General features: G+C 38.6%; 2 protein-coding genes across 4 annotated transcripts; both read left to right on the forward strand.

Annotated features, from left to right (window-relative positions):
- Positions 1 to 7,618: 7,618 nt before the first annotated feature.
- On the forward strand, positions 7,619 to 45,879 carry TENT2 (terminal nucleotidyltransferase 2). 3 transcript variants are annotated; one of them, XM_032213223.1, is made up of 16 exons: positions 7,619 to 7,926; positions 12,116 to 12,277; positions 13,467 to 13,583; positions 17,515 to 17,764; positions 18,464 to 18,578; positions 18,671 to 18,762; positions 20,312 to 20,378; positions 21,815 to 21,884; positions 25,779 to 25,855; positions 26,943 to 27,071; positions 31,036 to 31,079; positions 33,715 to 33,795; positions 39,119 to 39,255; positions 41,934 to 42,025; positions 43,572 to 43,651; positions 44,698 to 45,879. In XM_032213223.1, exons 2-16 carry the CDS (start codon positions 12,153 to 12,155, stop codon positions 44,770 to 44,772), a joined length of 1,551 nt encoding a protein of 516 aa, XP_032069114.1. In that variant the 5' UTR covers positions 7,619 to 7,926; positions 12,116 to 12,152; the 3' UTR covers positions 44,773 to 45,879. The 3 variants fall into 3 exon arrangements, with proteins under 3 accessions (XP_032069114.1, XP_032069112.1, XP_032069115.1); XM_032213221.1 differs by having other exon boundaries at positions 7,619 to 7,771; XM_032213224.1 differs by lacking the exon at positions 33,715 to 33,795 and having other exon boundaries at positions 7,620 to 7,771.
- Positions 45,880 to 49,345: 3,466 nt separating this feature from the next.
- CMYA5 (cardiomyopathy associated 5) lies at positions 49,346 to 113,836 on the forward strand. The gene is made up of 13 exons (XM_032213874.1): positions 49,346 to 49,449; positions 56,743 to 66,379; positions 71,825 to 71,920; positions 73,525 to 73,758; positions 76,139 to 76,161; positions 80,240 to 80,358; positions 86,176 to 86,325; positions 88,346 to 88,492; positions 90,148 to 90,295; positions 98,781 to 98,914; positions 102,084 to 102,183; positions 103,952 to 104,125; positions 113,584 to 113,836. Exons 1-13 carry the CDS (start codon positions 49,346 to 49,348, stop codon positions 113,834 to 113,836), a joined length of 11,319 nt encoding a protein of 3,772 aa, XP_032069765.1.
- The last annotated feature ends 30,343 nt before the right edge of the window (positions 113,837 to 144,179 follow it).

A 144,179-nucleotide genomic window follows, 5' to 3' on the forward strand; every position in this document is an offset into this window, starting at 1 on the left:
TCGTGCGTGGAGAAAAGTCTCCGTACTACCTTGATGACCGATTCCACTGTAGTGGAAGTCATCAGGACTACTTCTCCTGTTCCTCCTCACACCTCCTACAGCTACAAACACCTCCTACACCTACAAAGAAATATTTTAGCACAATCTAATCGTGTCCTGCTATTATTGTGGTTCAAGTAGTTTGTCTGCATTTACATCATAATCCCAGATCAGTCAAACCCAGAAACTTGAAAACAGTTACTCCTAGCTCAGTTTTTCTCAACCTTGGTGACTTTAAGTCCTGTTCTGGGAGTTGAAGTCCACAGGACTTAAAGTCGCCAAGGTTGAGAAACACTGTTCTAGCTCATTTAGTAACAGGGTTACAATGACACTGAAAAAAGTGACTAATGACCGTTTTTCACACTTAACGCCTGCTGCAGCATCCTCACAGTCATGTGATCAAAAGTCAGACCCTTGGCAACCGACTCATATTTCTGACAATTGCAGTATTGTAGTCCTGGCAGAATAACAGGCCATCACTGGGGACAAAGCAAAGGAAAAGTTTGAAATTTGAGGAGAGTTGGTTTCCTTTCCAGCAGATTGACATGCAGGAGCCAACAGCTTGAGGCTGCATTATTTAAAATATGGTATGTATTACTGCACACCTAAGTGTTTCTTCTCTGCCATATTTTTTATTCTTACAAAGCATTACCTGTAGGGCAGAACAGACTGTATCAGGCTACTGAGAAATGTGTTTGAATTTCCAGTCTTTAACCAGAAGAGAGCCAGTTTGGTGTAGTGTTAAGGCATCAACACCAGAATTCCAAAAGGTCAATTGTCTTTCAACCATGTTTCTTTAAAGTCCAACTTCTAAATATAATTTTAAATATTTTTCTCTCCTTGGTGATCAGTAAATGAATTAATCTATAAAGCTATTTGCAAATATGTCTTCTGGAAAACTAAAAAGACCGATGTGAAATATTGGACTCTGCACAAATTCTGAGGAGGAAGGCCCAGTACAGTCCCTATTACATATGCATAGGTTGCATAGATTGGCTTCATGGTTGCAGTTTCTAAATCTCACTAATCAAATGCAATAGGTAAATATACCTCATAGAACAACAGATGGAAGTATTTCTGAATATGCATGCTTATGACTGTGCTGAAAAGATTACAGTAGATGCCAAGAGATGACTAGGTTCGTACAGGTTCACGCATACTAAATCATAGTGTGGTTTGCTTGATTTTGCCTTTTAGCCGAGGCAAGGGACAAAACACGTATTGTGACATCAGGACACCAATACAAAGAGTTGGTATTTTCATTGTGGTATCATATTTGTTTCATCGTTTTTGGTCATAACAATTAAAGTGGATACCTTTATTTAAATTATCTACATCCAGTCATTGTGGTTTGTAAATTATGGTTTGCGGCATAGCATATGACTTTATGTAACATATTGAGCTGTAATTGACTAGGTGAGAAACCAGAAGGCTGAGAACACCCAATATGCTAAATAAGACTAAATAAACCTTTCAAACTAGTCCCCACGTCTAGCCTTCTGTTGTCTTCTTGTGTGCCAAATACCAGAGCACGGAAAGCCCTGGGCTCCAGCTGGTGTTTCTAAATGTCAGATCTCCCTATAATAAAGCTTTCTTCATTCACAATTTGAGTAAGAGCAAGAGGCAAAGCTGGCACATACAATCTAGGTGGCAAAGGAATGTGTGTGCCTTTTATGGAGATGTTCTGATTTGGATTTTAGTTTTGCAGTAGAATGATTCCAAAGCAGAAGAAAAGGAATAGGGACAATCATGCAGGAAACTCTGCAGGTAGTCAGAGATCCTGGCTATGAGGCCTTATTTATGAGGTTCAGTTTTTACAGTTACTGAGGGGACTGGTGAAATAAGTTGTCAACCTCAAATGCTGACAGGCAATAAACTCAGGTAGACCCAAGCAAGCAAACAATGGGCATGAGTAGGTGAGGTGAGACTTAGATAGTATTGGAAGACATATCCTCTGGTTTAGTTCGAAGCTGGGAGAAAGACGCTGGAAATAAAATGGAAGCTGGAGGCTGATTGGAAAGAAGGTCCATTTATTGATGAACAGAACCACCCACAAAGACAGGGTGCAGTTCTGGGTCAGCTGAACAAATGTTTGAATGAGTGAATGGATGTCTATAGTTTCTGTAACTTTGAAGTTTGGGATTTGTGCAATATGGCTTAAAAGGGGGTGGGACAATTCTTATTGTGGCTAATGGCTTTCGTCCTGTGTTGGATCTTGGATGAGGGGTTGCTTGTTCTAATCCTACCATTCTGCTTTTGTTAGCTGTCAAACTTTGCTGCAAGGAGTTTTGAAATATCCTGTCTTGAATGGATTTCTGCCTGCAGTATTTGCTTTGCTTACGAATGGAGCTAACTAAATAGTTGGCTTCCTCTTTCAATAAGCTCTTTTCTCCTTAAGTGCTGGCATCTGCTGTGGGCTATTAAGGAAAATTGGAGGGCTGCTTTCTGCCTCCAAAAACATGTTTCTTCATTTATCCTTTAGGAAAGTATAATATTCTGCCTTTTTAAATATTTCCCAAAATATTTCATTCTTTGGGGAGTGGGGAGGGACTTCCCGCAATTGTGAAGGGACAATTCCTTGCAGGATGCTTGGCCCTAAGACATCTTGCAGTTTCAAAGAACAGAGTGATGGTGATTCACTTAGCTAACTACAAAAGCAAGGAGATTCTTGTAAATGACCTGTGCTCACAGCTGTGGCTACAAAGAAGTAATTGCAAAGGGCTGATTCTCTATTGGAAACAATTCTCAAGCATTAGCCCTGTATTACTTATTCTTGTTCTATTTGTGTCTAGGCTAGCTTTGGAACTTTCTAGTGTTGAATTCTGAATTGAAATAAACTACCTGTTTCTCTGTTTCTCCTCTTTCTTTATCTTACCCCATTTTTCTGGACTAGGGTCTTTGGACTCTTGGCTTTGGATTCTTGGACATTGAGCTTTAACCTCTAATGGCTCTATGCACACTGTACCCTAGCTACCAGACAATATCTTGTCTTCCCTGGGTTTCTTCTGAAGTGTACATGCAACTGCACTCTCTCTGCTTTTTTAGATGTTGCTTGAAGCTCAACAGTGCAAAATCAAACTAGTTGCAATTTGGATTAATGTGACTGTTCAGTCTAGGAAAGAATAAGAGCTGGGGTTGCTGTTGCTGTACCAGTTTCCCTGTTGCACAGTGGCATCACTATCCAGACTCAAATTGAAGTATTCCCTTAGCCATGAAAGCTAGTGGGATGACTTTGGACCAGTTACTATTTCTTAGTCCGACTCATTTCATAGGGTTGTTGATGTGAGAAAAATTGGAAGATGAAACTATGTTGGGAGGTGTTTGTCACCTTCATTTATGAAGAAATAATAAAGGTGAGATTAAAATAAATAAACTGCTGGGTCTCATTGGAAAGGTGATGTTGGGTGTCCCAGTCTTTTGTTGCCTGGGGTGTTCAACTTATCTTTCCTAGGAAGAGAAAATTTTTATTGGCCACTGGGAACTTGTCTTAAGTGATTACAGGGGATTATCCATCAGTCCTGCCTTCGAGCAGTCAAAATGTAATCTGAAAGTGGAGATCATTAGCATCAATCACTTTTTTCATGGTTAGATAACTGTCCAGAGAGTTTTGGAATTATAGAATTGGAAGAGATTTTAAATGTAATTAGGTCTGATGCTCTAAATCAATGAAGGTTCTACTTGAGTATCTTTAACAAATGATCATCAACCTGCTTGAAAAGCTCTAGCAAAGTAGAATTCAATCCACTATTGGACAGCTCATATTATATAGGAAGCACTTCCTAATACCTAGCATGTAGTTTTAACATCACTAGTTTGGATATTTTCCTCCTTCTGTGTAACACCTAGATATTTAAAACTGCTATTGTATCTGCCCTTGGTCTTTTCCCCCTGGAGGCTAAACATAATAGGCTCTTTTGAGGTTTCTCACAGGGCTTGATTTTCATGCCCTTTACCATCTTGATAGACCTCCTTTGAACCTCTCTTGCTTCAATTTGTCACTAGTTTTGAATTGATTCTCAGAATACAAAAGGGGTCTGATCAGGCCAACATAAAATGGAATAATGACTTCTAGTGATCTGGATTCTCTGCTTATATTAATATACCTCAAGATAGTAAATTCTGTTATAGTACTGTAGTAAATTATGAGGAGATATAACCAGAATTATTACAAATTAGAATTAAAATGGAGGCCCAGAACCAAACACTAATTTGGTTCAAAGGAGAAGAAGCCATAATAAGAGGACACTTACTTAGATGTTACATTTAATCACAAAAGGAAACATACTGTATATACTCGAGTATAAGCCTAATTTTTCAGCCCACTTTTTGGGCTGAAAAAAGCCGCCTCGGCTTATACTCGAGTCAGTGAAAAATTTGCCCGAAATGGAGGAGAAAAAGGGGCGGGGCCATGCCGCTGGGTGACACTCGTGAATGGCCCAGTGCCCCTGTGAGTTTCCCCTCCCTCTGTGTCAGTTTGCCGCGCAGCGCGCACCGCACCATCCCCCCTCCTCACGTTCTAATGTAATGCAGGGCTGTCTTACGATTCCCCTTCCTCCCCCTCCTGCCGCTCTGCAACGATGTCCCACCTCCTCCTTGTTATGGCAAGCAGCCACATAGCGATGTCCCACCTCCTCTGGTACAGTGATCCAATGATAGGAATCACTGTGCCGTGTGTCATAGGAGGCGGGACATCGCTCCCGCGGCTGCACGGGACATCATCATCACAGCGGGACATCAGCATCATGAGGTGAGTGAAGTATTTCATTGAATACACCGCTAGTTTACTGTTTTTCTTTGAAATAAATATTCAAAAACATTATTGGTATCTATTTTTATTTTTGAAATTTACTGGTAGCTGCTGCATTTCCCACCCTAGGCTTATACTCGAGTCAATAACTTTTCCAGTTTTTTTGTGGTAAAATTAGGTGCCTCGGCTTATATTCGGGTCGGCCTATACTCGATACTCGAGTATATACGGTAGTACAAATATTAGGAATAACAACACAGAAGGGAAGCCCCCAAACTGCCAGAAGCCACCATTAGAAATAACAAAGGCATGGATTCCAATCTATGGCAAACATTACCCATGATCATTTACATAAGCTATACAAAGGTAGACATTTACTCACAAACTCCCTTCCCTTCTTTTGAGGAGACAAGATACCAGGCAAGATTGGATCAAGAGAGAAGAAAATCAAAATTGAAGCAATCACTGAAAATAAAATAAAAAACTTTGTAATACATAACTCACACAAAAGCTTCAAAGAGAAAAAAAATGTATAAGAGGAAAACTAATACTTGTACAATTTGTCTGCAGACCCAGAACATCTGAGCTGTGTCTCTGTCTTCCCGCTTTTTTCCCAATTAAAGATCAGCTGGGAAACGAATTTGGAAATTTCTTCCATTACATTACATTGCTATTTATCTAACAAGATTGCCCAGATGCCTTTTATATGAACTGCTGCCAAGCTTGGCTCCCTCAAGATTTACCATACTTACTTACTTACTTACTTATATATTTTCTAAGCAACCCAATCCCACAGGGAATGTCTTTAAAATTAAAAAGTCAAAAAAGAAACCACAATGACTAAAAAAAAATCATATAACTCCACCACCACCTGTCCAGCAGGGACCCAACCTTCATCTTGCCCCAACGCTTTCACTAGCTTCCTGATCATCATCAGTTGAGCCATCCAACCTCTAGGGAGTATCATTCCAGACAGTGGGCACTGTGACAGAGAAAACATGCTTCTTTGGTCCCCCAAGATAACGTTGATTTGATCTTCTTAATGCAGTGTTTATTTTTAAGTTGCTCATTGCTCCTGTTGCTCATTCTAAATGCATTTAACTAGTTTGTAGCTAAGGTGCTAGGGTGCCAACATATTTATCTAAGTTAAACCTATTGCTAATTATTGTGATTTGTGGGAAATATATTGTTTCAACATCAGTAAAAGGTGATTCAAGGCCTCCTCATACAGGGGCTGAGATGAAGGCAAAGCAACAGGGACACAGAATAGAAATATTACCAAGGGATATTGGCACTTTCTTTCTTAACAGCTTTATAGTGTTCCTACTCAACATTCACTTATTTAACCATGTGACACATTTCAAAACAGTTGATGAAAGAGTTATAAAGGGGAAAAATATCATTATAGATCTTCCCAGATCTCTGAGCAGGTAGAACCTATTTCTGAATGTTTGCCTAAAATTCGATAGAAGTTCAGCAATATTGCCATTTTGAAATGAGTGGAATTTTCTGTTGAATGGCGATTATAATCTCCCCGTTATCTTGTTGGAAGAAATGTCCTTCTGGGTTTGGCTCCAAGTGGGGAAAAAGACACTGGAGACATGGAGGCTGCTTGGAAAGATGGTTTATTGGTGGACAGGACCACATGGCTTGAGTCCTGAGCAGAAAAGGTAATCACATGTTTCAATGTTGGTGGAGAAGAAGGGAAGGGAAGGCAAGGAAGGAAGAGAAGTTGAGACCCTGGTTTTATGCCCTTTCTGGCCTTTGATCTTCAGCTTGTATTCTGATTGGTTGTCAGACTCCCATGGGCCCATGCAGGGGCAACTCTCTAGGCTGCGTTTTGAATCCAGGTTTGGTTGAGTTCTCAGAAGCCATGTGGCGAGTTGCTAAAAGGGCCAATATTATCATGCCTTAATCCCATCACTCTGGAGCTGAGGGGAAAACCCTTATTATGTGAAGTGGAGTAGCTCAGGCTTTAATGGCTCATTGACAAAGGGGGATGGGCAGGAAGCTGCAGGCAGCTATTTTGTCTTTTAAAACATGTTTCTTACTTTTTCACATCCAGAGAAATATTCTGCCTTTTCAATATTTCTTAGGATATTTCATTTTTCTGGGAGAGGGCTGGGTGATAACTTCCTACAATCTTCAAGAACTAGTTTATTCTATCCGAGTAAGGGGCCTTTATATTGCCCCGAAACAATAATTATATAGACATTTATTTATTTTATTTTGTCAAGATTGCATAAGACAGAAGTATAAACATGATTATGAATACACAAAATGGATACGAGTAAGTGGGAACAGTAGGACAAGGACGATAGTAGGCACCTTGGTGCGCTTATGCACACCCCTTACAGACCTGTTAGAAATGGGATGAGGTAGACAGTCTAAGGTTAAAGTTGTGGGGGTTTGGGAATGAAATCAGAGAGTCAGGTAGTGCATTCCAGGCATTAACCACTGTTTCTGAAGTCCTATTTTCTGCAATCGAGTTTGGAGCTGTTTACCTTGAGTTTATATCTATTGTGTGTTCGTGTATTCTATTGTGTATAATATATTGTGCATACGTTTGTATCTATTGTGTGCTCATGCTAATCTGTCAGGAGAGTCCAGAGAATTTCTTCTATGGAGCATAAAACCTCCGGAGAGGTACAGCCCACGTGCTTGAACAAGGGAGCAGCGCCAAAGGCGCATGCGCAGAATGGGATGTCGAAGACTTGCGAGGAGGGAGATTACCGAGGCTGAGAGCATAAGAGCGGGAGCTCTGGAGCGCTTCCGGTCGGAGCGCTTTGGATCCGGGGTACACCCAAAGCCTCAGCCATAGAGATGGTCCCGTTTATGGAACTTCCGGTTTACTTCCGGAGAATCCTACCTGCCTTTCTCTTTCTCTCCAGAAAGGAAGGGAAGAAAAGAGAATAAGGCGGCTGGCCTCGAAAAGCGGGTGGGCCTCGACCCTCAGCCGCTCCTGAATTCTACGCCCTCGCCGGAGTAAGTTAAAAACAACCTTCGCACAGGTTGTAGCCCGGAGCGGACGAGATGAAGAGAGCGCCTCTTGGGCTTCTTTTTGACCGAGCGGGGATCCTGCTGGGTCTCCCTTTAGAAGCGAGCGGACTGTTGGGCCTGCAGGGCTTTTGAGAGAAAAGGCAAGAGTGCTTGTTTCTGGCCCGTTTGGTTAGGATGTTCTAGGGGCCCCTGCCAAGGCGAGTAACTTTCGGCGGGGCATCTGGGAAGAGAGAAATGTGGAGAAAACCGGCCTCAGCAACGGAGATTTTCACGGGAGTCGGGGGGTTCTGATGCCTTGGCAGTTCTTGGTACCCTGCACCGGTTGTGATTGTTGTTGTTGTTATGTTAATCTTTGGTGAGATTCACAGCCTTTGGGGCTGGTTGGTAGCTCAACAGCTCGAGTCCTATTATTATTATTATTATTATTATTATTATTATTATTATTATTATTATTATTATTGCAATTAACACACACACGTTAATTCATGGTGGTTTGGGTATAAAAAGATACTTTCCTTTCAGGTAGAGTATCTTATACATAGGTTTATGTCAGAGGTCTTCAAACTTGGCAACTTTAAGACTTGTGGATTTCAATTCCCAGAATGCTGTGCTGGCTGGAGAATTCTGGGAGTTGAAGTCTACAAGTCTTAAAGTTGCCAAGTTTGGGGACCCCTGGTTTATGTTGTCTTTACAGTTGCAGTTACAGCAATTGCTTCTAAATTGTCTTTAAAAAAGTATGGGGTGTATTTTGAGCCTCACCTGAAGAAACTCTAACTTTGCAGAATTGATTCTTTAAGAAAGATTGGGAAGTGAAGGCGAATGCTTTGCCAAGCCAATAATTGGAAACTCCTGAAAGTTGGTGTGCTGCGTCTTTGATGGATTAGTGCAAAAAAAAAAAGTATCTACTGCCTTCTGCATTTTTGGGTTGGTTTATTGAGGAGGGGGTCTCATTTGGAAAGATTTGGTTCTCCTGGATGTTGATGGGAATCTCTAAGAAAATACAAGCAATTTTTAACTAAAACATTTAAAAACTACTGTTGATATATCTTGACAGTAAGGGCCCTTAAAATGAAACCAAAGTGATTTAGGAAAAGTAATTTACAGTAATGATATCTGGTAAGGAAGATGGTTTTAGTTTGACTTTTATAATTGTAGTGTATTCATTGTTTTAACTTCTATTGTAGGCAACTGCATAAGAAAGCTTTACTCTTGTGCACTTCTCCATAGTTCATCTTCTGGCAGTTTGTCATATTTGACTCTAAAGTTTTCTGAATTGTTAACTATAAACAAATTTATAGCAAATTCAATAATTTCAGTATGTGTTATGTAATTAAATATTTCTTTTTGGCTGACAATTGTTTGATAATCTTGGCATCAAACTAACAAACTTCAGGGGATTTCAATTCCTGTAATTCCCTAAAAGTGTGACCATTTGTTATGCTAATCTGGGATTATGGAAACTGAAGTCAAGACATCTTGAGAACACCAGGTTGGGTGAGTGTTTTTACACTATATACAAATATATAAATCTCATCATATTCCCTTTGCCATTTTTAAACCTACAAAATAAGTGGTGTTCCTGCAAAATTATTTTGAGATGCTATGATCAGAAATATATTGGAAGTCACTTTTAATATTGAGCTAGCAAATTGCCAAACTACTGGCCTTAATGTCCATCATCTTAGAATAAGCTTTATTGAAAATGAATCAAATGAAAACAGTTACCAAAGGGAAGCATTGCTTCATTTAGCTCTTTGTGTATAGTGAGTGGTGTCCTGTGAGTGGCTCAGCAAGGATACAAATGCAAATTATTTGCAAAGCTGTTAGCAATGCAAGTTCAACAAAAAGTAGAAAAAATAAATACATACCTCCTTTCCCTCATCATGGTAGAAATTATAATCAGCTATTAGATCAGTGACATATAGCATATGGCCATCTTGTTTTACACCTGGTATCCCTGCTACTGGCCATGCTAGCTTGGGCTCTTGGGGGTTGTATCCCAGAACAAAATAGTTTAATAGTTCTTAATGCAATTATTATTGTTAATGGTTCTTCAATGCAATGCTGAAATTGCCAGGCTGCAGGAAGACAAATAATAGGAGAGACTCTTGCTTCTCTGCCACATTCGAATTTTTGTGAGTGTTAAAATATAGGCAAGTAGTCCTTGATTTAAAGTTATTAGTTTAATGAAGTTATATTGACTCTGAAAAAAGTGACTTGTGGCCAGTCTCAGCATCTCCATAGTCATATATTTGATGATTGTTGCAGCATCCCCACAGTCACACAATCAAATGATTATCACAGCATTCCCATGATCACATAATTAAAATTTGGCAACCAGCATGTATTTACAATGGTTGCAGCATCCTTGGGTCATGTGATTCCCATTTGTGACCTTTCCCAATTGGCTTCTGATAACAAAGTGGGAGGAGCTGAATTTGCTTAACAATTTCAGTGCTTCATTTAATTGTGGCAAAATAGTCATACAATTGGGAAGAATTCAAACAACGTTCTTAGCAACAGAAATCCTGGGCCCAATATGGTCCTAAATCGAAGATTATTTTGAGCTTATTAAAACAAAGTTCTGGGCTACCTACATTGTTTGTATGAACTCTCCTCAATGCATATTAAGGTTTATTGCTGTTTAACTGTTTGGTTTATTGCTTGTTTTTCATTTTTTGGTAGCTGCACAGTAAATGGACAGCAATATAAATTGATAGCATAAATACATGTCAATAACAACTTCATTACAGATTTCTTTTGTATTCAATGTAGATGTGTGTGTGTGTGTGTTTATGATACATGCATGTGCTAGAGAGCAAAATGGAAATATATTTAAAATCTTGCTTGGCCATATTGGTTACCATATATGCCATTTTCTTACTTCCTAAGTAGTTTAATAAAGCTTCTGGTATGTGTTTTGTAATCAATTAGAGACCAAGATAGTTGTGACTCTGTAAAATAGTGTATTTCTATTTTTGGTATTACTATTATTCTGTACATCTATGAAAAATGGAATGGAATAGTGGAAATGCAGCTTATTGAAGGAATTGTGGATAAACTGTAATAAAGGGACCCCAAGGCTCTGTTTTAGGCCCAATACTCTTCAACGTCTTCATCAATGATTTGGATGAGGGAATAAATGGGGAACTCATCAAATTTGCAGATGACTCCAAGCTGGTAGGAATAGCCAACACTCCAGAAGATAGGCTTAAAATACAGAAGGATCTTGACAACCTTGAACATTGGACACTATCTAACAAAATGATATCCAATGGTAAAAAGAGTAAGGTTCTACATTTAGGCAAGAAAAACGCAATACACAGGTACGGTATAGGTGGTACCTTGCTCAATAGTAGTAACTGTGAGTGGGATCTTGGAGTCCTAGTGGACAACCATTTAAATATGAGCCAGCAGTGTGCAGCAGCTGCCAAAAAAGCCAACACAGTTCTAGGCTACATAAACAGGGATGGAATCAAGATCACGTGAAGTGTAAATACCACTTTATAATGCCTTGGTAAGGCCACACTTGGAATACTGCATTTAGTTTTGGTCGCCACAATATAGAAAAGATGTGGAGATTCTAGAAGGAGTGCAGAGAAGAGCAACAAAGATGATTAGGAGACTGGAAACTAAAACATATGAAGAACGGTTGCAGGAACTGGGTATGTCTAATTTAGTGAAAAGAAGGATAGCAGTGTTCCAATATCTCAAGGGTTGCCAAAAAGAAGAGGGAGTAAAACTATTCTCCAAAACACCTGAGGGTAGGACAAGAAGCAATGGGTGGAAACTAATCAAGGAGAAGAGCAAATTAGAAATGAGGAGAAATTTCCTGACAGTTAGAACAATTAATCAGTGGAACAGCTTGCCTCCAGAAGTTGTGAATGCCCCAACACTGGAAGTCTTTAAGAAGATGTTGGATAGCCATTTGTCTGAAATGGTATAGTGTTTCCTTCCTAAGCAGGGGGTTGGACTAGAAGACCCAAGGTCCCTTCCAACTCGGCTATTGTATTGTATTGTATTTTAAATGGAATGGAATAGTAGAAATGCAGCTTATTGAAGGGATTGTGCAAAAAAAGGGATCTGCTTTGACTACATACAAATATAATACAAAAAGTATTTCAATATTAATACAGCTATTGCAAAATACAATACATGTTATATCTGTATAATACAATATTACAGTGCCAAACATGTTAATAAAAGTATTTTTATTGGTAAATATTAATGTAAATATTTTGATAATATATTTGTCAAAAATCATATTAGTTTATAGTAATTGTAAATAGGTAGGTTTTTTTACTTCACTTTCATTTAAAATTTATATAGGTAGAAGAATACATGTTCGTTTATAGCACAGAAGAGCATGTTCCCAAATTCTTCCACTTTGAGTCGTCCACCTTTTCCACTAGAACACCAACGATATAATCTCTTCATTAATCTTCCAGTAAACGTACCTCCAGTTGTCTTTCATCAGCCACTTCAGAGAACGTAAGTTTGGTATTATTTTAATATGAAGTTTATTAGACATAGATTTTCAGAACAAATCATGTGGGGTAGCAAATCTTGAAATGTTGAAAATGCAAATCATTCCAGAGAAGTAGTCTCATATATTTTGTGTGTGTGTGTGTGTGTGTGTGTATTATAAGACTGCATTATAAGGCAAAGTTGTGTAAGAAGTTTAAACAGTTTATGATTCTTTTATAAAATAGTTAATATTTGTAATTCTAGGGTAGATATTTGTGTTTTATAAAAGAATCACACACTGAGTGTGTGTGTGTAAATAATGCCATTCTGTCTCTTTGGAAGACATTTTACAAGTAGGGAAATCCAGTCATAAGTCACTAGGGTTGTTAAGTCGAGATATCCACATGACTGGAAGTGATTAAGCCGCCTGGAGTCCTCTGGGATTGGGCGGCCTATAAATCTAATAAATTGAATTGAATTGAATTGAATTTTATGATCCTTTTTTTGCAGTGGCCATTAAGTGAACATTGCAGTTGTAAGTGCAAATATTTTTAAATGAGTATTTTTTTGCTGGCAAATTTTTTTGTGAATCATAGTTACATGACTATGCAATACCACAATCTGTCATAAATGTGACTAGTTGCCAAATGCCATACTTGAAGTCATGTGGCCAAGTCGGGGGGTGGCGTGACCATAATTACCAGCAGGGAGTGCTTCATGGGCTGTAAAACACCTGGCCACTGTAAATGTAAATGATCAATAACCACCTGGTCATAAGCTGAGGGCTACCTATAACGGAAAAAGAAAATGAAAAAGCAAAAGAACAAGAAAAAAAGCATGAAATAAATGGACCAGAGATTTAGAAGCATAATAAAATTAAGTAACAAATTTTCAGAACAACTTTAATACTAGCAATAGCAATAGCAATAGCAGATTTTTATATACCGCTTCATAGGGCTTTCAGCCCTCTCTAAGCGGTTTACAGAGTCAGCATATTGCCCCCAACAACAATCCGGGTCCTCATTTTACCAACCTCGGAAGGATGGAAGGCTGAGTCAACCCTGAGCCGGTGAGATTTGAATCGCTGAACTGCTGATCTAGCAGTCAGCCTGCAGTGCTGCATTTAACCACTGCGCCACCTCGGCTCTACTATTCTGGTTTTAATACCTTGGTGAGTTTCATAAGCAATAATATCACACTTTAATATCCTTAGAACTCTCGTGAATGGTAGTCTTTCAACCATCCCTCCTATTTCACCACCACACTTTGCCTGCCAAAATGATAATCCATCGCATGGATCACCTACACCTATGTTATTCCGGCGCAGAAAGTAAGTAAAATCTATAAACATGATAGGAATAATTATTTTATTTTATTTATAGAAACTGTGGAACCAATGGCTTGTTCTGTACTTACTTTTAACTTACGTTTTTGTATTTGTATTGTTTGTATAGATCCCATTTGGAAATCAAATCAACAGCTTAATATATGAAAATGTGCTGCGCAGTGATGAGTTTGACAATTTTAGTTTCCGGTTTAGATTAACAATAGCAGGTATCATATGAAATGAACAAATAATTAATATTGCCCAGTAAGTTTGAAACTAGCAGGTATCATAAGATGAGCCACACATTTCACATTTCATGTGACACCATATTAAAGATGAACAACCTGAAACTCCAGAATTTCACCATCTCCAAAAATTGGGAGCAACCCATTCCAACCTTTTTCCAAAAATTCCCACTGAATTATAATTTTAAATGCAATAAAAGGGAAACATTAAATATTAGTTACTTTGAAATGAAACCAAATTTAGTTCTAGCTTTGTTCTGTTCCTATCCTAAGTTTTAAAATGTTTGAATACAAGTAGCAATGGAAATTTTCTTAATTCTCCAGTACTCGGCTAAAAAGAGTTCAGAAAAAAGTTTTAAAAAGTTTAGAGGCTCAGTGCATACTGGGACTTAGACATGATATTACTGGACTGATCCAGCATGAATGGAGTTTTATTCAGAATGATTCTGCTGTGAGAATTTTTTTCTTCCCCTGCATTCCTTAGAACAGTGGTGGCTAACCTTTTCCAGACTGAGTGCCCAAAGTGTGTGTGAATGCGTGCCCCCAACCCCCAAAATGCAATATGTGTGTGGTCCCTGTGCATGCGCCCCACCCCTATGCATTTGTCCTGCCCCTGTGCATGCGCAGCAGAGACCAGAAGACCAGCTGGCCGGTGGGACGTCCATGTGCATGTGTGGCAGAGCTGAAGAGACCCACAGACAGGGCACTGCGTGCCACAGGTTCGCCATCACAGCCTTAGAACTTTCATCCTCACAATGTGTTCTTGGATATTCAAAGCACATAGGGAATCTGAGTTAGTTGTAGGGAAGAGTGGTGGTAAATTGATTAAATTTTCTTCCACTTTGTGAGAAAGTTTTAATGGCTCAGAAGCTATCTCCACATAGAAAGTCCTTCCATTTTTAGAAAAACAAACACTAATTCCAAGTCTGCTTTATTTTAACTTGGTGATTACCTCACTGGATAATGGAGGTCTCTCATATTCAAAGTTTGGAGATTTTCACATTGGTACATGCCTCCATCTGTAATATTTTTTAAATGGCTACATACTGTATATACTCGAGTATAAGCCTAGTTTTTCAGCCCACTTTTTGGGCTGGAAAAAGCCGCCTCGGCTTATACTCGAGTCAGTGAAAAATTTGCCCGAAATGGAGGAGAAAAAGGGGCGGGGCCATGCCGCTGGGTGACACTCGTGAATGGCCCAGTGCCCCTGTGAGTTTCCCTCCCTCTGTGTCAGTTTGCCGCGCAGCGCGCACCGCACCATCCCCCCTCCTCACGTTCTAATGTAATGCAGGGCTGTCTTACGATTCCCCTTCCTCCCCCTACTGCCGCTCTGCAACGATGTCCCACCTCCTCCTTGTTATGGCAAGCAGCCACATAGCGATGTCCCACCTCCTCTGGTACAGTGATCCAATGATAGGAATCACTGTGCCGTGTGTCATAGGAGGCGGGACATCGCTCCCGCGGCTGCACGGGACATCATCATCACAGCGGGACATCAGCATCATGAGGTGAGTGAAGTATTTCATTGAATACACCGCTAGTTTACTGTTTTTCTTTGAAATAAATATTCAAAAACATTATTGGTATCTATTTTTATTTTTGAAATTTACCGGTAGCTGCTGCATTTCCCACCCTAGGCTTATACTCGAGTCAATAACTTTTCCAGTTTTTTGTGGTAAAATTAGGTGCCTCGGCTTATATTCGGGTCGGCCTATACTCGAGTATATACGGTATTTTGTGTTTCTTTGTCTTTCTACTATCAATATCAAAAATGTCAGGAAAAGAGTATCAGCTTCTCAGAGCCACAAATCAAAAGTGGTTCATCACTTAACGTGCTGTGGGAAATGAAATACATAATCCAAACTGTATCAGAGGAATCCGTATATGTTTGTGGGTTTTTAAAAATGCATTACTGAGCTAACAGTAAGCTTCAAATTATAATACTTGCATGATCAGCCTATATTTTTGTGTAATCTGGATGATGGTAATAGCCAATGGAAATATTACATAACGTAGGTTAAAATGAAGTTTGTATCTGAACCTGATACTTTAATCAAAAGGAAAAAAAACTTTGGTTTAGACTATCAACTTGTATTCAAAATGTAGCTAATTGAAATAAATGTTTTGCTTGTATAAGCATGGATGCAGTGTTTTAAAAGTATTGTTATGCTTCTCAAATGCTTGTGTAGTTGCATTATCAACTACATATACATGGCATTCAGCTTATTAACTAACTGAATGATTTGATTATTACAACAGTGAGATAGGTATCCAGAATATTTTTTCAAGGATTTGTTTTGCTTTTAAATGGCCATTTCAATGCCAAGAAAGCCAAATGCCTAAAAATTCACTTGTTTGCATATCTGTTCTCCTTTGCTTTGTATCAGGGATTGTAGAGTACTAGCATTTTTATCCGCTACTAAATAGATATGGTCCATAATATTCTTGTTCTGAAGTTTCACTAAATATCACCTTAAATTACTGATTATCTATTTTCAGGGGAGTACTCCTTTTATGTAACATTGGTGCATTTTCACTTTTTCTGATAAGTAATCCTTGCAATCTCACTAGAGACCTAATGATTAATATGATTTGTTTGTGGGCTACTGCTTTGTCTCCCAGAGTCACATCAAAAAACTTTTGTCAAAGCTTTTTTGCAAAGAGAAGCACCCATTGAAATCTTTTTTATGGGCATAAAATTTATCTTGTATGCAGCAACTACTGCCTTGATTAAAAAATAATGGCAAGATATCCTGTATGAGTGGCAGGAACTTTTGTCAGTATTTCAGTAATTAAAAGTGGTGAATCTTTATTTTCAGATCACAGCATTCATAATTAACAACACACTTGCTTGATTAGTATTAAACAAGTGTGTTGTTTATTGTGAATATTGTAGTCTAAAAATAATAAAATCATATCAAGCTTATTGAGGCTGCTGAAAGCAAGATGTTTTGTAATAGACAATAGCAATAGCAATAGCAGTAGACTTATATACCGCTTCATAGGCCTTTCAGGCCTCTCTAAGCGGTTTACAGAGAGTCAGCATATTGCCCCCAACAATCTGGGTCCTCATTTTACCCACCTCGGAAGGATGGAAGGCTGAGTCAACCCTGAGCCGGTGAGATTTGAACCGCTGACCTGCTGATCTAGCAGTAGCCTGCAGTGCTGCATTTAACCACTGCGCCACCTTGGCTTAGACAATTGTTGCTTTCATATATAAATATTGTGAAATGAAATAGAGATTCTTTTTTGCCCAGATCAAACATTTTACTGTCTGTACAATCTAAACCTACACAGACACTTTCTACATTTTGAATGGCTGTTGTGGTAAGTTTTTCTATCTCTCCTATCTTTCTTATCACCCTTATCACTGGGTGCACATTGGACACAACTTCTCACTAAAGTGCACTTTGTAAGATGTGAACTTATTCTTTTGGATAGGGAGTATTTCAAAAACAGTATGGTTTGTGTAAGATGGTCTTCATCGGATTAAACTTTCAGTTTCAAAACTTGTATTTAATCAAGCACTTTTCCATGGGGCACAGTTGGGTTCCCTGTTTAAAAGAATTTGGCACATCCTTATAAAGCATAATGCACAGTTTTGGAATATTCACCTTAATTTACAATTGAGGTTTTTGTTGTTTATTTTAAATGGAAAACTGGAATAATCAAATCTTTTATGTTTTTAGGAGGTTGAAAGAAGAGGATGTTCCTTATGAAGTAAAGCGTCAGCGATTTCATTCACCTCATCGTGAATTAACTTCAGCTAACCAATTGGTGCCTTTAATAGAAGATCATAGATATTCATTCCCTGAATCAATTTCTTCGCCATTATTTCAAACACATTACATCTCAGATTTAACAGGATGTGTGCCACCTTTACAAGAACCTTCCTTTAATAATGCTATAGAAGCTACACTTCCTGTAGCCAAAGATAAGGTAAGATTGAAAAGAATATTGTTTATAATATTATAAAATAAGTGTTATAAAGGCACCAAGTCTCAGTTTGGCTTAATGCACTTCTACAATTAGGAATCAGTTTATAGAAACTCCACATTCCTGGAGTTTCTACAGATGTAGAAGAGAAAATGTAGATAAAGATTCAACATTTTCTTTAAATTGGAAATGTTAAAATAAAAAAACAAAAAAATCACACCATATTCCTAAATAAGTCTTTTTCCCACTGCCTCCAATCCTAATCAAAGTGAGTGGAAGGAGGCTGTTTCGTGCTGCATTAATCTTGACATCCAGGCTAAGAACTATTATAATAAAAAGGTTTTCCACTGCTTATTGCTGTATAGCAACCATTTTAAAGATAAAGCTACCAGGTTATCTAAAATCAGTGTTCATTAGAATAAAACCCAATTTGTTTTTGATTGTCTCCAACTTCCAAGAATAAATGTTTCTTGGTCTTGTGATTGATGTGCTGCTTAACTTCATAGACCTGAAATAATTAATCTTGCTCATTAGGATCTAGATAATTTGTTATTTGCAAGACAGATCTAGTATGAACCAGATGAAGAGCAATGTAGGATTGATGATTTTTTATCCTAAAAAAGTGGTCTACATTCAATAAGGCTTAAAAGACTGGGCTAATATTTATATATTAAATGTAAGTTTTGTTTTTTATACATAAAGTTAAGTCAGCAAGTACTGGAGTTATTTCAAGCATGTCAACAACAAACCTACGACTTGAACAAAAAAGAGCTTTGCCGTACTCAACTCCAAAGGGAAATTCAGCAGATCTTTCCAAGTATGCAATCCTGTATATTTATTAGTCAATACTTTTGGTATTTGAATTATTTCAAAGAAGAACATATTTTTTAAATTATTTTTGTCTTACAGATAGTAGACTCTTTTTGGTTGGATCTTCACTGAATGGATTTGGTACTCGTAGCAGTGATGGTGATTTGTGCCTAGTGGTTAAAGAGGAGCCAGTAAGTAAATATAAATATCCATATTTTTAAAACAAAGAGTACTGAAAGGGAGATAAACATAGAAGAACAAGTAAAACTAGTTTCTAAAAAATCAAATTTATCAAGGTGTAGGTTGAGCTTGTGCAAAGTATTCATTGAAAATAGCTATTTGTTCAAATAAGTATTCTAATGATTTCCAAGTAACACTTTGGGCAAGAAATAGAAAAATGTAAGCAATGTTAATATAGTATAATATGATGTAATATATTACCCCATCTCTGTTGGATATACAGTATAAGAATTCTCCATGGCCATGCTTGTATGATTTGTATAAATGTTCTTGTTCACATGATGGAAATACTTTTCCATCTAAGAAAAATAGAGAACTGCCTTACTGCAGCCACAGTTTTTTTAAGATCACAAGGAGGACACATCCTTCATGGGGTTTTTTTCTGTAACAAAAATAAGACAATTAGTGGGGTGAGCTCTGCAATTTTAAAGAAGCTGTGTCCTTGCAAAAATTGCAAATAAAACCCCACCAGATACTTTGAAAGAAATCACTTTAAGTTAAAAGGGTGGTTTGGTGCATTACATGCTACATTAGTTTTAATAACATTTTTAGAAGGCATTCACATCAGTAGTAAAAGCCATTAATAAGTGACTTTTGAAACAATAATTATGCAAATACGCATCATAGAGAGGGTTCAGCTTATATGCTAAGAAATACTGCCTAACTACTGGTTCTGATTTAATTCCATTTGTCTATTTTGTTGTTTGGATTTTTGAAATAGTGTGCGAGTGTGACAAATAGCTTGAAGCAAATTTGGGAGGGGGGACTGTGAAATACCACTTAAATGATTTATATCCATCCATCCTTCCGAGGTGGGTAAAATGAGGACCCAGATTGTTGGGGGCAATATGCTGACTCTCTGTAAACCGCTTAGAGAGACCTGAAAGGCCTATGAAGCGGTATATAAGTCTACTGCTATATAATCATTAGACTTATTTTTAGGGAGACATGGATACTATTATTAACAAAAGGAAAAGCTTGGATATTTGTAAAAGAGATCAGAAAGAATTGAGCCCTATTCTCTATTTACTATTGATCCAAACAATTGCTATTATCCCAATACAATAGAATGTGGCAAAAATTACCTTTCTTTAATGACTCTCTTTTACAGGCTACTACATTTTGATAAATGGAATTATTGTGTGTGTCCGTCCCTGTGTCCATGTGTGTTTTAAACTCAATCTAACTCTGTCTGGAATTCTAAATGTATTGATTGTCCATCGTTCTAAATTTCCTTGGGACTTTACATGATATCGTAGAAGAATAACCCCTGGTATAGTGGTTGAGCTTTAGCACATGGGCTATTCTAAGACTTGGATCTTTGAGCTTGTTCCTGCTATTCTATAATGAACAAAGTGCTTTCATCTTCTGGGTTTACTCCTTTTCTTTTTCACTTCATGCATTCATTTGATGAAATGTTTCCATTTGAAGATTTACATGTCTAAATACCTCCATTTTCAAACATTATTAAAACATCATTAAAACATTAATTTATTTCAGATGAATCAGAAGACTGAAGCAAGACACATACTCAGTGTACTCCAAAAACACTTCTGTAGGAAGCTTTGTAAGTTCTAGACCTTGTTTAGTGAAATGAATATTGTTAATTTGTTTATAGTTTTCACTAACAGAGATATGCAATTAATGCATTCTTGAGTTAGTGACCTTTATTTGGATTTGAAATGTATTTCATTTGTGTGTGCACTTTCTTGTTAGTAGCATGTCTTACCATTTTAGAAAATTTCAAAAACACGTTTTTGATGAAGATTTCTGTTATATTTCTAGGAAAGTACAATATTATGCTCTAAGGCAGTGTTTTTCAACCACTGTGCCGTGGCACACTAGTGTGCCGTGACATAGTGTAAGGTGTGCCGTGGGAGAATTACTTTATATATAGTCAATATAGGCACAGAGTTAAATTTTTTTAACATTTTCTAATGGTGGTGTGCCTCGTGATTTTTTTCATGAAAAAAGTGTGCCTTTGCACAAAAAAGGTTGAAAAACACTGCTCTAAGGAAGTAGGATATAATGCCTTACAACCAAAGTAAACTATTAAGATGGGATGTTATGCAGATTAATTTTCTGGTGTTTTAATAAATGAAATTTCAAACTCAAACTGCACATTTTGGATATAATCCCAGGGAAGTGTTCTGGACCTTGCATAAATAAGGTCATCAAAAAAAAATTTCTGTTTATTAAGACAGATGATCTATTTTTTATGTCAGTTCGAGAGAGAAGGTGATGCTGTCTTAATGAATTTAATCATTAAAACAACATGTATTTACACTGACTGTTAAGGAAGAATACTGTACAAGATCATGTTTTTATGAATAGCAATAATGCACTGAGCTGTCATGAAGTTATTTTTGTACACACACACACGCACACGCACACTATTTGTAGATTGTACAGAGTTCCTTTGTGAGGGAATTGGCAGTTTCTAAATTAGATAGATGGATGGATGGTGGATGGATAGCCTGAAGCACTTCTGAATAATGCAATCCAATTTGCTGTTTATTGATATTTCTATGCTGCTTCAATCATATATTCTTTGATAATAAAAAACATACAATTATAGCAGTTACAATAAAGATTTAAGTTAAGAACCTCGTAGTCAGTAAAATACAATAGCAGCAACCTACAATACCTAAAAATACGAAGGTCTAGCAACAGAATATAATTTCAAGTTTCCTCTTGAAAGTCACTCATGGAAAATATCTATGTGGTCGCTAAGATTCAATGATTTGATGGCACATAATCCAAGCAGAAAGGGGGTCATTCATTCATATAGAAAATCTCTACAAATTGAATAAAATCCCTGCCAGAAATGATGCAGCATGGCCTAAGAATTTCTTTGCAATAAAATCACTAATTAAATTTTATCTATTTATTTAATTACATCTGAGCAACATGAAACTGTATAGGAAATATGTTCTGATAAATTTCCTGCTGCAAAATAACATTTATATTAGACGTTACAGGAGTTTTTCATTTTCTTTACAGCAAGTTACATTGAGAGACCTCAACTGATCCGAGCAAAAGTGCCAATAGTAAAGTTCAGGGATAAAGTCAGGCAAGTAACTGCAATTACCATTATTTTTTCATATATTCATTTAGACAGGGTGGGCTTACTAGTATGGGACATGTTTCTTAGAGTTTTCTTATCAATCTGTCATTTGTTTCTTCATTGCTATAGTAATGATGACAATCAGTTGCAAATGTTATGGTGAATAGCATTATTCCATTATTTCAGATTCTTTTTTTTCTGATATTTTGTCTCTCTGCATGTTTTTATTAGTAGAGAAGTGGCTGAAGTTGCAATGACTGACCCAGTCCAAACAATAAAGCTAGTTCCATTTACTGTTTTAACAGAATTCAAAAGAAAAAATGGGGAACGTGTGGCATTTTAAATTGTACTAACTCTCACTAGCCCAGTATCATGCCCAGAAATACACTCCTATACAGATAGTTTCTGTATATACTCTGCTTGTTGCCTCTGTGACCTGTTTCACACATCTATTGATTGGGCATGACAGGGCCACTGTGGTACTTGCATTAGTTCATTGATGAACTTCTTTATTTCCACTGTACTCAATTTTGTACGTCAGAGGTGGCTCATATACATCTTCAGATTAGTCAATCAGCTCCAACAGAGTGGATGCTCTGGCATTGATTAAAGGTGTTTTTGTCTAGCACATACATAAAAAAGATGGAGGGAAGTATGCAGTGGAGTACCCCAAGGCTCTGTTTTAGATTCAGAAGAAGTCTTCAACTTCTTCATCAATGATTTGGATGAGGAAATAAATGGGGAACTCGTCACATTTGCAGATAACTATACGTATAGATGCTGTTAAAATTGATGTGCTTTCTGGAAGGATAGTTATTCTCTGTTATTTAAAAGAAGATACAATAGCACTGGACCACTTCAGATCAAGTATTTATTTTAAAAAGCTTCTTGATTTTGTTAAGCTGCCTAGAACAATAATAAAGCAGTCTTTAAAAAATAAGTCTAATAACATTCTATAGGCATTTATAGTTATTGACTTACCTCCTTGCAGCAAACAGACCTGATTAACACAAGAAAAAAAAATCTGCCTCTGCCTCCCAGCAATTTGCCTCCTGGAGCCAACAAGAAGTTTCACTTTCAATTTCAGATCATCAGCTGTTTCAGGCTACAGGGATTGCTATAGCCTATTGCAGCCTCCGAAGCCCCATTTCCCCGTTTGCTGCAAAGAAGTTAATTGCTGAGAGGCAGAGGGTGGGGGGCGGTGGGTGGGTGGGGCTACATTCAGTGTATAAGACGCACCCAAATTTTCACCCTCTTTTAGGGGGGGAAAGGTGTGTTTTATACTCCGAAAAATACGGTACTTCATTTGTCGGTATCAAAATGTCTGGAATACTTCTCTGCTTATATTTAGCAAGCCTTTGTCTCTCATCATCTTGCCGTTTTTGCCTTTGCCTAGTTGTTTCTGCTCGGACACATCTGCAAACCAGTCTGGTGCAAGCCAAAAGACACAATCTTGTCTCTTTGATCTTTAACAAAAGCAAGTTCCTTCAGTAGTATCTGTGAAGTTCCCAAGAGCTGACCTAATTAATTTACAAGCCTCGAGACAAAGTTAAAAAAAAACCATTCATTTATTAGGACTAACATCTTGGCGTGGAGCCTAAACTGGCTTTCTCTTAATTGCGTTTGAACTTTGCTCCTCTATCCTCCTTTCTGTCATGCGTCATAGATCATATTCACGAACTAGGTTGTAGAAATATGAGATCCAACTCTGGCCGAAGGTATGCATGGAATCCTTCTTCGAATGCCAACCTGATAATAGTCATGGCAATGCTTTAGAAGTTGACAGTATCTTCATCTTCTTAGGGCAGGTACAGTTAATGTGAGCTGCTTTTTTGCAGCCAGCAAGGCAGCTGAAATTGGCACACAGAACAATTTGATACTTGCAGTTGAGGATGTCAGTTTGTCAAGTTTCACAGTGAAAGTCTCTGACATCTAGCTTTCCTCTACTAAGAGAGATATTTGGCTTGATCCCAGCTCTCTTAGATCTTGTTCAAGATTATCACTTGTGAATTTACAACAGGTCACAAAAGAACTATTCATTTGTTCCACTTTTTAAGCATTTTTTGATATATATCTCTTGCAAGATTGACTGCTGGGTAGTTTCAAGCATCATAACTACTTTGTTCTCTTAACAGTAGGCCATGTTGAGAATGTCATAGTGTTGGCGTTCAGGTGGCAACAAGTCCCTGGCAGTCCCAATTAGGTGGCTTATATGAGTGAATGTTCCCAGTCTTGTTCTTGTTTTAGAAACCATTACAGATCACTTATCATACTCACAGGAAACGAGGCCAGCCGTATTAACACTCTCAGACAAAATAGCATTTAACAAAAAGAGAAAGACAGCTGAACCTGGGAAATGAAGCAAATAAAATGTTAAAAAGTTATGATATTTATGCAGTTAATATCAAGCTTGCAATTACCAAGCAAATCTAAATTATATTAAAGTAACCAAAATATCTTTCCAATCCTCAAGGCATGTCACAACTTTTGAGCACCTCTATTGTGTGGAAATTGAAAGCTGAAAAACCTGGCACACCCTAAATTGCATAACTTGCTCAGTCAGTCCCTGAGACAAGCCCAGAGACCATTGCTGTTATGCTACTCTTTTCTATCTCTCAGCCTGTATGTGGCGGTCAGCACCTTGGTCCTTTGGGCAGTGGAGTATTGATATGGGACTATAGGAAATTACTTGAAGGATCACCAGCCCAGTTTCAGAGAGCAAAGAATTGGTATATAGCCTTCTATTATCAATATTCAAATAACATATATTTGTATTTTGTGAGTCCTGGCTGTTTTTAAAACCACCGCTTGTGTAAATAAGGAAGAGGTTGCACTATCCCACCTATTCCCCAGTATGTCTGTGTCTGATTGTCTTACCAATTAAATACAGGCTTGGCCAAATTATCAGCAGAACAGTACCATGACTTGTTTGTTTTTGAGCATTTTGGCTACGCCAGAGTTTGTCAGGATTTCCTGATTGTCTCACTAGCAGATTTTGTACCTTTCTTATAACTTGCTATTTTTCAAAGGTTTGATTAGCAACTACAATCAATGCATTGCACTCATTTTAATTATATTCAGTTGTTCAAGCTCTTCTACAATTCATTAGAATCTGTTTTCCCCAAGAGCTTGATAAATGATGTGTCTGCTTAAATAAATGGCTTTCTAAGAAGCAACACTTAATTGTTGCCTGGTGTCAGCAGTAGCACATTTAAAACAGCAATGCTTTTGAGCAAAAGCCAAGTGCATTTTGTTTACCACTCAGTATTGATGGTCCAATTGTGCAGTCTAGAATTCATAGGCAGAGCAAATAGTGACTAAGGTAAGCTGCCATGAACATTTGCTAATTTTACTATAGACCCCACATGCTTACGAAATAGGCACTCACTTCAATGCCTAAAATACAGCGTTTTGCAACTGGACATGAATAGAGGACTTCATGATATAATTTTTTCCATTATGATTGTGTACATAATAAAATACATTAACCAAAAAGAGAATGCAGAGATACACTTAAATGGACAAAATTCTGATTTTTTGTGATTGGCCTTTGGAATCCCAGGCTTTCCAATACTATCCTTTTTCCACCATGGGAGCATCCCTCGTCAAATGCTTGAAAGAAAGCTTCATTCCTAGTGAAGTGGGACATTTATCATCCTAATAAGTATATGGAGGTTGTTGCCCAATTCCAAATAGGCAGGTCAGGGAACGAAGCCAAAGAATTGGAGGGTTTTAGGGACGCCAAATATTGAAAAGACTATCTCTAGGTATAGTTATTCTACTACAGAAAATTATTTAGCCTGAAAAAGAGGTTTTTTCCCATCCATGTTTTTAAGGTAACATAATTTGGATTTGTTTGTATAAAGTACTGGTGCAAATTGAATTTGTTTTTTCTTCTAGCTGTATGGATTTTGACTTGAATGTAAACAATGTTGCAGGAATAAGAAATACATTCCTTCTGAGAACCTATGCATTCAGTAAGTAGTTTACTTATTGTATCATGGATTGGGTTCCTTTTGGAATCCTTACTTCCTTTGAAAACTGAGGATACTCGGTACCTTAGAATTTGGGGCCATACATGCAAACTTGGGAGAAACCATTGTACTGAAAAACCAAGCAAACGTGATGATGGTTGTAAAGAACATGTCAGAATTCTAATATAGGTAGTCCTCAAACTTACAAACATCCGTTTAGTAAATCATCTCCCATTGACTTTGCTTGTTGGAACTCCCCTGAGAAGTTCACAAATGGTGATCACATGACCCCTGGAAGCTGAAACCGTCATAATTGCATGGCAATTACCAAGTGCCCAAATTTTGATTGTGTGATTGCAGGACACTGTGGCAGTCATAAGTGTGAGACCTGTAAGCCACTTTTTTCATTACCACTGTAACTAAACGGTTGCTAAATGAATTATTGTAAGGACTAGAATAGCACTGGTAAACTATGTAGCAGTTAATGTAACAGATTCTTTTTGTCCCAAAATGCTCATAGTCTCCAAGTTTAAATAGTATTAGGGGATGGCAGAGAGAAATTCAGGGTTTTAGCTGTATTTACTTTAGTTAAGAAGTTCCAATACTTTGGTCATCAAATGAAAAGAGAGGACTCATTGGAAAAGACCCCAATATTTGGAAAGATTGAAGGCAAAAGGAGAAGAGGATGACAGGATGAGATGGGGATGAGTTTGGGCAATCTCAGGAAGACAATGGAGGATGGCGGGGAGGGGTGTTTGGCATATTACAGTCCATGAGATTGTGATGTGTCGTGCGTGACTTAGTAACTGAACAACAACAAACAACACACAACACTTTAATTAAGAAAAAGTATTTAGAGGTGAAATTATGAAAATGGTAGACAGAATAGATAGGAAGAGCTTCTAGTGTAATAAAGAATGGCAAAACTATTTTAAAAGCAAAATATCTGTTAGCATCCATAACCCTAATAATGATAGATGAATATGTGCTCTAGTTGAGAGGTCAGTCTTGAATTAAACTGTTTATAGCCATTTTCATTGAATAACCATGTAAGTGTTCTGCCTGTCAAAATTGTATTTCTTGTTTATAGTTGAGAACCGAGTACGTCCATTAGCGCTGGTTGTAAAGAAATGGGCAAGCTTTCATGGTATAAATGATGCCAGCCGAGGCACTTTAAACAGCTATAGTCTTGTGTTGATGGTTTTGCACTATTTACAAAGTAAGTATTTGCTGAACTTTTCAGACATTTTCAACATTTGTCAAATGTTCTTAGAATCAGTTGTTAGGAAACTGCTAGCAAGGTCTCTAGGTAAAATATTTGTTTTTGCTTCTTTCACTTCTGCCATGTTTTTTGATGCATGGAAGTGTTCTCTGAGAAACATGCATATTTATGAAAAATACTGAAACAGTCTGTAATATAATCACTTAGATTTCTTGCTGTTTCTTAAATACAGTAGAGTACAAATTTAAAAAATCAGTCACTAACATTGTTTTATTAGCTGTTAACATTAATATTAATTGCTAAATATTAATAGTTAACATTAACTATTTTAACATTCTTATAACTGACTCTGTATTTTAAATGAATTTGAATATTTAAAAAGCAATTGCTGCCATAAATTATCGTAGTTTCTGTTTCAAGCTTTATCAGGAATTCTATGATGAACAAAAACTGAATGGATGAGGATATACAGTATAACCACCATTAAACTTTTATTTCAAACAAGAAAAGCTTGATTTGATGTGTAAATTATTTCAAGAGAAATATATGTACACAGATTCCGAGCTCATTGGAAAAAGGATAAGATAAAATTATGCTAATCATTTTCAGATTCTGTTTGTAGTTGTGTTTTATAGCTATGATAATTATAATTAGGCATTAGGGAAATAAAAACAGGGATTGTTTTTTAAAAGTTGTATTTATATTAGTGTAGAAACTTCTCTTAGATATTATAATGTGATAAGTTATTATAATTAACTATACATTATAATAGTCTATAATATACAAATAGTCCTCGAGATATGAATGGTGACTTAACAGCTGTTCGAAATTTTAACAAATCCATCAAAAGCTACTTTTGGAGTTACCGTTGCTGCAATCTGCAGTCACTCTCACAATTGACCACAGAAACACTGTAGCGCCCCTGCCTTCCCTTCCCTGATACCTCACTGCTGATCCCTGCAGGCCTTGGGCCTATTCCTCACATTCCTATTATCCAGTGCACATTTGCCTTTTGAAGATATCGAGACTTCATGATGGGGAAGAAGTTCAGGTCAATGGGAAAACTCTTTAGGGCCAGCTCGACAATTCAATGTGGGATAACTCAAGAGAAGGCCAACTAGAATTGCAGTTCACCACAGCCTTGAGTACTTTTAACTTGAGAGGGTTTAAACCTAAAGCAAGACAAGACCCACTGACATTGTTCCTCTATTGAGTTATCCTATATTGAATTGTTATGCAGTGAGTTGTCCCACGATGAGTTGACTGTTTTGAGTTGGATGGGGCGAGTCAGATGGGGCAAGATGGTTGGGGTAAATCAACCATGGCGAGTTGACCAAGACTCTACCTTGGCCATGGGGCTATTACCCAATCATTTTTCAGCAGCTCTACCATTACTTGACCCTTGCCTGCACAGCAACCATCATCCAGAAGTGGATGTCGTTTGGGTACACCTGCAAGGAATTGCAGGCGCACTGAAAATGAGGTTGCATCCAGAAGGCAGCCACACAGCCAGGGATCTGTGGCCTGCCCTCCATCCCTAGAATGAGTCTGGAGATCTTCAAAAGGTAAATTAGGAGGAAAGTGTAGGGCTCAGTGGGGTTTGAATTGGGCCTAAGGTCTGCAGAGAACTGGTGAAAGGGCCTCAGGGACCCAGGGTGAAAGAGAAAGGCCTGCAGAAACCTGTTGGAAAGGGAAAGGCCTACAGGGGCCAAGGGATAGGAAGCAGGATTTGAGGTGTCTCAGGAATGGGGGAGGCGTGGACCATGTGGAGCTGGGGCTCAGTTCTAAGTAGAACTGGGGCTCTTGCACTCCTGATGCACTCTGTGCTCTGCCTAACAAACTGCACATTTGTTTAATGGCTGTGTCAGGGAGAGAAGGGGATGGAGTCACTGAGTGAGACTATCTCAATTAATGGCCATCTACTACTTGTGACTGTAATGGGCAGGGTCCATTACAGCCATATCTTGAGGATTATCTGTGATATAGTAATGATAAAACACGTATTTGTGTTTTATCAGTCCAGCCATTTCATGTATCTGATGAAGTGAGCTTTAGTTCACAAAAGACTTTGCCTTTTAATAAAATTATTAGCCATAAAAGATACTATAATACTATAACACGCCTGAGTTCTTGCTATTATAATATATCACAACTTTCCACCTTTAATCTAATTAATTATATGTTTTTCTTTAAGTATAAGTATGAGCATTGAAGTAAGACATTGTTGGGAAACTGAGCCTTTATAGCCATAGTTGCTTCATTTTCCTTTGAGACCAATTAAATATGTTGATGCTCCAAATCATAAGTACTCTGGCCTAGTGGAATTATATAGTTCACTCAAGAGTTTTGCAGATAAGGAGACAGAAAGAGAGAGAAAGAAAGATTCGCTGACACATTCTAGAAGAGCAATAGTTTGAACATATTGGCCTTTTAGTCAAAGAGTTATAAAATTGCATATAAAATAGGTCAGTCCTTTCATGAATATTTTCAACTTGGAAGTAAAGAATTGCTGGCTATCACATGCCCTTAGAATTATAATAGGTATGCTTTAAAAAAGATGCACTTACAACTAGTCACTTAGCGACTGTTCAAACCTCCCAAAGCTACTTCCAACCTGGTTCAGTTAGGGCTGCTCTAACTCTCCTATAATTATTCGCTCTTAGAATTATCCGCAAGGTGCTGAAGTGCCCCCTCACCTATGAGTCTTCTGCTTCCCACCCCACTAGGCCTGTCTCCTCCTACCCACCCTCCATTACACACTGCACACTTACCTTTCAAAGATCTCTGGGGCTCCAGGACTCATGTTGAGGAAGGAAGGCAAGCCGCAGCATCTCTTGGTATCCCTGGCCCATGTGCAGTCCCAGAAATGGTTGCCATTTTCAGAGTCGCCAGAATTCATTGCAGCCACTTCTGGGATGAAGCCATGCCGCCCAGGGGTAGTGAGGGATGGGAGCTCCCACTTCTCCTCCTCTAACACAAGTTCTGGAAGGGTCACAACTCACTGTGGCTGCTCTACAAGTGACATTTCTTCCAGGGTGAAGCACTTGTCCCAGGGACACTGAGGGACAGAGCACCCTGCTTCACCCCCCCTCCTGTCCCTAATGCAAGCTCTGTAGGTCCAGAGATCCTCAAAAGGTAAGTGCATGATGGGTGATGAGGATAGGAGTTGAAAAAAGCACATAGGGCCCAATGGGCGGGAAGTAGACCCATGGTCTGGGATCCTGAGGGGGATGGAAACACATGTTGTCTTGTGCACCCCCCCCCCCCTCAGGAGAGGAGCCTCTGGAGGTCCCATGCAGGTGGGTTTTGGCCTGTACTAGGCTTTCCAGGACCTCTCCCTCCCCTGTGGTATCCAATGCTCTGCTTAACAACTTGTGCAGTGATCAAATGGCCACATCATAGAGAACTGAGGTTGAGGTTGTTAAGTCATAGGATCATACGGTCACTTTGCTTAATGACCATCACAATTTGCAACTATAATGGACAGGCTGAATTACAGTTGTGAGTTGAGGAATACCTGTAAATAAGATAATTTTTTATTCATAGTTAATATCGATAGTGATTATTTTTAGATAAGTTAAATTTTCCATTCACAGAGACATTATTCCAGATACTACTGAAAACTTAGTTTACACCTTAATCCCATGTTGATAATTTAGAACTGCATAACTTGCAAAAGCCTAAAAACATTATGTTTATAATTAAATACAATGTCTTCAGTGTTGAAAATTTCACATGTCCCTGGATAAATTTATATTGCAACTTGGATTTAAATGAGAGTCATATTCTTAAATGTTTAATCAGTTTTCTCACACATTATGCAAGTAATATGTTTAATTTAAAAAGCTAGAAATTTGAGTTTTGGGATAAGCATTTGATCCTAAACTTTCAGTTCACACCACTGATATGTTGTTTTCTGTGAAATATATAAATCACAGTGATTTTAAACTTTTTTTTATAGCCCTACCTGAACCTATCCTTCCATCCCTCCAAAAAAATTACCCAGTAAGTGCTTCTTATAAATTACTATATAATATGTTTATTAAAATGATTACCTTCCACATGAATGTTGCTGTTACTTGGGATAATGACAAAATATGCCTCTGACCATGTTTGTTAGAACTTCACAATGCTCCAACATGTGCATAGAAAGTCCTCCTGCAGACTGACTCATTCACCCTTTTTAAATACAAATCAAAATTTAAAAGCCAATTCTGATTATGACCTTTGACTGAGAAATAAGAACTACAGTATTTATTTCTCTTAAGTTGTAAGCATGTCTTTTTTGTTAGCTGGTGGAAAAGGCAATACCAACATATTGGATTTCTCTTCCTGCAATGTCTAATGCACTATCAGATCTATTCCAGAGGTTTGGGGAATCTCCTTGAGAAGATTTGGGAGGCATATGTTGGGAGGCGAGTAATTGGATTGTTATGTGGTGTTTAGAACTGCAGCATATTACATTATGAATTGAATTAAATACTTATTAGACATACAAGGAATTTGTCTCTGGTGCAGAAGCTCTCAGTGTACATGCAAGGAATAATGATAATCATAATCAGAGCCAAGGTGGCGCAGTGGTTAAATGCAGCACTGCAGGCTACTGCTAGATCAGCAGGTCAGCGGTTCAAATCTCACCGGCTCAGGGTTGACTCAGCCTTCCATCCTTCCGAGGTGGGTAAAATGAGGACCCAGATTGTTGGGGGCAATATGCTGACTCTCTGTAAACCGCTTAGAGAGGCCTGAAAGGCCTATGAAGCGGTATATAAGTCTACTGCTATTGCTATTGCTATAATAATAATAATATAAAAAATAAGAGGGGGACTGAAGAAGATAATAAAAAAGATTAATAATAATACTACAGTCATACTACATGGGAAAATATACATCCATTCTGCATGACAGTATTGTGTTATCTCACCTTTTTCTGATGGCAATCTACCTTTTAATGTTTTATTATATTCAATTTGAACTTATTTACATAATGATTTTTTGCTCTGCTTCTGCCCAACTATTATTTAAAGTCTCTTGTGGCAGTGACAGTACTGATAAATTATTATGCTAAAATATACCAAAACATTGATATATAATAGAAGTAAACTAGCATGCAGGATACTAAGAGGAAAGAGGATGATTAAAGGATGGCAGTTGCATAGAAAATGTAGAAGCAATTTAAAACTAACTCTGCTCCTCTTACATCAAAATAGCTAATTAAAATTTCCTGATTTCAGGATCATGTTTGGTAAAGTTAGAGATACATAGTAGGGTCACTCACTTAATTTTATTTTATAAAATTGCTATTGAAGTAAAAACTTGAACAAAATTTTTCATTGAAATTAATGTATAAAGGCTTTTGATATTAATGTATAAAGGCTTTTGATATTTAAATCTTTAATTTAATTAAAGATTAATTAATCACAGTATTGGAATATTTCTATTTTCAGTTACGTTGATTCATTAAAAGATCCACACTATATGTGTTTATAATCTCAGTGGAAAAAATGCTTTTTTAAAATGCTGGACATGCACAGTTATGTATCTAAAACAAGTATCTGCACGTGTTAAAATGTCTGTAGAGATCAGTGGAAATCTTTTTAACATATCAGCATTGTAAACAAGTAGTTTTAGCTGAGATGTGAGAATACCAAGTCTTAAAGTAATACTTAAGATCAACAAAATAATATTTAATTTAACAATTGCAGTTTGCAGTTATACATGTCTTTCTACCTAAATATTTTCATAGTGCAATACATTTGAAATGGCATTATGTCACCTTTTTATCAATTCACACTGCTTATTAATATGTAAGGATGACGTTGTTTTGGATGTAGTTCAGAATAGATTCTTTGGATCACACAGAAGTATGAAAATGGCATCTTTGATTCATTAAAACAACCATGTCATTTTCCAGACTTACATCTCTGCTGCAGAAGCCATACACTTCTGGAATCAAATGTGGCTGCTTTATACAATATTGGGTTTGTGTTTCCATAGTTTTGAACTAAATCCAAAGCACTGCACAGCCATAATAACTGGACTGCTTTAAATATAGTTTATTTTGGTTATTTAACTTGGCTCAATCTGCCGATAGGATAAGACTTTCAAAATTAATCCTACTGCAAGAATGGAGAGCTGTTATTAGTATAAGTACCAATTAAAGCTAGATGCTATCATAAAGGGCATTTTTCAATGCTGGATAAAATCCAGATAGTGCATGCCCTCAAGAAAATATCTCAGAGGCATTAATTGCTAATGCATCATTGTGTTCAAATCAACATGTAGGTCTACGTAGAACTGAGTTTAAAATTCTGTTCAAAATCACAGGAAGGAGCACTACCTGAAAATTGCTTCCGTAGGCATGTTTAACCAGAAATAAATAAAGTGGCAATTGCCAATAATAGCTCTATTTCAGAAGCGGTTTGTGACTGTACTATTATACACATCTGCTGAGATGTACATTTAAAAAATTCAGAAGAACAGCCCTTTTGGAGTAAAATATATAGCAAATGGACCCAGGAAGAAGTAAAGGAGCTTAACATCCAGTATATTTTGTATATTTATCAAGGGGTAAAGTAGTGTGAAAATATTGCTTAGTTGCAGAAGTCATGATAGCACCCTGAAGTAAGCAAATGTTCCCAAGGACTTTTTTGTTGCAAGGTGCCTGGAAATGACCAGATGCCAGAGCACCTGGGAGCAAAGCACAGAGGAAGCAGAATCAAAGGTAAGGGACTTGCTGCATCAGATGCTATGTGGGACACTTTGGGGAGTTGCAAATGCCAGATTAGGTAAAGGCTGGAATATTGTAACCCATTAGATAAATTTAGTTTTCATTGTCCATAATCTGGCAAGAATCCTGAATAATCAGTGTTTATTTAAATGATTTGGCCTTGTATGTGGTTTTTTTTTTGTTTATATTTTCTCCTTAATGCATTCATTGACATTTCCTGGGATAGTTTTCATATTGCTCCATTTTTTAGGACAAACAATTACAGTTGTTTTTTTAAAGCTTTAAAATTGTAAGGCACCCAGAGTTACTCTGGGGTAAGATGGACAGCCAATAAATTAAATAATAATAAAATAAATAAGCTTGACTGAGTCATTTTGCATTAATAACTATAGAAATTCCCGTTGTCTCTGTAGTACTCACTGTATGCTCCTGTGTTAGTCAACATAACTAGATTAGAATATCTGTGTTTTCAGCTACAAAAAGAAGGAATGAATCATGTATTTCGGCCAAGGGCTGGATATTGCCTTTTTCTTTTTTAACAAAATAGCATTTTTACATACTCAAAATTACACAAGCATAATAGTAATTTGGAGAGGTTTTTAGCTGCTGCACTGTTATGAACTACAGGGATCTTTGAAAAAGAGTTAAGTACTGCAGGCAAGAGTGAAATGGTCCATTCAACCAATTTGAAGTTATCTGTTTAGATCAGCCCAATTTGGGCATTCAGAAGGGGATTTCCCTGTGAGCATTCCCAGGAATATCCCTTATCTTCCCCACATCAATATTTCTCAAACTACATTAACTCTTTCCATTTACATACAATACATAAGATAGATTTCTTGAGGCAGGCTTGTGTGTGATTGTTCTTGCCCACATGGAAGTCAGTCACCTGAAAACTGAATAGAGCTGCATATTTCTGGTTTCTGATGTCTTCAGGATGAATTCCTGTTTGATGAACAGAAGTACAGTGATTTAGTATAAGGGTAAGATGGTTTAAGGAGGAGGGATTTAGATGCATTGAACTAGATTATAGAAGATTAGAGTGTCAGAGGACACTTGGTGGGCCATTTCAGGGAAAAGAAGGTTGAAAGTGTCAGTTTCATCTTTTGGTTGGGGGAATCTTGCCTTAAACTGTTGGTAAACACCAAATGTATATGTCTCAAAAGTGTTTTTCCAGGAGGCAACTGGCCTTTCTTTTTTTCCTTTGAAGACGTTTCACTTTTCATCCAAGAAGCTTTTTCAGCTCTGACAGGATAGTGGGGAATGGAATAGCTGAGAAAGCTTTTTGGAACTTTTGGGACAACTGTGACATGGATGACTGAGAATCTCTACAGACTTTTACCAAATTTATAAGGACAAGACCATGCCTAGCTGTGACTTTGAGAGGATGAGTAGGACCTGGTTTTGTTACCAGGACCTGATTGGGCAGCTAATATTGCTAAGAACTGCACTCATGGATTTCAGATTAATAGTAGTGGGAAGTGGATATGCTGTGGTTGACTTTCAAAGACATGTTATTTGTCGCCAGGGATTCTGCTGCTAATGTGTTTAATTTAGCCATGCCTTTATGTTAATTTAGGATTTTGTTTAGCTATAATTTATCTACATATAGCTAAACTAGAGCTATATAGGGTTAGTCAATATGTTGATTTAGGTATAATTTAGGATGCCTGTATAGTGATTTAGGCAATGGGGACAATCTAGGGATTGTGTTGTTACGCTTATTACCTTGCTATGTGGGGTAGCTTCATGGGCTCTGGACTTGATGCCAACAATAGATTTGGCATTCTCTTATTTGCTACTGCTGGGAAATTCCAGTTTTCCTATACTAAGGATTGGATCCAAGAGAGTCCAGTTTTTATAATAATCATGAGCTTATCTCAAACTACAAGTTAACCTGACATGCATATATACTTATTTATATACTTCTGTCTTATATTTGTGTTGAATCAGATTTATTTTGTTGTGTTAAATCTAGAGAAAAAGCAGATCTGAGTCTAAAACATGAAGTTATTTCTATCAGATGAAATTTCTGATTAAGTTCTATGAATTGTCACATAAATTATCTCTTCCCCTGTTTTGTACAAGTGCATTTTTAGAAGTTACACAATTGTGAGACTTTTGCGGTTATGGCTTTATGTTATAAGTAACCCCCCCCCCCTGCCCCCTGCTTATCAAGTAAAATGTTCTTAATTTGACTGTATTGTATGCTTCCTTTGGATAGGCATTTAACTAAATGCATTTGCATTTGCATTTTAGAAAATTAGAAATGAAGGCAAATTTATATTCAAGCATGGCTAGTTCTATGTCAGAACTCACAAAATGCAAGGAGACTCGTGGAGGTTTCCTGTATATATTAAAGGAGATTTATTTTTCCAGCCACCACAGTAGAAGAAACTGTTCAGCTTTCACTTTCTGCTGCTCTTATCTTGATAATTATCACCTTTAAGAACAGCTGCTGTATCCATTGTTTATATATGTGTGTGCGTTTGTTTGGGTATGTATATGTGTATATATGTATATATACATATATACACACATATTGTATATATGCATTTAGTATTGTGTACTTTCTCCTTGAGAGAGAAAAATAAACCCCTGAATTCTGCACATCACAAAGATATTAATGTCCATTTCCCCTATTGAAATTGCTTGGATACTTTGTCTTACATATTTTTCTTTATTGTATCTTTCCAAAGTTCATGATAATTTTTCTAAAGTTATTGGAAAAACCTCAATTTTTCAAATTTAACTGGGTTCATAAATCCGTCACTGGTGACATGGTATATCTTTTCACCACTTTGCAGAACAACGTAAATAAATGACAGATGCCAAAACGATCAGTTGTTAAGCTAACATAATTTTATGTTAATCGCCAAGCAGGAACTAATAGCTTCTGAATCATCACAAGGTCATCAATTTGGTGTTGTATTCTTATCTCAAAATGGAATGGCATAATGAAAGGAATAGTGGTGTTGTCCACTGGCGGCCTGTGGAACTGGCAGCAGAGTCGGATAGTGAGGAGGTTGGGGAGGAACAGGGGCCAGTCCTGATGAGGGCTGAGGAAAGCTCAGACAAGGGCTCTGCATCTGAGGCAGAGAGGGAGCTAGACAGCAGCGAGGCAGAGGAACAGCTGGAGTCTGTTCCCAGGGTGCGCATGCACAGACCTGTCAGAAGACAAGAACAACTAAGAAAACAGGGTCGACTCGAGTAAAGCCACACCTTGGAGGAGATTGGCCCCTCCCATAGGAAACAAAAGAGGAACAAACGGAGAGTGGGCTTTTGTGGGAAACAATTCGTTCATCGGTCTGGAAAGTTCTGTTTGTGAGAGATTTGGACACTAGTTATCTGGCAACACACCTAACGACATAAGGTGCATTTGGATAAACATTCCTCTGAAAGATTGATAAGCCTTGCTGACTGTGAATGAAAGGCATTCACAGTTGTGTAAATAAAAGAGGTTTTGTTGGGACTAAGACTTTGCTCTTGATTTCTAAGGAAGCCTGGGTCAGATCAAATAGCTTTAAAGTACGGCAAAAATGTTGTTTATATTAAAGCAAAAAAATTGTTTTTAAATTCAGTTATCTTCTGTTGGCCTTGGCTTTGTCACTCCTTGCTGTAGTACATTGAGTAGTGAAGAACCTTTCAGAGGTGTCCTTTACCTCTAGAATGCTGTGTAATTAATTAATGACATTGTTTAAGTTACTGCTTAATTTTTCAGTTCAGCTGAAACAATTGTTATGAACATTTGATAACAACTTTGATTTGTGACATGCAAATGAACCAGAATGGTAGTTTAGAATTGATTCTTCCTATCACTACCTTTTTCAGAAAAGCTTATTTGAGGTGTAAAGATTTAATTCAGGATTGGTGTCGGCAGGTTGAATATTAGATTGCTCAATCAAAATAAAAATGCATTTATTGTCTGGGATACATTATATATATGGCACAGGACCAGGTTTTAATTTATTTTATTTATATATTTAATGTATATAGTCGCTCAACTCAGAATCCAAGGGATTCTGAGCAGGACCACATCTCCGTAACATCACCTATCTACCTATCAGGCCAGATAGGGTGATCATGTTCCTACTCCTTCCCTTACACATTGTCATCTTATGGGAAGTGGGCCTTTTCCATGGCAGCCCCAGCCCTGAGGAACATCCTTTCCCCTGAGGTGTGGTAGGTCCGTACCTTCCAAGCCTTCCAAAAAGTACCTAAGATCTGACTATTCCCCAAGCACTGGAATAGGGTGAAGTGGAAGAGAGGATTTAACAAGGAATTGCATGTGGAAGCTAAATTTTTGTGCTTAGATTTTTTCATGTATATTGTTTTAATACGTATATGCATTTGTTTTTATTATTGATGTTTTAATTATTGATTGGAAACCACCCAGAGTCTGATATAAGATGGGCAGCTACATAAATGTTTCAAATAAATATTTAAAGCTTTAACTACCCAAGACAGAAATTAAATATTGCAAGGAGATTCCTAAACTACCTCTTTCCCTTAGCCATGTTTTAAGTGTATTATTGAGTTTTATTCCAATCAGAAAACATGATGTTAAAAGTTTTGATTTTAATGCAGTTTGTCAGAAAAGTTAATTAAAGTAAAATCAATAAACCACCATCAAGCCATCATCGCTCTCTAGAAATATTTGTCATTTGAATCCTAATGCTCTGCAGAGAAACTCAGATGTGCATATATGAAGATTTCTTGTTCAGGTGGATGCTGGGTTGTATTCCAGCACTTTGTTCTCCTGTTTCATTTTAAGGAGCATTTCTAATTACCAGGCAGCATAACCAACCTTTTCCTTATTTGCTATATAAATCAGCAAAAGAATCCAATTAAATGTGTACAATTTTCTTTGCATTAAAAAAGAAGTAACTTAGGTTGGCAGGTAATGCTCCAAAGCCTGAAGATTTAGGAAATTTATGAATGGCAGGATGATAACCAAAACCAACTAAAAGCTGGTATTCCAGAACTTTCAGAAATCTTTCAACTTCTCTCTTGCACAGACTTTGTACCTTTTTCCACAGCATTGTGTAATATGAAGATTAGAAAAGAAGCAGGCAATAACATGCTAAAAATGATTAATATTATTTATTTTGTAGATGAGAGACTTGCGTATTGATTTTTTAAGAGTCTGATCAAATTGGCACATTAGCTAAAGTAGAGGTTCTCTATGTGAGTAGAATTGGTTTGTATGTCAGATGGATGTTTACTTTTGAAAATATCTGAACGGATTATAGACAACATCATCTTTTAGTCCATAAATTGGACTTTAGCTTCTACTTTTGTTTCTTTGTCTTTACAGGGATCTTTTGATCCTACTATGCAGCTGCATCTTGTGCATCGAGCACCGTGCACCATCCCTCCTTACGTTTCAAAAAACCAATCTACACTTGGAGAGCTATTGCTAGGCTTCCTGAAATACTACGCTACAGAATTTGAGTGAGTGATCAACCTTTCATTTTAACAAATCCTCTGGTTGCTTTGTTCTGCTCTGGTTGCAATTTATATAGAGGAGTTCCAAATCCTCTCTATTTTCATTTAAGGAGCAAAGGGTTCCTTTTTGGTAATTTGTTTATAATGGTAAAAGAAATGTGTATAGAGATAAGCTAAACGCTTGCATGTACAAAGCAGTCTTAAAATGTACAACATAATCTACCCTCTTTCCCCCAAAATAAGACCTCCCCATATAATAAGCCCAATCAGGCTAAAGTAAGCCCTCCCCCCAAACTAATCCCTCCCTGAAAATATTGCAATGCAGCAGCAGCCATGAGGTGACCATGCTCTCCACCTACTGCACCTAAAAAATAATAAGACCGCCCCCAAAATAAGGCCAAGCGCTTATTTCGGGGGGGCAAAAGAAAATAAGACCCTTTCTTAATTTCGGGGAAACACAGTACTAGTTAGATTACACAATCTCTGGTTCAGATTTCTATGGAGATTCTCAGTCATCCAGATGGTTGTCCGAAAGGTGCTTTTTCAAAAGGCAACTGGACTTTTTTTTTGTTTCTTTGAAGATGTTTTACTTCTCATCCAAGAAGTTTCTACAGCTTTCTAGTCGACTGCCAGTCTTTTTATTGCTTGTAAATAAATTCCGCAGAACGGTGTGGGAAGTGACCAGTATTTTCAGGACTAGCTTTACGTTTATAAACTTCTTGGAGTTTGTAACATTCCTCTGTGCTTTGAATAGGAGATAGGAAAATTATGTCTCCTAGAAGGATTTTGATCAAATTTGAAGGAGACAGATATGAAGAATAGACAGGAAATGCAGTCTTTGCAGTGCTCCAGTTTCTGGAGAAGTCAGGAGGGCAGAGGATGTGCTGCATGAAGCTAACAGAAAGTGCCCAGACCTAGGCAGGGCATTCTTCAGAGCTGGGATGAGTTATAGTAGCTGCTAGTCACTTCAAGACTGACAGCTGGGCAGTCTACGGCTCAGACAGGACAATTACTGATGCCACATCTGTATGGGAGAAAATGTTCGCTACCTTGTATACAAAGAGATACCCCAACCTTTTCCTGCGTTAGTGGGATAGCAAAGATTTTATGGTTTCAAAACTGATCAAGAAATGGCTGGTTCAAGGCTAAGAAAACAGGTGGCTGGCAATAACCTCAGACACATGGATTAAATCTGGAATTTCCAGGAAAAAAACACACTCGGTAAAACTAGAACACGTGCTTTTGAAGGAATTAGGATTTCATTTCTGTCTGCAAGTACACCAATATATTATACATATATTGGGTTGTGTTTGAGGAAATTGGTATCTTTTGTGATTTTAAAACAATAACTTGAAATTTCATTCGTAATACATCAGCTTGTGCTTGGAACATTGTAGCTTTTATGAAATTGGGCCATCTTCCAATGAAGGGCCAAAACACTTTTTACACTCAATTCTATATGAATAGCAAGTGGCACTGTTAGAATTGTTTCTTTTTTTCTTTTTCAACCATTTATTTACCAGAATAATGTCCGAGCCTAATCTAATTAACATGCCAGGATAAGGGAGTCGATATCTGGTGGGGTACTTATTGGAAGATGCATGATGGCAGCAGGATCTTCCATGTTGCACTACTCCAAAACAGCAGACAGACTCCCATGTGAAGATTCAGAGGGTTTCTAAGACTTCTGGGCATCTACCCTTAGGGTTTAAGTCTTTATTTTTAAAACAAAAGTATTGTCTTGTGCCTTGTACACACAGGCATAGGCATATATTTTTCCCTGTTTTCTAAACATTTCTAAACTTGTTTAGCGAAGGTAATAGAGGCTTGCTTGTGGTTTTTATTTCTAGCTTCTGGGCTTAGATTAGAATGGGATGGGATTCTCTAGAGATCTGCTGGGATCTTACTGGGAAGAAATGTATGTTACTGGGAAGAAATGTTTACCTGCCTACCATTAGAAAACTTCTTGAGGGACAACTTGTCACATTACGAAATTGTTGTGCCTGCAGCCAGGGCATCCAGTCCAGCCACCACAATATGACCCACTGACCACTTCAGTTAAAGAAAATAAGATGCTTAATTGATTATATAGTGCCCTTTGATTCAATCATAAGCTGAGGACTGCACTTAGAAAAAAGGGAATCCCAGAATATCTCATTCTCCTCCTTAGAAATTCAGGACTAAAGGCCAGTTCTCCCCTCCCCCTAGTCCGATGGAATTTTAATTCAGCAGCCTTGTACGTGATTTACTTCCTCTTCCTGGACCCAACCATCGTATTTCTATTTCTGAGGGACAGAGATAAGAACTTGTGTTAAAGTCCAACTTTTCTAGAATGGTAGTCCACTCTAATATTTAATAGCAATAGCAATAAGACTTATATACCGTTTCATAGTGCTTTTACAGCTCTCTCTAAGCGGTTTACAGAATCAGCATATTGCCCCCAACAATCTGGGTCCTCATTTTACCCACCTCAGATGGATGGAAGGCCAAGTCAACCTTGAGCCGGTGAGATTTGAACTGCTGAACTGCAGCTAGCAGTCAGCTGAAGTAGCCTGCAGTACTGCACTCTAACCACTGTGTCATCTCAGCTTAAAAATCATCCCCCAATGGCTTTTACATGACAATTTACATATCACATTTTATTCAAACATTTTAGACAACAATTTTCCCTTTTTGTTTGCTAGTTGGAACAATAAAATGATTTCCGTTCGTGAAGGCAAAGCTATTCCAAGACCGGATGGTATTGAATGGAGAAACAAATTCATATGCATAGAAGGTAAATACTACATCCTTGTCATAGTTTATGTTTCCTAGAACTATATATTCTCTGCTGGTATAAAGTCATTTTTTAGTTTTTTTATTTAATTTTTTTTGTAATTATAATTTTTATAATTTTTATTTTTGCTTCTGGGTGAGCGTAGCTCACTCTGGGACTCATGGGCATTACATCAAGGATGAGAGAGGATTTTGCACCTTATTTTTTTTTCTTTTTGATGCCTTGATTGTGGGCAACTGCATGGACTACTCCTTAAAGTTTTCTTGGCATGGTTTTATTTCAGACGTGGTTTGGCATTGCCTCTTTCCTAGGGCTAAGAGAGAGTGACTGGCGTGTTTTATGCTTAAGGCGGGATTAGAACTCACAGTCCTCCCAATTTCTAGCCTGATGCCTTAACCTCTACACCAAGTGGCTCCTTTGTAGCTTTGTTGTGCTTTATTTAAATTGCCCCAAATGGAAAATTTGGGGATGTTTGCAGAGAGGTGCTGAGAGTAATATCTAGGTCTTCGACTGCCTACTTCTACATTATATGGACATGGTATGAGGAACCTCAGGCTTATATATTCTTTCCCTGTGTGTGATTAGGAGTTTAGTATTTAGTATTTTAATATTTTGATTTGTGGAAATCACTGTTTATCATTTTATTAAACAAGCTAATTATATTCCTATCTGTTAATTTGTTTTATAATAATAATAATAATAATAATAATAATAATAATAATAATAATAATGTATTTATCCAAAATAAAAACAGCCCTTCACTAAAGAAAGTCAGAAGCAATATATAACACATGCCAAATTTTGATGTGGGAAGAGAACATTCTGGAAAACTCTGAAATGCCCCCCTTTCCTCCAGACAATATTGAATCGTTTTACAATCCCAGGGGTGGTTTCAGGAACTTAATCCTCCAAACCAGAAGCATGTTCAGAACATTCCAAATTGTTCCAATTTCAGAGGTTTTACTTCTTGAAATCACCAAGCCATTCCCAGAAAGCCCGGAATGGGACAGGGTTCAGCATTGTCCCAAGGGATGTTGAATTGACCATGCCACTGCTGGTTATAAATAATTTCTGGAGAACTTTCATGAAAGCCATGCTTTCACCTATTTATAGAAGGTCTTATGTGTGGGAGCTATATATTCCTATAAAGTTGTACACCACTCTTTAAAAGTGGTTTCATTTTTGCTCTGCTTTCAACTGTTGAAGTAGTGATTTTTTTGCTAGAAATGTCTTTTTAATAATAAACTAGCAAAAAAAATTAAATCTTTCTAAATGTGCACTAATTAAAATTCTGTCTTTAAGGATAGATGTAATCAAGGGATATGTAATCAGTTAATAAAATGCACTGAAAAAGATTATATTGATCTTTCCTTGCAAAATAAAATATATTAAGTTTAAAAACAGCATTGTGAAAATAGTTTCAAATAATGTCAATTATTCCAACAGGATTTTCCATAGGTGTACAGTTATAGAACTGCTTCTTTATACATATAGATACATTGATATGTAAATATAAATAAAATAATACATAATTCATTTTTTCCAGAACCTTTTGATAGAACAAATACTGCTAGAGCAGTACATGAAAAACAGAAGTTTGACGTGATCACAGATGAATTTCAAAAGGTAAAAGTACATACAATCTAATAAAATGTTTTAAGTTATTTGTGTGTAACAATTGTTCCAAGAAAAAAAATTGCCTGTAATAGGCACAATGTATATATCTATTCTCTTCATTTTTTAACACTTTGCTTTTCTTAAATGCAACTTGTATTTCCAAAAAGTTACTCCACTATACCTGACAAATGTGTTTCATTGTTGGAGTTTTCTTTCAATATGGTAGTTTTATGACAAACAGTTTTCTTCAGAGGACAAAAAAAACAAAACATGCCAATCAATCCAAAAGCAGTCCAAAATTCTCTGGATTGTGGCATCGTTATTTTAGTTGTAAGCCTGTCACAGTAAATTCCTCTTTAATATACTTTGTTTTTTCTTAGATTGACTCTTAAGAATTGCTTAAGTAGTTACTTTGGCATCTTGTTCAGCTGTCGATTGATTTTTATTTACAAAGAGGAAATGTGTGAAGAGCTGACAATGAGGAATTCATTCTGTCAGTAATCAGTCAGTCAGTCAAGATCTTGCCTTTTGTTCATATTCCTCTTTTCCCACGTGTTCAATGGGCTGAGTAAAAAATTACTGACCCAAGACACCTTATGGTTGGACTTGAAGTGGAGACTTTCTGTTGCCAGGATTAGGGTTAGGCAATAAGTGATATCCTCTCTTAAAACCTGAATTTCTAAATTGAAGTAATTTTTCCTGTACAATTCTGAATCCATAGAACTGAAAAGTTCTTTGTTTTTTAATTACATTACAGTTACAGTTTAATTACAAAACTACATTTTGTATCTGTTTCGATTGGCTGTAATCCATTTTGGGAAGATAATTGTAGGGCAGAGCAGAAAGCTATAATATATTTTAAAAATCTCCTTTCAAAATCATGAAATTTTGCTTCTCAGAAACTTTAAGAGTTTTTAATAAAGGAAACATTTAATGCATTTTTATATGTCTTTATTGTTATTCTGAGTCTTAATATTCTTTTGATGTTGTAGTATGATTTTAAAAGTATGGCTATACTGAACTAACATAATTGTATGATCTGTTCTATCCCATAGTCATGGCAAAGGCTGAGAGACAGGAAGGATTTGAACTGCATACTACCTGTAAGAGGAATTATACAAAAAAGATGATTGGCCTCACTAACTGGACTTTTCTGAAATACAGCATATAAATACATGAAATGCCCGGGATGTGATTTTTCTCCCTTCCCTGCTGCACTTTTTTTAAGAAGATATTTTTCTTTCAGGTTTTTGGTAGGAAAATTTTTTGTAAGAATTCAAAGAAGATTGCAAACTTTATGACATTATATCAATTGAACACTGGCTTCTGGAATTATTAAATCAGTGACCAATAAAGAAACTACTGCTGTAATACGAATTTTGCAAAATCTGTTGCAGTTTGATTTCCTGTTACTATGTATTGTAGTAGTTTATGCATCCACACTAAATACTGAAGCAGAAAGATGAATGTATGACAGCCAGCAGTGATATTTTTAAAAAAAATGGTGTACTTTTCCATAAGAGTAAGAAGTACAAACCAGTAAGCTCTGCTTTACAACTACTAATTATGATATGCACTTTAGCTCATTCCAATTTTAATACCATAGTAATAAATACCAGCTTTTAAGCAATATTAACAACTTGGTCCTGATTATTCCTACCGATCCAGGCTGATTCTCATTGAAATCATGACTTGTATCTGGCCTATGCTAATTGCATACAAGAATCTATTTTATTAGATGCTGCTGTATACAAGAACAAAAATCTTCACAAAGAAAAGTAAATATTGAGAAAAATATATATATTTATTTTGATTTGATATTTCCCAAATATGTAGACTTTTATCACAGGAAACATTCAGTAATAAGAGGCCCTAGCCTCTTATTAGGTCCCAAATATGCAATTACTGTCTTTTTGAAGAATTTCTATCTGGGGAACCTTAGTTGAAATTTTATAACTAGAGTTCAGTAATATTTAGGCTGTAGTGTCAGATTACTATATTCTAGTGGTCGTGTACAGTAGTGCCTTTCCGAGGGAGTAAAAATTAAAAACAAAAAAAGGCCTAGGTACTGCAGATCTGATTTTTTTTTGTCCTTTCCTTTTTCTTTTTACAAAATGAAGTAGCAGGAGTTTGTTACTCTTTTCAGTCCAGAGGTAGCTTTAAACTATTATGAAGCAGATGGAAAGCAAGCACAATCAAGAGTGATGGTCCTCTTAATTGCACTTCTAAAATAATATGAAAAAAAAATGAAAACCTGCAAAGGTGGTACTGCTGCCTGTACATCCCAGCTATATAAAATCCTCGTATCACAATAAGAAGTGTCCTCTGCATTTCTTCATATGCTTTGCTCCGATGTGGATCTGCTCTCAGTCAGGCTTTCAACATTTTCTTTCTGTATCAATAATGTACTGATGATTGCTAATCGTAACTGCTACAATAAAGTTATTTTTATTTTTGTTTCTATGTAAATATTAGAACCGCTATATAACTTGAGATTTAAAACAAATCTTAAATTTTAACTTTTTTTCTAAAAAAGTTTAGGACTTCTTTTAGATCTGCTGTAGCACAATTTGTGCCTCTTATATTTATTGCAGACCAAGTAATATGTTAACAAATAATTACTTTTCATTGGTGTCAACCTTGCTTTTTTTTTAAAGTTTAAACATTTTATTGTGTTAAGTGGAATAAAGTTACTCTGTTGAAAATAAAGCAGTTTTGTTATATGGACTTGTTTTCTTTCAGTCAGCTGTTTAATTTCTTTTTCCTTTTCTTAGCTTAAGCTATTAAGGTAATCATGCATAGCCTTGTACAATTCTGTCATTTGTGACCTTAGTACAGTATATTAAAACATTGCACATCAGATTTGTGCAATCCTTGGACTTTAGTGTGCACAAACATACTACCTCTATGCAACACTTAAAGGAGCTGTGGCTTTTTCCCAGATTTGGATGATGGTTTTAAGGAGTTGCAGAAAGATGTTAAATTTACATCCTCCTGCATCCAAAGGGCTACACAGTGCAACATCTTGGCAGTGAACTTCCACTTTGTATTGTGAATGCAGAAAAAACAACCTGCAGCTTCAGTTAATTTCACCAAACCCTTAGAGCAATTTCACAACTTTGGGCAAATCGTTTTAGAACTCTGCCAAGAGTGATTTCCCTGGTAGCTTACTGCTTGGAAGAAAGGTTAAAAAAAAACCTATTACCTCAAAGAGCTGTTTCTCTCCCTCCCTAAAAGTGACCCCACTTTTAAATTTGGCTATTTCCTGTTTCATTATAGGTTCTGGATTCATCAGTCACAAGGTGTACTAGCTTTTCTCTGAGGGCACCTAGCTGCTTGAAAGTAAAAGGGAATTGTGTGTGAAAGAGGCAACAGAGGCAGAGGCAGTACTATTGCCAAATGGTCCAGGCAAATTGCATGGCTGATGTTTGCATATCCAATTAACATTTGTTATACTAGGTGAATTTAGATCTAAATATTGGTTTTCAGGTTTCTACATTAACAATCACCGATAAGCCAAAATCCACAGAACCAGATTTCCCTAATAGTCCAGTACATCTGGGGATATTTGTATGTAGAGCGGAAAAATGACCTGCCAGAATGTTCTCTTATAAGAGTTAACATTTTCTGCAAGTAAGGAACTTTTTTATTTTCAAAGTTATGGCTTTACAGACCAATAAGAAAGGTTGCTGAATTTATACAATGCTGTGCTACCTATTCACAGTTTTGCAGGGGGGAAAAATCATTCCCAAGATTAAGGAGCAAAGAGTACCTATCATCATGTAGTCATAGGCTTGGACTCGGCCAAGAAACATAACTTTTTCTAGTGAATGACTTGGAAAGACAATTTGAATTACAACACACACTTTTTATTTTAGAGGCTATATGCAAAGGAAAGGATTGATTGTGTATTTAAATTGATCACATGACCTGGGCTCCACCAACCTATTTCAAAAACAGCCCCAAAAGCATTCTTAAAAACGAATAGTTCTTTGGACTACTGACCTTAGGGAAGCAGTTGCAGCCTAAGTGTCCACCCTGATTGGTGATCTGTTTTGGAACAGACTATTTACACCAATATGTCATTTGATACACTACTCGGTATCATTTGTGAAAAAAGAAATGAAAAAATACGCAGGGTTTCTATCAAATGAGTAGTCTATCAAATGACATTCACCCCCCCCCTTTCTGGACAAATGATTAAAATATATAAATATAATGAATTCAGTTATTCCTCCATTTTTGTAATTCCTCTGTCACATAAAACATGTTCTATTTGTACCTTTTTTGTTAAGGACTCAAGAAACTACACAAGGTTGCGGAGACTTTGGATCTTCATGTCCGACTCTTTCATTCTATAAGGTCATGCTCATGCCTGGTAGAAAGTTGGAAATTGTTGCCCTTTCATTTGTTATGTACAATTCCTCAAGGAAGCGGTAAATTCAGACGGTAAGAAATATGATGGCCCTTAATGTTGTTTAACCTGATTAGTTACCCGATTAACAAAGCTGGGCTTGGAAGAGCGATCTTTGTTGCAGTTCAATGTTCACTTTACTGCTCTATTTTTGCATCTTTTCATTTTCCAGTAAGAATGAGAGATGGAAACTTAAACTGCATTCAGCAGTAGCCTTAGTCATCAAAATGGTGGGGTGTTTTAACTGGGTATAAGGTAACTTGGAACTCTCAGCTTCCATATTGATTTTAAGTTCCAAGAACCAGAGAGGAACCTAGGAAGAAAGAACAAATAATTTTCAGTTGAATATCCAAATGTACCTGAGTAAAGAACATTATTAGCCTCCTAATTGAAGAGAGTGATCAATAACAAGATTGTTTCCTCAAGAATGCAGAACCTCACCCTCATTAACAGCAGCTTCAGTTGGCTCTTGCATATTGCTTAGCTACAACCAAATAGGACATGGGAAAATCTGAAAAAGAGCAAGCAAGCGCATATGAAGAGTGACCCATTTCAGTAGGTTGTTGATTCGCTGAGGTGGCGCAGTGGTTAGGGTGCAGTACTGCAGGCTACTTCAGCTGACTGCAGTTCTGCAGTTCAGCTGTTCAAATCTCACCGGCTCAGAGTTGACTCAGCCTTCCATCCTTCCGAGGTGGGTAAAATGAAGACCCGGATTGTTGTTGGGGGCAATATGCTGACTCTATAAACCACTTAGAGAGGGCTGAAAGCCCTATGAAGCAGTTAGATAAGTCTAACTGCTATTGCTAACTGCTATTGCTATTGATTCATTGCTGGACAAGGGGAAATTAATGAAAAAGTTTGGGAGACTATATGAAGTTTTTAGGAACGACAGGGTAGAAATGGCAATCGCCTCAATCCAGCAAGAGAATTTGCAATGTTGGTTTGAGGTTAGCTGGACCAGTCGTCCCTTGATTTTGATATATATGAGAAATTCTATTTGCTACTAAAGGCCTAATGATGGCCTGTGACTAAACCAGGATCAAGATCTGTGACATCAGAGCTGCCTTCAGTTTAGAGTCTGTTTTGACCCTAGAAACAAGGTGGTGTTAGGACCCAGCATTCAGTTCAAGGTGGCAGTAGCAGTTTGTTTCAACTTTCTGTTCTATTTAAAGACCTCTCCTGAGTCAGGAGAGCCACTAAGCTGTGGTGGGTGACAGTTTGCTTCTGGCAACTCTGGAGAATATCAAGTAGAAGGGAGAAAACCTAGCAGAGGAACTACCTGGGGAGAAATGGAGGCAGACTGCATCTCAGAATGTGATGAATCACTTGATATTTCTGTGGAAGATGAAGAGGAGGAAGAGGATGGGTCACAGGGTGAAGAATTTAATAACAGGTATTGTTCTTCAAAGAAAATAAAAACTATCCATGCCACATTGAGAAATTTTGGGAAACCGGTCAAGGAGCAAGAGCTTTATGCAAATGCAGTGAGCCTTAGTGGAAATAAAGTGTGAAGAATGAGAGGGATTTTCATGGTAAATGTAAATGTAGCCGGTTGTGTTTTTGTCTGCACCAAAGGCATTTTTCTATTTAAAGATCTGACGTTGAGCCCTTAGATTTGGCATCTCCTCCTCCTCCTCCTCCTCCTCCTCCTCCTCCTCCTCCTCCTCCTCCTCCTCCTCCTCCTTCTTCCTCCCCAGCTGGGCTGTCAATGCAACTCAATCACATTTACTATGAGATATACATGTGTACAGGAGAAAAATGTACATGTGTAAAATGACAGAGAGTAAAAGAAAGACTTGAATTTGTTCAATGAAAATTATGAGGAGCTTCTGGGTGATTACAAATGGGGAAGAAGTTTGAAGTCAAAGGATCACTAACTTTTAGGGAATTGCATTTACATTTCTGTTTGGAGTCTGTAACCACTTACTTCCCGGCACGTTGTGCGTGGCTTGCTTAGTCTGGTAGTATCTGAGCACCACTGCAGTTTTATGGAGGAGTTTGAAACATACAACAATTTTAACATTTAAAGAAAGATAATGTTTAGAAAAGAACATTGAATAAATGGGCTTGAACCATAGATCCAGATTCTAACCAATATCTAAAAGAGAGGTGGGCTCCATATTGATATGCACGTTCTGATATACACTCTGTAAAACACATAATATGTAAAATCAGCATGGCCAGAATTTTGTGTGTGTGTGTGTGTGTGTGTGTGTGTGTGTGTAAAATAATAGAGTTGGAAGACAACTTTGAAAGTCATATGTTCAAAATCCTGCTCAAATTAGGAATTACGAAGACTACAGTATAGTCTTCCTGGCAAATGGCCAACCTCAGTTTAAATTTTTCTGTTGTGACTCTGCTTTCTCTGCCTATTACCATCAGGTAAACGAAATTAGCTGCTCTCTACAAGAATTTGTTATTATTCCTATTTTATTAAAACAGTTCATTCAGACATAGTTTGCCAAGCATACCTGCAAATCTTTTTTGAATTCTTTTAGACTGTGAATAACCTGGGGCATTTATCTCAAATATGTGCAGGAACCAGAAAGAAAACAGGTGACCCAGCTTCCTAGGACATTCCCTAAGCTCATGAAGGTGAATCTATGGCACATATGCCCAAAATAGCACACAGAGCCATGTTGCCTGGTGTGTGTGGCATCGCCTGTTCCTCTTCTGTGTTTCTGGCATGCATGCACCTGTGACGATCAGCTGGCCTTTGTGCACATGAAGTGCTCCCTTTTCAGCACTTGGTATCTTGCATGCTCACGTGCTGCCCATCACTGCCCTAAGCTGTGAGGCTAACCTTGTGAAACTGTAGTGTCAGATTTACATCTGTCTCAAGTGAGGGCTTGAAGATGGTTTAGTATACACACAGAGAAAAAAGTATTGAAAACTAATCTGGAGTAGTACACAGATCTTGTAGGACTTTTGAAACTTTGAAAAATTATGTTTTTAACAAATAAAAAGATGTTTCTGGCAATTTTATAGCTTTAATCTCAAAGTATGATAAATGTTCTAAGTAATCTGAAATATTATTTCCATCCATGGAATTTAGTTGGAAGAAACAGTTACATCTGCCTGTAAAGGTAGTTTAAATGTAGTTAGATGAGCAATTGTCTGTTTTCCTGGTTTAAGAATCTAAGAATAAATGGCTTCAAGTAGGATTAGACAATGAACAATTGTATTTAATGATTTTATTAATTTTATGAGAAAGGCTGAAATTAAAACAACTCCTTTTAAAAAAAATAATTATCAAATGTGTAGCATCTTGAATAAGTAAAATAAAACTACATTTTTTTTTCTGAGCATGTGAACAATGTAAAAGAAATGTGGGTTCCTGAATTATCATGGCTTAGCATATTATTCTCATGGAAATAATTTATATTAACAATAAGAAATAAATCCTGGTTAGTTCAATGACATTTATTTTCAGGCATGAACACATAGATTGAAATCCTAAGTGCAACCCCCCCCCCTTTATATAGTTATTCAGAATGTTAGCAATTCACTACAATTTCTATCTGTCTAGACATTATAATAGAGTAAAATGTGGGCCAATAATATTCCCAAACTGTTGTGGCCAAATAACAAGTGATAAATATGATGGAGAAACTTGAATTCAAATTTAACCACACAAAGAACTGACTTATTAACTTAATTTCTACTGATTTTTATTAGTTGGAGTTACAATTAGATAATCTTTATTTCATTAACAGAAGCTGTACATTAGATTTTTGGGGCAGAAAATATAAACATATATTACAAATGGAATGAATTTAAATTTTACCATTACTGTGATTATTTTAAAACAAAACCTTCCACAATCATTTTTAATTGCAGACAATAAGTTCATAATATCTAATTGGTATTAGTCTACTAAGAATATTGGGTTCTGCACTATGGATGCATAATTTAATTAGCAAAATGGATTCTCTGTGTATGTGCAGCTTCTGCAAAGCAATGCTTAATGGAAATGACTTGTGTTGGTTGCTAAAAATGTTGGATGTTTCTGGGAACTCGCCCAACTTTGCTGTGTGCTTCTTCTGTATAGTAATAAATGCTTTTTACAAAATCTATCTAGACATTTATCAGTAGGCTGAGGTAAAATTGAGTTAGAGGCATAAGAGCAGAAGATGCATCATAGTCTGCTATTAATCTGGGACTGCTAAAAGATTCTTAAAATCCAGTACAGCCAGCCTCTGTGCTGAAAGTAGGATTGCATTTTGAGGGAAACAGAATGGAGGCTTTCAAAATCAGCACTTCCTCTGCGCCTCCAAAAAAACCAACAACACTAATATCTTCTTGTTTTGTGATCATTCCTTAAAATGACTTTTCCATCATTCACTGTTTCTGGGGGGAACATAGGAATCTGATTATAATAAGACACAATTCAATTTTTGTACAGATGTGGTAGAACAGTAATTCAACAGTTATATGACATGCCACTGTTACCTCCCTGGACACTGATTAAACTTGCACAGATTCTTCTTATTTTCCAGCTTATCAGCTGCGAAGTAAAAGCAGATCTCCAGTGGACTGTATATGAATTTCATATAAATTTTTTAAAAATAAAAATGGTGGCAGCTATATTGTTTTAACCAGAGGAGGATGAGGAGGAAGAGGAGGACAGAGGCTAGAAGCAGTGATGAAGGTGTTGAAGTTACTCAATGGTCTTATCAGAGGTAGGTTGCTCCCGGTTCAGCCTGAATTGGGCAAACCGGTAGTAACGGTACTACCGGGCAAACCGGTAGTAACGGACTGTGTGCACGGGTGTCACTTTTCTTGTGAAAATAAAGCTAACAGAGGACATATCCAAAAGCTGCCAGGATGGAGAGAATCACACATGTTGTGTGTATTTGTAATAATCTATAAATAGACTTTTAATTTTTTAATTTTTTATTTACCAAGAACAATCTATTGGAGAGCAGAAAAGCAGCACTTTGTAGAGCCTATTAGTGATACTTACCTAGCTTTGTCTTTAAAGTGGACTCAAAGAGGACTGAATCACAGAATATGTTCAATCTGTGTATTTCCTAAAATGTCTTGAAGCAATGATCTGGCAACAGCTATTATATAGCTGCTACCTGTTTCTGCCTCAGATATATATGTATGTGTGTGTGTGTGTATGTATGTGTGTATATATGTATGTATGTATGTGTGTATGTATGTGTGTGTGTGTGTGTATGTTTTCTGAGGTTTTCGCAGGTGTTAGTATGTAGGTCTTTGGTTATTCAGGTTTTCTCCCGTGTAAAATTGGAAGTGTCTTGGCGATGAAACATCACCAAGACACTTCCAATTTTACTTGGGAGAAAACCCAAATAACCAAAGACCTAAACACACATACACATACACACACACACACACACACATATATATATATATGTTATATTTATGCTGATAAATAAATAAAGGGAGACTAGTATAGATCTATTTCAAGCTATTTAGCTCTCATCAGCTGATAAGGAGTCGAGCTCTGTAGCTCAATGGTTAACACATCTGCCTAAGAGGCAATAGAGCACAGGTTCGATTCCCAACATGGGTATGGCTAGCTGATGAGAGCTAAATAGCTTGAAATAGATCTATACTAGTCTCCCTTTATTTATTTATCAGCATAAATATAACAAATGTAACAAAAAGGCAACAGTAAAAAATATTGGGTTTCTGTCTGGATGGTCTCTTGTGACGAGCCGAAGACAGAGAGTGGAAGTGTGACCTTCCTCCCATATTTGGGCATACCAGGGGTTGTGACTTTATATATATATATATATATATATATATATATAGATAGATAGATAGATAGATAGATAGATAGATAGATAGATAGATAGATAGATAGATAGATAGATACTGATCATACTTTTGGGGTAATTCCCCGCAAACCAGGATTTAACTTCTATATTTAAATATCTGCTGATAGATACCATGGATTACTGGTATCCATCTGAATTCACCTCTCTTTTGTTTTAAACCAAAGTGGCAAATTGGAGGATTAACAAGCAATTTATTCAATTGTTTTGTCTATGATGACTTCCATCATAGGAGGTGCAGGTCCAATTGGGCATCATCAAGCAGAACCTCTCCACTGACCATACTAAGCTGTTCCATGGTTTTAGATCGTGAAAAATGGTGCTGAAGCATCAGCATTTTTGCTACAACACCATCTGTCATAAGGTGGTTAGATTTGTTACTGAGGAGAATGCCTGCCTGGCCCCACTTCTCAGTTCCTGGTTTCCTGATGTGGTAGCTGGATGGTGTGATTATATAAAGGAAGTATGGAAGGCATGACAGCAAAAGTTATGCTTGGAAGGCAAGTTTTGTCTCCAGGAGGAGTACAAGGTTGTAATATAATCTCTTTTTCTTTTTTCACGGGAGGGGGAGGGATTTGTTTGGCAGCCTAATTGGGAAGGGCAAAAAGAAGCTTACCCTAATGCAGGCAGTGATTGGCTAAAGGTTTTCAGAGCTTTGCTATTGGTCAGGAAGTGCAAGTACTCATTGGCTGTTAGTTTTAAATGAATGTTACGGACTCACAAACAAGTAAATATATGTGCTTGAATTGGATCTTTTTTTCCCCAGATCTAGAAATAATCACAACTAGTCAATCTCTGCTGTATTTTTGTTATGGAATGTATACGACAAATGAAAGAAATACTAGAATCTGCCTAAAATATAAAGTTCCAGACATTTTTCCCATTTTCACTTTATATCTGATTTATTCTTTAATTTTTAATTCAGACCACATCGTTTGTAACACTGAAAAGATTAATATTTGTATCTTTTCCTTTTCAGTATTATATTGGTTACAATAGACCCATGAACATACATAATGGCACATATACATACACCCACATCACACACACAGACGTTTTTTGTTTAACTCTAACAAACTCTCCCTCAGGCCCCTCAAATAAATTAATGTAGCAGGATAAAAGATTTGAGGTGGCAATCTGATGGTACTAGCTTCTTGAGTTGTGAGGTCTTCAAGTTCAATTTTTGCTAAAAGAAATATGGGCAAATAGAATAACATTTTTAAAAGGTTTCAAAATGAAGATTTGGACTAGAACACTAAATAGTATCCAATTATGAAATGTGGGACAATCTGCTCTATTATTTGAATGAATTGCTTTCCAAATAAGACTAGCCTGGAGTTGACCTTAATAACATCAAGGGAAGAAATCTGCATATTAAAAGGGATTTTTAAAAAATAGATAAATTGAAATAACCTATTTGTGGGGGAGAAACAAGTGTCTTATGGATTGGCTGATTAATATAATCATAATCATATTCTACCTACGTTGTCAGCTATGGTTCAATTTGACTATAAATCCCCCCTGCAAAAAAACTAGAACATGACTCATGGTGTGAGAAAGTGTAATGAGGGTCAGTTCTCCATTTGTAGTTAGGAATATAAGCTTCCAGAAATAACAGGCCTTTGTAGATGCTGTTTCCCAACAGAATAAACTTTACAATTCAATGTGACTGTGCTAGGGAACCTCTATGCCTTTATATCCATTTTAGAAACACGAGAAATGAGTTTTGATCTAGAATTACTTAAGGTAGTTACCTTATTTTTCAAAGACAATGTGCCTGTTTTACATAGTCTTGGTAAAAAAAAAATGAAAATATTTTTATAGTTTTTCATAAATGTTATTCCTTTGATTAGGAATACTAAGGATCACTGAGATTCAAGTGACATTGATTTGTTCCATGGTACATCAGACTCCTTAGTAATAGTGGCTATTGCTGTTAGTAATTAGTAATATTCTTAACTCATCGAAGGCTAATGAAAGTATGAGAAAGATACCAGGAACCTGGAAGAAGTTTTGGTATTTCATATACCTTTAAGAACTCTACTTTTTTTTTAACTAAGCCAGCAAGATCAAAATTTTCAGCATATTAAAGCCTTCAAAAGATTTTGGTTTCAAAGACTTCTAAGTAAAAATAGCCCATTCTGAACCCAAATTAGCTTCTTGAAGCTGGAATCACCTATTCTTAGTTCATTGGAAATGGACAATAAATTTCTGACCTTAATAAAAGTATTAGCTGAAAATATTTCAAATTTGCAACATTTTCACACATTTCTATAGCAGACATTATTTAAAGCATGGTCTTTGTGAATGCTGAGAAAAGAATCACCAGTTCTCAGGGCAAAGTTATTACCGGTAATTTTGTTAATAACCGACAACCACTTAGCTTCAACCATCCAGCTATGAAACACAGGGGAAGGCTGAAAGAAGGAGCAATACATTCAAATTGTTTGGGGAGTAAGGAAGGAACTCTCTCATTGACAGAGGCCAATCAGCTAGTCAATGTAGTTTCTTCCAGTTTGGCAAATAAATTCTTATCTAACCACACACCACACTATGAGTTTAAGCTGTGTAAAGTCAAGAAGCTGAAACTTACTGCTGAAATCTGGCATGCAGAACATAAATATATCCCCCTCTCACTTACACATATACAAATTCATAATCAATTTTGGACTATTAGGACAACTTTTTCTCCTGCCTTAAATTATCTTAGAGTATCGTATAACAGTAGTCCAACATTGCATTCTTATGGTAAGGAAGATTTTCAGTCCCAGTACTGTCTCATGAAACAGATTTACTTTGAAAAGTATAATATTTATATATTTTATTATTCATGTGTTTTTTTAAAGAATGTTATAGTTTCTTACTATTTGTTTTTTTAGCAGTTTTAAAAAACATAGCCAGAATGAAGAGATGAAATCCAAGTTGTCTGATGCCATGGAGGCCATTCAAAGTGAAGAAAGTAGCTTAACATGGGAGACCAATTCAAGCAGATGTTCCACATCCCATGCCTCAGAAGCCAGCGTTACATCTGGGGTATACAGTATGGAAAACTCATATCCAGATTGTTCTCCGGAGAAAGTTACTTTCCTGAAGGAAGAGAGAAAGACTACGCAGGAAAAACCGAGCAATTCGACCCATCAGACGTTAAAAGAGACGACCGAACCCGACAGCCAAGAATGTGATTTTTGTCAGGCGCCAGTGCTGAAAAAAGCTGAAGAAAGTGAGTTCGATCCATCTGATCCACAATCATGGCCCTCTCAAGTACAACCTTCTAAGATTAAAGACTATTTGGTTCAAATAACACAGGAAGTGACCTCTGGGCCAGAGGAGAAAGAAAATACTTTGATGAGAAAAGGGGAGCTGCCTATCAAGGGAACAGTAAGAGCCAGGATTCTTCAAATCACTGCTGTATTGGAAGAAAGGCATAAAAAGGTTTTCCGAAGGATAAACAATAAAGATATGCCTCCCCCCTCAGAGGTGATCAGGAAACCCAGAGAACCACCCAAAGTTTTCTCCAGACGAGGCATATCTGTATCTTTACGGCACATTGAACCAAACGCCACAGAGAAGAATAACAAGAAGGAAGTTCTGAGTTATAATTTCAGACACGTAGAGACAAAAAGTTCAAAGTCTGCACTTTACAGTAAAGAGGAGAGGAAACCACAGCATTTGTTTCTCCCTAAAACACAAAAGAAGCCTTTAGAAAAGACACCAAAAATTTCAACACACCTTGATGACAAAGCAAAGAGGCAAGACGCCAAACAGTATTCACCTGCAATTCATCCCTCCCTTCCAGAACTGATTCAACCAGCTGAATCTGACAAAATGGAAGAAAAGGAAAAACAGTCTGTTTCTCCAGATAGTTCAAATACCGCACTGGAAAAATCATTCAACTTTGTTGGTGAAAAAAAGGAAGTTCAGGATCATACACCAATGACCTTCGAAGTTTCTGATTTATTAAAAGAAGTGAGGTCACCATCAGAGAATCAAGTAACTCAGCCTTGTTCCCCAGTTCCTGTCGAACCGCTTCCTTATGTTGAATCAGAAATAGAAAATCAATCTGACTCATTTAGAACATTGTTGTCAGAAACTTCGATTCAACGGGTACAGCACCATCATAATATTGCAGCTACTCCCTGTGAACCTGAAAGTTGTAACTTCCCTGACGTTAGAACTCAATCTATGGAATCTACAATTCCTTCAAGACTGGAGATCAAAGATGCATCCTTAGTGAAGTCTGTTGAAGAAGCAGAGAAGCATTCAACTGAAATCGCAGACGCTAACCCTGAGATGGCAAAATTACCATCACTTGTTAGAAAAAAAGAAAAGCAAGAGAAAGAACAATTATCAAAGAAATCTTCAGATGAAGAAATGATGCCGAAGCAATGTACTGTGCTTTTACAAACAAAATCAGACCAGCTACCCTTGTCGTTGGTTCAGGAACCAGAAACTCAAGAAACTGAATCTGCATCAGAATTACTAGTTATGAATGCTGAACCTGAAGTGATTGATTTCGCTGAAATTAGAAATCAAAGTATGGACTCCACAATTCCTTCAGGAATGGAAGTCAGTGGTACATCCTTGGAGTTTTCAGTTGAAGAAGCAGACAAACAAGAGGTTCCTTTTGATTCAACTGGAACCAAAGACACCATCCTTGAGAAGGCAAGATTACCATCTTCTGTTAAGGAAGGAGAAAAGCAAGAAGAACTTTTGGCAGAGCAATATTCAGAAAAAGAGCAGTTAGAGGATAAAGCAACTATACCTTTTGAAACAAAGTTAAATCAGCCACCCTTGTTTGGGTATTTGGACCACAAGTCTGAAGTTCACGAAACTGAACTTGCAACTCATTTAGCAGCAAGGCATGGTGAGTCTGTAACATCTGATTTTGCTGAAGTTAGAAATCAAGCTATGGACTCTGCAATTCCTTCAGAAATGGAAGTCAGTGGTAGACCCTTTGAGCATTCAGTTAAAGAAGCAGACAAGGAAGCAATTACTCTTTATTCAACTGAAACAAAAGACGAAAAAGCAAGGTTACCATCTTCTGTTAAAGAAAGAGAAAAGCAAGAAGAGGAACAACAGCCGGCAGAGCAATGTTCAGAAAAAGAAAGGTTACAGGACAAATTAACTGCACCTTTTGAAACAAAGCCAGGCCAACTACTTTTGTTTGGCTGTCAAGACCGTAACACTGAAGATCATGACACTGAACCTGTATCTGATTTAGCAGCTATAGATGAGGAGCCTGAAGTGTCAGAAATACCTGACATTAGAAATCAAGCTATGGAATTCAACATTTCTTCACAAATGGAAGTGGAAGATGAGCCCTTGGAGCCTTCTGCTGGAGAAGCTCAGAAGCAAGAAGTTCCTCCTTATTCAACTAAAACCAAACATGCCGTCTCTGAGAAGGCAAGATTATCATCTTCTATTAAAGAAGAAAAAAAGCAAGAAGAGGAACAGCTGGCAGAGCAATATTCAGAAAAAGAGCAGTTAGAGGATAAAGCAACTACACCTTTTGAAACAAAGTTAAATCAGCCACCCTTGTTTGGGTATTTGGACCACAAGTCTGAAGCTCACGAAACTGAACCTGCAACTCATTTAGCAGCAAGGCATGGTGAGTCTGTAACATCTGATTTTGCTGAAGTTAGACATCAAGCTATGGACTCTGCAATTCCTTCAGAAATGGAAGTCAGTGGTAGACCCTTTGAGCATTCAGTTAAAGAAGCAGACCAGGAAGCAATTACTCTTTATTCAACTGAAACGAAAGACGAAAAAGCAAGGTTACCATCTTCTGTTAAAGAGAGAGAAAAGCAAGAAGAAGAAGAACAGCCGGCAGAGCAATGTTCAGAAAAAGAAAGATTACAGGACAAATTAACTGCACCTTTTGAAACAAAGCCAGGCCAACTACTTTTGCTTGGCTGTCAAGACCGTAACACTGAAGATCATGAAACTGAACCTGTGTCTGATTTAGCAGCTGTAGGTGAGGAGCCTGAAGTGTCAGAAATACCTGACATTAGAAATCAAGCTATGGAATTCAACATTTCTTCACAAATGGAAGTGGAAGATGAGCCCTTGGAGCCTTCTGCTGGAGAAGCTCAGAAGCAAGAAGTTCCTCCTTATTCAACTAAAACCAAACATGCCGTCTCTGAGAAGGCAAGATTACCATCTTCTGTTAAAGAAGGAGAAAATCAAGAAGAACATTTGACGGGACAATATTCAGGAAAAGAGCAGTTAGAGGATAAAGCAACTACACCTTTTGAAACAAAGTTAAATCAGCCACCCTTGTTTGGTTGTTTGGACCACAAGTCTGAAGCTCACAAAACTGAACCTGCAACTCATTTAGCAGCCCCTGAAGTGTCTGACTTTGCTGAAATTGGAAATCAAACTATGGAATCCTCAATTCCGCTTCAAATGGAGTATTCTTTTGGAGCAGAGTTTTCTTTTGATTCAGCTGAAACTAAAAGTGTCGTCCCTGAAAAATCAAAATTACTATCTTCTGTTAAAGAAGCAGAAAGGGAAGAAAAAGAACAGCTGGCAGAGGAATATAAAGAAAAGGAACAATTACAGAATAAATTAACTGCACCTTTTGAAAGAAAGACAGAACAGCTACCTGTGTTTGAGTGTTTGGAACACACATCCAAAGTTCATGAATCTGAACCCATATTTGATGGTGAATCTGATTTAGCTGAAATTAGAAATCAGACTATGGAATCTGCAATTCCTTCAGAAATGGAAGTCAGTGCTACACCCTTGGAGCATTCTGTTGAAGAAACAGAACAGCCCACAGTCCCTCTTTATTTAACTGAAACCAAAGAGGCAATCCCTGAAAAGGCAAGATTTTCATATCCTGTTAGAGAAGGAGGAGAGCAAGAAATAGAACAGTTGTCAGACAAAACAAAGGTGGAGGATCAATTCACTCTGCTTTCCCAAAGAAAGTCAGGCTACCTTCCCTTGGTCCACAAATCAGACGGTGAAGAAACTGAACTTGAACCTGATCTAGCTTCCAGAACACAGGAAATCCATAACACTGTGGAAGAACCCATCGGACTTTCAGAGTCTTCTTATACTACAGCTAAAGAAGATGCTGCAGAAGAAGAAAAATTGAAATCAGACTTGCCAAGACAAGCTGCTCAGATTCAGCCATCTCTAACCACTGTCTCAGAAGGAAAACATGTAAGAGACAAAACAGAGACTCCGCTTGCCTCAACAGAATCTTTGGGTCCAGATTCCACACTCTCAGTTACAAATGCACAGGAGGAAAAGGCTCAACAACACTCTACAGCACCAGCACAGTCAGAACCAGAACATCTTGTGATCTCCAAATCCATAAAGGCACCCCATGAACCTGAAGAGATATTACTTCTCAGTGACAAAGTTACTGAGCCAGTCAGCTCATCAGAACAGTTGCTATCTACTCCATCTTTTCTTATTGCCAGTGTGGAAATGCATGGGACAGAGCCACCCTCACTAAAGGCTACTGCACCATTGTTTGAACAGCCAGATTCTAATATACCCTGCCTGCCTCAGCAAATGAAAAAACAAAGCAATTGGTCTGATTCTACTGAATTAACTTCTGGAATAGCAGAAGTTTCATTTTCTACTGGGTCTTTCCAAAATGCTGAAACAACAAAGGAAGAAAATCCATCCTTGTCATCCACAGAGGGCCTAGCAAAAGAATTAGTATCTAACTCCAGGGAGACCGAAATTGGCATAGGTACAAAAACAGGGCAACTTTCCCCCACTGTATCTGTACAACACCCAGGTGAAGCACCTGTCCAAATGCAAGAATTGAATTCAGAAAATCAGTTGCACCCCACTATAAATGCACAGTCAGATGTTGAAAAACAAGCTAAACCCTCTTGTGAAACAAGTGAAGATCAACCGAAGCAACCATTGGAATCTGAATCAAGGGAGCATTTTATACAGCAGAATTCTACTGTTTCATCCCTGTTGGAAGGAACAACTGCTTTGCATTCTGTCAATGAAATGCATAAGGAAATTATGCAACCTGATAAACCTATCATCAAGCCGTTGAAACCTGATTCATTATATCCTGGTTTTGAGCCACCACAGACAGATGATGTTCAGCAGCAAACTCTTTGGCATTTATCACAAACACTCTTACCCGTAGAAGTGGATACAATGCAATTAGGAGAAAAAAAGGAGATCAATGGGACCCAGCCTCCTTTGCCCCAAACTAGGCAGGCTTTATCTCAGTCAGATTATTTAACAGATGTGCAAGAAAATCAAGGTATTTCAGGAACTGCAGCCAAAGATCCTGAATTTTTAAGCATGCAACTCAATAAAGCTGATACAGAGCATTATGGCACTGTTGATCCAGAATCAAAGCACCTGGCAAAACATCCTGTTGAACTTATAACTGCACAATCGGAGACTCCTTCCACAACTGAGATGCCTGAACTGGGAAAACATTTAGATGCATCCGTTCCCATTTCAAGCGCAGAAGGAGAAGGCCTTCAAATGCCTGTATCTGTGACAGCAGACTCAGAAGATGAACAGCCAATATCATCTAAAAACGATAGGGAAGAAATGGAATGCAGTGCACCCATAATTCCAACATCTAAATTAAAAGGTTCTGCTTCAGAAACGCAGGGAAATCAAAATGATTTGTCTAAGACATTAAATGAGGCATCTGGATCACCACCATTAATTTTATCATTTGTCCCTGATAAAATAAAGCCTCAGGCAATACTTACCAAGTCAGTAGTAAGTTCACTACCAGCTTCACAGCAATCCACTGCTGTTTCTTCAGAACTTATGGACCAAATTGAAATAGGAAAAAATAATTTCTCTGTCCCCGAGTTTCAAGATTTACCGTTCCTCACAACTTCTTCTGTAGAGGAGGTCAGCAAAGAACCACTGCATTCATCCATGGCCACAAAAACTGTGTCTGAGGAATCCAGATCCCTTCTAGATGATGCTACATCTGAAGAAATAAGTGAACAGCCTCCTGTTTCGGCAGCACGGTCTGCAGAATATGTTTTTGTTGAACCTATTTCATCTTGTTCTGTTCCTGAAAAAGAGAAACAAGTGCAGCCTCATTCAGCTTTCAACAAAGAACCAATGGATGCAGTTGTTAGGAAATCAAATGTGGAAGAAACTCAATTTCATTTGCTTGTTACTCAACATTCTGAAACCGAGAGCCAGGATAGCAAGCTATATAGCCCTGTGGTATTGCAATCAGAGCTGGAAGGTCTCACTTCATTGAATTCCACTGAAGAAAAACCCAAGCAAGAAACTGCTTTATATTCACCTCCCATCTTGCCTCAAGGAATATTATATTGCCATGAAGAAAAAGAAGACCAAAAACGAAGAACTTCTGAGACCGAATGCTCAAAAGACCAGGATGCACCATTGAAAGATGACAATTTGTTGCAACCAGTTAAAGAATCACAGCTGGAAGAAATTCAGCTTTACTGTTCTGCAACTCTTGAAGATTCATCCCAATTGGCTGATATGAAACCCCAAGAACAAGAGGATTATCTGCCTAAAACTGAAGAGATAGATTCTGGTGTTTCTGTATTATCACAGTTAATGGATGATGCCAAAAAACAAGAAATGCAGATAACGCTGTCTGAAGCCGCCCAAATAGAAGGTAAGCCATCTGTTTTGTTAGAAAATGAAATGAAACCTGATCTGCATCCACCATTCACTGCATCTCTGGATACTAAACAGTTAGATTTTTCTTATTCAAAACAACCAGAACTTTATTCATTTGAGGAACAAAATCAGACTTCTGAACAAGAGCCACACATTTCATCTCTTTTCACTAAGAAAGTGAAAGAGCCAGAAGAGAATTCGTATCCTTCTTTAGTCTCAACATCTTTATTGAGCCCATCCAACTCTGCTACATTGGACCCTGAAAAGAAACAAGAAACTCAGACTTCTACAACTGTAATAACAAAGGAGATGCCAGAAGAACCCATGTCCATTGCTGCTTTCCTTCTTTCTGAGGCAAAGGCAATAGAAACCTTTTCCTCACAGATCTCGGAAAAAGAGAATTTAGAAACTCAAGCTCCTTTTGGGGATGCTGACTCAATAAATGGTTCAACTGCCCTTTCTGAGAAAAATGCAGTGGCAGAGAGGAACACTGAGTTTTCTCCAAGACATTTTGAATCAGAACCCCAGGTAGACAGAGTCATTAGTAGTACAGAACATCTTTCAAAAGCAGAAGAAACAAAACAATTGCCTACCATGGAGGATGCTTTGAAAGTGCCAGAAAACTCTTTGAGTAAAGAGAAGGAATTCAAAGAGCAACAGAAATTGAGAGAAGAAGCCTTACCTAATCTTGATCAAAGAAAAGACATAGTTAATATTTCTGAAAGTGGTGAAGTTGTGAAAACTAATGTTCCTCTCATTTCTTCTGTTGATAGAAAAAAGCTTATACCAGAGGCAGTAGAAACCATTTCATTGTTGGAAACAAAAGCATGTAATGATACTAGAGATGTGGTTGTTGATAAGGAACCTTCAGTCTACAAACCAAATAAACAATATACAGAGGAGTTAAAGGTAGATCACCATGAAACGACAGAAAATGAATCAAAGGAAATTGAAAAAGGGAAGAGTATTAAGGAAAGCAGAGAAATGGAAGAGGTTTCTGTTATTCCAGGGAGCAAGGATGATAATGTTTTTAATAATGCCAATATTGATTATGTCAGAAAGGATACTTTGATTGAAAATACATCCTTCACCCAAATAGAAAAAGAAAAGTCTATTCAGGACACAGAGAGGCCATTTGATGATATAGATAAACAATATGCGGAAGTGGCATATCCAGCAGCAAAATCAAAGAATATTGTGGAGCTGTCTTTATTAGAAAGACAATTAAATAAAGCCCCTAATGGATTGATAGAAAAACAAAATGCAACAGCTACCCATCAAGACATTTCAAAAACAGCAAATGAAAATAAAACGATTGAAGCTGTTAGGGATGATGATAAAAGCAGAGAGCATGAGTTGAACTTAGCAAACATTAATGCAGTTTTATTTAATACTGAGAAAGATGAGTTGTCTCAGTCTCCAGCTGCTTCCTTGCCAATAACTGTAATAGAATCTGAGGTTCTAGAGATGCCACCTGCCTTGGCATTTTTATGTAAAGATTTCTATGAAGAAGCAGCAGGTGATTCTGAAAAAGATAACCACAAATGTAAAGAAGTTAAGGATATTGATCTGTCTTTTCATATCAGAGATCATATTCCAGATGATGGGATTGAAACACATCTGGAGAAAGAAATTCCTAGAGATTACACTCCAAATAATGTGGAAGAATCCAAGAACGAAGACATTTTAAATGGTCAATCTTTTAAAGAGGAAACTGTAACCCAACCAAAAGTCGCAGAAGATACTTACGAACCAAATGGAAAAAAGAATGAATCTGCAGATATGCAACCTGGTCTATCTGCCCAAGTGGAGGAATGTGTGAGTGATACACTTACAAATGGGGTAACTGAGGTTGTGAGTGACATAAAAATTAAGATTTGTCAGCCAACACATGCAATTCCTTTCGGAAGAGAGTTCTATAGCCCAGGAGCCAGCAATTATGACAGTAGTCAGAGAAGAGAAGAAGAATCCTTATCTGATGACACAGGCCAGCAGGTACCAGAAGAAACAAGTGATGAAGAGTGCAGTCCAATACTTGATTATGCAGCAACTCTATATCAAACTGAATCAGCTGGGCAAGATGGATCAAGTAATGATGCTGGATATGCAATCATCCAAAACCAACAGTCTGAAATAAAAGAAGTTCATGGAATGGATGAGGGTGAACTTGTAAAGATTGCAGGAAAAAATGCACAGTCTCTTGAAGGATTAGGCCAGGCGGAGAGGCAAGAGGAAAGACAATTAGAAGATACATATGTTTTAGTTGAGCCCCCAATGGAAGATACAAAGGTTTTAGATCACAAAGATCTTCCATGTTTGGACACTGAAGTGCAAAAACTGGAGAGCGGAATTGGAGAAAATAGTGCCCAGCATCTAATGCAGTATGACACACCAGACCAGTTAGCAGCAGGGGTAAAATCTGATAAACAAATTGGGGAAGTTGACTATTCTCTTTTGTCACATGATTTTGACACCTACCCATTATACTCAATAAAAGAGGAAGAGGACAGTGACATTGACGAGGATCTAGCAGAGCTCTTAAACTACGAAGTGGTTACCCATGATGATGTCTTTCAGGAGGAAATCTCTTCAGAAATAGCTCATGAAGAATTGCTTTTTGATGATAAAGATTCCCTAGATGGCATTAGTGATACTTACGAATTTGTGAATGAAGGAGAGGCAAAAATGTATGCTGAAGAAAAGACGACTGAATCGCTTGATCTTGAAATGCTACAAAGAAAAGTACCAGAATATGAATTTCTACAGAAAGAAGTTGATCAAGCCCATTTGGATACCTACTGCTACCAGTGCAAATGTCCCATCTCCTCTGAGGATAAGCTTTTTGAGGAGCATAAAGACCATAAAGTAGCTGACTTGGGTACAGCTGTGACTGTGTTAAAGGTAAGACATGAAAAGCATGCAGTTATACTGCTCTTCGTTCTCACTGACATATGTTAGTGTTTAACTAAAATAGACAAAAGCAGCAATATATATCTAGTGCCCTCTAGACGTTTTGACCCTTAAGGCTGCAGACAATATGTCCCTTTGCAATGTATTGAGGTAAAGAAAATCTGAAGGAATCAACATTGCTGCAAGATGAAGAAAGCAAACACTTATCAGTAATATAATACAAGCTCTTATGTTATATAAGACATGCTTATAGTTGGTTTGGAGGAATAACAATTCTTCTTAAATGGCTCAAAAGCAAGGGGATATTTCCACAGACATTATTTTTTTCCCAGAAACTTGAAGTTCTCTCTCTTTTTTCTTGAGAAATGAAGACAGGTGAAGAAGACGGGTAGTAATGGGAAACACTACATCTCACAGAAGTAGAACCATGCTTTTAAAAAAAATCAGAAAATCTCAGAATTTGGCCATTAAGTGTTCTATGTAATTTCTGCTGTGATTCTTAGTTTAGAATGTTGCTTTCCCAGTTGTTTAACTGTTGACCAAAAAATTCCAACCCTTCTCTGAACCTTTTAAACATGGTTTATTTTGGATGGACTACCATTGCACATGTTTTACTTAGATATCTCTTGGGAGACACTGGAACTTGTATCCCTTTGACTATCAAAGGCAGCTCTTCAGAACAGGAAATGGGTGAAGATCTTGAAAATCAAAGGCCCTGTGTTGCACAATTGCTCATGTTTTCTGTTAATGTAAACATAGCCTTTGATACAATCTCAGATGGTTAAGATGCTAACCATATTTATTTTTTAGAAGGGTGGCAGCATAACTGCAGAACATTTCACCCAAAGGTTTGCTATACTTCTATGATTCAGTCAAAAACAAGAGCAAACAAAAATTGTACCATTTTTTTCACATTAATTTTAAAGATTGTAAAGATCTTTGAGCAGTACAGCAAGGGTTTTGAACAGTGAAGGATGACCACACGGAAAGTCTGTTTCTGTCTGACTGTTGAGATAAATATTGTGAGCATTTCTCTTGAAATGTCTTAGAATAACAGGAGAAAGAAAGCTTTCTCTCTAAAGGGTTCCTATCTGTAGAATGCAATCCACAGGGAAACCTTCATGACCCAGATTATTAGGGGCAATATGCTGCCTGACTCTGTAAACCACTTAGAGAGGGGGGTAAAGCACTGTGAAGCGATATATAAATCTAAGTGCTATTGCAATTGCTATCTTCACTTCATTAGTTCAGATGCTAAAATATGATATACCCTCCCTGACTTTTCCTGGAAAAAGCATTATGAGTTTGTTCATAAATTTTTGTGGATGTTTGGTATGTATGAAAGATACTGTACTATCCATCCATCCATCCATCCATCCATCCATCCTTTTGATATCTGTAAACTACCCCTGGAGTATTTTCGACTTGGACATTAAATACTATAGTATACTGTAACACAGTGCAATGTAGTTTAACGTAGCATAGTGTAATAAAATATGAAAAGTAGAGTAGTGATACTAGAAGTCCCAATCAAATGAAAGGTAGGTACTATGTGTAGCATCTAATCATATATTTCAGATATATTCTGATTTTATTGCAGAGATATAGTCTTGGCCTTCTTCTTGAATGTTATGAGCCTCTTTCCCTCCCCCCGTTCCTCCCTCCCTTCCTTCTGGTGTTTATGTTTTTTGCTTAATTTATTAATTTTGAAATAAAGCCACCTGAGAAATTGTCTGATTGGCTTAGTTTTATACCCTAAAACAGTTAGAAGCATAACGCCACACACTACCAGCAAAAGAACTAAGTCCATGTGAACAGGAAAAGCTTGGACATTTTCAGTTATGTACCTTAGTGCCCATTCCTGTCTTAAAGACTGTTTTAAGAGCTTAATGAACTTCTTTAAGAACTGAAATATGAATGGAGGTTTTTTTTAGCTGACACTATGCTCTAAAGCAGTGGTAGTCAACCTGGTCCCTACCGCCCACTAGTGGCTGTTCCTGCTTTCATGGAACCGGTGGGCCATTAGAAAATTTTACTACTAACAGAGATACAAAAGTGGGCGGTAGGTATAAAAAGGTTGACTACCCCTGCTCTAAAGGTTTGCTGCTGTCCTGGTTTATATAATAGTCTCACAAATCTGATGCCCCAGGGCAGATATAATTCCAAATCATAGGATATTGGCTAGAATTATGGGAATTACCCATATAAAAGGACCTAGCATGGGATAAGGTAGCTTTTCCATATTACTGTGGTGGACGATAAGCAGCTGCTAAGAATATCAGCAGAATCATAGGCCTTGGAATTGTCCCTAAATTAGTTTCTTGAAAGTCAAAGGACCCAAGGACAGTCTGTGACATCTGCCTTTGGCCCTGCAATTTAGAAGGAGAGCCAGAAATGAATTCTAGCTCTGTAATAAAGTCTCCTTCACGAGTATAGCTCTACCAGGCAGAAAGATCATTTAGATGGCATTTTCTGCTTCATTTCTACTACTGTATTTATATCTGATCATATCCCTCTGTAAAAAAAAATGCACAGGTAACTAAAACTAACCATTTTAGCTTTTGTCAATTACAGAATGTGCTCTGCATAATAAGCTGCTAAGAGTGGATGTTCTTTAAAATCAAATGTTTCCACCTGAAATATGTATTCATTGGAATATAATATTGCATTCGGCTGTATGCATTTTTATAATTAATGGGTTCACCTATGCTAATTTCAAAGCCTAATCTTCCTTTTAAGCAAATAGTGATATTTGATTTCCATTAAGGTCAGTTGTCTGCAAATTATTTGGAGACAGAGGGCTAAATATTCTGAAGAAAAGTCAAGGAGGGAACTTGAACACCCCCACCCCCCAGCATATTACATGAGTATAGTTTCAATTATTTGAAGTGCAGTTTTGTCACAGCAGCATTAGAAGTGGAGGAAAAGCAAGTCAAACAATAAAGGGAGCAGGGGAACCAGCAAGGGAACTAAAAAAATGTCAAGATGGCGACTGCATGTTAAAAATCCAACCTCCCAATGTGCCCCTTTGACAGACACCCTATCAGGAATAAATATGACAAAACAGCATTTATTTGATTAAACAGGATGCCTGCAATCTAAAGGAACCAGATACAATGTTCTGCCTTTTCCCCTTCTATAGCCTTTCTCTAACCTGTGTCTTTAATGTAAGGTAAGGTAAAAAAGGTAAAGGTTCCCCTCACACATATGTGCTAGTCATTCCCGACTCTAGGGGGTGGGGTGGTGCTTATCTCTGTTTCAAATCTGTCCGAAGATGTCTTTGTGGTCATGTGGCCGGCATGACTAAACACCGAAGGTGTACGGAACGCTGTTACCTTTCCACCAAAGATGGTCCCTATTTTTCTACTTGCAATTTTGCATGCTTTCCAACTGCTAGGTTGGCAGAAGCTGGGACAAATGATGGGACCTTTCTCCATTATGAGGTGCTAGGGATTCAAACTGCGGAACTGCCGACCTTTCTGATTGACAAGCTCAGTGTCTTAGCCACTGAGCCACCATGTTCCTCTTAATATAAAGTAGGCTTTCCCAAATGTAGCAACTTCAAGCCCTGTGGGCTTCAACACCCATGGCTGGCTGGGGAATTCTGGGAGTTGAAGTCTGCACACCTTAAAGTTGCTAAGGTTGGGAAACTCTGATATATAGAATCTTCCAGAAAACCACCCGATGAAGCTAGAATGAAAAACTGCTTGCTATTCCAAACTTGCAAACTCACAAAGACTCTCCAAATAAAGGCGCAATCCAGGAAGCGTAACATGATGAGCAACCTGTTGATGACATGGTGTGATAATGGGGACCTTGCAATTGAGTGCAGCTGGATCAATTCCTGCAGCAACACTGTTGTACTATGGAGGCAGAAGGACTATTTCAAGGAAGTGGATGCCACTCAGAGTCACCATGAACTCTGTGGGATTGGTGAAAAATAAATGTAATAATAAAGAAAGTGTAGACAAGGGCTTAAGAGGGCCTGCTGTATTCTCACCTGGAGTAGGGTCAGGGCTCTTTGGTTTACCTGCCTCCTGCTGTGGGGGCACTGTCACATGCTGGCTGAGGAATTCTGAAAGTCCATACATCTTAAAGTTGCCCTGGTTGAGCACACCAGCTTATTAATATCCCAAATATACTACTTAATATATTAATAATATATTATTAATAATAATATATTCATATAATATATTCATATATAGAAGTTTGTCAAAACAGTACACATAGAAATGGGATACTGTATATTAGCTGTTTATTTCCATTTAATTTTGTGAAGAGGGTGAAGGAGTTTCATTTAAACACAGAACTGAGGGGAAAGATCTGATCAATTATTGGATGACAAGTACTGGTGGTTTGACAATGCCTTGTACTCAGCTAATGGCTGCTGGTTCATTGTGAAGTCTACAGCCTTGTAAACTTGTAAACATCCTGTGCTCAGAGTATCCTAAATGTTCAAATAGATCCAAAAACTGTCAAAACAGCTCATATCAATCTCTGGTGCATTTAAAAACTGGTTATCTGACAGACTTTCGGCAATTGTTGAAAGTCAGATACTGTATAGGTTTGAAGGATTTGTCCCTTGGGCTTTGATACATACATTTCCTACTTAATTGGTTCTATATAATTACATGTACCATTCAGTGGTGGGTTGCCAATTTCTTTATTACTGCTTTGGGCGCACTTTCATGTGCCTTCTGTGCAATGTTTCTGCGCATGCGCAGAAGCATCCGGGTAGGTGGGCAGTGTCTCCTGCTGGCGCTACTACCGGTTCGCCCGATCTGGGCTGAACCAGCAGCAACCCACCTCTGGTACCATTACAAAATTGGGGGCTTTCTGAGGCATTGATTTAAAATTAATAACTTTTTTGAATGCAAAGCAGAAGTACTATTTGGAGACACAAAGCTGGAAAAAACAGGTTAAATAGACAAAAGCTTTCAAGGAAGATGGATGGATGGATGGATGGAAAGAAGGAAGGAAGAACAAGAAAGCACACATTTTAATTCTACTTTAATGAATCTTATTGCCAAATAGATTCTTCGTAACAATTTGTTTAAATCTCCTGATTTTGCATTTTGATTCATGTGCTATTAAAAAAATACTACCCAATACAACTGAAAAAAATGTAGTATATATACAATAGCACATACAATATACAATAGTAAGTCCAAAACAATACGTCCTACTTCTTAGGAAACAAGCATGTAGGTCAATAGCATGAAATGAATATTTCATTCAGACCTCAGTTCCGAGGTGAGGATTTCAGGACTGCCAATGAGCCTGTCTCTTGCTGTGTATCAGTGATGCAATGATGGCTTTTGAGAAACCTTTCATGAAAGCTTAAACAATTTTTAGCATCCGATTCTATGCATGAAACCATTATAAATCTTTTTTAGGCAATTATGATTTTAAATATATATATATTATCTCTTTCAGGGCCAGTTGAATGGATTCTTAGATGTTTTGCAACAAAGATCTTTGAAAATTGAAGGATGTGTCAGTGAAATAGAAGCTTTGTTTAACACTCTAGAGGTAGGTTGGGGAAGGGACCTGCTGAATGGGTGCCATTGTTTTAATTAAGACAGAACTTACTAGTTTGCTTAATCATTCTCCTAGTCAGGGCTGGCTTTTACCATGCCTCACAATGTAGGGCTCACACAGCCCTTGAAGTCATCTTATGACTTGTTTATTTGTGATATGAACTAGCCAAAATGTTGTTACTTAGCTCACATATTGGACAATATCTCTTCTTTGTTGGTTGAACATAGTGCATGTTTTATACACCACAATGTAAAAAGGATTCAGATTACTTGGGATGAATTCAAAACAATGAGTTCAGAACACTGGAAATGAATAAATATCTTATGAAGAGAGGGGGAATTGGATTACTGTATTTTTAACCTTGAGAAAAAAATTGACAAGAAATTAGGATTATCTTTCCTGGATTCGTATAACATACTAAGTCATAATATAGTATGTTTGCTTTGGGTTTTTAGTCTGTTGTGTGAACCGAGGCATTGTGATTTCCATATCTATTTATTAGGTTTAATACTATTGTAATCATATGTTTGGCAGTGATTTGTTATTTAGCCATATGTGTGAAGCTGTTCTTCTTTGAATATATATATTTCTCTTAAGAATTTTGATTATATTGATAAAAACTAATACCAACTAAACTTAAAAAAGGAAAGAGAATTTAAAAAATGACTTCCATCCTATATCATAATAAGTGTAAACAGGTTTTGTGACACCATGTCTCTTCTAAATTTATAAACAATTATCTCTTCATCCCAAGATGTCATAACACATTTTGTTTTAATTTGATCAATTAAACCAATTATATATTTCTTCCTTTTCCTTTTTGTCTTTAGATCATTTAAATATTATCATAGGATTTAATTTCTCTTCTTTGTCCCATTGTACAGAGTTCTTTAAGGCTTTAATAAGCTCTTTTTGTAAATCCAATAGGAAAAAAATTGTCTTGGTCAATCATTTGTATTTCCCTTTTGAATTTTAAAACATCAGCCAATTTATTTTGTAGCTCCAGTGAAACATCTTTTTCCAAATAATTTTTGGCCTGCCAATTGTAAATTTACTTTGATAGCAACTCTATCTTGTCAGAAAAACTTGATGTAGAACAACAAGATTTTTGTTCTACATCAGTATTTTTTCCCAATAAATCTTTTAGACATAGTATGAAGCCCTTCTACAAATGCCTAAAAAGTTTCATGTGGAAGAAAACCATAACTTCTATTATGTGGAAGTACAAGATACAAGTGAGTCCACAGGGCACAGCCTGTTTTTTAGTATAACATAGATAAAAACAAAACATAGCTTTGATTACACCATTATGGATGGCATTTTACATTTTTGACCACATCTAATACGTCTCCCCTCATAAGATGCAATATAATGGTCTTCTTAACTGTAAGAACCCATTGAAAATCGAACCAAATGCCCAAGTTACATTGTGAAGTCTTGCTTTGGTTGAATGTGCTCAATAGTATTATTTTGAAGATTTTTACCTGGAAAAGTAGCTTAGAAGTCTCTTCTCCTAAAAGAGAAACATTTACAAAGAAATTTCATTTAATGTTTCATGCAAGAATATTATGTTTTCTTCTGACTTCTATTCCTAGGACAACTGTAAGGAAAAGGAGAAGTTATTAGAAGAGCAAAATGAAAATGTGGTAAAGATGGTATTTGGTCACCATGAGAGAAAGTCACAGAATTTTGAAGAAGCAAAGAACACAAAAATGGAATATCTTTATGAACAGATGGTTATTTTTCAAGACTATATCGATACAGCAAAGGAGACACTAGAAATGATAATAAAGGAAACTGAGGAAATTGATGATTTTGATTTCCTAAAGGTAAGTCGTGCAAAGCTATATTATGTTCCCAAAGTTTGGGATCATGGAAAAAAATTAATTATTGATAGTCTTTGCTACATAGCTCTTCATGGAAGCAGACTGGCTATTATTTATCAGCAGGCTCATAATTGGGATAGACCTTTGAGAGCCAAGGTGGCGCAGTGATTAAATGCAGCACTGCAGGCTACTGCTAGATCAGCAGGTCAGCGGTTCAAATCTCACCGGCTCAGGGTTGACTCAGCCTTCCATCCTTCCGAGGTGGGTAAAATGAGGACCCAGATTGTTGGGGGCAATATGCTGACTCTCTGTAAACCGCTTAGAGAGGCCTGAAAGGCCTATGAAGCGGTATATAAGTCTACTGCTATATTGCTATTGCTATAATCCTATACATTAACTGAGGAATTAGAGCCATTGGTTGATCAAGTAATTGGTGCTTAATTTTGAAGTAATATTCATAGGATTTTTGCCATGAGATAGCTTGTGTGGGAGCAACAACACTTAAAATTCCCTGCCAGATACATCAAATTAAAAAAAACTTGTTATACAGTCTCCATCCTTATATTATTCTCCTGAGTTTCTTCTATGTTGTACTTGCATACTTCCTAACATCACTGGTGGGATTGTCCTAGGCTTAATCTCCAAATTCATTAAGGACAGACACTTTGAAGTGTTAAGGGAGACTGGAAGTCCCTATTTTTATTTTACTGTAACTTGATATACAGTACATCAAGTTACAGGAGGTTGAACAACTGGCTCTTTAGTGCAGCCGGAACAATCTGGAGTTGAACACATTTAAAACTGTAGAGATGAGCGTGGATTTTAGGAGGAGATCTCCTATTCGACCACCTCTTACTATATTAAACAACACAGTATCAAGAGTAAAGTCCTTAAAGTTTGTAGATTCTATAATCTCTCAGGATTTGTAAAGGGCATCTCCAAACCATCATAAAAAAGGCATGACAAAGTATGTTCTCCTGCATCAACTCAGAAGTTTCAGACCGCCCTAGGAGCTTTGATATAGTTTTATAGAGGAATTATTGAGTCTGTCATTTGCATTTCTATAACTGTCTGGTTTGGTATAGCAACCAAACAGGACGGATACAGACTTCAACGGATAGTTAGGACTGCAGAAAAACAAAATAATTGCAACCACCCTGCCTTTCATTGAGGACCTTTATATTGCACAGGTCAGAAAGAGGACTGAAAAAATATCTACAGACTCCTCGTATCCTGGACGTAAACTGTTTCATTTCCTTACCTCAGGCCATCACTACAGGACATTGCATGCCAACCAGAGACAGTTTTTTTTCCCCTTGTGCCATTACTCTACTGAACACCTAATTCCCACAGCACTATCTTATGTCTAAGTATATTTACCCATATAGTATGGCTGTATTGCTGTTATGCTTCTCATCTTTTCGACTCCTTCTCTTATTGGTATCATTATTATGTTTACTATTACTTTGTTGTTTTGTATGTACACTGAGAGCTTCTGTCCCGGGGACAAATTCTCTGTGTGCTAATCACACTTGGCCAAATAAAGCTGTTCCATTCTATTCTGTTCTGTTCTATTCTATTCTATTCATCAGGCTTCAAAAATTCAGACAACCACCGACGACCTCAAATTATTCTTCTATCCATTGTTGCCATTCAAGTAGCAAGCTTGTTTTGCAGACAAAGAAAGATCTGTTTCCTCCAATTTGGCATTCAGCTACAACTAATGCAGAAAACCAAATTAAAAAAATACTAAACTAAATTAAAACTAAAGTGCAGTTTGGGACAGCAGTTAAGGCAACAGTCTAAGGAAACTGAGTTTTAAAGCCACCAGGTGACTTTAGGTCAATCACTCTCTTTCAGCCCAACTCACTTCACAGGATTGTGAAGTGAATGTTTGCTGCTTTTGAGTTATTTATAAAAATAATAAAGTGGGATAAAAAAAGAATCTAAAAAGAAAACACCTCCAGTTTTCCCAGCCACCAACATGTAGTCCAACATAATTGGAAGTCATCAGTTTGGAAACATCTAGATCAATGTTCTTGTAATGTATATAATTAAAAGTAAAATAAAATGAAAGGGTGAAGGATGTGTGGGTGGAATCTTCTTAATATAGAATACTCTAACTTAAGCTTGCCAAGGCTTAACCGCTGCTAGTAGTGATTATTTAATTCAGGTCCCTATATGAATTACTAGGATACTGTTTCTCCTTCAGTTTTGCAAATTTGGAGGTTAGGGTTTGGTACAGATATACAAAATTTCTATTAAAAAAATGGAAATCCTGCTCTGATACATGTGGAGCATGTCAGTAAACAAAATCTTGCATGTTTTATATTCAGTATGTTGAATAACAGGAATCAATTAATCCCTTTCTTCCCTCTTTTAGTCATCTGAAGAAATAAATAAAAGGTATTTGAAATGTAGCTTTGATGCATTGTGGAGAGAATTAGGATGAGCATGTTTTAATACTTTAATCCTGTCAAGGTCTGTTGGAGGCATGTTGCCAGTATAAATATCTCATTTTAGAAAAGTCTCGATGGAACAAAAAAAAAATGGTGTGCTTGGCAGTGATAGTCAAGAGTTGAAAATATTCAGCATGAATTTTATAACTCAGCTTTTAAATACTAATATGATACAATTCCATTGTATAATACAACTAGTATGATACAAACTAGTATGATACAATTCCATTCCATTTTCAATAGCATCTGCAGAGCATTTCAAAGTGGGCATTTATTGAGGTTATATAAAATCTATTTTAAAATTCCAGTTGCATTCTGCAAAATGTCAATATTCATTAGTATTCGGGTTTTGTTGATTTAATTACTATATTAGATGAAATGTTAATGAAAATGATTCTGAATGCTAGTTTGGTAAAATAATTAAATTTTGACCAGTGAAAACTCCAACTCCAATTAAGTATGAATTTGTCCTTTTATTTCTGATTCCTGTATCTGAATAATTAGGTATTAGTTATATATTGCTTAAGGATATTTTCACAAGGACTCTCCCATCAATTAATTTTAATCAAAATACTATTTTATATGACTTTCCAAAAGATCTGGGAACCCATATGTTTTCCAGAAAACTGAAAGGTGATCTAAAAATGCCAAAATTGTTCCTGCTGTAGATGCAAATTCTTTGGATCTATTGCTGCTTTTCAGCCAAGAAATCTTGCAGATTTTTGAAATTTAAAAAAAAGTTAAAAGAAAAAACCTCAACAACTCAGATAGGATAGTGGGAGTGGGAGGAAATAGAAAATATCCCTCACCGATAGAGGTTTAAAAGAATTGTTTCATGGATCTTGTTGGAAATAAATCTGGATGTTCTGCTCACAGAAGATTTCATAGTTCAACAAACTCTATTAGTATTCATCTTCTTCCTATAAAAGGTTTCTGGAAAAAGAGGTATCATACTGAATATTGCATGTAACCATCAGGCAATGTGTTGTTCAAAAGGAGTTTTAAAATAGTGAAATTTGCATTTGAAAAGAGAGCATCAAAAAGATTTAAATGGCAAAGAACACTTAACACTGAGCATGTAAGGTCTTGGCCAACTTACATTAAGAATGACATAAATCAGGGGAATACAGTCTCCTTATGTTAGAAGTTATTATGTTATGAAATTGCTTGCATTTTTTAAAAAATATATGGATAAATACGTTTCTATTAACATAGATACTAAAGGGGGTAGATTTTGCAGTAATCTGCCCATATTTAATAGACAGCAAGTGTCCTTTTGCGCTTCAAATATATTATTATACATTCCTCAGCATTGTTTTCCCATTTTGTTCTAAGCCAGGGGTGTCAAACTCAACTTCATTGAGGCCCATATCAGGGTTGTATGTGACCTCAGGGGGGCTGGGGAGGGGTGTGCGAGCAGGGTGGGTGTGGCCAGCTTAACATCACTTGTGTCGGGGATGCCTGTGGTGGCCCGAGCACTCTGCCAGCGAAAAGAGGTCCTGAGTTTCATTTTTGGCTGCGACGGCTTCCTGCAATTCTCTGCCAGGGAAAATGGAGCTCAGGAGGGCTGCACGTGGCCCTCCCAAGCTCCATTGTTGCTGGCAGATCCACCGTGGTCCAATATTTTGCTGCTTCTAGGGCAGCCCTGCATGTCTAAGCACCCTATGGGCTGGATCTGGTTCCCGGACCTTTGAGTTTGACACTGTATGGTCTGGAGGGGATTGTTGTTTCTTTATTTTTTTATATAATGTAGCAACATAAGAATTGTGATGTGTACATTTTTCTTTGCACCTTAATATTAATTGTGATCCATACTGCTACAGTGGCCTGATCACCGGCGAATGAGCAGCAGCGGTGGCAATAGGTGGTGGCAGCAATGATCTCCGCCACCTAGAACAGCTGATTGGCATCGCACCAGCCCCCTCCCCCTGCCACAATATTTGTTCTATAAGATGCACAGACATTTCCACCCACATTTTTGGGGGGGCGGGGAGTGTGTCTTATAATCCAAAAAATATGCTACATTCTAAAACATTTACAATAATGCCATCTGACCTTGCAATTAATAGGATAACAACCGTCTCGACCTTACTGTATCCAGAATAAAGGCATGATGGCAGATATATCTTTGGGCCTGTGTGTATGTGTATGTTTGTGTAAAAACTTCACTGCAACTTTCCTCTTCAGTCTTTATTCGTCTACATAAAATGCAAATTCTTTAGTGTTTACAGTTGACCTATTTCAAGAGTAATTCTTTGCTTTTAAATTATGACACACCATTATTTTGCATAAACAGGTTCTCTGATACTTGTCTTACAGTTAAAAAAGTTTTCCTTTTTTCTGCCTGTACATAAGAGTTAATAGCTTCCAATTCTGTTTGCTTTTGTTTCCACCTCCTTTTTTGATATGAGCTCCATGCTGTTAGCTCCTTTATATGGCAACTATGGCATCAGTTAAATTTCCTCCTTGCTCAACCTATTTTCTGTCTTATATACAAATATTTTAAATGACAGGTTTTATTCTTTCAGTCTCTGTATTTTTCATTATGACCTTAACATCTTTGTGCTTCAGAAATGGACAGTTAGGTCTGGTCACTAGTCCCTCCCTTTCAAAGAAGGTTTTGGGAATATATACGGTAGCTGTTCTACATTTCTACCATTCACCTGTGCTTTTATTGCCTGTAGCTGGGCTGGGCTGGGTGTGAGGAGTGAGTGGCCATAAAGGCTGTGGAAAGAGGCGAAGGTTGTAGGTAAAAAGTATAGCAATGAGGACGTAAATGTTACATGTTCTTTTTTGATACCTGAAAATGTCGAAGGCATTTTCCTAGATGTTCTTGGACTTCAACTCCCAGAATTCCCCAGATAATTTAACTATATTTGCATAACAAGTTAACTGTGGTTTACTTTAACTTAATTACTGAAATAGCCAAGTTGGATTGATTAAAACCAATTACCTACAATTTAGACTAGTGCTTATAGGAACACAGGAACATTGATGGGAATGAAAGAGATAAATGATTCCTTAAAATATTCTAATTTTAATCTGACTCAATTTTTTTCAAAAGCGTACTCAGAATTGTTTTAGCTGTTGGTTGAAATATACTGTGTAAAGCCAAATCATCATTTCTTAGACAAACCGAACACTTAGAAAGCTGGCAGCCTGTGTTCAAGAACCAAGCATCACATGATGGGATGAGCTCCCATTAATTGCCCCAGATCCTACCAAACTAGCAGCTCAAAGCATGCACATTCAAGTAGATAAATAGGTACCACTTCGGTGGGAAGTAAAAGTGTTCCATGAGCTTTAGCATATAATCATGCTGGTTACATGACCACTGAAGTGCCAACACTAGCCTCCTCAACTAAGACATAGATATGAGCACCATCCCCTAGAGTCAAGCTCTGCCTTTACCTAGACCAAGATCTCAAATGTTATTGTGAATAACAATGAATATTTGAGCAAGTAAGTAAGAATTTGGTATATGCATTATCCTAAGTCATAATATGGTTTGTTTGTTTGTTTTGCTTGGTATGTTATGTGAACTAAGCCGTTATTTATTGGTTAAAAATATGGTTTAAAAATCCTATCAAACTCTGCATGCTGGCTTGGAAATTCTGGAAATTGAAGTCCATACATTATAAAATTGCTAAGATTGAGAAACACTGTTTTAAAGGGGAAAATATATATCTTAAAAAAAAACCTGAACCAGGATTAGTACAAACCTAATTTGCTTTTGCATGTGACATGTATTAAATCTCAAGGCTTCTTTAGATCTCATCTTTTCTTTGTTGCTGGGCTGGAGATTTCTTTCCTACTGGGCCACGTGCTATTCTTAAGAGTGCCAACATCATGCAATAAATGGAGTGCTATTTACTAGTGAGTGGCTATAAATGGCTAATTAAGCAGTGTTTGGACTGATGACTCATCATTTGTACAGGCCTGATCTAGGAAATTGTAGGCCCCGTTAGCCGGATATTCTTAGAATGCTTCTAAAGAGGTGTATGTATATATTTTCATTTGTATAGGTTACTTTCCACTGTGGAAAATATTGTGACTTTGGAAAAGATGCCTGCTGCTTTCTCACAGTTTGAACCATGTGCGGGTGGCTTTACAAATAACGACAGGACTTTACAACTCATGCCTGGTAAGAAGCCCTTCAAACCATTCCACGAGAGTGTTGAGAATATATCAATGCCTTAAAAAGGAACGTGTTGGGAAAGGAAATCTGGAGTTGCAAGCTTGTGCATGTAATTAGTAATCAGCTGAGGTTGAAGCAAAGGCTGATTGTGCCTAAGTATTTAGATTATGGTGGGGAAGAAAGCTGGAGAAAGAACAGCATGCTCTTTATTCATATTAACAAGGGAAGCTGGATCAATCATTATATAATGGACTCCATGTGAATAAAGACACATTAGATGAAAAGACCAAATTCACTTCTATTTTTTTTAAGTGCTCCCAAATTGATATGCAAAAGAACATGAGGAGGAAGGCCTTTTCAAGGTGGGAGAAGGCTGCTGCCAGGAAGGAACAAGCTAATCCTTCCCCTTCTGATGCCACTACCCCTCTTTCAATCGAATCATTTCTATTCCATTTGATATTTCATTTAACAAAATTTATTTTTTACTACCAGATGCTTCAAAAAGAAAAAAAAAATCAAAATTGACATGCAAGAGATGTTTTCAAAAAATTGAAATCATAATTGTAAATAAGTGTTCAGTCCAAGAACAGGCAATCAGTGGCCCTTCAGATGTTATTAAACTAAAACTCCCATTGTCTCTTATCATTGACTAGCCACAGAAGGGCAAAAATATCGAGAGGGCAACTATTGCTGAACTAACATATCCCACCTCTTTTAGCATAGATCATGAGAGACCGCGGGTGGGTGGGTGGGCCAAATGAGCCACCATACCGGTACGCTGTCAGCTGCTCCCTGCTACTACTGGTATGGCCGTACTGGCCTGTATGGCTGGAACCCACCACTGCTCCACTCCCTTGGTAGTATATCTAGTGAAAGTGCTTAGTGTAATTTAGTGATGTAACTTCAAAAAAAAGTGTGCAAAGAGACCAAGTTTAGGTGATGGTACATTAAATTGCTTGTAAGATTCCCAGATGCACAATGTTCCTCATCTCTGGGCTCATAACCCAGTAAGATTCACTGCTGAGGAGGAATTAAATAAATAGGAAGTTATCCTGTCTCTAGCATTTCTGCTATTACATTATTCTAGTTCCTTTCTGATTCTTTTTTTAATCATTAGATAACTTTATAAAGTTTCAAAGAAAGATAAAAAACAAAATAACAATGATAAAAAGGAGTAAAAAAGGAAGGGGGGATCAAAAGGTGGAAAAGTTAGAAAGTGAACAACAACAACAGAAAAGAAATTTGATTCTTGACTTTCTTCAATACAGATACAAATGATATACAGTAAGAAACTTTCATTCTCAATTAAAACAACATACAAACTTAACAACCCCTTAAAACTGTACAGCATGATAATCGCTTATTCAAAATTTAAACATAAACCTTATACAATATACAATATATTATGTGATATATATATATCACATAATATATATATATCATACAATATATTTATAAACTTAACATATGTAACTATCAGATTCTAAAACCAAAACATTTTCATCTTTCTCAAACAAGAAAGTCAAAAGTGGTCTCCATTTAGTAACAAAGTAAGATAAACTTTTATCTTTCATCAAAGTAATCAGTTTTGCCATCTCTGCCAGTTCTATTAATTTCACAATCCACTTTTTCTTTGTGAGAATTTGCGCATCGTTCCACCTCTGTGCACATCAACGTGTCGCCGGCATTGTCATATATAAAATGATTTCTTTCAATCTGTTTATCCATGATGCTTAAAAGAAAACCTGGCTTCAATCCATTAGCTCATTTTTGTCTTGGTTAATGTGATACCTCCATATAGGAGGCTAGACGCAATTGTCCCCTCTTTTAAAAACAAAAAGAAATGTAGTCAGGAGTGTAAGAGCTATAGGATAATGCAGGTAAGAAAAAAATCAAGCAATTTTCACTTAAATATTAAAAGGAACATTGTAGAACCAAAGTTCCATCAATAGAGCTGCCTGCTTATAGATTTTCACTCTTGTGTTCTTGCTTGAATCTAAACGTCATCAGTGCTCCACAGACTTGAGGGGAAGAAAAAAATGAATTGCAATCCCAACAGAGGCTGCTGTGATTCAGTTTGGTTGTGCTAGTGAGAAGAGAGTTATTGATTATTGATCAGAAACATGTGCATCCACGGAGAAAGATTACTCATTAGAGCCTCTAGCCAGCCTTGCCCAGCACACTTTTTTGGATCAATGTTGTTGTGTAACTCGGTCAACAGTAAAGAAGGTAACATTAGTTTTAATCTCCCCATCCCACCCACCCCAATTTGTTCTGAATTACATGACCCTTCATGGTATGTGAACATTCATCCATTGAAAAGTTTTTACATTTCCCAAGCTGACCCAATCACTCCACCAAAAACCAAAAATCCCACCCCCCTCAAAGTTAGCGAGAGAGAAGAGTTAAAAAATCAAGACTCTCCACCGTGGAGGCCTTATACCTATTTCTATACATCATGTGGCAGAGGCCTTATACATATTCCTTTTGCTTTGCCGATATGTAGATTTTTTTAAAAAAATCTTCAGTTCAAATGACAATGGAATTGGCAACTAAATGCAACAGATCTGTGACTTGTAATTTAAGGTTTTTAAAAGTATAGCTGCAGAAGGGCTGACCAAGAAGGGAATCTCACTGGGTTTAATAACACTAAGAGGAAAATACTGGCTTTTAATTTTATTTGCTTATCAAATATATTCACTGCCCATCTCATTGTATATGTGACTCTGAGTGGCTTACAATGAAAAAGACCATAAAAATCCTTACAAACAATGTACAAGTACTGAGAGCATCTTCAAGGCACCAACCCTCCTCAGGACCGCCCACTACTTTTGAGTCCCCCACAATAGTCTTAAACATTCTTTTGGAAGGCCAGAATAGTGAGGTCCAGCCTCACCTCTGGGTAAGATGTTCTACAGCAGGGGTGGCAAACTTGTGATGACACATTGGTGTCAAGTGACGTCTTGCAACTTCCCCCCCCTTCGCTAAACCAGGGGTGGGTGTGACACCCTGTTCTACAGGGAGGGAGTAACAGTACTTTTATTTTTAATTTAGTTAGTTAGTTTCTCAAACATGTACAAGATAACAGATACTGTATAAGTATAAACATGGATATGAACAAAAGAAATGAGTACAAATAAATGGGGCACTAGGACAGGAATGGTGCGCTTATGCACGCCCTCTTTACAGACCTCTTAGGAATGGGGTGAGGTCCATGGTAGACAGTACAAGGTTGAAGCTGTAGGGCTTTGAGAATGTATATCTTGTATATCTCCTGTCCCCCAAAATTATTTGCCTAATAAACCTGGAAGGGTTTTCATTGGAGAAATGGCATTCAAACCAGTCCTTTTTTTCAGTACTGGACCTTGATTGGTTTACAGTACTTCCTACCTGTAATTGGTATTGAACAGGAAAACAGTAGACAATCTAATCAGGAATGCTTTCTATGTGGCACCTAATCATGTTCCCATTCTCTTGCCTTTGAAGTAGCTGCTGCATTTCCAGGAAACAAATAAGCTAGTTTGTATTCAGTAATGGGAAGGAAGCATATTATGAATGTCAGGGAGCTCTTTGCTTTAATCACAAGGAATCTGCTAGTGTCAGCAGGTTTTTTTCTGCCAAAAAACCTCATGATTGTGTCAGAAAGTAACTTAAAAAGTGGCTGAGTAGGGAAAATCTTCTCCCATCCAGTACAAATCTACCAAGAGAGGGGGAAAAATGTGGCATGAAGAAGTTTAATGTTGAGGTGTGACCATTTTAAACTATTCCTTGAACATTTCCATTTTTTACACTTTTAGTTTCCTTCAGAATGCTAGCAAGTTATACTGATGTTGTCATTTCTCCATAAATAGCTAGCTCTCTATTTGTTTCCAAAACAAATTACGCATCAATATTTGAATACAGTAGCATTTTTCTATCCAAGTATTCCTAGTATAATCACTAAGCTAAATTCCCGTGTCTTTAGGGAGTGCCTTGGCAGGCAGGCAGCTTTATCAACTTTAAACCTTATTGTGTATTTGTAGCATACATATTTTCTGAAGGCCAAACTAGAAATCACCACACACATCCTTTTGTTCTTTTCCCTGAAGGCATTTTCTACTATGTGACTGTACTGTACAGCTTGAGCTCTAGTGATGATGTATAAAATTGGGTTGTTTAATTTTATTTATTCTGGCCCAGCCTCACTACTAGGCAGAGGGTGACTAGATCTCAGGCTACAGAAGCTAGTAAAGGCAAGCTTTTACTCTCTTCTAATCCCCAGCTAGGCCAGATCTCTTAAACTAGGGTGTTGTTTCAGATATAGTGACACATTGGTACTCAACTGCTCTGAAACTTATTGAATTTGGGGCTGAACACATTTTGACATGAAAATATAATTAATGATGAATACCAGGGTACTATTGTACCATAAAGAGCAATAGTCCAATGGAGAAATACATTTCAACCATTTGTCCATCTGATTTCAAAATATGGGATGAAAAAAATGATGCTTCTGTGTCTCAATCAGAGAAAAGTCTTAGGCCAATCCTATGTTCCTATAAAAAAGTAAAAAGGAATAATAATGAATGTACCAAAATCTTGTTGGTACATACTCTGCTCAATTTAGAAAAATGAAAAAAGTTGGAAAGTGAAAGATTTGTTCGGTTTGTGAATTTACTTTATTTGCATTACTCAACATTCTATTTGAGTTGGGAAGCAGAATTTGAGATTCAAGTTCCCCTTGATTCAAGTTCCCCTTGATTACAGAGCAGAGGTGGTATTCAGCCAGTTCCGACCAGTTCTGGCAAACCAGTAGTGGAAATTTTGAGTAGTTCGGAGAACTGGCAAATACCACCTCTGGCTGGCCCCAGAGTAGGGTGAGAATAGAGATTTTGCAATATCCCCCCTCCCTCTATTTTGCTGCCTCCTGACTCCTAGCTGATTGGCTTGGTCTTCTTCTGTTGTCCTGCACAGGAGAATGGAGCTGGAAAGCAGGCTAGTGGGGTGGGGAGGGAATGGGGATTTTACAGTATCCTTCCCCTGGAATGGGGTGGGAAGCAGGGGTGGGTTCCGGCAGGCACCACTGCTGGTGGTGAAGAGCCAAGGTGGCGCAGTGGTTAAATGCAGCACTGCAGGCTACTGCTAGATCAGCAGTTCAGCGGTTCAAATCTCACCGGCTCAGGGTTGACTCAGCCTTCCATCCTTCCGAGGTGGGTAAAAGGACCCAGATTGTTGGGGGCAATATGCTGACTCTCTGTAAACCGCTTAGAGAGGGCTGAAAGCCCTATGAAGCGGTATATAAGTCTACTGCTATTGCTATTGCTATTGGTTGAGTCGAGTGCATGATGCGTGCGCTTGATGCGTGCTGTGTTCATGTACAATGAAAATTGTTCTGTGCATACGCAAAAGCAAAAAATAATATGGTGGCGCTAACAGCACTGCCCGGGGAACCGGTTCAGGGGCAAGACAGGCCTGGGTTGCTGCTGGTTCCAGAAACCCAGGCTGCCAAACTACTACCAGTTCGGCCGAACCGGTCCGAACCAATAGGAACACACCACTGGTGGGAAGGGAATGAGATTTTGCAGTATCCTTCCCCTGCCATGCCCACTAAGCCACACCCACCAAGCCACTCCATGCCCACAGAACCAGTAGTAAAAATTTTTGAATGCCACCACTGTTACAGAGCTAAGAATGTACCAAATGTATATGAAATGCCGTGCAGATTTAAAAAAAAAACATACAAACATGAAGATAGGTCAGAATAAATGTAAGATTATAAAAACAGAATAAAATTATACTTGGCCGAACCATACATCCTTATAACTGATTACATTTTTCCCCTAGTCCCACATACTCCAAAATTACAGCCTCAGGATCCAAACTCAGCTACAAGCACTTCGATTGCTGTCTATTGGACTCTGAATGAAGACGATTTCGCAGATTTCTTCCAGGTTTATTGTATGGAGGAATCCCCAGGAAGCAAAGAGCAAAGTGGTGTGTGAGTGTTTCTGAATGGGGATTGGGGGTGGGGGAAGAGAATTTACAGAAGCAAAATAATAACAATAATGACAATGTCATCAAGTGTAGTTAAACCACCTTGAATGTTCTTTGACATTGTGTGAAGAATTTATGTTTTTTGCCTCAGGGAATCAGCTTGTTAGTAATTTCACGCTAGGAAGAGTTAAGACTGTTGTTAAGCAGGATTTCTACTGCTACTAGGTTTAAGGAGGAGTTGTTTTTTCACGTAGCCTGCTGTTGATAAGTTCAGTTATTCTATGTTATTATCAATGAGCACAGGTAATCCTTGACTTACAACTATTTATTTGGCGACCATTTGAAGTTACAAGAGCACCAGGGGTGGGTTGCTGCTGGCATTATTGCTGGTTTGGTGTGCAAAAAAGTATCTGTGCATGCGAGCGAAGCATTAGTGCATTTGCACCTAAAAATGTCTGTGCATGCACAAAATATTAAAAAAGGGAAAAAATACATTTCTGTAATGAAAATTGTTCTGCACATGCGCAGAACCAAAAATCGAGATGGCACCACTATAGGAGAATCAGTTCGGGGGCGTGGCAGCCCTGGGTCGCTGCCGGTTCCAGTGACCCAGGCCGCCAAGTTACTACCTATTCAGCCGAACTGGTCCAAACTGGTAGGAACCCACCTCTGAAGACCACTGAAAAAATGACTTATGACCATTTTTCACACTTATTGCAGTTGCTGTTGTGGCCCAACAGCAGTTGGCTGAGCTGTTGGTAGAATCTGACAGCGATGAACACTATGGGATTGTCCTGGAGGTTGAGGAACACTCTGGGGGGTGTTTGGAGTCAGAGCAGGGACTAGAGAGGCCTGTTGGCCACCAGGTGGCGTCTGAGTCAGGGAGCAGTGAGGAAGAACAGAGGGAGGCTGTCCCTGACATATGTATGCGTCGGACTGCGAGGAGGAGGGAGCAACTTTGGAAAAAGGGTCACAGAAGGAAATAGGAATAGGTGGCTACTGATTGGCCCCACTCGGAGAGCTTATAGGTGGGTGACGGGAGGAGAATTTTGCAGGAAACAACAATTTACTGATCCAGCGGTAGAGAAAGATTGGGAGAATTTCGTGAGTTCAAGCCTTGTTTCATAGAGATAGCTTTCTGGGCTACCAGCCAAGGGGTTGCTTATCTCCCTCCTTAGTTGTGGCAGACAGCCAAGTCTGCGTCCGTATATATTGTAGAGGCAGAACAGTTGCAGCATCCCCATGGACATGCGATCAAAATTCAGGTGCTTGATTAGTGGTTCATATTTATGATGGTTGCAGTCTCCCAGGGTCATGTGATCCTCTTTTGTAAACTTCTGACAAGCAAAGTTAATAGGCAAGTCAGATAAATTTAACAGCCATGCTACAATGTATCAATTTCAGTGATTCACTTAATAACTGTAGCAAGAATAAATTGGAACAAAGTTCATTTAAAACATGTTTCACTTAACAAGAAAAAAATCGGCCTCAGTTGTGGTCATAAGTTGGGGACTACCTGTATTTGTTTGTAGAAATTGCACTTTTTTGCTATTATGTTTACAGACTACAAAGAAAATACAATAAAAATAAATTTAGCAAAAATATGATGGTTCAGAAAGAGATCATGTCAGAGATATGGGATTGTTTGGTTCCTAACTAGTTTTTATGGTTGGTGGGATCCTGACCTTGGAAAGACCCCCCCCTCCCCCCGCAAAAGGGAAGCTTAGTTCCCACACTGAACTCCATCCAATGGAGAATTTAAATCAATCCAAACATAAGTGAGTCTAAATTCTTTTCTTTGTGTTATTTCCAAAAGAAGAGTATTTAAAAAACCCATCAAGTGGATGGAGAGACACTTTGTTATATGACCCATGTTCATTTCTTCCCTTTCCAACTGCTATGTAGAACTTTTCTGCCAATCTACTCTTGTTTGGTCAAATGTTTCACTTACTGTTGAAGTGAACATTTGCACATTTCCATGGCTTCTTGCATGTGTACATGTTACTTTTATTTCCTGTAGGCTTTGTTGAAGAATATCGTGTCATTGTGAAAGAGAGCAACTGCATTTTGGAGGATCTGGAACCTGGTCACTGCTATAGCGTATGGGTCATGGCCGTAAATTATGCAGGATGTAGTTTTCCCAGTGACAAATCCATATTTAGAACTGGTAAGCTGTTCTGTCTTTTAAACATTTTTTTCTCTCTCAATATTTACAGCTGTGCCCTAAGGAAATACAAAGAATATAAGGAAGTACAAAGGACATATCATAAAATGGCTAAAATATGAGATTTTGAGAAGGTTGTTTCTGTATTTACACCTGGATGGGTGTCAAATAGATAACTCTGTCTTAGTCTTAAGTTTTACTCAGATGGTATTGTCTCATCTGTTAGAGTTTATAATATAAAAGTCTCCTCTGATTATTTCCTTATAAACATATATAGAATTGGGAATATACCCAGCCTTAAATGTGGTAATTAGGATTAGAGGATGTGTTAAAATATTACAGGTTACAGGCTTATGCATTTTAATTGGTAATTGGTATTATTTTCATTATCTATTGTGTAAAATAATTCCAATACTTATATTAAGAAGAACAAATAAAAATAAAGAGAAGAATAAAGAGAAGAATAAAAATATATAAAATTACCTTCCGCTGAGGCAGTGGGCTGCTGAAAAAGATTGAAAGCTGGTAATGTCACTTTAATATACCTACTACTATTTTATCATCAGGTGGATCAGTGGCTAAGGATGAGCTTGTCAGTCAGAAAGGTCGGCAGTTCAGCGGTTCAAATCCCTAGTGCCGCGTAACAGAGTAAGCCCCCGTTACTTGTCATAGGTTCTGCCAAGCTAGCTGTTCGAAAGCATGTAAAAATGTAAGCAGAAAAATAGGAACCACCTTTGGTGGGAAGATAACAGAATTCCGTGTGCCTTCGGCATTTAGTCATGCCGGCCACATGACCATGGAGATGTCTTCAGACAATGCTGGCTCTTCGGCTTTGAAACTGAGATGAGCACTGCCCCCTAGAATTGGGAACAACTAGCACATATATGCGAGGGGAACCTTTACCTTTACCTTATTTGACCATCATTCCTTAGAACAGTTGTTAATGTAACAAATTTAACAAGGAGAGGAGAGAAATATCATACAGGTAGTCATCACTTAACAATGGTAATTGGATCAGAATTCTATCACTAAGCAATGCAGTTGTAAAGGGTGATATCATGTGACTGCATCACTTAGCAACAGCTGTATTTCTGCCATTAAGTGACTCTTGTGCCATCTTTAAGCACAACATTACGTGGTTGGCATTGACTTTGCTTGTTAGAAGTCAGCAGTGAAGATCACAAATGACAATCAGTAACTATGGGATACTGCAACCATTGTAAGTACTGGAATGGGTCCCAGGCACCATTCATTTAGCACCATGTTAAATTCTAAAGGCCAGTGAACAAGTGATAATTAAGAGATGACTACCTGTAATGAAAATAAAAAGCGAACAATCAAGTACAGATTTTTAATAGGTTAAGAGAAAAATGCCTGGATTTTTTACTTCTGGTGTGTACAAACCAGTGGTGAAATTCATTTTTTTTTTAACTACTGATTCTGTGGGTGTTACTTAGTGGGTGTGGCAGGGGAAGGATACTGCAAAATCCCCATTCCCTCCCCACTCTGGGGCCAGCCAGAGGTGGTATTTGCCAGTTCCCTGAACTACTCAAAATTTCCTCTACCGGTTCTCCAGAACCTGCTGAATTTCATCCCTGGTACAAACCCACAATTGTAACCCTTCTTGTGGCTCAGCAAATATCCCCCTATATTCACAGCTCCTCCAACTCCTGAAATAAAATCAGAAGACTGCACCATATGCTGGGACACCGCTACTATCCGATGGAGCACCAGCAACCTGAAAGCAACAGATTCCTTCACACTTGAGTACTGCAGACAGTATTCTCCTGAGGGTGAAGGCCTCAGGTCAGTTTCTTGTGCTTTGAAGAATAGATAAAATGCAGTGGGGGGTAGAGAGCTTTCCCCAGGTTGTGCTGATGTCAAAGCAAGAGCTTTTTCTTTTCTGGATTTCCCTACAGAAAATAAAAAAATCATTTTTTGCAGAGTTGTGACCCTTCTGCCAAGTGTTAATCTTAGGGTTTATACTCTGTAAATCACAAATACCTTTATTTTGTGCTAGCTGTTAGGTAAGCTCCCCGTTGGAAGAGTGAGTACGTTCAGCGAAGCGTTATGAGAGTGTTGTTGGAGAAAACACAAAGCAGCATACAGAGACACTGCAGTTTAAATAGGCTTTTTTCTGTCATGGAAATAAAGTTATCAGAGTCCATCAAACAGTCCAAGTCATACACGGATAATTCAGTCAGTCATCAATGTCTTGCAGTTAAGGGATAATCCAAATAACATAGTCCAGTAATCATATAATCAGTTCAGTACTCAAAGTTTGCTAGCAGTTGCAAAACTTACAATAGCTCATGGCATTAAGATCAGATCAGCCCAGCATCTAACAAACAGAGAGTTAACAATCATTCTGGCTCCCTCTTATGGCCGATTGAGGAAAACAGCAACCAATCACATTTTACAGCATGATTTAAAGAAACATGTATAGCATTGTTACATGATTTATATATTGCCAACCCAACCGAATTATATTCCTAACATAGCCACGAACAAAAATAATTAGAAGCTAAGCCCTTCACTCCTGCTCCTTATTTGGATCACTTCCAAGCTATTTGGAGAAGAATGGAAAGGACAGGGGCCCAGTTTGATGGGATTAGGACTCCTTTGTTGTTTTTGCGTGTATTTAAAAATATCCAGTCTTTCCCTTGCAAACCAAGATCCTTCAAAGCTTGCAGTCTCCAATGGTATCTTGTTTTCTAAGACTGTCCTTCTGGACTGAATATTGAGGAAGTTAATGACCACAAAGATCACCATTTTTTCTTAAACTCTACTTCAGAAAGATTCTGGTTGTGATTGGAGACATGTACAGTATGTAGAAAATAGCAAAGAAGAAGGGGATTATTTGTGGGTGCCCCCAAAAAACACAGTTATTTTCTTTCTGTCTTTTTTCTTCTTGTTCCTGCTGCATTCTTTCAAAAATTATTGTAGCCAATCACTTCATAAAAGCTCAAGGAAGCATCCTGAAAATCTGCCAGAATTTGTCACGCTTTGATAGTACAATGGAGCTATTCTCTGCCAGCAGCACTGAAAGTGTGTAGCTCTATTTTATAGAATTTTCTACGCAGATAATCTGTAACACTTCAAATGTTTTTAAAGATTGATTTTCTCATTTCTCCTCCAGGATAGAAATATCAGGATTTAACCGTTTGTGATAGTTTAAAATACATTAAATTCTTGCGATCAGAAGAACTAAGTGAACCATTTATTCTTTTTGCCAGAAGCAATTCCTTATGTTATATTATCTAATCTAGCCTTCCCCAGCTTGGTGTCTTGGAAAAAGGGTTGGTGTCTTGGAAAAACGGGTTGGAAAAATAGCTCACAGATTGGTCAGTCAAAGAAAGTTGATCTGATCTCACAGTTATTATAAGGTTCTTGGCCTGTGACTCTGCAGATTTTGGAACACAATTCTCATCATTCCTGATCACTGACCAATCGGTACCCAATTTTGTCCTCCCTCTTACTGTAGGAAGTTAAAACCCCACCCCTCTCCTAGAAAAATGAAATATCCTGGGAAATATTGAAAAGGCAGAATATTATATTTCCCTGGATAAGAAATGGAGAAACATGTTTTTAGGCAGGAAACAGACTCACACTTAATAGCCCCCACCTTTGTCAATGGGCCATTATAAAGCCTGAGCTTGTCTACTCTGCATAATAAAGGTAGGATTAGCCTTCTACAGAAACTCAACACAAGGCAACTGGGAAAATTATATCAGCCCACAAAGCAATCAAAAGGGACTCAAAGCACAGCCTGAAGAGTTGCCCCTTCATGGCCCCATGGGAGTCCGACAACCAATCAGAATACAAGTTCAAGATCAAAGGCCAGAGAGGGCGTAAAACCAGGAACTTTCAGCATCTCGGTCCTTTTTCTTCTTCACCCAACATCTGGAAACATGTGATCCCCCTTTTCTGTTCAGGACCTCAAGCCATGTGATCCTGTCCACCATTATACCATCTTTCCAAGCAGCTGCCATGTTTCCAGTGTCTTTTTCCCCACTTGGAACTGAACCCAGAAGGACATTTCTTCCATCACTACCACCAAAGTATGTCTACTCCAGAATGTAAGAACTGATCTATTTATATTCAGAACCTGCCCTCCCTAAATTAAAATAAACAACTAGCAATTTATTACTTTCTCATTACATTCCAAAAACTGCTGCCTAATGCAGTGGCTTTATGCTATCTGCTGGACTGATCACCCCTGTTTTAAGAATGGAATTGCATTGAAAACTTAACCTTCTCTCTGCTGCTTCTGGTTGTATCAACCATTAAGAATTAAGTCCATCTCCTTGTGCATAATCTTAGATTATATTACTTTCCTTGGCCAATATAATCATATCATGCTGTATCTTGCCATTGGCTACGGCTAGCAATCTGATTTTTGAGTCAAATTCAGTGCTGGATTTAATCACTTAAGCCCTACACAATTTCACACTAATTATCTGAAGATGAACTTCCTTTGCTATTCTTCTCCTGTGCCCCAACAATAAGATGCTGTTGGTTGCTGCAAAAAATGGTCTTTTCATTACCTATCAGCAACAGAAGACCTTTTAATTCTCCTGATCAATTTAAATAAAGTCCCACTATTTGTATGTTCACACGCCTTCAAAGCATGCCTTTGAAAATCACCTTGACTTTTGTTTTATCTATTGTCTCTTTCCTCATGGCTGCCATATGTATGCCAGTGCCATCCCATTTGCACCTTGGATTTTAAACTGAACACTTTTTTGGTCCTTTACCCGCTAGATTTAGCAGGTACTATATATATAAAGCTAGACCGGTATTTTAGAATGATGTCAAACAAGCACCACATCTTATGTGCTTCTGTGAAGAATGGGTGTGATGCAGGGATGGGTTCCTGCTAGTTCTAACCTCTTCTATAGAAGAGGTTCCACAAATCTACAGTGCTGATTAGAATCGGTTCCAGCACCCTCCCCCTTCCTGTCCGCACCATGCTTGCCCCACCCGCCGCTCACTGATTGGCTGGCTCACCAATTGCCCCGCCCGCCTCTTAAGAGTCCTATCTAAACCTTAACGTCTTAAAGCTGTCAAGTTTGAACACTCCTGGGGTTTTTTTTATAAAGGGTTGGGGTGCAAGGGTCTTGTAACTTGACAACTTTAAGAGTTGCACACTTCAGTGCCAGAGTTTCTGAGCCAACATGACTGGAGGAGGAATTCTGGGAGTTGAAGTCCACAGGTCTTAAAGCTGTCAAGTTTGAACACCCCTGGGTTTTTTCCCCTAGGTTCCACCACAAATGCGCGAACGACAAAAGCACGTCTGACTAAACCGCGGTGACAAAACCGCGGTGACAAAACCGCGCCGATGAATGAGCGCTGAAGCGCGCCGACAACAGCGCAGTGACAGAAGCGTGCTGTAACCTAACCCTAAACCTAACCCTAAACCTAACCCTAAACCTAACCCTAAACCTTACCTTAACTTAAATCACGCTTCTGTCGGCGCGCTGTTGTCGGCGCGCTTTTGACATTCGCAGTTTTGTCGGGGCACGTTTGCCCTAAAGGGTTAGGGGTGCAAGGGTCTTGTAACTTGACAGCTTTAAGACTTGCATGCTTCAAATGCCAGAGTTTCTGAGCCAACATTTTGGTTGCTAAGCAAGAGCGTTGTTAAGTGAGTTTCACCACATTTTACAAGTTGGCCCTGCCAGTCACATGACTGCCAAGCCACTCCTACCTGGTCACATGTCTGGCAAACCACTCCCACAAAGCAGGTCACACTTACAGAAGAGGTTCTAAAAAATTTTGAAACCCACCACTGGTGTGATGTTACTTAGCCCCCACCAGAGTATGTACCTCAGTGTGTTCCCTCAAATCATTTTGATCCTTGAATCCATATTAGAATCCATATTAACAGTCTGTGGTTTGCTATATTGAACTGTGCCATTCTGTTATGCCTATGTGGGAGAGAAATAGCTGCATTAAATTGCTTGCTTCCATTCACTGGAAGCCCAGGGTTTGTTTTCTGTGCTGGCTCCATATGTTGGCACTTCCTCAGCGATCTGGAAGAGCAGATTTGTTATGTGACAATATTGTGGATGTGGAATGGTGTGTAGGAGGCTACTGATAGTGAAGTGCCAAGCCCTGTGCATGTTACTGCTCTAATCTTAACTAAGGCTGTGGTTCAAGTGGTTTCACTCAGAAGAGAATTCAGAAATCGGACCCCTGATTTTTTAAAAATATCTACTAATAAACCCTAAAAATTTCCCTTGCCTTCGATAAAAATCCATTCAGAAGAGAATTCACTGCCAACTTGGAAAGTACCAAGTTGGCAGTGAATAATGTAAGGTTTGGATAGACTTCTACGAAGGTTTAGAGTTGTTGGAAGAAACGTCCTTCTGGGTTCGGCTCATAGTGGGGGGAAAAGACACTGGAGACATGGAGGCTTGGAAAGATGGTTTTAATAGTGGACAGGACCACATGGCTTGAGTCCTGAACAGAAAAAGTGATCACATGCTTCAATGTTGGTGGAGAAGAGAAGGGAAGGGAGGAAGAGAAGCTGAGTCCCTGGTTTTATTCCCCTCTGGCCTTTGATCTTGATCTTCTATTCTGATTGGTTGTCAGACTCCCATGGGGCCATGCAGGGGCAACTCTCTAGGCTGTGTTTTGAATCCAGGTTTGGTTGCATTCTCAGATGCCATGTGGTGAGTTGGGTAAAGTGCCAATATTATCATGCTTTAATCCCATCCCCCTGGAGCTGAAGTGGAGAAGTCTTTATTATGTAAAGGGACTAACTTGGCCTTCTTAATAGACCATTGACAAAGTGGGGATGGGCAGGAACCTGCAGGCAGCTATTCTGTCTTTTAGAACATGTTTCTTCCTTTTCACATCCAGAGAAATATTCTGCCTTTTCAATATTTCCTAGGATATTTCATTTTTCTGGGAGAGGGCTGGGTGATAACTTCCTACAGAGTAATGTACAGATATAGCACCTCTACTGTGATCCTACTTCTTACTCAACATCAGCAGGTTCTGGAGAACCAGTAGCAGAAATTTTGAGTAGTGTGGAGAACCGGCAAAAACCACCTCTGACTGGCCCCAGACTAGGGTGGGAATGGAAATTTTGCGGTATCCTTCCCCTGCCACGCCCACCAAGCCACACCCACAGGACAGGTAGTAAAAAAAATTGAATTTCCCCACTGACCCAACATTATACCCTGAATCTTTTGTTCATCCACATGGTAAACCATGCTGGCACGGCTCTTTCAACATAAAAAAGACTAAAATCTCACTGGATTGTTAAATCCCATCCCTAATTCAAGTTATAAGATTTCTCAAGAGATGCTGCTGCAAGATTTCAGCCATTTTTCTTTCAAGTTGAAGGTCTACAAATCCAGGGGTGTTGCAAATAGACAGATAGCTCCCCCAGGTGGTTATGTTCTCCTTCCTGAACATTCCTTGTATTCCACCAAGCCAAGTAAAAAAAAATAAAAAATCACATATTTACTTTACAGTATTGATTTTGTGAGAAGAGTGGTCAAGCCAATTATAAAGAGCTTTAGCTCAGATCAAATCCTAAAAAGAATCTGTGAGCCTTTGAAATTCACTCTGGCTAAAAATCATTCTTTTTGAAGTTAGTGTATAATTCAACATTTTTTTAAAAAAAGAGGGCGGAGATAATGAACAATATAATTAGAGAAAATGTATTCTAGTTGCATAGCGACCAATCCTTCATAAGGCATGTAGAAGTAAGGGGATTTTTGGACAACTTACAAACAATGTGTATTGCTGGAAAACAAAAAAAATATGAAGGAAATAATAGATGAATCCCTCTGGATTTTTCAGTTTTTACTGCTTTTGGTGAAATCCTGGCAAGAAAAAAACTAGAGCTTTCGAAATGGAGGTCAGACAGTGGTTTTTAACATTGTTGAAAGGGGTGAGAGTAGAATTGCATTAGCCATGCTGTGAGATCTCATTTGTTTCTCTCGCTGCTGGTTCATCCAATAGGATGCAACAATACAGAAATTATACAATCTGTTAATCTAAAGTAAGTGTGCATGCATGCTTTGGAAAACAATCCCTAGCGTATATTTTTTTTTAATTATTAAGTTTGAGAACAAAAATAAAAAAGAGCAAGTATAAGTTTCAGGACTTGCCTGATATCACTAAAACATTATTATAAACTGAAAAGTAGAACCTCCAAAGCAAGATGTAGTCTACCTGTTTGTTTGTTTAAAAAAAAAAACTAAAAATAGATTTCTTGTAAATATATGGAAGGGGGAAAATATGGACTAACTGGCATGAGAAGATTCTTCTTTGTTTCTTTATTGATAAAGAACTATTGGTGAAGATCATAGCCACAGCCCTATGCTACAAACCAATGCAGATTTTGTCCTTGTAACGCTGCATAATAGTTTCTTTGACTACCCGATGCACACAATCAAACTCTGATCTTGAGAAATTCCATACACTTCAGATATAGCCTAGGACACCAATCCTCCAACTACGGCCCACCAATGCAAGGTATTCGGCCCGCAGAGTGGTGGGATTCAACCCCATCTCTCACCCTGCCCCTCACCATCAGCCTTATCTTCCAGTGGGCATCCACTCCAGCTGCACTGCTGGTTAGTTATTATACCGGTTGAGCTGCACTTCTGATCACACCGCTGTTATCAACGTTAAGGCCGAAGGGTGCTGGGGAGGACCAGCTGACTGAGGGGTGAGCTCGCCAGTGCAGCCACGTGATCCAGGGCCAGTGGGTGAGGAAGGGAGGGGCTACTTCTGGCTTGAAAAGTAGCTCTGCTGCCAGCTTGTAAAGTAGTGCTTTAAAAGTCTTTAATAATACTTTAAAATTCTTTAAAAGCAACCTTTCAGGATGTTTTTCACAGCCATATGATCCAGGGCCGGTGGGTGAGTAGGGGAGGGGCAAGTACAGCAGGGACAAAGGCAAAATAGACTGCTAAATTGGCCATGTCCACCCAGTCATATGACCACCTAGCCACGCCCACCCTGCCGGTCCAACCCCCCCCCCCAAAAAAGCCTGAGGGACCATTAATAGGCCCCCTGTTTAAAAGGTTTGAGGACCCGTGGCTTAGGAGAATATATAAGAATATCAATTGTATGCAAAAAGATACAATATACATATATACACTATAATAGACAAGGTTATTCACATTCTATTAGTATCAGGATCCTGTGGCATGAAAAAGAAACATTAAAGATTCTATTTTGAAGATTATGTAATCTAAAATGAGATTTGGAAACTATTTCTGTTGTAACTAATGAATGTCATGCTTGTGCTGCTTTCTTAGGATAACATGAGTTCCTTTATCTTATGCTGGTAAAAGTATACGGCTAATTGCAATTGAGCTTTTGCTTTAAAGGTGTAGCCAAATCCCACTAATTCCTGCTACTGCTACCCAGCTGATCAGCATCATTAGCTGATTATTGAGACACTAGTAAAATATTACAAAAATGAATAGTCACCACTTTCTAAATTGTTTTGCATATTGCATTATGGAGCTCCATAAATTCCATCTAATATAAACTTCGTAGTCATTCCATATACAACTTTAATCTCAATTATTGCAGAATCTCTTTATTTCAGAAATGATTGGGAAAAATGGTGTGTGTGTGTGTGTGTGTGTGTGTGTGATAGACAGACAGACAGACGGACGGACAGACGGACAGACAGACAGACAGACAGACAGACAGACAGACGGAGATGCTATGGAATGGTTTAATAATTGGAAATCATCTATTGGAAATCATTTGGAGGACAAGTTTTCGGTCTACATTTTGTTCTTCCTGTTTGCCATAATGAAAATACTCAACCCTTCACTTCTCTTTTAGTTTTTGGCATGTTCAACCAATATTTTAATATTAACATTATACATATACAATATTATAATATTAACATTATGAGCCACGGTAGCGCAGTGGTTAGAGTGCAGTACTGCAGGCTACTTCTGGTGACTGCTGGCTGCCTGCAATTTGGCAGTTCAAATCTCACCAGGCTCAACGTTGACTCAGCCTTCCATCCTTCCAAGGTTGGTAAAATGAGGACCCAATTGTTGGGGGAAATAGGCTGACTCTGTAAACTGCTTAGAGAGAGTTGTAAAGCACTTGAAGTGGTATATACTGTAAGTCTAGGTGCTATTGCTATACAAAAAGATACTTCTACCTCTTTCCTTATCTTTTCCATAGGAAAAAGGATCCAGCTTCTGTCATTTGTTGCTCTTTTTGAAGATCAGGCAGAATTTTGAAGGGGGAAAAATAAGACTTTTTAATATCTCAACTATTCATACTTCTGCTTTTTCAGATCTCTAGCTGGAATTCGACAGCCTGAAATAAAGGTTCACCTCCAATCAAACCTAAACTATTTCTTCTATCTAAGAGCAGTCAATACCTTTGGAATAAGTGAACAGAGTGAAGCTGCTCTGATTTCAACAAAAGGTAGGTAAACTAAGGAAAACTTCATAACAAATAGAGAAAATGTACAAACATTAATATCTTGCATATATCATACTTTTTTTTGGTTTCCCCCAGAAAAGCTGTATATTCAGATGAAGGCTCAATAGCCATATGGTTTAACTAAGTGTAGTTAAAGTGTAGTTTCAGGTATTTTGGGGAAGACATTTGATGGATTGATGAAGCTACTTGCTTAAAATCAGACTTGCTAAACTTTGGAATTATCATGCCAAAACTGTCTATTCTCCCTCCCTCGCTTGAGACACAAACATGGCTTATGTTAGCCAGTATTTCACCAGAGCCTTGGTGGCGCAGTGGTTAGAATACAGTATTGCAAGCTAACCCTGCCCATAACCTGGAGTTCGATGCTGACTGTCTCAAGGTTAACTCATCCTTCTCATCCTTTTGGGGTCAGTAAAATGAGGACCCAGATTGTTGGGGACAATATGCTGACTCTGCAAACTGTTTAGAGAGGGCTATAAAGCACTATGAAGCAGTATATGTCTAAGTGCTATCTTCCACTTGATGGAATATTTGATGCAAAGTCTGATAGGGGGTTTGCATTTAGTAATGTGTAGAAATACAAAGAAGTGATAAATGGCTGGTCCATAAGGTACATTTGATAGCAAATGGATAAAATGTATAAAAGTATACTATCTTCCCTATATTTAGAATACAAAAAAGAATTTGGGCAAAAAAAATATATCTGGAGAACAATTGAAGGCTAGAGTATACAAGGCAGCATTGGTTTTAATGTTTAACCTTGACTCTTTGGCTTAATTGTATTGTGCACAATAGCTATATGAGCAGAAGGAAGTTTATGATGGGTCATTTCATTGTATTGGGAGCATAAATAGTGTTTGAAGGTTGTGGCTCTGCAAAAGATTGGAATAATTGTCTTTCTGGATGCTGTTTTTCCAGACACTTATCAAAAGAAAATCAAACATATATTCTATATGAGTTGGGAGTGAAGTGAATACTATAATGGTTTCTTTCCAGATACTTTGTTTTGGATGCAAATAGGTTAATGGTCACTGATTCAATTGGCTGTGCTTTCAGAGATTGTAAGAATGTTTCATGGTAAAATGAGAAAAATATATATTGACAGATCTGGGTTCGTCAGCTTTTACCTAACATTCTTAAATCAATCTTGGTTTTATTTCCTTTGTTACTCACAACTATGGCCCCATCTGGTTTTCCTCTAATTATTTCTGTAGCATTAGGATTCTTTATATACAAATCATTTATCATTTAAAAAGATCTTGTTTCTAGAAATAGGCAAGGATGGGCTTCAAAACTTTTAGCAAGGGGTTATCTGCCTGGGTGCTGGCTGGCCGTGGCCATGGTGGCGTGGCCTAATTGGCCTTCTGCACCACAGGGGTGGGGTGGGGGTGGCATTTTTACCTGCCCAGGCTGCAGAGGCTTTCCTCAAGCCTCCAGGAGGGCGAAAATGGCTTCCCCAGGCTCCATAGGCCCTCTGGAGGCCAGAAATGGGCCCATTTCCAGTCTTCTCAAACTTCCGGTAGAGGCATTTTTTGCTCTCCTCCAAGCCTCTGTGCACACCCTGCACTTACCTGCATCCAAAACAGGCTACATGGGGACTCCTAGGAAAGGAATGGCGTGGTGGGGTGGGTGGGGCCAGCCAGGAGTGGGATTTGGGAGTACTCCGAACTGCACAGAATCTTAGCTAGAGGTTCTGCCGAGCCAGAGGTAGGTTCCTACCGGTTCAAACAGTTTTGGCTGAGTAGGTAGTAACTCAGCTGGCCATGCCCCCGAACCGGTTCTATCGGTGGCCCCTATGGTGGCACCATTTTGTTTTTTACTACTGCGCATACGAAACATGTCCCTGAGCGAACCGGTAGTAACAGAAGCCAGAGCCCACCTCTGTCCCGAATCCCTGTGAACCCCCCAGCAGCCCACTCCTGGAAATAGGTGTGCTCCTCATAAATTTCTCTGGCAGATGTTTTGTGAAATTCTCTAAAGAGGTATCTGAGTTAAAATGCAGTTCCTTCCTTAGTAGAAACTTCAGTTGTCAATCTTTCTCTGGACCAAAGTCAATGCGCAATGAATAAGTGTGTTTGAGTGGGGAGTGGCTATTTCTGATTTATATGAAAAAACAAATTGATAATGAGAATATTTGTATTTTGAAAGGAAGCATATGAGAGGGAAAAGGTAAGGTCTCCTTTTAGCTGAACTGAACTCCTGATAACTTCATGGGCGTGGAGAAGGACCTGGTTATTATCCCTCCTTTGAGATGCTTTTTCAATTTCCTAGGCTTAATATTTACCTTTTTAAAAAGTGTACTTTGTGTACGTTTACATGTAAAAAGCCTGATTGGGAAATTTATATACTGTAAAAATAATATTACATTGAGATAGCAATGTACAAGTTTACATTTTAAAAAAATCTGGAAAATTGTGCACATAAGCTTTGCAAATTAGGCTAAGATGCAAATGGAAAAGGATGCACTTGTGATTCTTGTGAATCATTTTTTGGGTGTCTTTCTCATGTAGGATAGGAAAATAGATCAAATTTATCATGATCCTTTTCCTTTGCTCTTTAGCGCAGAAGGGGTGAGCTCTGCCATTGAGCATAATGTTTTAATGGTTTGATGGTTAGTAGAATGAATCTAAGTTTCTAAGTTCAGATCAATTCTTAGTCTGGGAAAATGTGATTTTTCCACTGAATTGAATAAAAAAATCAGAAATAGTCGTGGTGGCGCAGTGGTTAGAATGCAGTACTGCAGGATACTTCTGCTGACTGTTGGCTGCCTTCAATTTGCAGTTTGAATCTCACCAGGTTCAAGGTTGACTTAGCCTTCCATCCTTCCGAGGTCCGTAAAATGAGGACCCAGATTCTTGGGGGCAATATGTTGACCCTATAAACTGCTTGGAGAGGGCTTGTAAAACACTGTAAAGCAATATATAAGTCTAAATGTTATTGCTATTGTGTATTAGAGTTGGCTTTTAAGACCCTTATTTCTCAATGCTTAATTGAAAAAAATGAGAAGGCCTACCTATCTCACACAATATTGTTTCTGCAATATTGATTTCTATAGTTTTAAATAGTAATTTCTGTAGTTCTAATATAACCTGATGAGCCATTTCCCTCATTCACGAAATGGTGTTTATTTTTTGCCTATGAATTACAATAGGAACAAGATTTCATATAATGAGAGAACTTGTTCATCCTGCACTGCAAGTATCACCCAATGGAACCATGATATCCCTTCCGGATGATGCGAATCTCACTGGGTACGTTTTTACTGATTCATGTTATTTCTTTCTACTGGATGATATTTTCAACAGGATATGTGGATTAGAGACTGTAAAAAAAGAAAACAGACTTCCTTCCTTCCTTCCTTCCCTCCCTCCCTCCCTCCCTCCTTCCCTCTTCCTTTCCTTTCCTTTCCTTTCCTTTCCTCTTTTCTTTTCTTTTTTCTTTTTTCCATTTTGTTAGTTTAAAAAAACAGCAATGTTGTCATCTTTTGAAAGTCCTAAGGAACCTTTGGGCAGTTTTCTTTGTCAAATGGTTTGGATTTAAGGAAGGCCTAATAAAGGACAGTAGAAAAACATCCGTTTGGGTGCATGTAAATCCATCAAAATATCCAAATGATTTCTGGATTTATTTTTTCTTTTGCTGCCTTGGTGTGTTACTCTGGGTCCCTCTCCAGCCAGTCTACAGCACTAACTGGCCCTTTGAATTTCAATTTTACACAGGTTATTTTTGTCCTTTAAACAGCAGGTTGCTTGTGGTCTTGATCAAGATCATATTTATTACACTGTGTAGAACTCTGTAACCCTTTCTCTACATAGCCCAAGTAGTAAACAAGATAGAGGAAGAATGCAGGGCATGCCTTCTGGAATTCTTTCCAATCCCTTTACCAAGCATAGGATGTTTCTATTTTGTCTGTGTGATGAAATAACATGTTGCATTTGCATGTGCATTTTCTGCTGTTTCCCAATACATGATGCATTCAGGTATGTGTATGTCTCATCGGAAGCATTGGAGGACTACATATACTCTACTCGAGGTCAAGTAATTAGGAGGAAAGGAGTTTTCATTCTAATAAATGTATTCTAAATTATTTTCCAATTGACTCTCCCAGAAAGATGAATTGGAGGAATCTGAAGTGGATTTTCAAACCCAACCTTTTTCTGCCAGCATTTCCCTAGCAGGTCAAATGCAGTCTTATTTTGTTTATTCTTGGAGAGTTGTCCTCTTGACACAGTTCTGACCCCTTATTTATTTAATTCCCACTTTCTGTTGGCTTGGGAATGGAAAGTTCCATGTTAGGGAAAGCCTCTGGAATTCTTTTCCACCCCTAAACCAATAGTAGCCATAGGAAGTGTCTGCACATTTCTTCTGTGTAATGAAGTTACATATTACCTCCATACAGGCTTTCTCTCCAGAGATGACTCGGGATATGTGAATATATATTGCCTGGGTGTGTTAATGGTATCTGGGTGCATGCAGATTTGTTGTCTATGTGTGAGAGAGGGGCTAATCAGAATGGAGAGATATGTGTTGCCTATGTGTGTATGTCTAAGCTGGGTGCACATGTGTTGCATTTGTATATTTCTATTCTCCACTCATGTGTATCTGTGTGTGCACAAACAGACTTGCTCCACTCTAAGCCATATGACCTGGAGGGAAAGAGATTTATGAATCAATAAACCAAATAAACCAAGTTTTTGCCTACTTGCATTTGGGGAATTTAAATTGGATTTCCCTCCCCCCCCCTGCTCTGGTTTGCGCCCATTAATGAACTCAATCTTTCTTTTGATGATTTCTGCAGTTTTGTTTTTGTTCCATTCTGTTTCCAAAAAGGTGTCCAGAGCCCTTTGACATCATTTATTTCTTATCTTTCCATTGGTTTCGAAAGGGAAAAGGGGTTCTTTCTTGCCTCAAATACTGCGATGGTTATGGTGAAAAGCTAGGAGACTTGAGACCTGCTTAATGTTTGAGCTGGCATGGTTGTTGGAAGGCAAGGCTACTTTTCTTTGTCATCTCTTTGTGCAGAAGCCCACCAGTGTTGGGTGAGCTCTTGCCTGCCCAAGGATGGCATTACTGGGAAATCACCGTCAGTGATTGTGGAGCTTACAAAGTTGGGATCTGCTCTTCAACGCTCCTAGAAAGTAGTGACCTGGGACAGAAAAATAATTCTTGGTGCTTACATTGCTCCAACAAAACAAGGTAATACAAAGTAGCTCTTTCTTGAAACTTCTCTTAATGTCCTTTAATGCTTTTCTTTGATAGTGGCAGTGGTGGGATTCAGCCAGTTCATACCTATTCCGGAGAACCAGTTGTTAACTTTCTAAACAGTTTGGAGAACCAGTTGTTGGAAGAAATCTCATTTTGGTTTTTTCCACTTTACAGGGCTAATCCTGTAAGGAAGGCAGGAAGGAAATATTCTCGTGTTGTTTCTAGCCTAATCCTTATTGCCCTACTTATAGAAACTGCCTCTCCCATTAACCCTTATTACATTGTAACAGCTAAGGCAAAGCGCCCATTGACCTGAGTGACGTTGAGTTGGCCATGGTCACATGGTCACATGACACCGAGCCCCGCGTACCTAGCTGGTCATTAGGTCAGAGAACCAGTGGTTAAATTATTTGAATCCCACCACTGGTAGTGGGCACTAGTGGTGTATTAACCATTAAGCAGACTAAGCATGTGTTTAGGGCACCAGGCCCAAAGGGTGCACCACAAAATTGAGAAAGGAAAAAAAAACCCAGTGAAGATTTGTACAGTATGTACAAAGGAGGGGGGGGGTTAACAAGATTTGTTAGTGCTTAGGACACCAGTGAGCCTTACTCCACCACTGGTGGTCTTTTGAAAGTAATGCCCAAATTTGGAGCAGAATTTCCCCCAGTCAGATGCATCTGTGTATGAGGAGGAGAGGGGATTTCAAATAAGTCAAGAAGGCAGAATCCACTGATTGTAAAAAGTGGCAAGACTTCAGCCTTGCTGACACCTCTCCCATCTCTTCTGATGGACATCCTAATCCAGTGGTGGCGAACCTATGGCACGCATGCCAGAAGTGGCACACTGAGCCCTCTCTGTGTGTATGTGCGTTGTCATCCCAGCTCAGCTCCACCGCGTTTCTTTATGGTGTTTCTCTTCATCATTTGCAGGGAAACAGAAGTTTCTCTGCAAATGACAAAACAGAAGCTCTGTTTCGGGTCTCTGCCGTGCATGCACAGGCAACACAGATGCATGTGTGGGGGGCACACTTGCATGTGTAGAATGCCTGTGCGTATGCGCTCATCCCTGCACCCCTTACAGTATGGGCATGCACAAGCGCGCATGTACTTTGGGCATTCGGTGCCTAAAAGGTTCGCCATCACTGTCCTAATCCAAATGAACAAGAGACTCCACAAAAACAATGAAAGTTTCTTAAAAGGAAGAATTGATAGCAAAATAACAAGTTGGAAGTAATAGTCACAGAATATTAGTGCCAATGAGAATAAAAATGATCCCCGTCAGAAGCAGAGAAGATGACTTGTTTCAAAATTGGTTGAGATTGTCTTGGCAACATTTCGGCGGGGTCTCGCTCGCCATCTTCAGCCAAAAACACCAGCCTGAAGATGGTGAGTGAGACCTCGCCGAAACGTTGCCAAGACAATCTCAATCTTACACGGGAAAAGATCCGAATACAACAAGACAAGGATACCTACACCTGTGAAAATCTACGGTGCACCTGTATCTTAGTCCATTCACTTTTCTGCTAGTTGGCCTCTTCTTCTCTTTTCTTCTAGCACTTTCCTAGTCCTAGGGAAAGCTAGCTTTTTCCAAAAAGCTAGTTTTCACATGATAAGTCTTACATTTACTTAAAGTAGGATTCTGTAAACCTCTAGTAAGCATTCTGGGTTGATTTGTTTGATTATTCATTTGTTGGGTCTATTTGAGTATCCATGGCATTCTCAGGAGTTTTCTCCAATATCATATTTCATAAACATCAATGTTCTTCCTATCTTTCAAAATCCAGATGCCGCACTTAGAAATATAAATAGTCAGGGGAAAAATTGAAGGAAAGCAAAAAAACCAAATTAGAACACCAACCTATTTCCCAATCTAGTGCTCTGCAGAAATTTTGGGGCTGCAACACCCAGAATTCCCAGGCAGCCCATGGTTTGAATTCTGGTAATTGAGGTTCCAAAACATCTGGAATAGTTGGGAAAGATTGATGGAGTAATTCTCTAAGGTTGTTTAAATGAGGTCTCCTGAAATCCAGTGCATGGACAGCTGTGTTATAAGCTGATTTGATCACTTTCTTCCCAAATTTCTGTTGCTTTTACTGCTTCAGCCAGTTTTATTTATTTATTTATTTAGGAAAATTTATTTTGCTACCTACCTACTGAAGGTGACTGAAGGTGGATTACATGGATATAAAAACATCATATAAAATGAAAATAATAAAAAGAAAAATAATAAAATAATAACATTCACTTCCCCCCCACCAATGAAAACACACATTCATATAAACCATTTAATGGGCTCCATCCTGCTCTCGGTTCCCTAGGCCCACTGGCAGAACCAGTTCTTCTCCATTGGCTTTGATCAGCTATAAGAGAAGTAAACTTCACCCTTCCAAAAGATAAAATAATAAGACCTCCCCAAGGAACCTGCAGTTTTTGCTGAGTTGTTTTTCCAAGATATGTCTAGCTATCATCATCATCATCATCATCATCATCATCATCATCATCATCCCACCCTACTTGGAACAACTTATATCTTCTAATGTTACCTTAACAGTTCCTAGGTCCTTGGTTAGGACTCGAGCTGTTGAGCTACCAACCAGCCCCAAAGGCTATGAATCTCACCAAAGATTAACCAAATAATAATAATAATAATAATAATCATCATTATCATCATCATCATCTTGTGGGACTTTTGAATACAAGCAGATCGTCATTTTGAGCACAAAGTGCCAGATATCACGGTTGTAGAGGGCAAAAATGTACAGTTTATTGATATCGCTCTGGAGATGCCAGAGTCAAAGAAAAAGAACTAGAAAAAATAATGAACTATCACGACCTGGCTATCAAAACTACACGGCTATGTAGCATGTAACAGTGATACCCAACATGGCAGTTGGCACCATGTTCAAAATTTTTACAAGATACATCAATAAATTGCAGCTTTCTGCAATAACACCAGCAGAACTGCAAAAAACTGTGCTACTCGGAACATCTTATATTTTAAGAAGGTACTTGGTTGATACCTAGGACGCTGGCAGAAAAATGTATCAACCATTAGCACCAGTCAATGGTATTTGTGAGATATTTTTGAATGTTCAGTTGGCTGAGTTTCATGTTTAATGAATAACAACAACAACAACAACAACAATAACAATAATAAAAGTATGGTTCATTGACATTGCAATACCTGGATATGCATGAATTGAAGATAAACAGCAAGAAAAAATCACAAATCACAAGAAATTGTGTGTTGTCCCAATTGTAATGGAGCAATACCTAAAGGGCTACCTCGCTATTTGGAAATTTTAAATTTATCAAACTTGAACATTCTGATTCTACAAAAAACCACCCTACTTGGAACAGCTTATATCCTCCAACGTTACCTTAACAGTTCCTAGGTCCTTGGTTAGGACTCGAGCTGTTGAGCTACGAACCAGCCCCAAAGGCTGTGAATCTCAGCAAAGATTATTATTATTAATAATAATAATAATAATAATTAGGCAACGTTTACCATCACTAAAAACTGTGCCTAAGAAAATTTTGGCCCCTATCATGAAAATGGTTAATGCAATGTTTTCAACAATTGAACCAGGATCCATCTTGGAAACAAACCAGTTAATGTACAGCGCAGCTGTAATAGTCACTAATGAACTAGGCATTAAAATTAAAGTACCTAGTCACACAACAGAAAAAGCATCAAAGCCAAAGTGGAAAATCCGTTTAGAACAAAAAATCAAAAAATTAAGGGCAGATGCTAGTAACTTAAAGAACATGCATGAGCAACGGCTTAAAAACAACAAAATCATAGATCGGCTAATCAGAAGATATAGATTGGATACAAGAAACATCAATGAAGCTGTAGAGATTGTAAAACAGCAGATAACAGCAACAGCTAGAAAAATTGAAAGATATGAGGCACGAATCATCCAATATAAACAAAATCAGGACTACAACAAGGAAGCAAAGTGGATACGTGACTTTGAGAAAAGCATTGGCAACAAACAAATGCAAGTATTAGAAATAACAACTGAGATGCTCAAAAATCGAGTTAAAAAGGTAAAGAATTGGACATCACCTGGAAAGGACCAATTACATGGTTTCTGGCTCAAATATCTGACCAGTTTACATGCAATATTGGCCAGGCAACTGAATGAAATTTTACAAAAGGGCCAAATTGATGAATGGTTGACAACTGGAAAAACATACTTGATTCAGAAAGATGCAACTAAAGGAACAACACCTGAAAACTACAGACCAATAACATGCTTGCCAACAACCTTCAAATTACTCACAGGCATTATTGCAGATAACATGATGGATTATTTGGAAACAAACAACATCTTGCCAGTAGAGCAAAAAGGCAACAAAAGAAGGAGCAGGGGCACAAAAGATCAGCTTCTAATTGATAAAATGATATTAGAAAATTGTAAGAACAGAAAAACGAACTTGAATATGGTCTGGATTGATTACAAAAAGGCATTTGACTCACTGCCACATAGTTAGATCATAAAATGCTTAGGAACAACTGGCATTAGCAAAAATATTACATCCTTTACTGAAAAGGTGATGAAACAATGGAGAACTGAGTTGGCAGTAGGGAATGAGATCTACGGAATGGTTAATATCAAGCGAGGAGTTTTCCAGGGTGATTCACTTTCACCTCTTCTCTTCATCATCGCAATGATCCCACTATCAGTAATCTTAAAAAAAATGAAATTAGGCTACCAAACAGCCAAAGAAGCTGAAAAAATTTCGCATTTACTATATATGGATGATTTGAAACTCTATGGAAAGTCAGAAATAGAAATCCAATCATTGACAAACAAAGTCCGAGTATTCAGCACCGATATTGCAATGCAGTTTGGCATGGAAAAATGCACCACTATCCATAAAAAGGGGAAAAATCACTGCATGTGAGGGAATTGAAATGCCCAATGGCCAATTAATTAAATGCAAAGAAAATGAAGCCTACAAATACTTAGGCATTCTGCAGTTGGATAACATCAAGCATGGAGAAGTAAAAACTATTGTCAGGCGAGAGTACACCAACAGAGTTAGGAAAATTTTGAAATCTAAATTGAATGGTGGAAATACAATCAAGGCCATAAATACCTGGGCAATACCAGTTATAAGATACACAGCTGGTATAGTTAACTGGACACAAGCTGATTTGGACCTTTTGGACCGAAAAACCAGGAAACTAATGACAATGCACTACAGTTTACATCCACGTGGTGATACTGATAGACTATATCTGCCCCGAAAATCAGGTGGCAGAGGATTATTACAAGTGAAGCAAACAGTTGAAGAAGAAAAAGATGCACTGGCTGATTATTTAAAAGAAAGTCAAGAACATCTATTAATCGAAGTAAAGAACAAAAATCTACTGAAGGCCCAACAGACGAAACAAGAATACAGAAAAGATGTGATAAAATCAAGAATGGAGAGTTGGCAGAACAAAGCACTGCATGGCCAATTTCTGGAAAAAATAAAAGATAAAGTGGACAGTGAACAAACTTGGTTATGGTTAACAACAGGTACATTAAAGAAAGAAACAGAGTCACTAATCCTGGCTGCGCAAGAACAAGCTATCCGCACAAATGCCATTAAGGCCAAAATCGAAAAATCCTCTGATGATGCCAAATGCAGACTTTGCAAAGAAGCTGATGAAACTGTTGATCACATACTCAGCTGCTGTAAAAAAATCGCGCAGACTGATTATAAATTGCGGCACAATTCAGTAGCACAAATGATCCATTGGAATTTGTGCAAAAATTATAATATTAAAACAGCAACAAACTGGTGGGAACATTAGCCTGAAAAAGTCACCAAAAATCAGATGGTCAAGATCTTGTGGGATTTCCGTATACAAACCGACAAAATACTGGCGCATAATACACCAGACATCACACTGGTTGAGAAAAATAAGGTCACAATCATAGACATCGCAATACCAGGTGATAGCAGGGTCGCCGAGAAGGAACATGAAAAAATCGCAAGATACCAGGACTTAAAAATCGAAATTCAACGACTATGGCACAAACCAGCAGTGGTAATTCCAGTGGTAATTGGCACACTGGGTGCTATTCCAAAAGCACTGGAATTACATTTAAAACAGTTAAAAATTGACAAAATCACCATCAGTCAAATGCAAAAAGCCGCACTGCTTGGATCTGCACGCATATTACGAAAATACGTTACATCGTCCTAGGCCCCTGGGTGGGGCCCGACTAGTAACCAATGCCAAATCCGGCGAAACAACTGGCCGCTGTGATACAATTGTATAATAATAATAATAAGGTACATTAAAGAAAGATCCTGGCTGCGCAAGAACAAGCTATCCGCACAAATGCTAAAAAATCACGCAGACTGATTATAAATTGCGGCACAATTCAGTAGCACAATTCAGTAGCACAAATGATCCATTGGAATTTGTGCAAAAATTATAATATTAAAACAGCAACAAATTGGTGGGAACATCAGCCTGAAAAAGTCACCAAAAATCAGATGGTCAAGATCTTGTGGGATTTTCGTATACAAACAGACAAAATACTGGCGCATAATACACCAGACATCACACTGGTTGAGAAAAACAAGATTACAATCAATCATTGCAATACCAGGTGATAGCAGGGACAATGAGAAGGAATATGAAAAAAACGCGAAATACCAGGACTTAAAAATCGAAATTCAATGATTATGGCACAAACCAGCAGTGGTAATTCCAATGGTAATCGGCACACTGGGTGCTATTCCAAAAGCACTGGAATTACATTTAAAACAGTTAAAAAATTGACAAAATCACCATCAGTCAAATGCAAAAAGCCGCACTGCTTGGATCTGCACGCATATTACGAAAATACTTTATGATGTCCTAGGCCCCTGGGTGGGGCCCGACTAGTAACCAATACCAAATCCAGCGAAACAACTGGCCGCTGTGATACAATTCTGTTGTTGCGATAATAATGATAATGATAATAATAATGATGATGATGATGTCTCCTGAAAGTTATGTATTCAGTCCAGGAAGGCACTATCCTGATTTTCTGTAGTCTATAGTACTACAGTATATCTTTCTACTTTCCCCTTCGTTTTATTCTTACCCAAAAAATCTTGGTTAGAGTCTCATTCTCAGATTCCTGAATTTCATGCATTTCTTTCACATACCCTTCAACCTTTGCATTCCACTGATGAGTTTCATAGAATCAAAGAACCAAAAGGTTTGAAGGGAGTATGGAAGTCTTCAATTTCAACACTCTGCCTTGGGATCTCAGACCATCTTGGGCCAATGGCAGTCCAACCTCTTTTTTTAAATGTCCAGTGTGTAATAACTCTCAAGGTCAGAAAATAACTCCTTCTTTTGAGTTTTTGTTTGAATAAATTTACACCTGCTTCCCTATGATAGCCTTTCAAGTATTGGAAGACTGATATCATGCTTTGCCTTTGTCTTCTCTCCTTTAGGCTAAACATATTCAGTTCTTATAACCGAGACTCATAGGATCTGACCTCCAAGTGCTTCGCCATCTTTGTTGTTTTTCTCTGCAGTTTTTCTCTGCAGTTTTCATTTCCCAAACAACCTTTTTGCACCCATAATCTTAACATTACCCCATTGCTGATATAATCCAAATTTCATCCCTCAGTTGTTTCTACTAGATCACATTCTCTTTCCTGCATTAGTATTTCTTGGTTTTGCCTGTGTCCATATTTCCATTGGCAGTTTTTCATCATCATCCCCGTGATGTTTCATTTATAACTGAAATTGAATAATTTGTAAACAAATTTGAATGCAAGCTTCCATCTCTCTCTACGAGAATGGGGTGAATAAAATTTCACCATAAGGTCCTCTTCCTGATTTTCTGGTTGTATAATTTTCATTAACTGAATTAGGAGCAGAGCTTTGAACTCTTGCAATTTGTTGTTGTAATGAATCCTCCAACCATGAGATCCATCTGTCTTATCCTGGGGCAATTTGCTGCATAGTTAATACATTGCTCCCACGGCTGCTTCGCTCGAGGTCATCCTGATGATATAACTGGTATTGGGAGTGAAAGAGAGACCAGTTTCCTTGGACTGAATCCAGAACTTTGCAAAGCTGGATGATCGCTAGCTAGGAATAGTACTCTAGTGATATACTCTGTCTCGTTTTTTCTGGCAGATAAGGTCACATTGTGGTGGTTTTCAGACTTCTCTTCTCCATATCTAATTAGTATTTTTAATTTAACACTCATCATCCATTGAAAAGGGTGGTTATTATCTGTAATACTGTATTTCAAAATGAGTGCTTAATGAAATGAAGCGGAGCATATATACTTCCTTGTAATTATTTCAGCAGCCAGTAAAGAATAAGCACTTTGATTAATACTATGGTGATACTTATTTCTGTGTGGAAATGCATATGTAAAGGGAGATATATGGGGATGAACAGGTCAGACCTATTCTTCCTTGGGTCCCCATTGTTAGATTCCATACAGAAAAAATACTGGAATCCATATACCGTATATACTCGAGTATAGGCCGACCCGAATATAAGCCGAGGCACCTAATTTTACCACAAAAAACTGGAAAAGTTATTGACTCGAGTATAAGCCTAGGGTGGGAAATGCAGCAGCTACCGGTAAATTTCAAAAATAAAAATAGATACCAATAATGTTTTTGAATATTTATTTCAAAGAAAAACAGTAAACTAGCGGTGTATTCAATGAAATACTTCACTCACCTCATGATGCTGATGTCCCGCTGTGATGATGATGTCCCGTGCAGCCGCGGGAGCGATGTCCCGCCTCCTATGACACACGGCACAGTGATTCCTATCATTGGATCACTGTACCAGAGGAGGTGGGACATCGCTATGTGGCTGCTTGCCATAACAAGGAGGAGGTGGGACATCGTTGCAGAGCGGCAGGAGGGGGAGGAAGGGGAATCGTAAGACAGCCCTGCATTACATTAGAACGTGAGGAGGGGGGATGGTGCGGTGCGCGCTGCGCGGCAAACTGACACAGAGGGAGGGGAAACTCACAGGGGCACTGGGCCATTCACGCGTGTCACCCAGCGGCATGGCCCCGCCCCTTTTTCTCCTCCATTTCGGGCAAATTTTTCACTGACTCGAGTATAAGCCGAGGCGGCTTTTTTCAGCCCAAAAAGTGGGCTGAAAAACTAGGCTTATACTCGAGTATATACAGTATCATTAAGCAATGGGATTCCAGATCCTTATTCCCAAGATCTAAAAATAAAGTAACCTGTTGAGATCTCTTTCTGAACAGGTGGTGGAGTTCTGTACAGTACTTTTCAGATCTCAGAAACTTTTTTGTCTATCCAAGGAGTCGGTTATAAATTGGCCTTTGCAGTCAGGTTGGCATCAGATGATATTTAGATAGTGTTGGACTAAACAAATTCTGTGATGGACCTTTGCCATAGATCTGTATTGATTTTATATTTTTTTGCTCTTTGCAGTCCTGCATATAAAGTTCTGCACAATGGCGAGATCAGTGAAATTATGGTGACTGAACAGCCTGTCCGGATTGGCATCCTGCTAGACTACAGTACTGGAAGACTCCTATTTCTCAATGCAGAAAGAGGGCAGTTGCTCTCTGCTATCAAGTACAGATTCACTAAAGCAGCTTATCCTGTTTTTGTACTGGAACAATCAGGGTTTCTCAACCTGCATGCAGGCATGGAAGTACCAGAATTTGCAAAGCAAAGCTGAACATTTTCTTCTGAATCACATACAAATCAAAAAGAAAGAAAAAGAAGAATTTGGTAAAAAGACTTGAGATGGATTTTTCCCCTTTAAATGCAATGGCCATGATTCAGAGAAATACTCAGTCTTTGGTGGCCTCTGTAAGTTTTCCCTTCTATTCAGAAACACGACACAAACAACAAACAGGAACCCTGCAACGGTGGGGAACTTTCAAGAACAGATCACAGAAGCTCTCCTTAGGGAAAAAAAAAACTGAGAAGCTAACAGAGTACATGTAATCCATCCACAGGCCTGCAAGGTATTTGGATGGTGCCCAAAATCTTTCCCCCAGTTATTTCTATTCAGTGGAATCATGTGCTCAACGCTTGCAGAGAAATCCTAAATAGAATCTCACCACTTAACTATTTTTCATGCACTGTGTTGCAGGTATTGAATTACTTTCTGGAGGAAAAAATGTTTAGGTTACTATGTTAATATTAATGATATGTTAAAATAATGGATTAAATATCAAATATTAATATTAATTAATATACAAAGATGCGATATGCTCATGCACCACCTATTGACTGAAGGGTACTAGAAGCTTCTTTTTCATTAGTTCCTTGGTTTCAGGTCCAACACAACTGGAAAGACCAAGCAAGCAAGAACATACAGATTTCAGGAAGATATTTTTTAATGCTAAACAGAAGTAAACATGGAATTTTGGAAATGCAAATAAGAATTTTGACCTTCATTAACAGTGCATTAAAACCAGTCAAGCTTCTCTGAGAAATTTGAAATGCACCTTTTCAGATTCCTCTCCAGTTGTGCGTAGTGGGTTTATGTGATGTTTATTTATTCAAGACATTTATATAGCTGACCATGGGTAATATGGTAGCCTAGAGGTGGAGCTCCCACCTCACAATCAAGAGGCTGTGAGCTGGATCCTAGGTAGAGGTAGATATTTCTCTGAGCGTAATGAGTAATTGTCTGCAAGCTCTGTATAGGCATCAGGAAGGGCATCCAGCCAATAAACGCTCAAACTCCATTCAGTGGCCTCATCTCCATCCCAATGCAAGAAATTACAGGGTTGTTCAGCCCAGTTCGGGCAAACCGGTAGTGGTGGTGGTGGGAGACTCTGCCCATTCGCCTGGATGCTTCTCTGCATGCGCGTGAACTGGTAGTAATCCGGTTAGGAACCCACCATTGATAAATATACAGTATGTAAATATACTATGCTGGTCATTTCCAACTCTAGGGATGGTGCTCATCTCCGTTTCAAAGCCAAAGAGCCAGTGCTATCTGAAGACGATAGATAGATAGATAGATAGATAGATAGATGGATGGATGGATGGATGGATGGATGGATGGATGGATGGATGGATGGGCGGGCGGGCGGGCGGGCGGGCAGGCAGGCAGGCAGGCAGGCAGGCAGGCAGATATCTGCTCATCTTTCAACCAACTTTGGCAGCTGTCAATCAAAAATTAGGTATCAATTGACTCATCCATTGTCTCTTCATTGTTTATGTTGTGGATAGACCATCATGGAGAAAATCTATGTGGTTGCCAAGAGTCAGCAATGAATTGATCATACATCATTATCATCATCATCATCATCACCATCTCCATCTTCCATCTTTATCTCATCCATTCCTTCCTCAGCCTCCCCAAAATCTCTCACAGTTGAAAATGAGTAGCCCATTTAACAAGTACCCAAGTGCAGGGTTGGCTCTATTTTGGAGCAGCGGGAAGCAATTGAAGGGTAGGCAGCAGCAGTGACAACTTCTCAGCCATTCCTTCCAAGCATCCTTTTCTCTGGGAAAGTACAGTTGTATTTGTTTTATGCAGCCTATTCTGGGCCTCCTAAACGACTTTCCAGGCATGTTTACTTGAGTTTGGCAGCTAATCTATTATATATCTGTGCTTTTTAAAACATTTTAACATATATAATTAACAAAACAACCTTAAAAGTAAAAAAAAAAAAACACTTAGAAACCAAAAGAAAAGGGGGAAAAAAACCTCTTCCAACTCTATATTTCTGCTTTTTAAATTTTTTGTAGCAAGTAAGGCTAAATTAAAAAGCTTTGGGGAGAAGTCAGATGTTTCCTAGGTACAGCATAGCTTATCCTCTTTAATCCTTGGAGCCTGAGCTGGAAAAAAAATAATGACTGTCTATCAAAGATAAACACTAATTTCCACTGTCAAGTAAGAGCAGAACCAGAATTCCACTCCTTTAAATGGTATTGATATCCAAATCAGGTGTACTGGTTTTTGTCCCAGGGGGAAAAAAAAGAGGTTGGTTCAATTCCAGCTTCACACCCTGGGGTACAAATGATATTCTTGCAAATGTGGAGACCAGAGCTTTTCATTTTCTTTACAGCTACCCTTCCTTGACTCCTGCAATTCTTGACAGGCCCCTGCAGCTGCTATTTAGTATGGAAACAAAATGGGCACGTTAAATATACCCATGCTTTTTATATAACGCCATTTGGCCCTGCTCCGAGCTTTGGGATTTGGAGCAGAATATTTTGAAACTTTAAATTCTAAATGAGTCTTCTCTCTCACACACACACACACACACACAGACGTCAACCATTGACTAAGGCTAATTTTCAGTGCTGATCAAGGACTGTCTTCTGTTTCTATGTTTCAAATTTGCAATTCCCAAAAGCTGCCCAAACAACAGCAGATAGAATGGTGGTGCGCAGAGGTGGGTTCCTATCAGTTCGCACCTATTTGGTAGAACCGGTTCGTCAAATCTACTGAACCGGTTAGAAGAGGTTCCACCAGTGGACCCGGAAAGCAGGCCACACCTACAGAAGAGGTTCAAAATTTTTTTGAAACCCACCACTGGTCCTTGGATATAATTATTCTACACTATCATGCTCATATTTATAAAAGTCAGTGCCTCTGTGAAAAGTAAGGATGACTACTGCGTTTGTGGTATAATCAGAACATTGCGTGTGTTGAAGTTGTTTTAACGCAAACCAAAGATGCCTTTTAAAAAACAAGTTTACATCATATTCTTATGCATGCCAGTGCTATGTGTGAGGTAATTTAAGGTGGTTCTGACAAGTGTCGTCTGCATCTTCATATCCGGTCACATGGGCGGCAAGCCACTCCCATCCGGTCACATGGGTGGCACTCCCACAAAGGAGGCCACAGCCACAGAGTAGGTTCGAACAATTTTTGAAACCTACCACCCAAACCAGGCAGGCTTTCAATTGGACTACCATAGCCATCTTTAATTTTTGAAATACACCTGGGGCCACCCTCTCTTTGAATATTTTTTTACTTCTCCTCAATCTATCCTTTGCAAAATGTCCAGGAGTCAAATAAGACAAATGCAGATAATGGTGGCTTCAACAAAACTGTTTGCAATTAATTGGGGAAATCCCACGAAGCAGGACTGCATTTCTTTAATGAAGTGTATTGATTTTATGTTAAACAGGCTGCGAAAATCTTTTGTCAGTTTAAAAGTAAGCCTATCCCTCAGCGACTAAGCTAAGAATTTATTGCAATTTTTTTAAAAAGAAAAGAAGGAAAGGGGTGGGTGGGGGGAAGCAGAACAATGTGATTCAGCTGTTACATAAACTTCAAAGTCTCCTGCCAGCAGTGTCAGGATGACGCCAATATTACCAATGTTTCTCCAGACACTTCCTTTGCAGTTGTCATTTAGCCACCATAACTGAGTCCAGCAACTCAGTCATTAAGTGAAGTGGTCACTAAAAAACCCCCACAACTGTGCTTATGATCTTACTTCGGCTTTCCTTTGCTTTACAGACCTGTGAAAGTTGTGAATGTGATGATTGGTCACAAAAATTGCACTTTCATCACTGTTGTGACTGTGAATTCTCATTAAACAAGGACTGCCTGTAATGAAGGAACCAAAGAACAAGCTTCAAGTATCGTGTTATACCAGAGGTGATATTCAGCAGGTTCTGACCAGTTCTGGAGAACCAGCAGGAGAAATTTTGAGTAGTTTGGAGAACCGGTAACTACCACCTCTGACTGGCCCCACCCAGGGGTGGGTTGCTGCCAGCATTGCTGCCGGTTTGCTTCATGCATGCGTGCGTGCATGCGCAGTTGACTATAAATTGTTCTGCACATGCGCAGAACATGAAAAAATTACTAAAAAACATGCTGGCAACAGCAGTGGCAATCGGGGAACTAGTTTGGGGAGGGGTGGGGGTGGCCAGCCTGGGTCGCTGCTGATTCTGCAACCAAGGCCAAAATACCACTACCAGTTTGCCCGAACTGATGCGAACCGGTAGCAACCCATCTCTGGCCCCACCCCCATCTATTCTCTGCTTGCCGAGTCCCAGCTGATTGGGATGAAATGGAGATTTTGCAGTATCCTTCCCCTGCCACACCCACCAAGCCATGCCATGCCCACCACTGCGTTGAATCCCACCACTGCATTTTACATCAGTGTTTTTCAAACTTTCTGCAGTTGTGTGTCCCAGCCAGTTTGGTACAGTCATTAAGGCACCAGGCTAGAAACTAGGAAATGGTGAGTTCTAGTTCTATCTTAGACACAAAGCCAGCTGGGTGATCTCAGGCCACTTGTTATCTTTCAGGCTGAAGAAGAAGGCAATGGCAAACCCTTTCTGAAAATCTCACCACAAAATCTGCAAGAACTAGTCCTGGTATTGCCTGGAGTCAACACTGATCTGAAGATACAAACACCCAGACCAAAAATTCAGAAATCCTGATCAACCACCCTTCCCTACAATTTTTAAAAACCTGGAAGTTTGTTTTTCAGCAAATAGCACTTGCTTTCCTATCCCCTCCCTTTTTAAAGTCCTCTTTGAAATTAAACTTTCAACCCCTTTGCTCCGACATTAAATATTTATTTACCACTTAAATTGTTTTATATAATCTATGCCATGTAATAACAATAACTCTTAGCACATACCTATTGGTCAAAGAAGCTGGAAAGGTGGTTCTCGGGCTTGACAGAACCACAATCTGAAGACTCAGCAGATGTTTTGTAAACTTAAGGCTGAGAAGACAGTAGCCTAATATCTATTACTTTAGCAATAGCAATAGCAATAGCAATAGCAGTTAGACTTATATACCGCTTCATAGGGCTTTCAGCCCTCTCTAAGCGGTTTACAGAGTCAGCATATTGCCCCCAACAACAATCCGGGTCCTCATTTTACCCACCTCGGAAGGATGGAAGGCTGAGTCAACCTTGAGCCTTGAAAATCCCAACCCTATAATTTAAATCCAGAGGGGGGAGAGAAAAAGGGAGGGAGGGAGGGAGGGAGGAAGGGAGGGGAGAGATATCTTCTATGCCCCGGGGCTTCTACCTTGTCTGCAATAAAACAACATTTAGCTGGATTGTGTTTATATGTTTCCGCTATAAGCAGTTTTCAGATGAGGTTAAGTATTTGAAGACAATAGATATAATGGCATGATATCTGATTGCAGGATCTGCCCTTTTTCTATCTAAAATTCAAAGTTAAACAATAGCTACAGCTCCTCTTGCCAACTTGCTAATATTCAGGTCACCAGTGCCTTACTCAAACATCAAAAGTAAGTTGCAACCCATGATAATCAGCTAATTTGACAAGTGAGGCAGAATCAGCCCGCATGTCTGGCATCCCTACTAATCTCAGTCAAAGATCTGGCAGCCACTGCTTGAACACTTGGAGCAAGTACAATCCTCCAAGGACATGCCAAAAACATTGAGAATCCAGCAAAGTTATTACCTTTCTCAAACAATATTAATCATACAGATGCCTCAGATGTAAATGTTTTCTTATGAACTGAACTTGAATAGGATTTATAAATCTCCTAACAAATCATAGAGGTGCAAAATGGGCAACCCACCTTTGGAAGCAGAATAGTTCAGACAATTTTCTGAAAATGCTGGGGGCTATCTCCCAACAATCCAGTTAGAACTCAAGATCACCAACTGGGAAATGCATCATGACTCACAGGGTAAGCACCCAGTACAAGAGTAATACCATTGATATGGAACCATTTGCACAGAATGTGGGCTGGAATGAAAAGGTTTGATTGGGCAGTTTAAAATGGGCGTGTCTAACATGGAATGAACTTATTTGTCAGGGCATCTCAACAATTTTGTCTACATTATTCCAAGACTGGTAGATGCTAAATCAGGAAATTGTGATAGGGGACAGATGTGAAGAGAAGATGCCATTATTTTTGTTGTAGTCCCTCTCTCCTACACTGCTGCTCACACATCTGAGACTTCAACTTCATAGATAGCAGAATGGAATGTGTAAGCATCCTGTTAATACTGTCTTCTGAAACCTCAGCTAAGCATTGTGCTTGTGAGGAAGGGGATATTTTGCAATCAGATGCTTTAAATACTCAGTTAGGGCCTATTGGGAAGTGGGTCAGTTTGACCCTCCAAGGGCTAGAGTATTCAACAGCCAGATATTAAATAAAATATAGCCACGTGAAGCTTGGCATCATAATTTCTGCCTGTTCTGTGCACATCCAGATTGGAAATGTAACAGTGGCCCTTATTAGACTCTGGTACAGAACATATTCACTGAAGCCGCTCTTACAAGGAAGAGAAGATACCTGGGTGATGCTGATAAAAAATGATTGCAAGAGGAAAGAGAAAACATAGGAAGATAGTATTAGAGCTGAAGCTGACAAGGTGAAAACTAGCAGTTTGCAGCCTAAATAATTACTATGTAAAGTTCTGCAGGTATTTTCCTATTCTCAAGAGCAATAAGAAAATTATCATATTTCCATTGACTTGAAAAGGCAGAAGGAAAAAGTCTAGAATTAAACCCTGAAGGAGACTTACATATAGGGCTTTGTTCCACCATTCTTCCTTCTCTCTCTCTCTCCCTCCCTCTCTCTCTCTCTCTCTCTCCCTCCCTCTCTCTCCCTCCCTCCCCCCTTCCTCTTTCTCTCCCTCTCCCCCTCCCTCTCTCAATCCCTTCCTCCTCCCTTCCCCCCCCCTCTCCCTTCTACAATAAAGCAGCTTTTCTAGCCTGTGAATTTTGGCTATGAGCAACTATTGTAAATTCTGGCATACAGGGTTGAGTGTTTGGAGAAGCAGGATTTATTGCTATGCCTTACACAAGTCTTAGAAGATAAAGTTCTACTCCATGCAGTTCATGCAGAGTCATAGTCAATAAATAACCACAGGTTGTTACTTTGCATGCTTGAATGGTCCATTTTTGTAAACCTGTAATAAGCTCTGGCTTTAATTTGCCTGCTAACAGGCAATGGGGATGGGGAAGCAAGGGTCAGAAGCCAATGTGTTGTCACCTGGCCTATTGATTGGGGTTGAATGCATGGTGGCATTTTGGTTTAAGGGAAAAAAAAGGAAGGATGGTTGTGTGAATGATTGTCTCTGCCTATAAAAACAAAGAAAGGAATACTGCAAGTGTCAGGCCTGCCGCCATCTTTTCTTTTGGATCTTTGGCCTGCCACACTTTCTGTTATTCTACTATGCATTTTCTATTGTGGCAAAATGGGAGGGGGGATTATACGGAGTTAGATGCTATGTAGCCATAACAAAATTCTTTCTAGAAAGCAAAGTTCATCCTTTGTCTTTATACCTCTGCACCTGACCGGAACTGGATGGGTGGAACTGCCAGCATGGCAGTAGAAGATTTGACCATGTGATGGACGTATGGGTGTGGGGGCAAGATCTTGAACTTTCAATTGAGTGGGGAACACTGGGAAGCTTCCAGATTCGGGTTTTTTCAGATGTACCAACATGGCTCTCTTAATAAATTGGAACTTTGAGCAATACTTTGCCTTGGACTCTGATTTACTTTTGGATGCTATTTGGAACCCTAACAGCAAGTGACAGAAATAGATGGATAAAAGTTAAAAACCTTTGCTGCAATGTAATGGTTGTGATAGACTGGGATCATGTTCACATCTCTACCCGAGATGGAGGTAACCAGGTGACCTTGGATTATTTAATAGCATATCTATGAAAGAGTGGATCACAGGAATAAAATTAGAAGAGATCCTCACATACATCCCCTTGAGTTCCAAGAGAGAAAGTACGATATGAAAAGGTAACATTAGTTCATGTTGTCTTTATTATACTAAATATTTCCTGCCACCATACAAAGCTATTTTCTATTCAACAACATGCTTATCTTGATCACAAGGAAGCACATTAATCTACCCAGACAGGATACCCTCAGACATAAAATCTTATAGAAAAGAATATATGTAGCTCCGAGCTGAACTGCTCCCTGAGCTTGGTTATTTTGCGGGCATAACATATCCAGCCCTGAAAATGTTAGCTAGTTGGATAACAAAAGGTCTGTATGCAAACAAGGACTCCACAAAGTCATTGTCTTCATCATCAAGGACTTGGGGTGCTGACAAAGTCCAGCACCAAGGACCCCACAAAGAAAATATTGTCTAAGAGCACTATGACAATCCATCAGTTTCTTAGCTTTAGGGCTAGTAATTCGAGTGTTCCTTAAGAAAAAGCAAGAAGAAAGCAGATTAGAAGCTAGTGATGAACCATCTAGCATCTGCTAGATTTCTGGTTCTTCTTACTGCTTTTAAACAACAATGCATGCCAAGAATCAATTTAACACATTATTAAGCTCTGTCCTCATACTCCAAATAGGCTGATACTGCAGCATCTTTTTGGTCACACAATTGGTGGAAGCAACATGTTTAATAGTAAGGAATAAAATGTGTAAATCCCAGCCAGCCAATCACGCTTTTATCGACTTTGTTAAAGTATTAGCCCCATCTGCTGACAATTAATGAAACAACCACTCAATAAACTGGTAATTATTTAGAAACCAGTAGAAAGCTAGGAACCGGGATTGAAAATAAATACTCACTTCACACAGCTAACCTTGGCATTAAAAAAAAAAAAAAGAGAGAGAGACAGCCAAATAGACGATCAACAATTCTGTAGCTTTAAATAAAAGATCTTGCATCCTGTTAATAGGAAAACAGACATTTTATCTTTTTGGACTCAAGATTAGCTGAAAATGACAGTGTGCTGGAGGAGTAAAAGGGAGATAAATTCCATGGAGAATTTATCAGGAAACTCATGCTAGTCTATGGTAGCCAGGTGCCTTCAGCTGGACAATGCCGGCTGGCGACGCCTCGGAGTAGGGCCTTCTCTGTTGCCGCTCCGGCCCTATGGAATGAGCTACCCCCAGAGATCCGGACCCTACCCACTCTCATGGCCTTCCGTAAAGCAATTAAAACCTGGCTTTTCCAGCAGGCCTGGGGCTGTTGACCTCTTGATTGAAGTCCAGCCCCCCTTTGATTGGGTGCATGTTGTGCTTCTTCTTAATTTTGTTGTATCTTATTGTTTTAACCCTTTTAAAATATTTTTCATTTCTGTAAGCCGCCCAGAGTCCTCCGGGATTGGGCGGCCTATAAATTCAATAAATGAAATGAAAAACCACAATGAGTCTGGGGGCGCCTTTTCAGACATAATTTTTTTTATTAAGGTATATGCTATATCAGATGCATGTAATGGCTAAACTGATCTAGGATTTAAACTGTAATGGAGAAGGGAGGAGAAAGGGAGGTTGGTTAAGCAGGAGCAGGTTGGATGAGACACATCATAAATACCTTCCCAATTAATAGTTGGGGCACATTAAAAACCAATTGTGTTTGCTGGAATTATTTCATGCAAGTGACTTCAGCAATCTCTTGCTCACTTGTGTTATTAAAGTTCGTTTTTCTAAAATAGTTAATGATCTGTGGTGGAGTGTCCTGGGAGACTTAAATACTTTGATATTACTTTGTCCTTGTTTTGAGTCCTGATATTATGCTTGGATCCATTAATTTGTGCAGAGGTTGGTCTGTTTGTCCCACATATTGCTCTAGTTCAGGAAATGCTTATGCTTTTAGTAAAAATTGCTAATATGAAAGGTGTTATGAGACTCTTTATGATGTAAGAGGGAAGACAGTGACAAACATGAGTAAGATGATAATGAATAAAAATATTTCATTAACAGCAAATATCCAAACAGTTACAGGGTTGGTCTGACTGTGCGATCAACCATAATAATATTTATTATACTTGTATGTTGCCTGACAATCGGTGATCCTGGGTGGCTCAGAACAATTAAAAGTGTTACAATAAAATCAACAAAACATAACAATTAAATATAAACACATGCTCTGGAAGACTCTGGGAACATAAAATGAATAGGTTATGCCATTTGTACTAGGAGATATCCTGGATGGATGGATGTAACTTGTCTGCCTGTAATTTCTCTCTTTGGCCAGTGCTGAAAGTGTAATTGTATGTAAATAAATCTAACCTTGACATTCATTGATTTATTAAACCATAATGCAAATATTAGTGAATTTTAATGGTTAACATCTAATATGTCATAAATCCTTTGAGAAGAATAAAAGGATCACACCTTGGTATAAGTTCCAGGGGTGGGTTCCATGCGCACACGCATGCTCAGCGCTATTAAAATTGTTCTGCGCATGAGCAGAACTGAAAAACAAGATGGTGGCACCTATGGCGCCACCCGGAAAATTGGTTCAGGGGCATGGCAGTTCTCAGTCTCTGCCGGTTCCAGCGACCCAGGACGCCAAACCACTACCGGTTCGGTCGAACTGGTAGGAACCTACCACTGATAAGATCTCTTCAACAGCATACTCCTATAAACCTTCTCCCAAGTTGTTGCCATTCAGATACACTAAAATTACAGAATATAAAACCCGGCACTTCTTCACAGTACTAGATTGGGGAACTTCCACTACCAAACTTATAAAAGAGTATTCAGAATTGCTGCATCAAGAAAGATAAGATTTTACATTGCATTTTTATAACAGTCTTCTTCTTTTTTGCCTGCATCATCATTTCAAAGGAAGAGTTTTCATCGTTTAGCTCTGCTTTACGAAATCAACTTTAGTAGAGCACCAGTCGGGTGGTTACTTTAATTAGTTCCACCCCCAAAGCAGTCACTCTATGGTCTATTTAGGTTGGGACATTAGTAACAGAACTACAGTGTCTTATGACTCACACTGAAGGTCCTACTCATCTCCATACAGTCGCAAGCATCCAAATCTGTGGATTACAGCAAGTCTCCAGTGTGCTTCCACATCCTTCACTTCGAGGGAGAAACAAGTATTGTCTTACGGTATTTCTCAAAGAGTCAATCTACTTAATTTCAAACATATATGAATTCTCCTGCTTATAAACACCATTCTCAATCCATGGTGATCAAAGAAAAAATCCAGTTAAATAATAGCAAAAATTGTGCTGCAATATTTTGGCTAAACCAAGTAAGGAATTGTGCAGGTCTCTTCCTTGCATAGTTACTTAGCAACCATAAGCAACTTCCGGAAACATGAAAAAAAAACCCACCTCCATTTTCCATTGTTTGCTATCATCTCCTTCAAAAAAGTATTTAATACTGTTAATTCTAATAGCAAGCCAGGTATGGGGGAGGTCGGTCTGCAAAAAATCTAATACCAAAACGGGTGTTTTTGATCTGAATACTTCTATAGTGTTTCTCCTAAAATAAGACCCTGTCTTATTTTCTTTTGACCCCTGAAATAAGCAGTTGGCCTTATTTTCAGGGAGGTCTTATTATTTTTTAGGTGCAGGAGGCGGCGAGCATGGTCACTTCATGGCAGCTGCTGTGTTGCAATATTTTCAGGGAAGGCTTATTTTTGGGGGAGGACTTATTCTAGCACATGCGGTAAAAAGCCCAATTGGGCTTATTATCCGAGGAGGACTTATTTTCAGGGAAACAGAGTAATTTTGTGATGGAAAGAAAAGGTATTGACTTGGACTAGAGCTTCTGCAGACCCTATGGCTCTATGAAGACTATAATAAAGACTGAAATAATCGTAAATACTGTATCTATCTACATTGAATATCTAGGAACCTGTGAGATTAGATACAGCCAATCAGAAGCAGCTTATCAATTCCAGAAATAGAGGACAAATCCGCACGTTTGAAGGACAGAGGCATGCCCATAAAAAAATTAATTTAAGCTTTACAATGTCTCAGTAATCATATCTTCATAACATAGCCTTTCTCTCATCCACAACCCTGGAATTTTCTGATTTGATCAGGAGTGAAAATGGTGTTTTCCATCTTCAGCCCAATACAAACCTTGCTGCATATTCAAAATGTGGTTCTTCACCAGCTACCAAAGTGACAGTGGAGAAGGGACTGGAATTGGCGCAGTTCCTATTGGATGCTTCCAGCAGGTTGTAAAACTTCAAGTAACCTGCTTTTCAGATGGAGCCTTTTTTCTGTACAGGTTGACAGATGTACAGGGAAATGCCCCACTTGGCAAACAAGTCATTCACAATGTACTTTTACTTCACAACAATTCATGTTGTGCCATGTGGGTTGTTGGCAGCAAAGGTATATGACTGAGCAGCCTGCCTATCAGCCCTCCAGTGCCTGATGTATGGGTATAAGGTGGCTCGGATGATACAGGTGATCCATAAGTTGGGAACTCAGAGGTATAGGATGATGGAGACTGCAAGTGATTCAAGGGAGTTCCTGCTAAAGCAGGAGAAGTAGGAGCATGAGTCCTCATCCACTCCATAGATCAGTGTTGGCGAACCTTTTCGGCACCAAGTACCGAAACAGGAGCGTGTGCATGCACGGGAGTGCTGGAAACCGGAAGATAAGTTTTGAGCTTCTGGTTTCCAGCATGTGCATGTGCACCGGTCATCTAGTCTTCTGGAGTCTGGCACACATGTGCACATGAAGGCCAGCTGGCCAGCACGTAGGCATGCACCGCAACCCAGAAGCTCAGCTTCCCGGTGTGCGCATGCACACCAGCAAGCTGCTCTTCCTGTTTCCGTTGCTCTCATGTGCGCAAAGATCAGATGGCCAGCACACATCTGTATGCTGGAACCCAGAAGATCATTGGGTAACGGGTGGCATGCCCGGAGAGATGGCTCTGCGTGCCACTTCTGGCACACGTGTCATAAGTTCACCATCATGGCCAAAGATCATCTTCTGACAGATGGCCAAACTCACCACTCTGCTTTCAGTCAACATCTGCTTCCTTTCTTAGACCCAGCCCTACACCACTTTAGAAACATCAACTGGTGATGGCTTTTCCCACTGGCATGAATGAATCACTGAATTGAACAGTGTATTGTTAGTCCAACACCCTTCACCTGTCTTGTTAATGAGGCAGAATGGAGATCTGATATGTGGATTGAGAAAATGTACAGCAACATACTTTATATCTCACCTATGTGGATGTATCCAAACCCCCAGATTTTTTACTAGATTGTTTCTATGTATTCTAGAGTCTATAAATCCCATTGTTCATGCTTACATTCCTGATAGTCATAGTTTAGCAATAACTAATGTGCCTCAAGTTGTTTCCTTCTGTTATTTAGAAGATATTGTTAATCTTAGACTAATTTATGAGGAGATACTCTACTTGCCTTGTTATGACACGACTAGCTTATTTTGGTGCATATAAAGGTATCTGCAAGGGTGAAGCATTTTTACAAAGCCTAGGTCATCTGGAGCTCTGAATGCATGGAGAACTTCATTCAGTGAACGCTATAAAATTTATTTTTATGTGTTTATTATCTCCCTGAAGGCAGTGAAATGTTCATGTGTATGGCTGCTAGGAAGTGTGGTGTCATCAGAGACAGAGCTAGTGTATTAGTGAATGGCATCTCCAACCCTTGGAGATACTTTCCCCTAGACACAGATAATCACTTCTGAGGAAGCCTTGAGCTGCCAAGACAAACATAATATAAAAGTTCCAGGCTCTAGAATTGATTAACTATGGCACCAATCTGGCTATTATATTACAATTTGTCAAAGAATTGAAGGAGTACTCTATAGTTTCTGTTGAAAATCTCCAATATTAAAACATCCAATATTCTAAATTGAACCAACATATTATTTGTTGTATTCTAGAATTCTGTTATTCTTAGTACCAATTCAATTAGAGTATTGGGAAAATGTTTCCTTGGGTCGTGCAAACATTTCAGGAGGGACTTTCCCTAGTTTCTTGGGCTGTAAAGGCGACAAGGGAGAAATACTTTCAGACTTTTGATAGGTTTAATTCTGTTAATGTAACCTTACAATAAAGTAGAATAAGTTCATCTGGGCATGCTTCCAAGCTGAACAAGACAGGCAAGATCAAGGATCCCTTGTGAGATGTTTGCTATGCTCACAATCCTTTTGTGGGCTAAAATGCCTCTTAATTTGCCCCTAATCCTAAACTGCCTATTCCCTTGGCTGTGGCTCTTCCTGTATCTCCCAGGGTCATTCTCGCATGCCATTGTATCACCAGAGTACTAAACCCTTCCTTTCTTCCACATTACCAAGTATCTTGGAATTAATTCCACCCTGTATACTTACATATTTAGTAGCTTCATTAATTCTAATACTTGAATTATGTGATACTCTAAGACTATGTACACACTTTAAATATACAACAGTGTATATTTGTATTTTTGCTCCCAAACAATTTTATATCTATAATTTGAAAAAGAACATTGAGCTTTTCTATTACAAAGATTCTTAATCATAATTTATTCTAAAATCAAGGAAAAAGTTAAATCTGTAAGATACATTAAAAATGGAATTTGTAACAGTCCTCTAAATCTCTTTGTTCAGAACAGTGCTGAGGTCCCTGCACAAATTACGGTTACATAATGCATTTCTATGCTTATTTACACTAAATTCCACAAAATTCAATGTGACCAGTTACTTTTTTTTAGTTCCTGTGACTAAGTTAATAGGCAATAACTCGTTTTGGCTGATTAAAAAAATAACATAGTAAGATCTGGTCATACTTAAATGAAAGACCACCAGGAATTTGGTCTTGACTAGTAAGTAAAAAAAAAAAAAAAGGAAAAACTTCTTGAGATAAAATAACAGCTATCCTTTTCCATGTTATTGTGAAGGAAACTATCAGGACATCCATGAATGTGATCCGAAGTCAAGCTGGAAAGAAATTTTATTTTCTCATTTATTGGAGAAACATCAGAGAAACATATACTGATATATGCCCAGTACAGGAAAAGGAAGCTGAATTATTATTCTCACATAAGTATGTGGCACTGATTCACTCATAATCTCGTCCCACACATCTCTATCTGAGTCAACCCTTAAGGACCAAAGGGAAGCATCTTAGTAAAGACAGAAGAGGATTCAAAGAGGATAATGATTCGGCAACGACTGTTCCTACCCAATGATTCAGGAAAAATGATGCTCATGGTAAGGATATAAAAATAGACACAAGTGAAGCATAAACCTCTGAAAGAATAGAAGAAATCTGGTATTCAAACATAAAGGAAAATATTTACCACTGCAGTGGAAAGCTCAACAATCCTAAATGTCATTTGGGTTCTTCAAATAAAAGTGCCAAGAGTGCAGAAAGAACTAGGAACGGAAGTAAAGAATGAGTCTTTCCCTTAATTAAGGAAAGTCAAAGAACAGAATAGCCTGTTTTTCCATCTTGCGGGAGAGAAGTTTGAACCATGAAATAACACAAAAATAAGTCTTATTTTTTAAAGATATATATATTAAAGGTAAAGGTAAAGGTTCCCCTTGCACATATGTATTAGTCATTCCCGACTCTAGGGGGCGGTGTTCATCTCCGTTTCAAAGCCGAAGAGACAGTGCTGTCTGAAGACATCTCTGTGGTCATGTGGCTGGCATGACTAAATGCCAAAGGTGGACGGAATGCTGTTACCTTCCCACCAAAGATGTTCCTATTTTTCTACTTGCATTTTTACATGTTTTCGAACTGCTAGGTTGGCAAAAGCTGGGACAAGTAATGGGAGCTCACTCCATTTGGGTGCACTAGGGATTCGAACTGCCGAACTGCCAACCTTTCTGATCGACAAGCTTAGCATCTTATCTACTGAGCCACTGCGTCCCTTTAAGATATATACTAAATCTATCATCAGCTAATATATATTGTCATTGATGATATTTACAAAGCTAATCAAATGTCGAGCCCAAATTTAACATATGTGTAACCATTTTATTTAGCTCCCTATAAATACTCATTTATTCCTTTTCTTTCTCTTTGTAAGGGTTTTTTCCACATCTTTTCTTAATTCACATCTGGAGTTACAACATACTTTGCCAATTTGATGTCTACCTAAACAAAATAAATTTGTTTTCAAAGATGGACTTTGCAGTTTCAGTTTCAGTTTAATAAAATTTGTATGCCGCCCACTCCCATGGGACTCTGGGCGGCTTACAGGCAGATAAAAACATTTAAAAAATTTGAAACCGCTTTGGTCGCGTTGACCGATGATCTCTGGAGAGCCAGGGATGGAGGCCACGCCTCCATCCTGGTGCTCCTTGACCTCTCGGCGGCTTTCGATACCATCGACCATGGTATCCTTCTGCGACGACTGCGGGAGGTGGGGGTGGGAGGCGCTGTTTTACAGTGGTTCTCCTCTTACCTCTCGGACAGGTCGCAGTCGGTGTTAGTCAGGGGGCAGAGATCAACCCCTAGGCCCCTAACGTATGGGGTGCCGCAGGGTTCGGTCCTGTCCCCCCTTCTTTTCAACATCTACATGAAACCGCTGGGTGAGATCATCCGACGACACGGGATAAAATACCACCAGTATGCGGACGATACACAGTTGTATCTGTCCGCCCCGTGCCAACTCAACGAAGTGATGGATGTGATGAGCCAGGATCTTGAGGCTGTTAAAGACTGGATGGGGGTTAACAAGCTTGTGCTCAATCCAGAAAAGACCGAGTGGCTGCTGTGTTTCCCTCCCGCGAATTGGCCAAGTGTTCCATCTCTCAGGCTGGGGGGTCAAATTGTACGCCCCTCAGACAGGGTTCGCAACTTGGGAGTCCTCCTGGACCCACAGCTGACTTTTGAACATCATTTGTCAGCTGTGACCAGGGGGGCATTTGCCCAGGTTCGCCTGGTGCACCAGTTGCGTCCCTACCTGAACCGGGAGGCCCTCACAACAGTCACTCGTGCCCTTGTGACCTCTAGGCTGGAATACTGCAATGTGCTCTACATGGGGCTGCCCTTGAAGAGCATTCGGCGACTTCAGCTGGTCCAGAATGCGGCCGCGCGAGCGATCGTGGGTGCACCTCGTTTCACCCACGTAACACCCATCCTCCGCGAGCTGCACTGCCTGCCTGTTGATCTCCGGGTGCGATTCAAGGTGCTACTTATTACCTACAAAGCCCTTCATGGTACTGGACCTGGGTACTTGAGAGACCGCCTACTGCCAATTACCTCCACTAGACCGATACGATTGCATAGATTAGGCCTCCTCCGAATTCCATCATCCAGCCAGTGTAGACTAGCAACTACCCGGAGGAGAGCCTTCTCGGTGGCTGCTCCGACCCTCTGGAACGAACTCCCCGTGGAGATTCGGACCCTCACCACCCTCCAGTCCTTCCGCGCCGCCCTAAAGATCTGGCTGTCCCGGCTGGCCTGGGGTTAAGATTCTAACCCCACTCGAATTGTGTGACTGTTGTGTTTTTAATAATGATGTATTGTCTTTATGTTAGAAATTGTTTGTCCTTCCCCCCCCCCCTTTTTTTGAACTGTGAGCCGCCCTGAGTCCCCCCAGGGAAAAGGGCGGCATACAAATAAAGGGAAATGAAATGAAATGAAAAATAAAAAAATACAATTATTAAGATTGCACCATCCATTCAGTCTAAGTGGGGTTGGATATTAATCAACAGCCCCAGGCCTGCACATTTCTTCTTTGAATGGGTTTCATCACTTGGAAACTTGACATCAAAACTATGAATGCTATTTGAGAGTCAAAACTATTATCAATTTACAAAGTTACTGAACCTGGATCAAAATGCACAGGCTTTAGTTATATGACAATAACATTTGCTTCTCTTTATTAAGTTGATATAGTATATCACATGAATATAAAAAATCATAATTTAATAGCAAATATACAAACGTAATGTATTAAGGCAACATCATTCTTCTTAGTGGTATCTACTACTTTTGTGAATTTTGATGAGATCTGTATTCCTCCATGGTCAGGTGGGGGTGCTAGAGACAAAGGTTTAATTGACCATTTTAATTGGGAAGAACTGAAGGTGTATTAACTTAGGTTCTTTCAGGCTTCAAAATGGAATACTGTTGACTTGCTGTCTGTCATTCCATGAAGTTGCTTATATGCCAATCTCTATTTATTATCATGTTCTGCATCGTATATACATTTGATTATTGATTTGATTCAAGTTGTAGATCTTACTCCCTGTATTCTTAAAGCATATGTTTGGTTTAACTGTCATATCCTGCAGACCTCAATATATTACAGAAAATGACTGGATTAAAAAGGTGGTGGGTATTCTTTCTTCACGGAAGCGAGGCTAGTAACATTTAGTTGCAGGCAGGAAAAACAAGGTTGCTATCTTAGGTCAGAATCCTAAATGCATACACTTAAGAGTAACTCTTTCCCAGGTAACTTAGTTGAATAATGACTGATAATTTATAGTTGTCAGTTAACCCACTGACAATGTAGTGAAAAAGAATTCCCATATATGAGATGTCCGCCCCATATGCTATTTTCTTCTGGTTTTCTTCTAAATTATCTATTGCATTCTGAGTGTGCCAATATATGAATATACTGCCTAACTGGTGGAATGCAAATAATGTTGGTTTAGTAGGGTCTACATTAGATATCCAAGTTTTCATAGAAGAGAATTAGTGTGCTTGTGGATTTTGATTGTATTGGTAGGATACAAGCAAAAAGGTACTAAAACTAGCTAATATTGACTTTACAATAATTAAGTAATCCTGCATGCAAGGTGGTATAATTAAAGGTAATAGCCTAGCATAATCTTTCTTACTAAAGATATTGTTAAGAGACAAGTCTTAGCTACAGCAACCATGTTTGCTTGTGGAGATCCATTTCTTTGGGTCCAACTGGTGACAATCATAGCATTTGGAACATTGTAATTTGGAATGCAAGAAGAGTAAAGAGCATGAATTCCTAATGAAAATTAAAGTCAGTAAAGCAGTATCTATGGAACTAAAAGGAAGCAGAGAGATAAATAAAAATAAAAAGTGATCTGATTTTTTGGGAGTGGAATGGGAAGTGAAAGTATAGGTTTAATTGTGAATGAAAAAGCTAAAATATATATTAGAATGGATTTGTATTATCAAGGTTGTTGTGAGTGAACATGAAAAAGAAACCCAGAGGCCAGTAACAATGGCATTTTAATGCTCTAGTGAATGCTGATAATGGAAGAATCAGAGACGACTTTGGGGGGAAAGTGTGCAACATTCTGAATGAATGTGAGCCAGCAGTAAAATTATTCCAGTAGATGACATGAATGAATAGAGAAGAATGAGATGAGAGAATACAGAAAAAGTAATTGAGCCATCCAGAGACATAAGAATAAATGAATGGCTGATGAGTTCCTATTTAGAAAAAGATGTGTTTATTCCAAAAACAGGGTTTCGGAGTAAATTTATTCATATATACACACAACAAAGAATTAGGTTTATATGAATGCAGAAGCATGATTGATTTGATTGCTTTTGATGAAAGATTAAAAGGATTAGTGAAAGATAGAGGGAAAGTGAAAGGTTCTGAATATAGGTGCATCTTGGAGAAAATGGACATGGAAAAAAAGGAAAGAATTAAAGAATTAAAGAAAGAAAAATTAAAGTAGAACAACTGCAGGAAAAAATAGTACGGGAAAACATGGAATATGGTTCTAAGGAAACAGGACACGGAAACTGCTCAGAGTGAAAATATTATCATTTATTTGTTTATTCAATAAAATATATACGGCCATTCACCCACATTGACTCTGGGCAGCTTACAGAAATAAAGTCCTAAATAACAAACCCAATAATTCCCACTTTTCTGGTGACAACAGTCAAACAAACACTTGATGTGGGGTCCTTATGTCTCAGGTCCCCAGGCCTGCTGGCAAAATGTTCTCTTCAGGATCTTCCAGAAGAATATCAAGGTGGGACCCTGTCTTATCTCTTATAATCTAAGACAGGCGTGTCAAACTCAATTTCATTGAGGGCTGCATTAGGGTTGGGTTTGACCTTGCATCAGGTGTGCATGGCCAGAGTGGGTGTGGCCAGCTCAACATCCTGCAGCCTTCTGCCAGTGAAAACAGAGCTGAGAAGGGTCTCCCACCGAGCTCCGTTTATACTGGCAGAGGCACTGTGGGCCAGTCCTTTTCTGTTTCTTGGGCAGACCCGCAAACCAGATCTAAGCACTCCTCGGGCCAGATCTAGCCTGTGGGTTTTGAGTTTGACACCCCTGATTTAAAAGATGATATTCACTGGGAGAGAGCCACCATGGAGAAAGCGTATCTTCTTGGTCCCACTAGATAGAGGTCTTTAAGAGAAGGAACCCGTAACATACTCTGCCTTCCCATTCTGGTAGATTGCCATATAAGTTACATGGCATTACTCTAGCAAGAATATAATAAAGGACACTTAGTGGAATGATGAAATGAAAGCGGTTGTAGTAGAACAATGCATTTAAGAGAACAATTGTTGCAGCATTTAAGGATAATACAAACATTAAAGAAGTGAAAGAAAGCAAGGAACAGTTTGAGATGAAAAGAGAAAAAGAAAATTTTGAAGCAAGTAAAACTGTTTGGAAATGGGTAGAAATCAGCTAAATAAAAGAGCCCAGCAGAGTCAAAGAAATTAAAAATAAGTGATGAAATACATGACTGCACTTTTATTTTTGACAATAAATAAAAACAGAGGTGGGCTGCTGCTGGTTCAGTCTGGTTCGCCCTAACCTGTAGTTCCGAGCAGTGGCTGCCCTCCACCCCGATGCTATTCGGTACTAGATATCTTACATTCCGGCTCACTCTCTCTGCCCCGCAGCCCAGCTGAGCTGCGTGTCTCTTCCATTCTACTAATCATTGCTGTCGTTGCAGATGTGTCGGTAGCTGCCCCCATTGAAAAAGCCTTGTTTTAGGTGTTGCACACAAGCGCAAAAGGCATGTGCACATAGCGTGTGCGTATGAAATGGGCATGCATGTGCGCTGATATTTTTGGCGAACCGGTTGTTAAAGTAGGTGCAGCTCATCTTTGAATAAAAATCATGTAATGAAGTGATGAAATAATGAAATGCTACAAGAAATACTTTACATATTTGTATGGGGATAACAGTGATGTATCAAAGAATAGAACAGAAATACCTGCCATAAATGTTCACATTGGAAAAAAGAGAGAGAGAATGATAATCATAAATATTTTGATATCTTTGATAAATGGGAAGGTTGCATGTGTTGATAATGCAACTGGGATAATATGAATGTGGTTTGTTCATGGAGTGGCTGAACAGCTTTTTAAATGCAGGTGTGAAAGCTGCAGCTGTACATGACAACAGGAACTGGTTGTTATCATTTTCCTTTATAACTGGAACGATCGCAGCAGCAACTGACAGCAAAAACTAGGGCAGTTAAATGTGCCTGGGATGTTGTTTGTCAAAACATGGATGTAACTTGTTAGGCTCTGAGGGGTGCAGGAACAGTCTGCAACTAAGTTCTAAGTGTTTTCATATAGCAATTCAAAATCATAAGAATTGCCTCTGGGAAACCTGGGAGGTGGGCTGTAGCCCTCTCTCTTTCTTTCACACCCAAACACCCACACATGAGGCAACATGTGAAAGAAAGGATTCAAGAGTTGACAATGAGCACACGGGGAAATTTTAACAAATTATTCAGAAATGGAAGAATGTGAAAAAGAAAATATTTTGTATTTTTGCTGATTTGGAAAAAAACAGGATAACATTAATTATGACAGGTAGTGAATAATTTAGAGTTAAAGGTTAGATATTATAGGTGAGAAAAACAATGCATGAAGAAATACAGCATGTGCAGATAATAAACTGATTAAGAGTTGAGCAGAACACAATGTACAAAAACTATGTGTAATTTATGATGCACATGATGGTGCTAGAGCAGAGGTGGTATTCAGCAAGTTCTGACCAGTTCTGGAGAACCGGTAGTGGAAATCTTCAGTAGTTCGGAGAACCGGTAAATACCACCACTGACTGTCTCCCCCCCACATCTATTCTCTGCTTCCCGAGTCCCAGCTGATTGGGAGGGAATGGGGATTTTGCAGTAATCTTCCCCTGGAGTGGGGAGGGAATGGAGATTTTACAGTACCCTTCCTCTGCCACGCCCAAGAAGCCATGCCCACAGAACCAGCAGTAAAAAAGTTTCAATCCCACCACTGTGCTACAGGTGTGTTGATTGGGAATGTAAAGGCATGCATGATTTTGTATGTCGGTGGTATTGGGTTTATTGACCAGGCCAGATCATTTTCAGAGAACGTTGAAGAGATTACATACTGCAATGAGGCATTTCAACAAAAAAAATAATGTATATTATTTTTTAATAATGTAGCTGTGTTTGCCAGAGAAAATAAATTGCAAGTTATATATAAGAAGTGAAAAATCAGGAACAGGTGAAAAAGTATGTTTCCATTGGTATTACACTAACTAAACATTGGAAAATGGGTAGAGAAAATTGAAGATGTACGATTGCTGTAGAAATATAGTGGATATATCTGATCTGTTGCAAAAAAAAGAATGTTAAAAGAAAATGGCTGCATAAAAAGCTTAATTGTGTCCCTCAATTATATAGAAGCGAGAGTTGGATATACCAGGAAAACCAAATGAAATGGTGCCTGAGCCACTTAAGAAGTGTATATGCTAAAATAAAGAATAAAACAAAAGTGAACGGATACTGAATGATTGTGGCTTACTGTATATATACAGTAGAAGTACTTGGAGCTCTGCTTGTATCAATCAGTGGGAACTGAATTGCATAATGAATATATGACTGGAGAGACAGTTCATGACATTTTCAAAGAGAGAGAAAAGGTTAAACAAAAGGCAATGAAGAAAATGTGTATGGATACTGTGGAAGTAAGAATGGCTTTGGGAAGTTGCTTTTGTCAGAATGATTTGTTGATCAAATAAAACCAGCTCTTTCAGAGATCCAACCTTCTTCAGAGCCAAGGTTGTGCCATTTCAAATACAGACGCTTCTAAACCAGGGCTGTTAAACTCCTGGCCCATGGGCCAGAGGCTTCACATGCTGGCCATGCCCATGCCTGGTTTAGCAAAGGGGCGGGGGGGAAAGACCCAATACATCACGTGACGCCACCATGTCGACATGAGTTTGACATCTAGATAGATAAAGATAGATAAAGAGCAACTCATTTGTTAGAATTCAATTTCAACTTGTTTCATCCTGTCTAGTCCCTCATTGCCAATATAGTAGATGTTGGGTAAAAAATTCTGATGGATCGTCTGTCTATGGAGATTTTCAATCATCCAGGTTATGGTCGTCCCAAAGGTGCTTTTTCAAGAGACAACTAGACTTTCTGTTTTTTTCTTTGAAGACGTTTCGCTTCTCATCCAAGAAGCTTCTTCAGCTCTGAGCTTCTTGGATGAGAAGTGAAACGACTTCAAAGAAAAAAAAATAGAAAGTCCAGTTGTCTCTTGAAAAAGCACTTTTGAGATAATAGATCTCCTGTTTATTTCAGTGAAAAACAATACTTAACATGTTAAGTCCTTGGTTGAATAATTCCAATGGTTACCTTTCTCTTGCCTGCACCAAACACATACAGTCTGGCACTGTTGAGTCTCTGTTCAACATGGCCCCATATTTGATACAACCTCATATGTTACATATGTTTTCCATCTTCTGCAAAATAGAGATGGAGAATGGGGGAAAGTGAAAGCGGGTGTGGGTAAGGAAGGGAAGCTAAAACCTTCTCCTCAACATAGCCAGTTTCAGGGGATGGCAGCAGGGGGCCCAGAGAAATGTGAAACCTTATGAGTAGAGTGGTAGTAGTAAAACAGGCTCCCAGCAAGCAATGGTATGAAAGAGGCTATAGTGGTTATCTCCATTGTCTCACTCCTGAGAAAGTGCTTTCAACTACTTTGAGTTGTTAGGACTTTCAGGTCAGCAACTGTGCCCCCTCCTCCATTTGCTAATGTGTTGACCAATAGGTCATTTATTTTGGCCTAGAATCTTATTGTATTGCAATTTTTGGATCCAATATTTTCTTTCTAAATACATCTTTTTCTTTTAGTTCAGAATTCCTATGAGCATTCTTCATTTTGCAATGTTATTCTAGGCCTTATGTAGGGGCGGATTCCAAATGGGTGTGGGTTTTTTAATGTCATAAATGAGTCCTGACTTTCACAGATATAATCTGGATGAAATCTGTTTATGGCAATATCATATGGTTTGTACTTTAGCCTTTGCCAATAGTAAGAACAATTCAAGCAGCTTTCTCAGGTTGCTGGCTTCCAGATGTATTGTTTTCAATTCCCAAGATTCCTAGCAATATTAGTCAAAGGAAATGAAGCCAACACATACAACTGGGGATTATGGAACTCAGATTCAAATGTCTCAAAAGTGCAAGGATGGGGATATCTTATAAATGATCTTTAAGAAGCACTGAATGAAGAGCTGTCTTTTTTACAGGTGTCATAAGGATATTGACAGACAAATCCAAGTGTTTGAAGTTACCCATAGGTCTACAAAGTCAACCCAGAGATGTTGTTCTGGATTTCATACATTCTTGAAACCAATCTGGAAATAAGGACAGAGGCAAATCTAAGGACTTGCTCAAAAGGAACATGCTGTAATTCTCTTTTGTTTTCAAATCTGCTTTTCCCATTTGTAATAGACGTACCAGGGGCAGAGAAAAGAAATTTTATTATATGCCTTCCTCCAATTTCATCATGGCATAATGACAGAAATAAAATGTGTCCTGAAGAAACCCGAGGGCCATACTGTGCCAATTAGAATTTGAGATATGTTGCCTCGGGTTAGTATGTCATCCACCTCATTGCATCTTTGAAGGCTGCTTCTGAAGAAACTTAACTAAGCCACAGATATAAACGCATAAAATCTTGTTCAATATGCTTGTTAGTTCTTAAGATACTAGAGCTGTGATGGCGAACCTATGCCATGCTGAACCATCTCTCTGGGCACACCAGTCATCGCCCGTTGCTCCTCCAGGTTACAGCACTGATTGGATTACCATGATTTTAAGAGAAATCTAAAGCATCTATTCTGCTTTGAAGATAATATCGATAAGTTACATTATAAAAACATGCATGTTTATAAGAATTTTTTTCATTCTACATAATGAACTGGTTTATAATAGGAAGATGGAAAAAGAAAGCATCTTTCATTTGGCTTTTGATTTTGCTGTAAGCAAAAACACTTTGCTATTGTGTTATTGTGTCATTTCCATGTATTGATTAGCAAATCCAAAGTGTGATTCAGCTGTCATAGATTGGAGTGTGTTTGTCTCCTTTTACTATCACAAAATTTTATTTTATTATTTTCTTTTACCAAGCAATAGATGTTTTTTAAGATTAAATAACTACTTTAACTTTTTTTGCTTTTTTGCAATTTTATTAGCAAATCTCCTTGATCGCTGTCCGTCCAGTTTTTGGGAGGGATGGACAAATGAATTGTCTAGCAATTGGATTAAGTAGCAAGAAAGGATGGCAGATTTTTTTCTCTCTGCCTGAATCCGACTCTCAAGTGCCCTTTTGGACAAGCAGTTTGCACAGAAAGAATTATTGATATCGTACATGAGAGTTGAACTAATTGGGATATCGCTGAGAACTTGGCAAGGTCACTCTGACAAAAGGGTTCCTATGGCAAGCTGAGCCATCCATTTGACAGAAAGCAAACTGGGATGCTGTTCCCTATCCCCTCCCCCCCTCCCACGTTTTGGGATGTTCTCTTCAAAGTTTACCTTTACCTATTGCCAAAGCATTGGTGGGATTCAAAAAAAATTACTGCTGGTTCTGTGGGCATGGCTTGGTGGGCATGGCAGGGGAAGGATACTGTAAAATCTCCATTCTCCCTCCACTCCAGGGGAAGATTACTGCAAAATCCCCATTTCCTCCCGATCAGCTGGGACTCGGGAGGCAGAGAATAAATGGGGGTGGGACCAGTCAGAGATGGTATTTACCGGTTCTCCGAACTACTCAAAATTTTTGCTACTAGTTCTCCAGAATTGGTCAGAACCTGCTGAATACCACCTCTGTGCCAAAGGTTTGGGCTTCCATCTTTATTTTGCAAGAATGCATAGTGGACCCAAATTTTTTCTTGGAAATATTTTTAAGAGATTGCCACTGCTTTGCAGCATGCCTATTTCTAATCTCTGTCATTAGAATATCACTGTTGCTGTAGTGTAGGGTGATTAGAACAGCATAAAAATTAAATGATGACATTGATTCAACTTAAAAAGTACTTTATTTTTTTAAAGATATAACATTGTAAGAACAATGGGTTTCTTAAAATGAGATTTAGACTTCTCATTAAAGCAGATAAATGCCACATAGAAATGCCTTCTTACATTAGGGGGAGGATCTATTTTATATACCATTCCTTCCTTCCTTTTCTCTTCATTCACTGTTTTTCACATTTAAATGCCAACCACAATTTGTACTTTACAGACAGCTGGTCATGATCAGAAGACTCTATATCAGTTAATCCAGCTCACAGCTGGACCCATACTTACAAAAACATGCTTCCCTCCCCCCTCCCCCTTAACTACTGCTCTGCAGAATATTCAAGGAATCTTAGGCAAAAAATAGCAATCCTCTTGTTAAATTACTTGGCCTGAGGAGGAGAAATGCTGTGGTATTCATATGAGTTAGTAGATCAGCTAATGGATATTCAACTGCAACCAGGGAATGTAGCTCCAAAAAACACACATTAAAAGCTAAATATTATATGCATGAACGTGGCACTCTTAAGCAAGTGCTGTGGAGTCCAGCAGTCCCATTAGAGCCCTCTTGAAGAGCTTTTGCAATTGTTATAGTGGCTGCCACTGCAACTCACTACAACTGTGCACAGAATTATAATGCAGAGAGTTAAGACCAGTGGTGGGATTCACTTAACTTTGCTACTGGTTCACAAATGTGAGCCCGCTCGTGCAGAAGGTGGCACATTATGTTCAGGCTGGTGGGCGGAGCCTCCAGCCGCCACCGGTTTGCCCGAACCGGTAAGAACCGGCTGAATACCACCTCTGGTTAAGACATAGTTCTACTTAATTGATCTTAATCCTGTACCTGGGCCAGGTTGATCAATTCTGCAATGAAGGATCATTAGCACAGAGATAACACACAAGACTAGTACATTTTTCTCAAGGCTATGATTTTTACTTTTGTGACATATGGCTGTAAAAAGTATCAGAAAGGCGAATAAAGAAAAATGATGACTTTGAATTGTGTTGCTAAAGAAAATGGTTAAGAATACACTGGATCACCAATCGCCACACCCACCTCTAAGAGTCCTATCTAAACCTTAGTCTTAAAGCTGTCAGGTTTGAACATCCCTGGGTTTTTTTTTTCTAAAGGGTTAGGGGTGCAAGGGTCTTGTAACTTGACAGCTTTAAGACTTGCACACTTCAATGCTAGAGTTCCTGAGCCAACATGACTGGAGGAGGAATTCTGGGAGTTGAAGTCCATAAGTCTTAAAGCTGTCAAATTTGAACACCCCTGGGTTTTTTTTCTAAAAGGTTAGGGGTGCAAGAGCCTTGTAACTTGACAGCTTTAAGACTTGCATGCTTCAAATGCCAGAATTTCTGAGCCAACATTTTGGTTGCTAAGCAAGAGCGTTGTTAAGTGAGTTGCACCACATTTTACAAGTTGGCCACACTCAGTCACATGACTGCCAAACCACTCCCACTTGGTCACATGGCCAGCAAGCCACTCCCACAAAGCAGGCCACACCTACAGAAGAGGTTCTAAACATTTTTGAAACACACCACTGTGTCTAACCCACATTTTTCTACTTTGTCTAGTAGTAGGTTATGGTCCACTTTATCAAATGGCTTGCTGAAGACGAAGTAAATTACATTGACGGCATTCCTCTGGTCCACTAATTTTGTCACTTTGTTGAAGAATGCAATAAAATTAGTCTGGCATGATCTGTTTTTGACAAACCCATGTTGGCTTTTGGCTATTACTTTGTTTACTTTTGGTATTTATTTTATTATTTATTTTATTTATTTGTCTTGTATGCCGCCCACTCCCGGAGGACTCCGGGTGGCTCACAAAAGACAAGGGAAAGGGGAAAAACGAGACAAAGACAACATATTAAAAACAAAACCAACATTCACAATTTCCATGGAGGTAAATGCTTCTCAGCCCCCCCCCCCCCCCAGCATGCTGGAACAGCCAGGACTTGGTGGCTTTGCGGAAGGCCGGGAGGGTAGTAAGGGTCCGGATCTCAACAGGGAGCTCGTGCCAGAGGGCCGGAGCTGCAACAGAGAAGGCTCTCCCCCGGGGAGTCACCAGCCGACATTGGCTGGCAGATGGAATCCGGAGGAGACCTAACCTGTGCGATCTAATTGGTCTGAGAGAGGTAATCGACAGGAGGCGGTCTCTCAGGTACCAAGGTCCGATGCCATATAGGGCTTTATAGGTAGCGACCAGCACCTTGAAGCGGATTCAGAGACTAATAGGTAGCCAGTGCAGCTTGCGGAGGATAGGTGTAACTTGGGTGTACCTTGGTGCACCCACAATCACTCGCGCGGCTGCATTCTGGACTAACTGGAGTCTTCGAACACTCTTCAAGGGCAGCCCCATGTAGAGCGCATTACAATAATCCAGTCTTGAGGTCACAAGGGCGTGAGTGACTGTCTGAAGGGCCTCCCGATCCAGGTAGGGTCGCAATTGGTGCACCAGGCGGACCTGGGCAAAGGTCCCCCTGGTCACAGCCGACTAATTAGTTGCTTGATTATCTTTTCCAGAATCTTCCATGGAATTGAGGTCAGGCTGATAGGTCTATAGTTTCCTGAATCTATTTCCCCCCCTTTTTTGAAGATGGGAACCACATCAGTTCTTTTCCAGTCCTCTGGCAGTTTCCTGGTGCTCTAGGATCTCTGAAAGATATAGTTCAGTGGTTCTGAGATCTCGTCTGCCAGTTTGTTCAGAACCCTGGGGTATAATCCATGCGGTCCTGGTGACTTACCATTTTCTTCCCTATTTCAAATTGTGTTCCTAATCTGATTTTTATGGTGCTGTTTTTGTTGGATTTTTTCCCTTTGTGTAAAGACAGATGCAAAAAATGAGTGTAAATGAGTGTCCCTTTGTGTAAAGACAGATGCAAAACATGAGTTAAATAATTCTGCTTTCTCCCTGTTGCTTGTCACCTTCTTGCCATTTTCTCCCAGCAATGGACCAATCATTTCCTTAACTTTTTTCTTGTTTATAACATGTTGGAAGAAGCTTTTTTTTTTGTTATTTTTTACTTTTGTGGCAAGCCTTTCCTCATTGTGAGCCTTAGCTTTCCTCTCTTCATCTTTACAGGCTTGGGCTAGTTGCTGATATTCGGCCTTAGTTATGTCCCCCCCCCCTTTCCACTTTTTATATTTATCCTTTTTGTCTCTCATTTTGTCAGAGAGTTCTTTATGCAGCCATGCTGGTTTCTTTTGGGAGCTGTTATTTTTCTTCTTCATTGGTATTGTGCTAGACTGGGCTTTTATAATCTCATTTTTCAAAATTTCCCAAGCTTCTTGAGTTGTTTTCCTCTTGAGGATTCTCATCCATGGAATCCTTCCCAAGCTCTCTCTTAGTTTATTGAAATTAGCTCTCTTAAAGTCCAATACTCTATTTGACTAGTTTGTTCTACTACTTGTTTGCATAATGTTGAATTCCAGTATTGCATTGCATATTGTATCGCTTGCCCCCAAGGTTCCTGTAGCTTCAACACCTTCTATCATTTCTTCTCTGATAGTGAGAATTAAGTCCAATATGGCCGAGCCCCTTGTTCCCTTCTCTACCTTTTGGGAAACAAAGGTGTCTGCTAGGTTTGTTAGGAACCTGTTGGCTCTTCCACTTGGTGCAGAGTTTGATAGTAGTGATGGTTGTTTCTCAAAGAAGTATATACTTCTAGCAAAGTGAGCCAAGGTGTGTAGGTCATTCCAGCTGTCTAGCTATTGTAAAGCAAACATGCACTTACATTGGGCAACAGCAATATAGGAAGATGCTGAAAACAATAGCATTTTATTTACCAGGGCAAAGGCATTTTGTTCTGAGCACGAAAAGGCTCAAACTACAAACTACTCCATGGTGGTGCAGTAGTTAGAATGCAGTATTGTAGGTTAATTCTGCTGACTGCCAGGAGTTCAATCCTGACTGGCTCAAGGTTGACTCAGCCTTCCATCCTTGTGAGATCAATAAAATGAGGACCCAGATTATTGGATGCAATATGCTGGCTCTGTAAACCTCTTAGAGAAGACTGTAAAACACTATAAAGTTGTATATAAATATTATTGCTATTGCTATAGCTACTCCTGTATTTTACCAAGAAAACGACATGTATATACAAAATAAAGATTTCTGCATCTTAGAATCAACTGTCAAAGTAAAGGAATTAGCAATCAAGAAATATGCCACAAAGCGGCACT

This window comes from Thamnophis elegans, chromosome 3 (assembly GCF_009769535.1).
Source record: "Thamnophis elegans isolate rThaEle1 chromosome 3, rThaEle1.pri, whole genome shotgun sequence".
Taxonomy (NCBI): Eukaryota; Metazoa; Chordata; class Lepidosauria; order Squamata; family Colubridae; genus Thamnophis; species Thamnophis elegans.

Excerpts from the sequence above, each read along its gene's own strand:
- CMYA5 (XM_032213874.1), top strand. The coding sequence starts at position 49,346 with ATGGAGGCAGACTGCATCTCAGAATGTGATGAATCACTTGATATTTCT. Across the intron at positions 66,380-71,824 it reads CAGCTGTGACTGTGTTAAAG|GGCCAGTTGAATGGATTCTT; the intron begins GTAAGACATGAA and ends TATCTCTTTCAG. Across the intron at positions 73,759-76,138 it reads ATGATTTTGATTTCCTAAAG|TCATCTGAAGAAATAAATAA; the intron begins GTAAGTCGTGCA and ends TCCCTCTTTTAG.
- TENT2 (XM_032213223.1), top strand. The coding sequence starts at position 12,153 with ATGTTCCCAAATTCTTCCACTTTGAGTCGTCCACCTTTTCCACTAGAA. Across the intron at positions 27,072-31,035 it reads GGTTTTGCACTATTTACAAA|CCCTACCTGAACCTATCCTT; the intron begins GTAAGTATTTGC and ends TTTTTTTTATAG. Across the intron at positions 42,026-43,571 it reads CAAATTCATATGCATAGAAG|AACCTTTTGATAGAACAAAT; the intron begins GTAAATACTACA and ends CATTTTTTCCAG.